This window comes from Pinus tabuliformis, chromosome 6 (genome assembly GCF_031772625.1).
Source record: "Pinus tabuliformis cultivar Carrire ecotype Pingquan chromosome 6, CPIR1, whole genome shotgun sequence".
Taxonomy (NCBI): domain Eukaryota; kingdom Viridiplantae; phylum Streptophyta; class Pinopsida; order Pinales; family Pinaceae; genus Pinus; species Pinus tabuliformis.
The window spans coordinates 1044300112-1044444290 of record NC_142292.1 but is presented as its reverse complement, the minus strand read 5'-3'; the positions used below and the strand labels follow the sequence as shown (position 1 = coordinate 1044444290).

The window sequence follows — 144179 nt, the reverse complement described above, 5'->3', positions numbered from 1 at the left end:
TAAGGCTCCCTAAAATATCATTTTTGAACTCATCAAGCATGTTGCCAATCTCAGCCCTACTTACTGATCCAGTTGCAGATTTGTTTGCTCTAATGAGAGAAGGATCTCTAGGCCCTTTTCCAGTTTTAGATTTCCCCTTGAGAGATGGACACATAGTTCTGCTATATCATGAAGTGGAAGTTGAGAAATATCTCATTTTCCCATCATGTTTAAAATATCTATCCATTCATCTCTAATGGCTTTTAATAGAAGGGCTTTCAAGGTCTCCTCATCTAGGTTATTCATTTTTTCTCTTTTCAGGTTGTATTGAAATCTTTCAAGTACATCCTCCAATTTTTCATCTTCTTTTTGCACCATTTTGAATACCTCATCCTTATGATTGGTGGGCATACAATAGTCCAGGTAACTATCCAAAAATGTTTGTTTCATATCATTCCAAGTCCTAATAGATTGAGTGACTAATCCCATGAACCATTTTAGAGCAGCTCCCTTCAATGTTGAAGGAAAAAATTTGAGTTTTTGAGAGTCTTCCATATAATCATAAGTTCCGCACACGACTTCAAACTCAAATAGAAATGTTTCAGGATCCTCACTTCGCAACCCATAAAAGTTTGGGAGGACAAATGGTGATATGTTTCTCATTGTTGTACGAGATTCCTCATCAACTATAGGAAATCCAAATGAGTTATCTCCATCCCTATTTCCCCCGTTGTTACCTCTACCTCCTCCATTGTTTCCTCCTCCTCTACCTCTACCTCTACCTCCTCCTCCAAATCCGTTTACTACTTCCTCTGTCATGATAGTTTCCTCAGAGATTTCAGAGTCCTCTGGTTCTTCTACTAATGGCAAACGAGGAGGAATTTCTCCCTCTTCTTCTTTAGGTGATTCTACTTCCTTGAGTACAATTTGTTCTTCTGCAGAAGTAAAGAAAGGGTCTTTTCCTAATTCAGATTCGGTGGATAGTGTGGGAGAGTCTCCTAATTCAGCTGCTGCCCCTTGAATTCCAGGAATCCTAAGGCTAGGAGTGTGAGTTGGAGATGATGGAGGTGTATCTTGTCTATGCCTTGAAGTAGATGGAGTTGTAAAAATCGAACTCTTGGCCCTAGCTATAAACCTTCCCCTAGAATCTCTTGCTCTATGCATGTCATTTTTATTTTTCTTCAAGTCGGGCTAATAATTATTTTTCTGATCTTCCAGATCACTCTAGGTGCAAGAAGAGAGCATACTCAAGAAATTATTGAACCAATAACTCTCTTTTCTGATCCTCCAGATCACACTAGGTGCAAGAGGAGAGCATACTTTGAGAAGTTATCAATTTTTACCTTCCTTGAAATTTTCTTGTTTTTTTTTTTTAAGAAATTGGCTACCTAGTTTCACTTCCCCAGCAACGGCGCCAAAATGTTTGGTCAATTTAGAGTGTCCTAAATTGCTATATTAATTGTCAATCTGGGAGTCGCAAACTGCTGAAGTGAGGTGCACTATATGCAAGATAATCGATTTCTTTCTTTTTGTCGGTTTTGATTTTTAGTTTGTTTTTGGGTTTATCTTCATTGATTCCCTAATGTGAGATGGCAATTCTAAAATTAAAGTATGGATATAAGTGTTCAAGGCAATGGTGTCTTTTAAAATGATTTCCAAACTTCAAAATTTTCAAAAAGGTTTTAAAACTTGCAATGATGAAATCAATTCCTAAAAGAGAATGAAAATGTACCACTATTCTAATTAAACAAACAGTGAGCTAGTGACCATGAAACCCAGTATCCTTGCTGCTGTATAAATATAAAAGAAACTGAACTCAAAGAAATTCAAAAACTGCAAGCAAAGTAAACTAAAATCACATTACATCAACTCATATTCTGACCCCTCACCATTCGACTCGCTCTGGCTTTCGGAGGTAATCATAAACAACTTGAGCAATCTGATATCTAATTTGTAGAAAATAAAACTATTGTTAAACTACACACTCATACTTCAATCCCTCACCATTCGTCTCGCTCTGGCTTTCGAAGGTAACTGAAAATGACATGAGCAATTCAATAACTAACTTGCAGAAAAATAAACTAATATCAAACTACGCATTCATACTTCAATCCCTCACCATTTGACTCGCTCTGGCTTTCGGAGGTAATTGAAAATGACATGAGTAATCTAATATCTATCTTGCAGAAAAGTAAATGAACAAAACTGAAAGAAATAAAACAATGTTAGAATTAGAACTAAGAAAATAAATCAGCAGAAGGACAAGAATAATTCCATGTCATTAGTCATTATAAAGCTATGTGCAAATGCCCGGGCTGCCTATTGTAATCTGAAACAAATACATTGATCAGTTAACAGCATTAGAAAGCATAAAAACTATGGACAACAATCAACGTGAATACCATGATCAGTGCAATATTATGGCATAAGGAGCGTAAAGAAATAAAGCATAAAACTATACAACAATTAACAAAACCTCGGTGTGTATAGGGGCCCTCTGCACAACCTCGGGCAGTCAGCAATCAACCATGAATTGAGCTTATAAACAGAGTCTTCTCATGTATTAAAATGCAGTCATAACATAGAGATAAAGTCACGGCACAGTGGGCTCGTTAACATTCAAAATTACATTACAAAATCTAGCTACTATGCGTATGAGAACGCTTTATTTATAACAGAGGATGACATAACTACTTTCCTAAAATCTGCGCTGATAAAAGACACGTGAAGCAACCACATCCAGGAATCTAGCATTATGGTAGCGTGAAGATTAAATCTAAGGAGGGTGGCTGTTGGATTTGGTTCATGGAGCAGTCCACAGGTGTTAACACGTCTCCTGAGATTTAGAAACGGCCACGCAAGTCTTCACGTGGTGAAAAACAGAGTTCTGTCAACGTAGGACTCTTAGGTAACTGGCTGCGGAAAGTGACAAGATTCCGCAGCTGAATGAGCAAAAATCTAAATCAAACAGCAGACACAAGACATAGTTAGGAACCACTTTATATGCTCTTTTAAAACTAATATGCAATGATTTGACAGCTTAGGAGGTCCAGGTAAATGGAAAAAAGGTTAGAAAGGTGTATAGGGAAGATGCAAGTTTGGGGCTCAACACCTTCTTTCTAAAAAACAATGTTAAAGCTCCCCAGGGTAATACGTTGGGTCAAATGTACCACTTATCCAACATCTCTTTCAGCTATATTTTAAATTCCACAAGTTCAAGTGTACTCATGTAATATCAACACTTTGTTGTTAGCACTGTTCATGAAATTAACTCAATGTTAAAGTCAATATCTCTTCTTGGTGGTAATATCAAGATTTCGTTTGGGAATACATCACTAGATTGCTTTAACACTGCTTGAGAGTAGTTGTGGTGTTCATACCACTAATATCCACTGGGCATGACTCCATTATGTCTGTCACCCACCTCTTAGTCCCCGTGTCTAGTTGAACCAACAAGGATTTTTCATGAGTTTTCTTCTTTCCTTTTCCTAACCAAATATTCTTCTTGATCATGTTGGGATCTATTTGTGCCATACTACTCCATCCCGCTACTCATCCTTTTCACTCTCTTGTTGTTCCTTGATGTCTGCTTATGTGTTGTTACACACACATAACTGTTAGCCAACAATATGCAAAAAAACACAATTATCCATCACCTTGGCTTATTTGCAATAAGAATGTTGATGTGAAACCATTTGAAACATCAAATCTCAGTTAGTATGTTGATTTAAAGATAAAATAACCAATCAGTAATTTTATCAAATCAAACATTATATCAACTATAGTTTAAAATCAACACACATTTTTATACATAAAAGAACTAGTAGATTAAATACTCATCTTGGGTGTGTGCATGTGAGCCTCTTCAGGTCCAGTGTTGAACCTTCACTCTGATACCACTTTGTAACACTCCTTCCCACCCCCTTGGGTTATTCTCAAGTTGTGGAAGGTGTTACGTTAAAATTAACCCAATATTCAAATTTTATTATGAAGATGGGGTCACAAATATCCTCTTTTTCCAACCTCATCAAAACTCAAAATGAATGCCACCATTGCGTTAGGCTCATCGAGAAATTTCAGGTGATCTAATTTGTATCTAAATCTAACCCCGAGATTGAAATTTATGCCCATTTGAAGTTTGGGCCCTTTTAATCCCTACCACATTAGCATGAACTGCCACATGTCATTGCCAAGTGGCATACATGGTAATGCCACGTCGCTCATAGACCAACGTGGCTTTCACCATGCCAGCGTGCCCAATGCCATCATGCTAAGGTGAGAGCTAAATACAATTCCAAATCAGTGTGAAGAGACTAAGTTTTTAACGTTATATGCTGGAGGGTTTTCCCGTCTAGCACTCTTTGTTAGGCACCAGATGGAAGGTGCTAACAGGAATGCCAATAATTGATGTTGTGCCTTATGTTTCCTCTGACATGGCATGACCTATGGCGCCACTTGGACGCCACATCATCCAGCGCCTTGTCACCTGTCCTTTTCTCCTTACTGTCATCATGCTAACATCAGGGTTATGTCACCTTACCACATGGAATCCTCTGATGGTGCCAAGTGTCCTCCAAAAATGGACCCTTTGGCCATCCAACAAGGATTCTACTTGCCACATGTCATGCCAAGTAGGTGCCCATCAATAATATGTCTTCATCACCATCTACATGGTTTCCAAGTAGTCTTGCTTGGCCTACGTGGCACCTGCCACCTTAGCCTTCTCAAGGGGTCCCAAAGGGCTAAGCCCTTAGTGCAAAACTAAGATTTTATGTTTTATGAAATCTGGGGTTGACAACATGATTTATTTGTTAAATTTCATTCCTCATCTCCATTCCTCGTGATGTATGTATTATCGTCCCGCCACTATGCCATAGCGCCATGATACGGCTAGGCCTCATGCCAACTAGGCACAATGTGACGATAATAATCTTGTTAACTGACAGAGGACGAAAATATGTCTCGCCCCATCCATTAATAGCGGCTGTTCACTTACATATCACGGTCCAGAGATCAAAATTTTGCTCAAAAATGAAAGTGACCAGAATCTTTTGAAACCAGCATCAAGTTGTATTTTTCATCGTTTTGATTCCAATGACACTTGAATCGCCTCAATCCGATGTTGTATGACAAAGTTATGATGTTCTAATCGTTTGGCTGAACAACTAAAAATTTGCAGGTGTGCTGAGTGATGTGTTCACTGGGTTGTTGACTGAGCAATCTGGGCATACGAGACCAATCACGACTTTCCAAGTGGAGGGCTCGTACAAGTGTAGGTTGTCACAATCTGATTGGTTGAAGTTTTGTTTTGGTGGTCCAATGAGAGGCTACCATGTGGCCCAACCAGAGGCTACCATGTGGCACCTCCACACTAGCTAAAATTTTGTTTAAGGGCGGAAGTCCTCGGCGAGAATCGAATCGATGACCTGCCACAACATAGCCCAATGCTCTACCATCTCCACTATACGTTGGTTCTTAACATATAGTGGGCACACATGTATTTAAAGTTTATACATAGGCACATTAGGAGGAGGGGCTAAGCGATGAACCCTACCCCTCCATCATATACATCCTCCACAGGACCTGGCATGTACACGGACAAAGCTGCAATGGAATGGGGACTAGCCCCCCGATGTATTCACCTCCACACGACCATTGGCAAGTGGAAAAGGCGCTTGGCAGAGGGGGCGGGGCTGTAGGCCCTAACCCTAGGTTCCATTGCCACTCATGTGACCAAGGCGGGGGAGTTATGTCAGAGGGAGCGGGTATTTAACCTCAACCCTCAGTTCTCGATGCCTTATGTAACCAATACCCAGGACTCCGGCAGCGAGGGCAGGCGGTTAACCCCGGCCCCTGGCCACATTAACCACATGCGACCACCAACCCAACGGGAAAGGCACCAAGGTTGGTGTGTGTGTACCGTTGGCCCAGCCCCTAGCCTTATGGAGTTCCATGTGGCCATATTTTTTTTCTCACAAGGTTATTGGGCATTCAAACTAAGTGATAATTTGAACCAAATGCAAGCGAAATTATCGCCTCCCGAGCGGTCTAAAGGGCGAATTTGTCACTCAGTTTGCAGGTTCAGTGAAATTGGAGGACGAATATCAGAAGAAATTGGGGAGAGCCATAACTTGATGAGTTTTTGGCCTTATTGAGCCCAAGAAGAGCTCAGATAGGGGTTATGGGAATTTTGAATCCAATGGAAGCCTATGTTTACTGATTGGAGCACTTCTAAAAGGAATTTTTGTAGGTTTGAGTCTTTGAGTGCCAGGTACAATCAGTGGTTTGGAGCAGTTCTAAAGGTTTTTTTAGCATGGAGAGGACATTGTAGGGGTTTTCTAGCCTTCATATGTTATCTACAGTAGTTGTGACTTCTATGGTGCAACTCTTTTTCATAGTTTCTCATTATGTCTTTTTTAGGAAAGCTCTTTTTAGCACTTAAATGTGCAGTTGTTGTACATTTATGCTCATTTTCAGATGGAGTACAGGATCTTGATGTGAGAGCCCTTTTCATGTTGACTGTTTCATGACTGACTGTAGGCGGTCATGCTTTTTAGAGTGAGTGTTCTTTACACGAGAATGTTTCCTTGAAGGGGAAACTAGCCACTCATTTGTCAACATATTTCATGTACTATTTTATCACTGAAATCTATGGAGTGGTATAGTTGTGTTATCAGGCCCAAAGATGTATCCCAAGAGGGGTGAACTTCGTTAACAAATTATGTTTTGTCTCTCTTCTTGTTTGCCTTTATGAGTTTCATGATGATATGTTGCTTGTTTAAAGTTCATATGAAAACTAACTCATCATCCTTGTTTATATAAAATTTGTTTACATAAGACCCATTTTTGTTTACTTGGAAAGCGTTAGAGGACAATTAATTTTTAGGAAGGAGAAGTTCTCCTCCAAATTTAGATCAATTGGTACCAGAGTTGGTTCTGACCAAGTTGTAGGTATGGGAAAGAATCTTGAAAGTCTCCAAGAGCTAGAGGAGATGAACTTGTCTCTTCGAATGGAGAATGTTGAATTAAGGAGATTGCTTGAAGTTGTTGAAGAGGAGAAGAGGCATATGCGCCTTCAGTTGTAGCATGTGCTTGAGGAACAAGTTGGTGAGAGTTCCACTCCAGAAGAAGCAAAGAATTCCTCCAAGATGAAGCCAATTTGTGGGCATGGTCCAAACACAAGTTATGGACCCTATGTGGAGAATGATGCTTGCGTTTTTTTCAACATCTCAAAGATTCTCATTATATGCCTATTGGTAAAAGTGGGTGGCTTGAGTCATCTTCAAATTCATCATCAACATCTAAAGAATAAAATATGGGTGGAAAATCCAAGGAGGTAATCAACATCTCTAGTTCAAATCCTTCAGTTTATGTTAATAACACATCTTTTGCAACCTTTGAAAAACATACTAAAGGCATTGGTATGAAGCTATTAGCTCAGATGGGTTATGAAGGAGGAGGCCTCAGAATCAATGGTCAAGGTATCACCAATCCTATCGAGGTGAAGGAGAGACCAAGATATCAAGGATTGGGTTATGGTCATAGAGAGTTTGGAGAGTGTTCTAAGCTTTCTGAGGCAAAGAAATCATTAGATGATGATATGTCACACCAAGATGGTAGTAATAATGGTAATTTGTCTCCCAAGGGAGATGAATGTTTTAAAGGACTTTGCATGTCATTGTCTAGTCCTCATCATCAAAGTTACAACCCCAAGAAAGAGTATAAATGTCATGGGAATTTTCCAAATGTTGCTAATTTTGATTATTTGTGGGACATGTATCCTTGCACTTTTTGTGATGCATTTGATCATTGTGTGGCTGATTGTGAGCAACGCAAAGTGATAGTCAAAAGAATGGACCAAATTATTGGCATTAAGCATGAAGAACTTCCCTCAAATTTTAAGACTTCCTTGTCGATGGGCAAGCGAAAGTATTTATGTACCCATTGTAACATGAAGGGGCATGGGAATGAAAGGTGTTGGAAAATTCATCTAGAACTTTGTCCCAAGAAGGATAAATAGGTTAAGAAATCCAATGCAAGGAAAGAAACAGGTGGCAAAGATGATACTAGCATAGTTCCTAAGGAAACCTTCAAAGCATAATAGATGCAAAAAGAGAACCCATAAGCCTAGGAGAGGCAAAGATTGGGTACACTGTTTTGTATAGTTTGTTGCTTTGTAAATTGTAAATACTTGTTATTCATTACCTGTATTGGGTATTTTGTAAAGTGAAACAAGAATAATCACTATTTGCAACAAGTATGTTTTTCATTGACATGTCATGTTATGTTGGCTTGTTTATGAGTCCAATTATTTGAGGACTTTTTGGGATGAACAATGTTTGTCATCCAATATGTCTACAGTTATGTCATGTACTCACCGATACAAGTGTTTCAAGATGAAGCTTGTTGTGAATAATTTTTTTAATAAAGATTGTACTAGAAATGACTATATTTTTGTGGACAAAGCCAAATGTGTAATTGAATTATTACAACCAGAGTACTTTTGTGTACAAGCACAGTTTGAGGACAGTAAAGCAAAGTTTAAATCAGTGCATGGCAAGCATTGAGTTGCTTTTGATTTCCAAGATGGAAATTCAAGTTTGTCTTCAACAAAGGGACTTCAAGATGAAGTTGTTTGAGCCATGAAAGATGGTTTGGAGATAATGTTCAGATTCCATTGATGTTTTTGTTCCTACATGGTTATAAGAATTGTGGGTCAATTCTTGATAGGAAGGTAAGGAATTCACGCAGAGGATAGGTGGAGTACCTTGATTAGAGCTTGAAGGCACCAATTGAAAACATAACATTAAGGATTGAGATTTAGAAAGTTTTGAGCTTTTCCCTCATTTTGTTTACTAGGAGAAGATAAAATTTTGGAGTCCAAAAGTTCCTAGTGGAGGGGAGGGAGGGGTGGGTATGACACAGAGATCAAATTTTCTCTAAAAAATGAAAGTGCCTAGAATCTTTCAAAACTGGCGTCAAGTCGTAGTGTTCGTCGTTCTGACTCCAACGACGCTTGAAGAGCCTCAATCTGATGTTGTATGACAAAGTATGATGTTCTGATCGTTTGGCTCAACAACTAAAATAATTGCAGGTGTACTTATTGGGTAGTCCGTACTAATGATATTAGCATGCCTACTGGGCATTCGGGACCAATCACGACTTGCGAAGTGGCGGGCTTGTAGAGGTGCAGGTTGTCATAATCTGAATGGTTGAAGTTTTGTTTTGGTGGTCCAATGGGAGGCTGCCATGTGGCCCAACCAAAGATTGCCACATGGTGCCTCCACACTGGCTAAAAATTTGTTAAGGGCAGGAAGGCCTCGATGGGAATCGAATTGGTGACCTGCCACAACATAGCCCATCGCTATACCATCTCCGCTATACATTTGTTCTTAACCTATAGTGGACACACATGTATTTAAATTTTATACATAGGCGCATTGGGAGGAGGGGATGGGCGATGAGCCCTGACCCCCGGTCATATACACCCTCCATAGGACTTGGCATGGAGACAAACGAAGATGCAATGGAATGCGGACTAAACCTTAAACGTATTCACCTCCATAGGACTATCGAAAAGTGGAAAGGGCGCTTGGCGAAGGGGGTAGGGTTGTAGGCCCTAGCCCCGGGTTCCATTGCCACTCATGTGACCAAGACAAAGGAGTTATGCTAGAGGATGCGGTAAGTTAGCCCTAGCCCTTGGTTCTAAATGCCCTATGTGACCACTACCCAGGACTCCAGCGGCAAGGGCGGGCATTTAGCCCTGAACCCTGGCCACATCAACTGCATGCGAGCACCAACCCAACAGGAAAGGTGCCAAATGTCAGTGGGGGCGGACCATTGGCCCAATCCCTGGCCTTATGGTGCACCATGTGGCCATATTTTTGCACTCACGGGGTTATTGGGAATTTAAACTAAGCGGAAATTTGCACCAGATGCGTGTGAAATTGTCACCTCTCAAGTGGTTTAAAGGGCGGATTTGTCACTCAGTTTGCAGGTTCAACCAATTTGGAGGATGAATAACAGAAGAAACTGGGGAGACCCATAACTTGATGAGTTTTTGGGCTTTTTGAGCCCAAAAAGAGCCCAGATAGGGGTATTTTGGCATTATGAATCCAATGGAAGCCTCTGTTTACTGATTGGAGCACTTCTGGAAGGAATTTTTGTAGGTTTGAGTATTTGAGTGCCCGGTAAAATCAGTGGTTTGGAGTAGTTATAAAGGTTTTTTTAGCATGGAGAGGACCTTGTAGGGGATTTCTAGCCTTCATATGTTATCTACAACAATTGTGGCTTCTATGTTGTAACTCTTTTTCATCTTTTTTAATTATGTATTTTTGAGGAAAGTTCTTTTTAGTACTTCAATGTGGAGTTGTTGCACATGTTATGCTCATTTTCAGATGGAGTACAGGGTCTTGATGTGAGATCCCTTTTCATGTTGATTATTTCATGACTGACTGTAGGTGGTCATGCTTTTTAGAGTGAGAGTTCTTTGTAGGAGAATGTTTCCTTGAAGGGGAAGCTATCCACTCATTTGTCAACATATTTCATGTACTCTTTTATCACTGAAATCTATGGAGCGTCTAGTTGTCTTGGTAGTCCCAGGATGTAGCCCAAGAGGGCTGAACTCCGTCAACAAATTATGTTTTTTCTCTATTCTTATTTTCATTTATGAGTTTCATGATGATATGTTGCTTGTTTAAAGTTCATATCAAAATTGGCTCATCATCCTTGAAGAGAACATAAAATTTGTTTACATAAGACCCATTTATGTTTACTTGCAAAGCGTTAGAGGACTATCAATTTTTAGGAAGGAGAAGTTCTTCTCCATTTTAGATCACGTCACTTTCTGGGGGGGAGCAACGTGATTTTTCACGTTGGGTAACAAGAATAATGTCATCCCGTGCCATCACCAACAACGCCAACACTAAAACGAAAAATCTTACCACTTTGGCGAGGGAGGTGCGACACAACATGAAACTTCACATCATATGATGGGGTTATTTCTCATCTCGCATGCTCCATCTACAATGCCAATTTTCAAAGTTTTGTCATATAAAATGGTTTTAAGGATTATTCATTCAAATGCAAGCCTATAGCTTGCAATATGCATGTATAAAAGCTCTAGGGGTTCCTGAGCCAACTTTTTCATTGGAAACCCACAACCCTACCAACTCTACAGAGTTAAGGGCATAACCATTCACATCAATTTAACCCAAAGTTCTATAACTCTAGAAAGATTCTTATGCAACACATAGTGCATTTCCATCCTGTGAAAAACATAGTGCATAACATTATTAAGAAAGAGCAATGAACCTCAACTTATGAGCATGCTACCATCAAAGCATCAATATTAATAATTATTTACATGTCTTCATGCAACCAGTCATAATTACATATATAATCAAGAACATTCATATCATCCACTTAAAGTTAGTATTCCAACTTAGCCAAAAGAACATCCAATGCATATTTCCCATCAATGACATTCAACAATCTTCAAGGACCATTAAGGAACATTACAGAGCCATACATCAACTAATAACATACTAGTCATGGTAATCATTCACATTCAAACACACAAACACATATATATGTCATAACACGTATTTGAATGGCTAGAGATGGTTGGAAACTAAAGGTGAGACTTCAACTCTCCACCCAACAATAGACCAAATGCATTACAGTATTTCTTGCATTTGTCCACCCCCAAGCCAAATCCATGATATGAGGGATTGTTATCTTAGTGAATCCAACCAGGTTTAATTGGGGTATTGCTTAGTTTCCAGGAGTACGGGTTTACTTTATGGGTGGTTTATCAATTGTGTTTTCAAGGAAACATTATAGGAACTTGTAACTCACTGTCTGGGTGGTTTATCAGCTTACTTGGCAATCATTAAGTGGTTTATCAACCTCATGAACAAGAACTTAATGGTTTATCATCCCTTTTTAACAAGCACCCCAGTGTATTGCTACCCTACCTAGTGGTTTATCAGCCTAATTGGAAAGCACTAAGTGGTTTATCATCCTTCTTAGAAAGCACTTAGTGGTTTATCAACCTTCACAACAAACATTTAGTGGTTTATCAACCCTTTTCAACAGGCACTCACAACCTAGTTCCTCCATTGAGCCTTCCACCGACCTTTCATGGTTGGAAACCATAGTCCAATGATTTCCATGCATTGATTACTGGGAATTACATCTCATTAATATGAGCAGACTTTCTCAAGCATGGAACTCCTTGCTCCTACACTCAACCTTGTCTTTTCTCCAGATTTTTCTCACTTTGTTTGTCTAGCATTCTACTCCTCCTATAATCTTCTGTTTATTGTTCTTTCTCTCCCTCTCCCTTCATTTTGAATACCTCCCTTGTTTTCCTCTACGCTCTTTGTGTCCCCACAAGAGACTATTCGTTTCCTGCCCCCTTCAGGTAACGAAAGTAGGGAAATTTGGGCATCTCATTTTCCTTATCATTTCTTGCCAACTATTTGGTGGTGTGCATTCAACTATGCTAGCCAACACCACTCACAAATCTCCCTCAGATTATGGATATGTGTGTCCCACACCTCATACAAATCAGTTAAAACATTATTTTTATTTTATAATTACAAAACCAAGGGCTAACACAAGGGATGTTACACAACATGCAACTTTTTCTAGCTATTTCCTTTTTTGAGAATGACCCTTAGATGCTCCCCACCCCCAGTGAACCCAATTGAGCCCTAGGTTGGGTCCCAATTTGTTTGATCATCTCTATCATCATTGTTTGCTACCTTAAATCATCTTGGTTGTCTTGTGTACACAAATCCACCATGATATTGGGAAGCTTCATCAAGGATCATGCCTCAATCGATTAAGACAAATTATTCAACACCAACTTCAACCCACTCACCCTTTATTTGATTGAACTATCCATTGCATCAACTATAATCATGTCCAAGTTGAGTTTAGTTCAAATTAGTTCAATCCCAATGTCTGAGCCATGAGGATGCACACTTCCCATGTTCCATCAAACTAGGTATGTCTACTATGTTATACCAACTTGAGTTCATCGCCATGCCTTTTCTATTGAACATCTAGCCAACAAAATTTTGAATAGAAATGCTCATTGGATTATCCAAGTTCATTACCATGCACTATTCCATTAACATTCTTCCATAACATAACCTTAAATTGAATTACCCATCATTCCATCCAATGCACCACTTTTCCATTCTATTGGCACATCCTTAACGCACCATGGAGCATAATTGAGTCATCCAAACTATTCAAACAATTTGTTCCATACTAGTGCACTAGGGAGTGATAAGTATTCATCCAACTCAACCAGTTGTCCCATTCTAGGTCCATTAGTGCAAAATGTCTACATCCACACATTTTATTGACTCACCCAACCTAGTCATGCTCCATACATCTCCAAGGAACTCCTTTCCATTTGTTATATTTGTTTTAACTTAGTCTATCTTGACATTCTAAGCCATATCATTGTCTAATTTGGTCACTTATATTAGCCTGATGTCTTTGGCCACTTCCATCCATCTAAATAAATGAATTCACCACACTCCATTTCTCATTTGTATGCTCATCTCTACCACATTTTCTTACTCTTGGCTCATCGTAGTGTCATTCAACTTGAACTCACACTTCAACATGTCTTAGCTCATCTAATATGTTTGGAATATGAATTGTATCCTATAGGTCAACAACAATCTATCTAAGCCAAGCCACTTCTTCATTGAGATTAAAGACTCGCCGTGGAACTCCCATAAATTTGTTTTCCTTCAAGGATCCATTTCTTCATATAGGTCAACATCAATAGTATGCTACTACCACTACTTCATTTATCCATCTTATTGATTTTGTACAACAATTCTAGAATTATGTCCATACATCATGTGGTTTCGTTCATGTCCATTTCTAACCAAAACTCTTGTTCATCAACACCTTCTCCATAACACTAAGCCCAATAGTTCTTTCATCAAAAGTTGACCTAGGATCACCAATGCCCACATCTTCGTCTCATGTATTAAAAACAAATTGCCCCAACACCACATTTCACATGGAAAACGTCAATGAAACTCCCATGAAACCCTACTCTAATACCACCTTTGGCGGGTCTAGATAATACTTTAATATTTTTCCATTTCCCTTGCCCAAGTTTGCATGTCACTAGTTGGTCGAGTTTGTCCTATTAGTTCAAAGATGGGTCAAATCACTAAATTATGCCTCACCAAGAAATAAACAATGTTTAACCCATTTACACCAAATCACAATAATAATCATTTAGTGAATTACCTTTCATCATAGTTAGCCATTCCATTAGTCTTATAACTCAACCATTTATTTGTTCTATTCATTATTCACCAATGCCACTATAACAAAACCTTGTGATTAGCGTCCCTTTCTGCTTCCTTTTTTATGTATAGAGCCCATTTTTGGTGCTATTTGTGTCCATTTATCAAATACGGTGCAAAACTTGATGAAAAGTTTGCACCAATTTTTGCACCAAGTCTTACACCAAGTTTAGCACCAGGTATTGTAATAGGTTTTGCACTAGGTTTTACAACAGGTTTTATGCCAAGTTTTGTGCCATCGTTTGCACCATGTTTTGCATCAAGTTTGGCACCTAATTTTGTTTCACCAACTTTTGCATCCTCTATTGCATCCACTTTTTGCGCCTACACTTGCATATACTTATGCATCATCTCTTGGATCCTCTTTTGCATCATTTTTAAAATCATTTTTTGCATCCATTTTTTGCATCCCCTTTGTGCCATGTTTTGCATCAAGGTTTGTGTCTAGTTTTGCATCTACTTTTTTTTTATCCACTTGCATCTGGTTTTGCATCCATATTTACATCCTCTTTTTCATCTGTTATTATGTCCACTATTGCATCCAATTTTCTTGTGCCATAATTTGCACCTAGTTTGGCACCTCCCTTTGCACCCATTTTTGCTTCTAATTGTGCATCCACGATTGCATCCTCATATACATCTAGGTTTTCATCGACTTTATATCTATTTTTGCATCCCTTTTGTATCCACTTTTGCGTCAAGATTTGCATGAGGTTTTGTGTCTCATATTGCATCTACTTTTGCATCGAATTTTGTTGCATCAAATTTTGCATCCATTGTTGCACCCATGTTTACATCCACTTTTTCATCCCTTTTTACATCTTCTTTTGCATCTTCATTTTCTTATTTTTTTGCATCTATCATTACATCCACTTTTGTTGTGACACAATTTGTGCCACGTTTTGCACCTACTATTGTACCCACGTTTTCTTCCAATTTTGCATCCATCTTCGCATCCTCTTTTGCATCAAATATTGCATTTATTTTTGCATTCACTTTTGTGTTGGGTTTTGCGTCTCATTTTGTATCTTCTTTTCAATCTACTTCCATTGCATCCAATTTTGTTTCTCCTGTTGCACCCATGTTTGCATCCACTTTTACATCCCTTATTGAATCTTGTCTTGCATCTAAGTTTGCATCTTTTTTTTGTGTTGTTATTACATCCACTTTCTCATCCAGTTTTTTTGTGCCACAATTTGTGACATATATTGTGCCTACCATTGCAACCCACATTTTATTTCCACTTTTGCATCCACATTTGCATCCTCTTTTGTGTCCAAGTTTGCATCAAATATTGTTTAAGTTTTTTTCATCCCATTTTGCATCTACTTTTACATCCACTTCTGATGTGTCCAATTTTGCATGTAATTTTGTGTGCACTATTGCACCCATGTTTGGTCCATGTTTACATGCCTTTTTGCATCCAAGTTTGCCTCCTTTTTGCATCCAAGTTTATTTCCTTTTTTGCATTTGTTGTTGTATCCACATTTGTTTCACCACAATTCATGCTAAGTTTTATGCCTATTATTGCACCCATGTTTTCTTCCACGTTTGCATCCTATTTTTTGTCCAAGTTTGCATCAACTATTGATTCTACTTTTTCATTTACGTTTGTGTTAGTTTTTTTGTCTTGTTTTGCATCTACTTATGTTGTTTCCACTCTTCATCCAATTTTATGTCTATTGTTGCCCCCATTTTTTTTGTTCACTTTTTCATCCCTTTTCCAACACTCGTCATATTTTTTGCATTGATGATATTTCTTATGACGTTGACAACTATGAAAAACTAATGACAATGTCAATAATTATGATGATGATGATGATAATGAAGATGATGGCGATGACATGAATTTTGATTATGGTGATAATGACAATGATGATAAACATGATGGGGGTTACAATGACACTGATGATGATGATGCTAATGACCTTGGCCAATCTTCCCAATTTTTAAATTTTGTCATGGTCATGGTCATAATCATTATCTTTGGTGTCGTCTTACAAGTCATTATCATCTCATCATCATTATCATTATTTTAATCTTGGTCATCGTCAACAATAATAATGGCAAGAATGATGATGACGATGTCCATGACGACGATGACAATAATGGTGATAGAAATTACATTAATTATGATGATGGGGATGATGAGAATTATAATGACGATGATAATGGTAGTGATGTTAATAATCATCGATCATCTCTAAAAAATAGAGTTGTTATTTCTCTTGCATATATCATGTGTCCTAACAACCCTTTGGTAGCTCTCGTAACATTTTTGGGTTGATGATATTTCTTATGACACCTATAATTATGAACAATTGACGACAATGTCCATAATGATGATGATGAGGACACGAATGGTGATTATGATTATAATGCAATGATGAAAATAATGATGACGATGATGGCGACGATGATGACGATAATGAATATGATGACAATGATTATGATGATGCCAATGACCTTACAGTCATGGATTCATGAACTTACTAGTTTCAATATCATCTTCTGCATATGTATTAATATCCGACTTTTTACATTTTTGTCTCTCTTGGGATATTTTCCTCTTCTCAATAATATCTATTAGCTTTGCCATATACATGAGATAGAGTTAGAGGGTCACCTCATCTGTAGATGCCCAATTTATTATGAGATTCAAGGGATGTTTTATCGTCTTTATCAAGACTTAGAAGGATCATTTTTTACTCTCTTTCAATACATGTTTAACTCTATTTATGAGGGAGGTCCTTGGATTTAGATATTTATATAAGGCCTTATGTGGCCTTCCCATTTTCAACTCTTCCAAGGGGATCACCTCCTTCCATGTTTTCTTTCCTACATAGGGCCAAAATTGACAAACCAAGATTTAAACTTCTTCAACTATAAAATTGGTGATGCCTCATACCTCTTCTTGACCCCCTCAATAGGACATCTTTCTTCAGAGAGACTATTGAGGATTTCCCATCATAGATTGCAGGTTGGATGTAATAGGACCTATTACCCTACTTCATGTTGAGAAACCAAGTGTTAGAAGAAAATGATTGATTTATCTTAACTTGATAATTACTTGTGAATTATTTTTGGCTTCTTATTACTTATATTGTCTTCTTCATCAAGTAATTACACAAAAATGCAAAACATAAAGATCACAAGGAAACAAAGAACACCAAGAATTAGGCTCCGATCTAGGGCAAAACCCCATAAGGGGGAAAACCCAAAAATACTTCTCTTATAAAATTAGATCAAAATGAGATATACAAGACCCAAGACCAAGACCAAGATTGCCACAAATATCCAAGTCAACCCTACTCCAAGTCTCCTCCAACCAAGTCAAAGTCAACAAAATTCAGTGTTGATTAAACACTCTAAAATAAGGTCAAATAATAGAATTTTTGGACCTGTAGTGAAGGATGAAGTTCAAACCTGTAATTTTTGTAGAGAAGCCACAAAATCTTCACATGTGTGTGCAAAAACAGGATGGAAAAATCATAGTTTATCTATCCTTTAATTCCAGTTGTCTTTTATTCTTGTTTGGCACAAGAAACAATGTTTTGTGATGATAAGTGATTGGTATTCCAAGTGATTGATTTAACTAATATATACCTATCCAAGAGGGTCGAATAGATGCCTCTCAGGCCGACTTGTTCAAGGAGGGCTGGCTTGCTCTTCTGTTGATTCTTTGACAAAAAAAAATCATTTTCTTTTTCTTTCAAAAGTTGAAATGGGACTTGAATCAAATACATTTCTCTTGACTCAAAATAATTTCTTTTTGACTCTATAAGCATGAAGAACATGCTTTTACCAAAATGAAATAGTAATAACAAATATAGTAATAACTATTAATGATAAAAATTACATTTTATTGCATTATGAAGACCGACACTAGTTACATTTTTCAACACTCCCTCTAAACTAAGGAGGTACTCATAACGAGACAAAAAAGGTACTCTCAAGTTGAAATATTCATATAAGAAGGGATCTAGATTTATAAGCATCAACAATGATTTATATCATCATAAACAACATTGTCAAAATAGCAAGGCCTTGACTAACAAGTTCTATCTCTCCATTAGATATAAGCACAATGTTGGGAGGCATAAATTTTGACACCACTGCCTCTCTAGGAACTTACCCCACCAGCATGTTCACTAGGTATGTCCTCACATGATCATTTCCTAATCCACTGTCATAATATTTGACATAAGGAAATGTCGATCCTCATGACTATTCTTATCTTGGATTAATGTACTTGACTTATGGAAATTAGTCCTCGTCAAATTACAAATTCTCAAAGAATATTGGTCCCAGATGTTTATCCAATCCACCATTCTCCCTAGTGGTGTCTTTACTAGGCTTATGACTATTAGTCCTCGCAATAGTACATGACACATGGATAATATGGTGTCCACCCTCACTCCCTCTCAACCAGTGAGGAGACATCCACAAGCATAAACTTTTCTCAAGAATACCCATCATTTTCATAGAGAATAACATCATTAATTTGTTTTCATCGCATGACGCCTTCATGATTAAGCATCCATAGATTTGGGGAAAAATATTTCCCCTTTTTTCATTTGTGATGAAAGAAAATGAAAAAATGAAAGCCAAAATCATTAAAGATACACCAGAATGATTTATCTAAGTCTAAACTCTAAGGTTGAAGTGAAAATTCATGTAAATGTTATATCTATGAGTTGTGCCAAACTTATGAAAACTTCATTCCCTAAGTCCTATATATAATAAAAAGAAAAATAAGGCCCAATGAATGGTAACTCATGTATTCACTCCCTCTTTGGCAAACATATGAATATATACACTCCTAGTCACACTTGATCACATGTTTGTGATGGTTAAATCATGAAGTCCTCTTTTCCCCTTGCATTTTCACTTCATCATTTAAGCACCTAATTGAGGATCTAGGGAATGTTTGTTGCCTAAGGGTTTCATGTCTACTCTTGGTTTACTTATGTCACACTACGATCAATTTATGTGATGGAGTGAAATACTTAAGTTTGTCGAGTTATTAGAATAGTGTATTAAGTTAGTCACCACACACACATGTATTACATCTCATTGATCCATATGTGTGGGTTGGAGACTCATTACTTGAGAACTTTAACGGAGACTACTTTAGGGCTTTGATGGTATAGGTTACAAAATCTCTTGGTAAGCATTGTGATTCATCCTTTCTTTTCCTCAAGACACTTGATAATATTGAAGTCACTCCCAATAATCCATGGAGATGGGGAGTATAAATTAATTGTGTTGGAAATAGAATTGAGAAATAGAGGTTTTCCATTTGCGATATTGGAGTCATAGACATTGGATACATGGTAGTAGTCCTTGATGTCAATTAACTAAAATTGTATTGTCATAATGTGAAAAGAGGTAAACATATTGGTAACCTTGATGTCCTGATCATTCCAAATAATAGCCATTCCACCCAAGTATCTCTAAGCATCAATCACTACTACTTGGCAATTCCTCCCCCATTTGCTAATTATATGAGGTAGAACCTCACTTAATATTTTTGTTTCTTATATCAACATTATTGATGGGTGCTTTGCATACCATTTTTCTTTTAGGAGTCTTTGTTTTCCTTTACTATTGAGGCCCCTCATGTTCCATGAGACTATTTTCATGGAGAATTTACATAGAAAGGAAGTATAATGTGACTAAAAAAAACATGTTTCAAGATTTAAGTGCTTGGAAAATGCCACTTCATGACTCCTATATTTCCTTAACCTGAGACCGAATGATGAACTTGATGACCTTAAGGGAAATTGACCAATCAAAATCTCAAAAAGAGGTGACTTTTAACTTTATCACATACAAGTTAATATACTAAAAAAATATATCCATAACAATTTAAACAATCAATGAATCATTAAAAAAATATCCAAAACAATTTCATCAAGCAATGAATCATTACATTATAAAATACTTTGGGAACTTTTTGCTAAACCATGCTCAAAACCAACATGTTTAATATTAATATTTAACAATAATATGGACAATAACACATTTTCATAAATTAAATAACATGTTATCAAGCCTAAGAAATGTCACTAATAGAAAACTAAAAGGCATGCAACTAATGGGAGTGACCACTCAAGGCCACCATAAGACAATGAATCTATTAAGACCAAGATTAATGGGGACAAAGATCTACAAAGGACAAATGCAAACCTATTTTAACTTTATTGTTTTAGTAGGTGCAAGTTGAACATCTCAAGATATAATGAAGAGCAGAATTAATTTTATTGCATTAAGAAAACCCAAGCACATTCTATAGCTTAACAAGGAAGAGATGTATAATACCCATATCAGCAACACAACGCATGACATTAAGTTACTTTTTTATATATAATTTAAACTTCTATCATAAAATCACACATTTAGCATGGATGGAATGTTTAAAATCCATTTTTATAATAACAAAATATAATTTTTGTTATAAAAAAATACCAAAAAATAAATATATTTGTTTAGAAAAAAAATAAAAATAAATAAATAAATATATATATATATTAAAAAAAAAACTAAAACATAAGCAAATAATTATTTGCTTATGTTTTAGTTTTTTTTTTAATATATATTTAGTTTTAGTAAGCAAATAATAATTTACCAATCATGCATGGACATCATAAGAAACATTCACAATATAATATGAAGAACAAATGGGTACGTACTTCATATGCATTAAAAAATGCTTTTTCTACTTAATTTGAATTACAATTGTAATCTTAGTTGGATCTCCAATATATCTTAAACCATATTTTCATTTTATTTTTTAGTACTATTAAATGTTATTATGTCCTACCTCATTTTATGGTTAGCATTGTAACAAAAATATGCATTGTGCTATAGAATTAGTACTAACATGTAATATTGATTTTTTTTCTAGAATGCTACAAGTAATGACCGCGAAGATGATGATACAGACTATGTTTAGATTACATCATATATCAAAGACGATGATGATGATGACAACGATGGCGTTGGTGATGATTATGTGGATGCGATTATCAGGATGGTCAAGATGATGATCATGGAAATGATCACGAGGATGATCTTGACTATGATTTTCGTGGTACTAGCTAGCCATGCGTTATTTTTTATATTTAGTTGGGATTTCTTAATATGGTAATCATACATTTGAATTTTAGTTGATTTGAATAATGATGATGATATTATCGATACTATCTTGTTACCTTATGAATATGTTTAAAATTGTTTACATTTATTTAATGAAGAATTATTTTGTATGGCGAGATTCCTATTTTTTTATGGTTGTTAAGATTTTACCTTAGAATAATGATATCTATGAAACATTTTGATTTGGTAATCATACATTGAATTTTAGTTGATTTGATTAAATATGATGATGATATTATCATTTTTATCTTGTTATTTTATGTATATATTGAAAATTATCAACATTATTTTGATGGAGAATTATTATGTATGATGATATTACTATCTTTTGATGGATGTTGTGAATTTACCTTAGAATAATGGTGCTCACAAAAGATTTTGATATGATAATCACACATTTGAATCTTCGTTGATTTGATTAAATATGATGAGGATATTATTAGTATTATCTTGTTACTTGATATATGTGTTGACATTTGAATCTTAGTTGATTTGATTAAATATGATGAGAATATTATTAGTATTATCTTGTTACTTTATATATGTGTTGAAAATTGTCAATGCTTTTTGATGGAGAATCATTATGTATGATGATATTACTATTTTTGGATGTAATGTTGTGAATTTACCTTGGAATAATGATATTTGTGATAAGTGTTGATTTAGTAGTCATATATGTATATTGAAAGTTGTTAATGATTTTTTGATGGAGAATTGTTATATATGAGGATATTGCTATCTCTTTGATGAATGTTGTCAATTACCCTTAAATTTGTTTATAAATACTAAGTTATCAATTTGAATTGTGATATCTTCTTAAATGTGTTATACATGAAAATACCTCCTCATTTGCTCGAAGGAGAATACTATGTTGTTGGTTGAAATACCCCTTTCTCCAAGACTATATAAGACTATAATACAAATTATGTACCATGAGGACCACATTATCCTAGTCTATAACAAGTTGTCCCCTTCATCTAACTTTTGTTACCAAAATTCTCACTGAGTTACAAGGAAAAAATCTAGAGTTAACTAGAATTTCACACTCTTGTTCACTTTTGGAAACTCATATGGTGGAATGTGATCTATTTATCCTCATCTTTAGCTTTTTCCTAAAATATAAAAGCATACAAAAGCGGGAAAGAGCCATAAAGCATGGGGAAGCTTTTTCCTAAGCACAAAAGCATCTAAAAAGTGGAAAAATCCATTTTTATACGAGGAAACATTATTCACCCAAATGATTTTTCCCAAATTGAACTAATGAGGAATTTGGGAAATCTTCATAGCCTTCACTTTCCTATATATTGGAGGCTTGGCCATTGAGAAAAGGATGGGAATTATTGTATTGTCACGTTGTTGAGATCTATCTTGAGAGGGAGAGTTTTGGAGCTAGGAGTTGGGGGAGGTGTTGTTGTAACTGCATCTGATGGTTGTAACTTTCCTCCAACTCCTTTATTAATATAGATCAGTTGTTCTTCCTTCCATATGCTACTATTCATTCTTTACTTCTTCTATTTAACTAATGAATGTATGGGATTTTGGTTTATATTTATTTATTCAGTAATATTTATATGTTTTTGATAGTTTCAATTATCAAGATATTATGTTGTGAAGGTTTCTTTATTCTCTCTCTTATGTGTAGGACAAGCTTTGGAGCTAGCTAGGAGCGCTTCCCAGTTACAATGAAAACTCCAACAAGACCTGCATGTGAGGACTCACATGAATTACTTCTCTTCTTCTTAATATCTACTCTACATCTTAATCTACTAAGAATCTTGAGCCTTAGAACAACCTTTATCTTACTCGGTCTATCCTAAGTTTCTAGGCTAAATTGATAGGGTTTTATGTTTATCTAACCATGCAGTAAATCCTATAACAAAATGATATTTAGAAAGTGTAATATATTTCACTATGTCATTGAAATTAGTAAAATGAACCCATAAAGGGGGTCATAAATGGAAATAAAAGTAAAACTCTAAACAAGAAGCCAAAAGTGGATGTAACCATGGATGTAAATTTGGGAGTAGAATTGAATGTTAAACTAGCTATCAAAACAAGATGCAAACAATGACACACACTAGTAGAAAATGAGAAATTAGTGACTAGGTGATTGGAAAAGTTAGCCACCGCAACTTTTTCAAGTGAAATACTACCAAAAATGAACAATATTAAGTGACCCAACTAAAAATGACTAACTTAAATGACTAATTTAGTCATGAGTTAAAATATATGACTACCTAATAAGTAGCACAACTAAAAATGACTAACGTGAATGACTTATTTAGTCTAGGAAAGTTAGTCACCGCAACTTTTTCAAGTGAAATACTGTTAACGGGAAAAGTGTCTACTCAGAACGCCCCTATCCCACTAAGGTGTGACAGTACCTTAGAAACAAACAGAGAAAACTACTTTCGTATTCTTCTTTATGAACTATAAACGAAGAGGATTAGGATGAACCAACCTATGTCTTGCGCTAGTCCTTTGTTCCAATCTCTCTCCTCTTTAACAGCTTCCAGCTACCTGCTCCCTTACTTGCCCAGCTTCACCAAGTTCCTGCAAGATCACAGAAGAGGAAAACTACACAAAGACATGGATTCATATTCATAAATAGCTTAGGATCAGATTTAAGCTAAACATGCAAATATAACAAAACATCATTGATACACAAACATGTAGGAGAAACTCAAATAGTTTTATTGATATAACAAGAAGGTCCAGGAGGAGTTACAACCGATGATTCCTGATCCAGCATCAACCCCTCAGCAAAGGAATCCCCTCTTCACCTCCAACAAAGCATCAATCACCCAATACTCTGATCTCTATCTCAAAACCAACAGCAATTCTCTGCAATGTACAAAATTCTAGCCTCTGGATCTCTGGGATGAGGGATCCATATATAGATGTATGCAAAGAGGATGAGTCAGCTTATGATTTGACTAGTGGCTTCTCTCTGTCAGTTCTTGCTTCCACTTGGAGACTGAGAGCCTCTTACTCATCCTTGGTCGAACTCAGTGAGGCAAGTGTCATTGGGGAAGATTCTGGAAGCTTCCATTGTCTGTCCACCTCGCGGAATGACACTGCCATTTGTCATTTCCCGCTCAGCGCACCCTGGTAGTGCATTTAGGTGCGTTGCAATGCACCTAGCTAGTGTACTGGGGTGCTATGCAACGCAGCTAGCTAGTGGAGCAGCTGAAATGATCCTGATTTGACTGTTTCTGAGCAGTTTCTGGTGGAGAACTTCTGGGAGAAGCTGTAATTTGTTGACCTTGTTCCTCTAGGGGTCGGAACAACACTTTTAGGGACTTAGGATCCCTTGGTTTATGGACATTTCATGCTTAGAGATGTAAGGCACAAAAATGTCTATAACAGTTGCCCCCTAAAGTATGAGGCCGTTTATCGGGTGAAATGCTTTATTAGGAGGATCCGAAGTTCTTTCAATGCTGGGAGGAGACCTGTAATAAGATACAATACAATACATTATCCTCATACTGTTTTCATGATCTAGCTGAGGCGGGCATTCCCATGCTCAGCTTTATAAATTCATTTTCATGTACATAGGACAGACAATCGTCTGATGGTAGACTGATGATTCTGATAGAGCCATCATCCCTTTTGGTAGGATGATTATCTGTGCTGCAATGTTGTACATTTCAATGTCTTTATTTTCCTGAATATATATCGCAGCCTGGATGGATGAAACTAGATCCGGGGTCTTCAATCTCGTCCGATCTTCACTCGAAGTACAAGTCGATCCATGTGAGAAATGTTTTGAAGTCGAACATGGAAAGACATCGCTTGATTACTAGTCAATGATGTAAACTGTTAACAAGCGCGAGAGGAATCACCGATAATGATGATGACCCTCAAGGTACTGCAGTACAATTCACGTGGTGTGAATAAAGGATTTGGCGTCGAACACCACGCAAAATCTTTCGGTCGAAGGTCATTGATGTATACCTGTCGCCGGAAGTGAGAAACTTGCCATTGAGGCATGCAAGCTTCAAAGTACTGAATGGGGTGTTCCTAGATCAACTTCTTGGATAATGAGCTGGAGTCGACAAGAAGTGATCCGTCAAAGGAGGGCCTTAATGAATCCCACATCAATGACACGGAACGGAGCAAATGATTTTGATGGAGGTGAAAACGATATGATGATATATGGTTCAGGATGGCGGTCATGAAAGAATGAAGTATAATGTATGGTAGTGGATGGGACACGGATGACTTCTCTTAAACACGTCGGCGACACTTATGTGATGGATTGGTAGCATTTACCCCAAATGTGGATGGTATGGCGTGACCATGGTGATGTGACCGGTGAATGAAACAACCCAACCCGACTCAGGCACGGAGTGGAAGTGTCATGTTCAAGAGCGACTTGCTACCAATAAAGATTCTTTGAGTTTCTTCCCAATTTTTCCCCAGTCATTGCTGACCAGTACCTCTTTATTTTTGTCAAGCTTGAGGAGGATAACATGTGCTTGTTCTATAATTTTCCCTTCGGGAAAACCCATCGCTATGTTTTAACGAGCCTAGCGATAGTGAAACTCGTTCTCGTCTAAAGACAAGTTTGTCGCTATTAATCTTTTTAACGAGTTTAACGACAAAGATAACTCGGTCCTTTTCATTTTTAGAGAGTCTGAAAAGGTACGTAAAGGTAACTCCGAAATTCCTTTTTCGTCATCTAATCCCTTAAGTCCGAAAAAGTATAAAACAATACAGAAGGGATGAATTTCCGATAGTTTTAACGAGCCGAACAAAACAAGCGCTCGATCTTTTTGTGCAATAATCCCTCAGGTCCAAAAAGATTAAAATCTAGAGGAGGGATAGCTCTTCCGGTCGCTTTAACGAGCTGGAAGGCCAAAACTCGGCAATCTTTTCATATTTTACGAGTCAGTTGAAAAGAGCTTAAAGAAGACTCATCTTTTGAGGAACGAGTGATAAAATGGGTAGCAGCTGATTCCAGGTAAGGGTTGGAATTTTCCAATCACGACAGTGTCACAAGGATGGCTAGTGAAATCACTCTTCGCAGCTGTTCCTCAAAATGGGTAAACAATCAAATGGAGGTGAATGATCGGCCAATGGAAAAGTGGAGGTGACGGTGCAAACACGACCAAGGATTTAATGGCTGAAATGCTTCATTCACGGTGGTTATTTACCGGAGAATAGCTCATTTTTTAACGAGCTTAAACGCGGGTGGAAACATTTGCTCATGTCTTATGTTTATTTTTTAACGAGCTTGAACTATGTGCTAAAACTGCTCGATTAATCCAGTCATATGATAAGAATGCCTCATATAAAACGGTAACTTTTAGATTTTTGCCCCACATCCTTTCTTTATGCAAGTTAGGTGATGACTAATCCTACGAGTTTAAAGGGTTAGAGGTCCTAAAAATTTAAAAAATAAATAGACGCCCCTCGCTTGCACTCCAAAAGGTTTGCATGCCCACAGGTATAAAGTATGGTTTCAAGATTACCCCTTCTTTAGTCCAATAAAACATTTGTTTTACCGGGAGAGGCCTACCTCTTACAGGTTACCCAAAGATTGTTCTATTCGCGGTGCAAAAAAAACACTTCTTCGGCGATGTCTACCGAGATAAACAAAGGCGAGTGACTCAGTTCTGTCAACTCACATAACTTTGACAAAAGAGTCTTATTCTAGAATAACCCCTCTTCCAATCACGGACGGGGTACAGACTAGTCATATTCTCCCGCGGAAACCTACTCTATACCCGAAGTTTTCCTGCCGAAGCAGACCAGGACGCATGTCCCCTGGGTTTCAGTCATATCTCTCCGAATTACTCGCGCTCATCGGGAGGACGGACTGGAGATTGAGACATTTCTTGCGTGAAGAGACCATTTAGGGATGGTATATGACTATTTGCTATGCGTGATCCGGGAAATGAAAGCTGGTCCACGAGCTTGACCACTCTTCCTTCGTGCGGAAAACACATTACTCTAAAGAGTGAGGAGACGATGGCTCCCATGCAATAAATATAGTCTCGTCCAAGGAGTAGGTTATAATCCAAGGGTCCTTGAACAACCATTACGTTCATTTGAACTGTCTTCCTTCTCAATGTTATGGGCACATTGGGGAGGATCCCTAAAGGTCGACTGGTTCCTTTATCGAAGCCTGTCAGATTTCTCATCTCAGGCAAAAGCGACGACGAACCAAGCGCTTTCCAAGCAGTAGAGGAAAGGATACTCACAGAAGCCCCTTCATCTACGATGGTACCAGCCATGACCATTCTATATATTTGAACGATAATTCGGAATGGTATGCTTGCTGGTAAACGGGGTCTGCCTAGTTGATTCCAATCGAAGGAGACAACTAGGTTGCTTGGAGGTGGGACCGAGTAGACGGCCGGGTATGGCTCTGACGAACTTCCCTCCTGCGGTAAGGGAATGGGTAGATTGCCCCCATGTTCGTCGGAGTCTGTGTTGATGAAGAGAATTTGGACGGTGTCATCCTTGTTCTCTTCAGTGACTGTATCATCCGAAGATAAAACCTCTGAAGGCAAGACTGGGTCAATTGCCGCCTCGACCTTTTGACTTTCGTCTGGTATGGATTCAGATGGTTTATCTTCGATGATAGGCGCTTCAGCCGACCACTTGAGCGGGCCAGCTGGATTCTCAACTAGCGACGGACTTGGCAAGAGTTTTTTATATCCAGGAGGAAGTCGTAACGGTGAAACCGGACAATCATCCAAAACTATTTTCGCTTCGTCTAAGAAGGGACAACAGTGGACTGCATGATTGCCTTCGCACAATTTACAGGGAAATCTAGCTTTCCCTTTTTGTCCCGGGGCTTCACTTTCGCTAGTTGACGGCGTGCTTTCAACATGATCATCAGAGGTTGATGACACCGGATTGTGCAAACAAGGAGACCAGTCCCTTAGTATCCGAGGGATGCAAGGACAATCTCTGTGAAAGTGGTCTCCTTTGCAAATGACACATGGCGATTTAGGCCTGGTCGGTGCAGTGTGTGGATTTTCGTTAGACGACACTCGTTTTCCCCCATTCGCCTTTGGCTCCTTCTTCTTCTTCTCTTTCTTCTTCTTCTCCTTAGGAACTTGACTTTTGGCTTTGCCAGCCCTATCAAGCGAAGAGGAAGGAGGAGAGGAAGAATTAGAGGAAGTAGACGGTTGGTGGGCAACTCTGGACTCGTCTAATCGCTGATTCGATTGTTCAGGAATAGTGGTGTTCTGAACGAAATTGGTTGAGAAGAGCCATACTGGCAAGCCAATTGTCAGTCCTGGAAGCAACAATGTGGCCATATGGGGTGCACCAACATCTCCCCAAGAGGAGAAGGGACTAGGATTTCCACCAAGGGGAATTCCTTGGTTGGTAGACTCCATTTTCTCAACCTAAGATCAACGTAGGAAAAGGGTATGAATATTCCGTTTAAAATAAATTTTTAGACGCTTTGACACAACTTGTTTTTTCAGTTTTAAAGAGTCGAGAAAAAACAAAAGATGACTCTAGTCTCCTTCAATTTTTAATGAGCCTGAAGTGACAAGTGCTCAGATGGACCTTTTCCGTTAAGGAGTCTGAAAAGGAACGAAAGGGACTGCTCTGGAGATCTAGGTAGAGGGAGTACCAAACCAATCGCAAAACTACAGAATACTTTTTACGATACGGCAGTCAATCTTCCCGAATGTTGTGTTCAGTGCATTGCGATCAGTAGGGCGGCCGACACGGCTTCCTATGGATAAAAGGTTTTAAGCCTATAGGGGTCTCCCAATATATACTCGACGGTACGTGGGAGCACAAGTCCGTACTGGCACTTTTCGTCTCAAAGTGGAGGAATCGCCCAACCATCAGTGAGGACAACAGTTACGAGGCTTTACAACGCCGGAATACGTCTCTAGCCTAGACCTCTAAATGTTGTGCGTTAAGTTCCAAAGCGTTGTTAGATTCATTCAATTTATTTTAAGTTGATCTTTCTTAGAAGTTTGCCTTTTGGGATCACCACGAGATGTAGATGTAATTCCTAAAATGCAATCTAAAGATGATAAGCAAACTTTTATCTCTTTTCAGCAATGAAAATCCTAGCTACAAGGGGAAAAGAAAGACACAATCTTTTCTCAAAGAGCAAAGAGCACACTGTAAATGCACTTTTTCCTAAATCAAGCCAAACAGACTATCAAGATGCAAATGCACATATGCATGTATTTGTTTTCACTTTCTTAATATTGATGCCTAAAAAGAAAGTTGATGTACAAATCTGAATTTGCTTTCAAGTGACAAACACAAACAAGCTTCTTTTTCGAAATCAAAAGGTAGAGAAGATTACGACACTTTATGATTTTGAAATAAACGTTCATTTCGACACTAGAAAGTCTCAAATTCAAACCAAAGGCAAAAGTAAAATCATAATCTACTGTCAACAGCAAATAAACTTTCTCCTAAGATCAAAATCGACACTTACGACAGATCTAAATCCAAGGACGACAGTATGACTATTCTACTCTTTCAATGGAAAACTGTAAATGACGTAACAAACACACAAAGAACATCTACAGTCTTTTGTACAAAGGAGGCGGAATTAAGGCAAAGAAAAGGGGTTTTTAAACAGACACACACTGATCACAGGCTGCAAAATCAGAGACAAAACTGAAAAAATGAAGCAAAGAACCTCAGCTGCACAGGGCTAGGCTGATCAGCGCACCTATTACACAGAGAAACTGGATTGCAACGCAGGTAGCCCTCTCGGGAACTGCGTTGAAATGCAGAATCTCTTCACAGAGCCTGCGCTGGGGCAGAAACGAGAATTCTATCCGGGTTCTGGGTCACGGTTTGCAGTTTAATCTATGGTTTTTGGCCGAGTAAAAGCAATCAGTAATGCACAATCAGAGGGTGGATTTAAAGGAGGTCTAAGAGCTATCACAAAGGGTAATCAGATCATTTGTGAATCAGCTGTTCAAATCATAAACAAATCCAGTGAATGGATTGAAGTAGCAGGTGTCTACTTTGCATTTGATAATGGCAAATGCAGTTTGATTGCTACTTCTGTGTTTATGAAACAAACAACAAGAGAAACACAAACAAACTAACTAGACACGATCCCCAGTGGAGTCGCCATTTTGTTAACGGGAAAAGTGTCTACTCAGAACGCCCCTATCCCACTAAGGTGTGACAGTACCTTAGAAACAAACAGAGAAAACTACTTTCGTATTCTTCTTTATGAACTATAAACGAAGAGGATTAGGATGAACCAACCTGTGTCTTGCGCTAGTCCTTTGTTCCAATCTCTCTCCTCTTTAACAGCTTCCAGCTACCTGCTCCCTTACTTGCCCAGCTTCACCAAGTTCCTGCAAGATCACAGAAGAGGAAAACTACACAAAGACATGGATTCATATTCATAAATAGCTTAGGATCAGATTTAAGCTAAACATGCAAATATAACAAAACATCATTGATACACAAACATGTAGGAGAAACTCAAATAGTTTTATTGATATAACAAGAAGGTCCAGGAGGAGTTACAACCGATGATTCCTGATCCAGCATCAACCCCCCAGCAAAGGAATCCCCTCTTCACCTCCAACAAAGCATAAATCACCCAATACTCTGATCTCTATCTCAAAACCAACAGCAATTCTATGCAATGTACAAAATTCCAGCCTCTGGATCTCTGGGATGAGGGATCCATATATAGATGTATGCAAAGAGGATGAGTCAGCTTATGATTTGACTAGTGGCTTCTCTCTGTCAGTTCTTGCTTCCACTTGGAGACTGAGAGCCTCTTACTCATCCTTGGTCGAACTCAGTGAGGCAAGTGTCATTGGGGAAGATTCTGGAAGCTTCCATTGTCTGTCCACCTCGCGGAATGACACTGCCATTTGTCATTTCCCGCTCAGCGCACCCTGGTAGTGCATTTAGGTGCGTTGCAACGCACCTAGCTAGTGTACTGGGGTGTTATGCAACGCAGCTAGCTAGTGGAGCAGCTGAAATGATCCTGATTTGACTGTTTCTGAGCAGTTTCTGGTGGAGAACTTCTGGGAGAAGCTGTAATTTGTTGACCTTGTTCCTCTAGGGGTCGGAACAACACTTTTAGGGACTTAGGATCCCTTTGTTTATGGACATTTCATGCTTAGAGTTGTAAGGCACAAAAATGTCTATAACAAATACTACCAAAAATGAACAATATTAAATGACCCAACTAAAAATGACTAACTTAAATGACTAATTTAGTCATGAGTTAAAATATATGACTACCTAATAAGTAGCACAACTAAAAATGACTAACGTGAATGACTTATTTAGTCTAGGAACACAATACGACTACCTAACAAGTACTACAATAATACAAATCAACCATTTATGTTAGTCATTTTAATTATGTCACTAAAACAATCTAAACTTACAAGTGATAGTAGATTCAAATATTGTTATAGATTGGTTGAAAGGTTATTCTTCCTTAAACACTTCTTTATTGGATCAGTGGATGATTAGAGTTATGGAGTTGATTAAACTCTTTAAGGTTATATCCTTTGATCACATTCATAGAGAATTAAATTCAAAGGTTGAGAGATTATCCAAAATGTGAGTGGGCTTGCAGCTAGGTCAAATACATTATGAAGAATACCTTCAAGGAAAAGTGTTGGTTAATTAGTAGAACACACATTTCCTTTAGTTGAAGACTTAACTTTTCATGCATATCTATATTTTTTTATTATTAGAGTCATATCCATTGAACTTAGGATACTAATTTTTAACTTGGATATCAAGTTGTTTATCTCGATTGAATACACATTATGAACATCACACTACTAGACTCTTAAGAAATTGTTTTGAATCATATGGGGATTTTGATATTTCCTGAACATTAGATGTTGCACATATTAGAATATCTCGTCATATATGTGAAGCATATTTAGTATATGTTAGATGATGTAAAGTACACCTTTGCATTAATACTCTGTCTATCCCACTAGTGAACCAAGGTCCAATTAGCATTTCTATGAAGTCTTAAATTAAATAAGAACTCAATACCAACAACTTGTGCATATGAGCCCTTAACCAAAATGCTAGACTAGGGCATTCAGAAAGACATCCACATGCACCCACATTATTGGGAAAAGTTCAACCCATAGAGCTGTATGTGGAGTTGTAGCTAGTGATGCACATGCATCACAGGGTGATTGACCTTAAGGCTAACTACTTATGTGTATGGGTAATTGAATTTGAAGCCATGGATATATATTTGACACCGATGAATTTTTTCAAGTACATATGGGTGAAAATTCGACACCACACTATGACAATTGAGTCGTACTGTCAGATTTTACTTGCATTTTTTTTAATCCCATATCATCATATATTCGACAATATTGTAGTTAAATATCTAATGACAATTGAATGTTTGTTGAATATTTAAAATTTTCCAAGTCAATTACCCATCAAAATACCATAAACATTTTTTTTTGTAATCAATATCATAAACATTACACTATCGAAAAAGCATAAACATTACAATATATATATATATATATATATATATAAAAATTAAAAAATTTATACGGTGTTCCTTTTCCGCTGCGGAGTATTAGCCTTATGGTAGACAATGTTCGCTTTCCCTTTTCATACGATGTTCCTTTACTGCTGTGGAGTATCGACCTTATGGTAGACGATGTTATCTTTCCCTTTTCATGTTAATTGCAGTCCAATGATCCAATTTAAAAGGGATTTCAAGAGCGTGTTCATATCAACGAACTAACTCTTGTGAAGTCGGGTGTAAATTCAGGTGTAAGAAGGAATAACAGTGAAGGAGGTAGACATAATTTGATGCCATATATAGGAATGATGCCCATGTTTCCACAGGGTTTCCATCAGAACCATTCTACTGAACGATGGAGGCTTATTCCTCCCCAAAACCTCCTCTGGTGATGGTGAAGATGTGTTGCCAACTAAAGTTCGAATAGCATGCCCATATCTTCAGGTAGAAGGTTACCATCATGAGGAGGAAGAAGGCAAAGACGACGAGGCTTAGGCTCAACCATTGTTTCCATAATTGGAGAAGGAAGTGAAAGAATCCATTCCAACCCTAGGAGGGTTCATGTTTTCCAAGTTGAATTAGAGTGCCCCCAAGGACACCGTTTGGATTGCCACTAGTGGTATGTTGAAATTCTCTTCTTTTAGCGAAATCATTCTTCTATTGAGGGCATCTGATAGCTTAGTTAACAATATCTTCCATGCCTTTTATTCTGTAACATTTTCACTTTGGAATAGGCATCGAGCTAGTTGGATATATGCAAATGCTTGTTAAAATATAGCACAATCCCTCTACGGTCTCAATATTTGGAAATTCCTGTATTCCCATCGTTAGTTCCAACAACTGTGTGTAATTATTCAATTCCATCTAGAACTATTGATGAAACCCATATCTATTCCACTAAGTATTGTAGGGTCCCTTTTGGCAGTCCATTGTCTTGATTGTGTTGCGATGCTTCTTGTTTGGTACCAACTCTAGTTTCATTGGATAAAGGTAAGTTTTTTGAAAAACCCCTATGCAATCGAAAGATAAAAGTCAAACTTTCCTTTAACCCACATCTCGGGACCACGATACCAGCTATTTAGTTTTGAAGTTTATGGATTCTAGGCAGCAAAAGTAGTCGTGGGACTGCGCTCCCATTTACGCACTACTTTTGAACCTATCCTCCTCTGATTGTACAAGGAACTAGCTTCCTTTCCCTCTTTTTTTGCAATATATAAAAAGTAACCGATTGTGTTATAAAAAAGAAAAAAAGAAAAAAAAAAAAAGAGTCAAACTTTCCTCGCCATAAATCATTTTAGATCTGTGATAAAGCACCTCAAATCTGCAGTAAAATCCTTTAATCATTTCCAGTTTGAGTTAACACTATCTGAGTGGAGAGAAGCAAATTTATGTGCACTTAGATCCATAGGGAAAACATTGTTTTGCATTTTCCTACGTGCACTATATGCCCATTGATCAACAATATGCATAAGCTTAGAGGAAATGAGCACAAGGATTGCTTTTGGTGCCCAACGAAGATCCTTTATATAGAATGTAGTTCCAATTAGGTGCATTGTCTAGTTTTCAATTCTTGTATTGGATCATTATATCACATTCTTCCATATGACAATAATGAGAGTCATCATACACCTGTCTATTATTTAATAATATGTTGCTTCTTAAACTCTAGCTCCATAATATGCTTTGCGTGGTCACCTTACTGAAAAAGTAAAACGTTTGTAGCTTTGGAGTAGTTGCTCTTAAAGTTGTTAGCAATAAAACTCATGAAGACAAGAGCTTTCCAGATGACATGGGAAATGTCCAAGTTTATGGAGCTTTACCTTCTTTGGAAACTTCCCTTGCAAAAGTATTTCCTTGTTCCAAATCACTTGATATATTCTTTTCTTTTTCACTCTAAATATAGTCCCTCCAATATAAAATTAATAAAACATAGAAAAGCATGTTCATATACTAAATTGAATACTACTATTAGTAGAAACCCTGCAACATAGACTCACATATTATTAGTAATAAATATCTTGAGGTTTGAAAGAGATCTACCATCATCCATTTATCATCATTAAGGCTAGGCCAAATGTGGTGTAGCTCAATAACAATAGTCTTGTTTGGTTTCAATGATATCTTTGCTTTCTCATTGTTAACATTAAGGGCATGAAGGATCAATATAAGATGATAAAATGCCATGTATGATGAGATAGTCTTTAACCAATCATCATATATGTTGATAAGAACCATCTGTGGTCCTGTAGAATTTAGAATAAGGTCACCAAATTTCTCGCTTTTTTAGCATACTTGAAATGGTAACTGAAGCTCACTGCCTTTGATGACAATGTTACGAAAGTTGAGCAAGTGAACCTCCAATGGATCAAGCATTCCCTTACAAGTTAGTATATGTGTTGTCATCTTTTTGTGCTATTTCAGGGTCTTGTAGCATAAAAACAACCTTCTCATCTTTGGCATGTTCAACCAATTGTTGTTCTTCCCACCTTGGTTCCACTGTAGCTATACTTCTAGTTCTGGATGGTGGGACAAATAGTCTACATTGTACAACCACATTGTTTACTCCATTTATTGAATTTCAAAGTCAAAACCATGTAATTTGTTCACCCACTTGGATTTTTGATCACTCAAGTTTTTCTGTGATAGATAAGATAAGCTAAGATAATTATATCTATGTCCAATTAATGACCACAAAGTAGGTCAAAGGGACTGTTGAGTACAATGATGCCCATACAAAGCAGGAGAACCAAACGGTCTCCTAAAAAAGATACAATACATGAAGTAAATCAACATCTGGCCCTAGCGGAGAAGATCCAAGAGCTAATGGGTATGAGGATTAGACCCATCTCTCCTAACATCTGAGGCTAGATGAAGAACACTGAAGAAACTCCACAAAGTCTATTGGCCCGATGAAGAGCCGATGGAAAGTGTAGATTGTCCACTAAATCGTTGTCTGGGGGGTTCGTGCGTTGCTGAGGTCTGGAGGACCTATTCCATCTCCCAGGAATGGATCTGAGACGACTATGTTACTGAGATCTCGTGTGGAAGGGTGAGGTCCCACAAATCCTCACTGATCTAGAGTCTAGATACGTACTTGTATCAATCGGTCCTTGGTGCCCCTGTCTGAAAGTAGTACCCTGAAAAATGTTGTGATCCTCTATGTGGGGTCTCGTCTGATGGGAGGCTGAATAATATGCACTCAAAACATAGAGTCTCCTGCATATGTACGACCAAATATCTTTGATAGGGATACCTGAAAAAGTCGGTGAGGGCCTAAGAATCTATGAACAAGCAATGAAACCTTCCTCTGATCTCGTAGTAGACAGGAAATCCAAGAATGAAGTGCACCTCAGTCTCCACTTCCTGTAAATGACATATTTGGTAGATTATGTTTGGTATATACACCTGGTGGTCCGTCTCTACCCGAAGTCTGTGAGAACCTACTCTAAACTGGCCTAGAGGAATTCGAAGAGCATGCATCCAATGGTGAAAAGTATACTAGGGTTGAACAATGAGCATGTCCCTCAACTCCAAGAAGTGCTCAACATATAAGGCCGTCTTTGCATGAAACCATCTTGGAGGATTGACCTAGATGACCTGGACGAACTGCCTACAGACGTCCTCCCTGATGATCTTGTTTAACTCCTTTCTAGTAGGTAAAAGGTGACCAAGAGCATCTAAGGAATATCAGAAAGGAGGGAGATGATCCAATTGAATTCCCATAGAATCTAAGAGATCTGAAACTCCTGTAAACCAACATCTGGCTCAGCCTGAGGGAGTAGAATGAGAAATATTCTCAGAAGAGAAATATGGAAAGTAAGGATATCAATCCCTACTCTTTATCGAGACTGCAAAGCCTTGGACACAATGCAAGAATGAAACCAATTTGAAGACTGTCTCAAGCTGAAAGGGCTGAGCTCCAAACTCTGCAAGGATGAAGTGTTGTGATACTATTAGTTTGCATCTAATGATGCGACGGAGAAGAAGAACCTGGACTCTCTCAACTGAAGCCCAATCTAACTCAAGTAAAGGCGGCCCCCAAGTCTCTAAGCCATATAGAACAGTGGTATGGATCAAGGTGTTGATGAGGCTCATCTTGGATGGGATGTCTTGGAAGTGATGTCGAAAGCACTATCTCTCAAGAATGGCTAAGGATCCGTATCCTTTATTGATCCGAGGCTGAAGCACTGGTTGCAAACTGAAGCGGGGACCTGAGAATTGCACCCCCAAGTAAGTATACATGTTGGTGATCTCAATCTCCTCCCCTATGAATAGGAACTAAAGGTGTGAGGTTTTCTTCATTCCATTGAAGATCATAACCTTGGTTTTACCCAGGTTGACTGTCAACTGTCGATGATCACAAAACAAAACTAAGGCATCCAATTACCTCTGTAATCCTTCTAGGGATGAGGAGAGGAGGACCATGTTGTCAGATAATAGTAGAATAGATATTAGAACCTGGTGAAGAAGGCAACCATAAATGTCCTGGATATGCTCGTGTAAAAATGCGTCCAACTCATCAATATAGATCCCAAACAGGGTAGGGGACATCGAACAACCCTGTTTAACCACAATAGTGCTTCGGATGAAATCAGACATCCCATGAGCTGTTGGAAATACTGAGAGGGGGGTGAATCAGTATTTCCCTTTCCCACTATTACCAGTTAAAACATATATATTCAGAACACAATATGAACAGCAAGAATAAATGCTTTTATTAATATAACTGTGCAGTAAAATAAATACAATATATAGATGGTCACAATTGGTTGCCAAGCTCCAACTTGGACTTTGGTGAGGCTCCAACCTCTAGAGCACCAACTCTATTTTCCCAAGACACCAATCTTGGACTTAAGAGCACCAACTCCCAAGGACTTCAATCCTTCCTGCTTTTGAGGCACTAACCCCAAGGACTCCAATCCAATCTCACTTCTGAGGCACTAGCCTCAAGGACTTCCATCCTTCTCACTTTTAAGGCTCCAACCCCAAGGACTCCAATCCTTCTGCTCTCAGAACTCTTCTCTGCTGAGTTCTGTCTATTTACAGCTTCACTGTAGTCTCCAAACTACAGTATCAATGACAACCATGTCTTCTTATGGATGAGTCTTCACAGCTCTGCACACTTCCCACACATAGTCTCCAATAGCCTTTTCTGTTGTTGCTGCCTCTATAACCTCCGCTGCTTCTGCAGCCTCTACAACCTCCGTTGCTTTTACTACCTCACACTCTGGTTCTTCACCCCCACAGCAGCTCCAACAGTGTTCAACAGCCGCAGCAGTGTTCACTAGCAATTCAAACAATGCTCCACCACCTCTGCTGCTTCTGCTACCTCATATTCTGGTTTGTTTGCAACAACCATCATACCATGTAGTCCTCTGTTTACTGTTTTATGCATACCTGTCTTTTTCCATTCGTTTCCTCTTTCTTGCTGGCTCTTCGGCTTCCTTCTCGCCTGCTTCATCTTCCTCACTTGTTGGCTTGTTTGTCGCTGTAGCTTCCTCTGTCCATTCGTTTTCACATGACACGTTGAATCAATGAGCAAGGATCGAGTCATCCGTAGAGAACACAAGTTCAAAAACTTGTAACAGCGCTGCTTTGCCAATGATTGTGGGCATACACAGGGATGGCATTTTTTAATGGACAGCCACGTCCTTATCATAATCATAATCGCCATGATTTGGTCTCCCGCACTATCGGGACTATTCCTCACAGTATTTTCGCCTCCACACTTAAGAATCAGAGCCACCCTTTTATCACCGCTTTTATGTCTATCGAAAGCTTTCCTTAGGCTATGTGCCTTCTATAAACCTTGGACTTACTTAGAATCAGAGCCACCTTTTTATCGGCGCTTTTAATCACCCATTAGAAGCCACCGCCCAACCGCGTGTTAACTATCGGGCTAAGCTTTAAAGCCCCACGGAAATGCACATATACAAATATATGGCCAACACTATAAAACCCCGCGGTCACATATATTTTAATACACGGGAACCCATGTAATTCTGCTCAATATGAACATTCGCGGATTTCAAATCTTATCCGCCCGCCTTTATAATTATCGGCGGGTCCGGATTTCGGCGATCCCAATTAATCCCTTAACTCCGACCTCCGACGCCCTTGCGGACCCGATATGCCGATTACATCCCTTCCTAAAATGACTTCGGGTCCGGGATGTCGGGGTTATCGCGGCCTCTTGCGATGCGATAGTTCTGCGGACCCGACGACCCTCTATACTCTGCTTCTTAATGATTTCGGGTCCGGCTTTTCGGCAGGTTCGCATCGACGGTTTTGTAATACAAAGGGTCCGCGGACCTGACGCACCTTTAGGCTCTGTTTTATAATATTTCGGCTCCAATTATCGGCGATGTCACATATCGCTTCCCCCGATCCTTCCGACACGATCGCTCTGATATGCTGATTGCCGATTAGATCTCCGCCATCCATTATTCCTTCAGATCGGACGGTCAGCGCTAAGTCGCATATCGCTTCCTCCGAAATGATACAAGTCCTCCGCGGACCCGATATGCTTTCTATTTTGCTTGATAAGAGTTTCGGCTCCGGGTCCTTCGGCGATTTTGCTGATCGCTACCTCCGAAATGATACAAGTCCTCCGCGGACCCGATATGCTTTCTATTTTGCTTGATAAGAGTTTCGGCTCCGGATTTCGCTGATGCGATAAGGATTCTCTGCTCCTCTGCGATTTCTTCTGGACCGTTGATCTGGCAGATCAAACGGCTCCTATGTATTCTCTCGCTTTGATGAAAGTTTGGCTTTAAACACAACTATATATATATGAAGTATTGTCTTCGATATGGCTCCTCTGCTCTGACACTCCTTCGATATGGCTCCTCTTGCTCCGATATATGTGTATGCTCCCGATATCTATTATCTGCGGCATATATGGCTATGTTACAAGCAGCGTTCCTCTTGCTTTGATATGGCTCTCCGATAGCTGTTCTGCTCCCGATAGGCTCCTGATAACTCTGTCTGCTTCCTCTATGGCTCTGATAGCTCTGTTTACTCCTCTGTTGCTCCGATGGCTGTGTCCTCCGCTCTTTCTCTATGCTCTTTTGATCGGTCTCTGTGTGCTCCTCTTCTTTGGCATATATATGTGACATATACATATATATGGCTCCTCTTGGTTCCTCTTGGTCCATCTGCTCTTCTCGGTCCGTCTCCTCTTGGCTCCTCTTGTTCCATCTGCTCCTCTCTGATATGCCTGTTTTGGCATATGTATATATGTATGTGGCTCCTCTTGCAGCTCCTTTTAGTCATGTCCAATGTGGCTCCTCTGGCTTCTCGTCTCCATCTACTCCTCTGGCTTGGCAGTGTCTTTCAAAGACCTCCTTGCATATAAGTCTGTTTCCGCATATATATATGATATATATATATATATATATATATATATATATATATATATATATGGCTAGGCTATCCTGATGGCCTTTGCTCCTGTCTCTTCATGAATCTGCTCTGCATCCCCTTGGCTTCATGTCATCCTCTAGTATCCAGAATATTGCCATATTGACATCAATGACAACCTAGTTCAACATGAGCCGCATAAATATGACCAAGAATGAACTCATATAGGTGCATAATAACGGGTAATAGGGTTGCAAAGATGTTAATATCTCTGAGTCTCTGGAACAAGGCCTCAGTAGAAACAAAGTCAAAATCTTTCCTAAAATCTACGAAACAACAATAGACTTTTGAAGAGTGGTGTCATGCCTCCTCAATCACAGCGCGAAGAGTGAAGACGTGGTCAATGGTCTCATGAGTCGGCCAAAAACCTGCATGTCCGCTAGCTTTATGTTGTGTTTGCTCAAGGTCATTGGAGAGCTTCCTATGTAGAACAATAGCATACAACTTCAAGAATGTGTGGCCCACCATGATTGTTTTGTAGTTATTGGGATTTGAGTTGGAACCTAATTTGTGGATTGGATGGATAATGTGGTGTGACCATGTCAGTGTAAAACCTTCATGGACTACATGTTTGAAGAGATCAACCAAGTAGCTAACCAAAGCATGGAAACCGTGCTTAAAGAACTCTTCTTGGTAGCCTTCCTCATCGGTGTCTTTGTTGTTATTCATCACCCAAATCGCCTCTCTAATATCTCTGTCTGAGAATAGGTAACAGGAAGAGGGTGGGGATGTAACATGAATTTGGGTCTGCCTGGGAATATCATAAAGGTTGATAAGAAATACTTCACAATAAAACTAACAATAGGAAAGTCTTCAGCATACTCCTTCCTTATTAGTAGGATGATGGATCCTAATAAATGAGGTTATCCCCCTTATCTGAAATATTCCCTAAACCATTTCCAACCATCATCCTCAAGGCTTTGTGCAAACATGTTCATTAATAGATTCTCATGGACAACGTTAAGGTATTGTGCAAATTTAATAAAAGATCTAAGATGTCACTTGACCAAATCATTGCAACAATGGATCTTTGGACCATCCTTTATCTAATTTATTTCCTTCATTCTGGTAGGGTGTGGATTTAGATACCCTTGAATACTTGAACCGTTGAAAGGAACATATGATTTTTCAACAAATAATTTTACCAAAAAGGACACCATGGTTCAAGATGACTTGACCCTCCAATAAATCAATCAATAGTTATATCACAATTTCATTGCCATGCTACAAACTGTAGATGTCTTCCTTCATAGAATAGGTTTTGCATCCATTGTGGAATAACTAGGTGAGACTTGTTAATGCCTTGATCATCACTACTAGATTTTTCCCTCCACAAGTAGCTAGATGGGTGATGAAATTTTCAACATACATACTCATAAGAAATTGTAGCCAAAATACTTCTCACAGAAGCTGGGCTTTGTCACCAAATGGCACCAATTATTAGCATCCAAAACTACACTGCAAAAAAATCGAGTCCCTCACACTAATTAGGGCAGATGTAGTGCTACTCAAGATGTTTCCCACTGCCACCACAATAATTCTCCTTTCACTTTAGGGTTTGGTGCTTTTCCAGCCCTTGTGGGAATCCCTAAGTTGCTGCTTCAGATTTGTCACAAAGCTCAGGAAAAAAATAAAATAATAATAATAATAATAATAAATAAATAAATCCATCCTTGAATTTTGTGGTTTTTCAGGGTTGGCACCTTAGTTTCAGGGTTATCAAGCCTATGTTTGCACAAAGAGACTTTGAGTGAATATGGAGAAAATGGGAAGGTAATCTGGCATAAGAGATTCAACTTGTTAATTAATATCAACCGGATAATTGAATTGCTTCTAAATGAAAAATGCTTGAAACAACCAAGTTCCCGGAGAATCAAAGATAATTCTTGCATCATGTATGGTAAATAATCAAGCCTGCAACATTTCAAATTTTAGAAAACATAGTATTTCTGGTTACAACAATTAATACTTTCCAACATTACATAAGACAGTGGGGGACAAGTAGAAGTTCAAACTCTTGTTCTTCGTCCATATGAAACACAAAGAAACACTGGCTTAGACTAACCCTGATTACAACAACAACATGATCTACAGAAAGAAATAAGAAAGTAGAAGGCACTACAATAGTTACATAATCTACCAATCTTGAAGTACAATTGGTCTTATTGTTAGCCCTAGGATTAACTCCTAATTCCACCCCCTTTTGGGAGAGAATTTTTTTCTTTATTTATATATTTTTCTAACTAAATTCAACATTGACCATCAATGACTTTTTCATAGGTGATCATCCATTAATAATAGAGTATATTAATAATGAAGTATGCAAATATGTTTCCTTAAAATGCTCTTTTGGATCCATTTCAATGGCAGACTGCTCCATAATTATTGTTTCCAATATCTGATCAATGCCCAACTTTGAATCTCACGCTCAACATCAAAGGTGGGATTCTTTCATTTCTTGAAGAATGGGCCAGCTATATTAATCAATTTTTAACAACCTTATCCTCTTACTCCATTTATTCAAGGGATTTTCTGCCACCTTTGTTAGGCCATTTCGAATGAAGATTTATCTTCTTTGTAATAATGTGGTTATAGAAAACCCTACACATCTCCTTGATTCTAGAAAAATTCCTTGAACCACACACCTATTCCAATTCAATCCTCATTCTTGGGTGCAACAGTGATCAAGTGAAATCATTGATCCTTATAACTTGGTTAATTTCTCTGGGTCACAACTTATTATTTTTATCAGCAAAAAACAATCCTAATGTACCTTTATTTCCATATGGCAAGATTGTAAGGAGCACTACGAATGTGGAGACCTCTTATTCTCAAAATCTTCCCTGTGTGCCCTTACTTTGTCAATTTGGTCCAATGGAAATTGGGTTTATGGTCTCTAACCAGAGCTACTATGTGTGAATACTCCAGATTTGGGTCTATATTTTAGATCTCTGGGCTTCCTTATGGTTTTATGGCTTTGCTTTTATGATTGAATATGTTGTTAACAACCAATTTTATGCTATTGAATTGGTCTGCGATTTCTTGATTTTTACTTGAATTGGGGTCTCATATGATGCATGCATATATGGTTCCTTTACTTCTTGTCCATTTAAAAAGTTTGTACCTGTATCTGCATTCATCATACTCAGTTCTTTTCAACTTCAGAAACAACATCATTTCATCCATTCTTCCAGTCACCTGCCAGGGATTTGAAACATCCATGTTATCCTTATGATGACACAGAAAACGTCTTTGGATCTGGTAGCAACATAGAATAAGGCCATGGGATTTATCATTTTATTTGTAGGGGCTAATAGTGGGGATGTCTTGAAGATCCAAGTGAAAAAAATTGTCCTTTAGCAAGGTTGAGGAAGCATACTATTTTTGGAGCCAAGTTTGGAACGTGCCCTTGATGGTGATATGAGGGCCTGTAATTGGACCAACAAATATGTGTAGGTTGTGGTAACCTCCACTTTTTCCCCTACAAAACAAGAAATGAAAATACTCCAAATATTTCTTGGAGGTGTTAAAATCATAACCTTAGTTTTGCAAAGATTGACCACCATTTGCTTAAGATCTAAAAAGTTGGTCAGAGCATCCAACTACCTCTGAAATCCCTCGAGGGAGGGACACAAAGAGAGCACATTTTCCAAGAAAAAGAATAGGAAAATCAAGATATGATGTGGGATGCAGTCATAAATTACATGAGTTTTCTTCCTAATATATTTCTCTAGCTCATCAATGTAGATCCCAAACAATGTGGGAGACAGGGGAAAGCATGTTTGACCAGAATGGTGCTCCTGGTGAAGTCAGAAAAGCCATACTGTGAACATAGCTGACCTACATGTCTCATAAGGCCTCAGGAATGCCACAGTGAGGGACTCAAATTCATCCTGAACTATCTCATTGAATAACATTTTAGGGCACAAAAGCTTTGTCACAAACTGTTTCATTAAAGCCTTGGCCATATGTGATATTATTCATTAGTTTGACTGAGACATGATTAAAATTGAAATGAGTGGATCTCCTTTTAAATTGACATTTTTCCTTTTAACATTTCCAAGGAAACCACTGAAACACTAATATTAAGGACTTGGTTCTCACCGTAGACATATTACCCTAAACAACTTATGTAGAACATCACCTTGATGCAGTTAACTAGTAGTACAATAAACACCTAGTGACCCACATGCCTGAAACAATGTGGCGAATAATCCCCATGAAGATGATTTCATTGGTTCTACACTGGATCTCCATACACCTCATGATCTCTAAAAGTGGGAATATGTTTGGCCTAGTTACACAGTTTCAGATGGACAAGATATTTTTCCTGGTCTGTTATGAAAATTTTGAACCCACTTTTTCATTGAAGCTTACAAGATTAGACTTCTAATGTGCTGGAAGGAATCTTTTGCCCCACATAGACTTATGAGTTATTATAAGGGAAAATAGTTCCTCAAGATTGTTGGTTGACCTGCCATTGTCACAATATTTAGAGGAAAAAGTCTTATGAGCAAGAGCCAGTCACCACTTGAATTTTATGTTCATTGCAAGACATCCAAGATATTTTGTTGGTATACCTATTTAATGACCATAATCTTGCACTCATTTACATTTTTTAACCTAAGTTGAGAACAACTACTTGGATTGATGTTATGTGGAGATGTTAACATGAATGATCGCATGTACAGATGAGAAAATCCTAGCACTAGTATCTGTGTACAATATCCTCCTAAACCATTCATGCAAAATGTATAAATGGTATATCATCTATTCTTTCAGTATCACTCTGTAGAAACTAGGGTTTGGCAATTGATTCTTTCTTTACTTTATGAGGCCTGAAAAATATGATCATTTTTGTATAATTTAGGATCTTAGTTTAGTAGTTTTCACTAAACTTTTTGTATATTTAAGGATTTGAGTTAGTTGTTTGCATGTCTTATCATGTTCTTTTTCTATTTTGATAATGATAATGTTTTGGCAGATTTTGCTAAAAGATGCAAGTGGAGATGAGTTAAAGAAAGTTAAATTTTTTGTTCAGTATGCAGTTTTTGCAGCTTATCATTTAGCTCTTGAGACTTCATTCATGGCAGATGAAAGGCCACCCTTCCTAGAACTCCCTTCAATTGTGCAGTAAATGTTAGCATGCCAAACAAACAAGTGCAATTGGAGACATCTATTTGTAGAATAATAGATCCCATGGCTCCTATTATGGGCGAAGTGCACACAAGAGAACTCCAAATATAGAACAAAGATGATAAAATTATGACCAATTATCTTCTAACAAGTGATTATTTGAATGAAATTAAGGGGGATTCTAAACCCACTATAAGTGCTACTGGCACTTCTAAGACAACCAAATATTCCAACATGTCTACTAAAAGGAACATATTTATTGTTAGTGAAGGTGTGCATCAAAAAGATGTGTATTTAGCTTGTGAGAGGTTTTCACCACCATTTTTTTCTTTGGGTCATTCAATATATGGGTTATTGGTTTCTTCTAAAAAATCATTAGGGGAAGCTTATAGGTACAAGTCCTTATGCGGTAGCCACTTCTTATTTTGGTAGTAAGGATAAAGAATTTAAAGATTTGATTTCAATTGATATAACAACTGTTCAGGTTGCATCTAGAGATAATCACTATGAAATGGCCTTAGAGGAACCACTTGGTATAGTGCAGTTAAAGAATGAAGGAATAACTAATAATAAGGTTGATTCTATTTAATCCACATTTGAACACAAGTAAGAAGGTACTCATTATGAAGAACATGGATTGTCTAAAGCAGAAGTCATGCCTTTCCATTTTGGTTTCGTTATCCCACCAGTATATTTTGAAGGGGACAATTTGTAAGAGGGACCAGATATCTCGTATGAAGTATTATGGAAGCTTTGACATGTCCCTTGGAAAGTTCTTGCAGGACATATTATTTAACCAAGTAATGCTGCTAATTTATGAGTTTGTTTTTAATTACTATAAAATTCATTTATGAGTAGCTTGTGTGGTTGTATTTATGCACCCAAATGAGTTGAAAACTAGGTATAGTTGTGGTGTTTTCTATTCTTTTGTGGGCTAGGGATTGTTGAGTTCTTGCTATGGACCGTAAATGCACTCAATATATCATAGTAACAACAACAAATGCCACCTAAGAGTTTAAAAAAAGTAAAAAAAGATCATGAAACTTAACTCAATTTCACTCATAACTAATTTAAGATATTCTCCTCATACTCACTGGGTTCAGTGAATTTCAAGGTTGAAATTTGAAATTCACCAAACTTCAAGCCATGCTGAACAATTTCATTACAATTCAACAAATTTCAAGGAAAATTTAAAGATGACTTCAAATACGAACAAATTCTTGATTAAATCTACCTTTATTCATCCAAGCTCATTGACATTCAATTTGAATTTTTTTCTCTGGAGTTTTAAGAAAAAAAACAAACCCTAATTGAGTCTTCTAGCTTCCTAACAATACTCTGCCCTCTTCATATCTTTCCTTCCACCCAGCACTGTGTATCATTCCTTCTGCACTCCAGCCTGAAGACCTGATTGAAGATGATTGTCTTGAAATTGAGGGAAATTTTCTCATAAGAAAGGAGGAATTGATAAGCACATAGAGATAATTTATTTAAATATAGTATGTTGTCACATTTTAACTGTGTTCATATTTTATGCCTACTGTATGATTACCATTGTGAGTTATATGAGTGGCGGTCTTCCAAATGATTTTGTTGACAACTTCGCTTTAGCTATGTTATCACAAAATCACTACTGAGGGCTGCAACCAAGCAAGATTTCATGTAACTCTTTCAACCTAACTTTAGACCAAAGATTAGCCTCTTTGATCAGAGAGGGCTCTCTCACAAACTCTTGATAAAATCCTTCACTACAATAGATGGCTAACTCTTCATTCATTCATGAAAGCAAAGCTGGTTGGAAACATATCAAACTGGTTCTCATTGGGCTATGGAGTCTCATATATTAAGTAAACAAGGAAAACATAGTCATCTCATGGAAGTCAAGGCTCTTTGCATTACATGTCAAACATATTCCATAAAAACCACAGCTTGCTAAATACACAGGAAGTCAGAGCATAGGATATGAATTCTGAGTGATTGTACTATAACAAGGCTGTAAAATAACATATGATATAAAACACCACCATTACATTTGAACACAATAATCCATCGAGAATCTTGAGAAGAAATCAACACTGTTTTACTATTACTGTCATAAGTCTTACAATGGCCCAAAACAACTCTGTTTTTGTATATAATGTCCCACCCTTTCTACATTCTAATCTGATCCCTTTATAGGCAAACAAACTTATCCACCTCGAGCTTCCTCCTCCAGCATGAGGGGAGCCTCGAAGGTGGCTATTGACTATCCCTATCTAGTGCATAACTAACTTATTAATTACATAATGATTAAACTGAAATTACAAATGGTTTTCATTTAATCAAAATCCACAATCTTTGCTCCTCGTAGCATGATGCTATTCTGGCTCTTGACACATGTCCTTTTGCTGCTTGAGTTGAGATGACTGAAGGAAAGTACACTAAATGAGTTGGCCTTGGATTCCAGTCACGTAGATGGCTTCATTAATTAACCAAGGAAGGTGCTCTGTTTTCACGGCTTCTGTCTCCCAACATTCTCCTAAAGTGTAGCAACATGTTCCCAAATCTTTTAACAACCCCAGGTATGAAATACTACCATGTTTTTGAATGTGCTGTAGATGGTATTGATAAACAGATATCTCTCTTCCACAACTCCCGCTCACAGTATCACACTAACTGTTCTGCGCTTTAAAATCATCACCTACAGCAGTTTCGTAGCGCGCTACGAAACTGCTGTGTGATTTAAATAAACTACAGTCTTCCTTTAAACTTCTCACAAAATTGAATAGCTGATATTGCCAATCTTCAGTTTCACCTTTGCTATGCTGAGATTCAGAATCGCATTCCCTGTAACATGAACCTCCAATAGATGAACCAACTGCAATTGATGAGACCACCATGATTTTACCATCCCACTGACTCAACACAGCGTCATATAAGCCAAAACGGAGCAAGTTTGCTAGAGATATGCTATCTGCATAAGTGTGATGGGGAGGTATCTGAAGCCCATCAAGCAAAGGATGTAGTCCATTGTTTTCAGCCCGGGCTATTTGGATGGGTACAAGACAAATAAGTTGACAGATCCAGTTTCCCAAAGGCCTCTTTTTATAGGAAGAGAACAAAACATCTACAATATTTGAGTCCCAGCTTTCAGACATGATAACTTGAAACTGAATCCCGAGATTTGAAAAATCCTTTCCTTTTTCTTTTTCTAACTGCTCAATCAGAAGCTGCAAGTATTCTTTACATTTTCTTTGTCCATCATCTTCTCCAATCGTATTTCTTGAGTTCAACAAAACATGGAAGGTAAGATGCCTAATACTTCCGCTACAGAGTGCAGAACTAACAGCATAGTTATCAAAAATGTGATAGATGTAATCTAATGTAGCGCAAGTCTTCTGAGAGCCATGGTTCTTGGAATATTTACAATCTCCCTCTGAATTTGACTTGTACTTTGGTAATTCTTTGAACTCCAAAACTTCTGTGGCTGGAAATCACCAACATCTTCAGCGATCTTATCCAAGGAAGTGTTCTTCAAAAAGGACATGGCATCACCTGGCATGTAAACTTTGAGCTCAAATTCTGATGAAGCCTTGCTTACAGCTTGAGAAGTTTCTTGAGAAGAAGATGAGAAAATCTCCTCTTTGCGGTCTGAACACATTGTAGACTTTTCGGTTTCATCAAAGGCTGATGATGAAGTTCTACCACCCTAACCCTGTTCATGTCATCAACTAGAAGCAATTCTGCTTTCCCAGGAATACACTGCATCCATATTATACTTGTACTCCCAGAAAACAATTCCAACATAATTTCAACACCTGTCCAGTCTATATTCCGGAATGATTCATCAAATCTGTATATTAAAACCTTGGATACTTGTGCATCATATAAAGCCAGGAATCGGGTACATTCATCAAAAGCTACCAAATCAAAACCCCGTTTAAATGTGCGAATAGGATTGCTCCCACGCAGAAATGGTTCTAGCTTTGGGGACATGTACAAGTTTAGCCAATTACATACTCTGTATTCTAGTAAGCCAACGCCTTGGCCGCTACTGCCATCGCTTGGCCTTCATGGATCCAAACTTCTTCCTTGGCTTACCGAAACTTGTCTGGAATTCATTTAATGTCAACAAATATAGAGAAACCCGTGAGAAAATGGAGGCGGTGTCATTGCATCATGGGAATCAAAAATGGACTTTTAGTATGATGCAGACCATCATTTATTTGATCCTTAACAGTGAATTCTTCATATAGACGCTCATCCGTTAGCATGAAGCCACTAATCATGCTCTATGTTGTCTGCTACTTGAACTCTCCGCCATCCTACTCCATGTGCATAAAAATACAACCCAGCTTTACAAAATACTCGGGCTCCTTAACACCATTCACGGTCATGAGGATCCGTTTTAGCATGATACCGAGTATGTGGACGTATATAGATCAGCCAAAAGGCCAAACCTAACTCCTTCATCGCCATCTGTATTATGACTCATGTCGGTGCCAAACCAACGACCTGAAATTTCGGTTCTTGTTTAAAAGTGCATTATGTCCACTTTAAATTACATTAGCTTTTGTTCTAAGATTGCTCAGATAGTGTACGTGGATAGAACGGAAGTCTAAACGAAAAGAACCCTGTTCGGATGGCGCAGGTGTATATAATAGCATCTTCATAACCTTTCGAAGAACCTTTAACCTTGCTACTTGGTCCGCCAATGACAATTCTCCACGAACCAATCCCATCAACGAGAAAAGATCAATGCTCTCGATGTTTACTAAATCTCCATTTATTGCTATCAGGGATTTTCCTGGAAGCACCATGCGCTACTTGGTAATAATTTCATCTTTGATTAACTGATTAAGCTTCATCCGAGACAAAACGAAACCAAATTTGGAAAATTTTGGTTTATTTCTTGCACAAAATGCAATGGATCAGAAACCAGAACAATCCTCTGAGCTGTTTGATGTCCTAGATCTTTCAGTTCCCATATATCCTTTTCTGTGCAGCAGTGACTATACAAATTGTAAGGTATCCATTGGAAAAAGACCGAGCACAATACATAGGAAAAACATTCAACCTTGGGTACCATATTTTGCAGTGAAACAGAAACAAGGAATTCAAGAGTTCCAAGGCTTTGTCTTTTAAGAAAGGTAGCGCATCTTTGGAAGCATCTTCCAATGCAACGACAAAGCGCTCAAACCTCTGCTTTAGACAATCTTCCCAATACCAAAATAGAAAAAGTGAATTTGCATCCTTTGATTTTGATAGAACATGGAGAGATTGCTGGCCAAAATACTTCAGTTTCCTATCTGGCAGCAAACTGATTAAAAATAATTCCTTCAATGCATCAATATCAACACCTGCATGGCACTTACCTACCTTAGAGGTCACCTATGACAGAAAAATCAATCATCCTCAGATTGAAACGCCGAAGTATCCTTATCTTTATCCTTGAACAAGGTGTGAACATGAACTTTATCATAAATATTTTTCAAATCTTTCAATCCATTGTGGCGCCCTGTTTTGTGAAAGAGGTTACAGATTGTGAAAAGACAATCCCAAATGTCAAACACTCTATGACTTATGGAATTTAATAGATTCTTTGTCTGGAGGATTCAACACAAAATCTCCTGCAAGTCTCCCACATTAGTATGTACATCTTTCACAATCACCCATGAGCCAGAATTCAGAGATAACTCCCTTAATGTATTTGATGGCAATCCCACAATAGCTGCATCATCATAGGGTGTCTCCTTGAACACACTGTCACTGCTCTCATCAACATTCCTGGAGGGAAGTAGAACTCTGTACAATAAGCATGCTAGGATTCGGGCCTCCACTGAAAACTCGAACAAATCCCCAGTTTCGTAGCACGCTACGAAACCACTCAAACAGGTAGCGCTGCGAAACTGCTAAAAAGAATTCTGACGCTGCGAAACTGCTAAACAGAATTCAGGCGCTGCGAAAATACCCTGACTTTAAGCTAGACTAAAAAAATTTTGACAACAGCATTTTCAGTGATAACAAGCTACATAAAGATGGTCCATAAAGTGAAAGTTTTTCATCTCATCTACATACAATTATCAAAATATTAATGTATATCTAGTAATTTCTCTTCTACATCCTTTTTCTTCTAGTGTACATGCACCAAGGTAAGTGATACTAGACTTGTGAAATGATGGACAAGAAAGTCATTGTGCTTGTGTATATTGTGAAAAGCTTTGAGTGTTTATTTGTATCTTCCATTGAAGGTTGTTAATTTGTTACAGTCAAGATAATATTATCTATGTCGCATCCAACCATTGCATTCAATTTTTGATAGTGAAGCTTTGCTCTAAACTAGTGTCTTTTGCAGGAACATCATCACAATTGGAAGGAATTTATAACAAGAGTGCAACATGCCCTCAGGTTTCTAATGATTATTACATTTGTATATTATTCTAATAACCTCGATGTTGGTTTTAGTATTGAGTGTTTATCTAAGCATTTCCTATTTTTCTGGCCCAGACTTATCCCAGAGACTGTGGAGGATCTTGAACACTTTGTCATATATTTTTTCAAAAACATACCACTTTCTATAGTTATATGTGTCAGTTTATTGGATTCTAAATATGTGTCTCTTCAAGGGGGATCTTCCATTCAATAATTCTTCTCCAACATGGATGTTTCTCACGCGATTTGGCTCTAAGGGGCAACCTGTGGTTCTTTTGTTGCCTATTCTTTCTAATTTTGAAGGTTTGTATTTTCTTAGTTAGTCCAGACTCCATCGTCTAAACCCATATTTTCCTAAATATTACTTTTCAAATGACAAAACCAGTGCAAAGTGATTTAGTTAGATTTCTTATCTATATTAAGGAGATTGAACATATTTTCTTTACAATGTCAGGGTTGTCAAAAGATGATGCTCAAGGGAGTATAATATCTTGTCCATACACTATTGATCTCGATTGTGAAGATTCAAAAAGAAATGGCATTGATGGTAGCTCAGAGGTCAAAAAATTGATCCATGGATCATCCAAAACAGTTGTGGATGTAGTTGCTGAAGAGTTTGGGATGGTACTTGAGGAAAGTCTGTTGTCAACCTCTAATTCTTTTTCTGTTCCAAGTAACGAGGATAAATGTAGATGGTGGCAGTGGAGAATTGAACTTGATAAAAGGCTTGCAAAACTTCTAAGGTATAACATTATATGAAAACTCTTCAATTCTCCACAAGATACCTATAGTCTATAACTTGATTAAGTCATTTTCTTATAATTTTCTACATATTTTCAGGGGAATTGAAGATTCTTAGCTTGGTCCATGGAAGTGCTTCTTATTGGGAGGACCCTTAGAAGCTACTATGCATAATGCTGTAGATGCGTGTATACAAGATGTCAAGCTAATTTTGGGCTTGCAGTAACAAGTCCAGGTGTGGAAACTCATGTTCCAGTTGATGAAGGCCTATCGAAAGCAAATGGAAAACTATCAAGAATCAATTATGTCTGCATCATTACTTTTACGATTGATCCATTTGTTGATAATGTAGAGTGAGATGTCATTTGAATTGCTTGTTGTGGTGTTCTACTAGGCATACTGTATCACAATGATCACCATGCCATTTATGATTTCTATCATAACACTTACATATAACACAAGGTTAGAAAAAAGGGTATCAATTCATCTCTTCTAATGGGTCAGAAACCATATTGGCCAAACTAGCTCTACAAACTACCAGATTTACTCAACTAAATAACTTTGGCATTAGAAAGTGAAACAATTTCATATCAAGGATTGTTATAGAGCTGCCTGTCTAGGTTTTTATGGATGATATCACTGTAAAAACTATGCAGGACTATGGACAACATATCCCCCAGTGCATACTTTAGTCTAGGAGATTGTTTAGAGAAGACTACATTGCCATTTAAGAAAGGAGGATTTATGGGTTACCTCACCACCTTATATAGTTTGAAGACCTGATTGAAGATGGTTGTCTTGAAATCGAGGGCAATTTTCTTGTAAGAAAGGAGGAATTTATAAGCATCATCAGCCTCTTCTTTGGTGCCTCTCTTAAATTTCTTTAAGCCAAGATTGTCTTCATATTTCTTATTAGTGGATTCACACATCAGTCAATGACCTTGTCATAAATTTAAAAAAAGACCCTTTATGACTAGATGAAGAGAATTTAGTTGTGCACGTGTTCATCATAGAACAAATGTGACAACTAGTACGCCTTCATTTTCAATTATCAATGTGTATGCCGACTTGGTTATTGCCTTCATTCGAGCCTCAAAATTAACAATATCAGTCCATTGAATACAGATCTAATTTGGTATAGGGTGCACTTGGTCTAAGGAATGTCTTCATCTGTACCACTATTACTAACAACAAGCTTTATATCCTTCTTATTAGATTCACGACCAAGTTCATTGAGAAAATCAATCTCAAGGTCTCCATCACAAAATTTAAAGATGAAGTAAGTTCATCATCAAGAGGCTGATATTATATGCTCCTTTTACCAATGGCCTCATTATCCTAGAAAACATAGTCATCATTTTGTATCCTTTCAGTAAGAAAACATGTGTTCTCACAAGGCATTTCAAAAAACCTGTCCTTTCCATCATCGTGAACAAATGATGTATCATCATAACTTGAAATGAAACAAAGAGGATCCTTTTCATCATCAAAACCATGGTCATTATTGAATGAGATGAAGAAGAGGCATCTTGTTGAATTGGATAGAATGGATTCATCCAAATTGCTTGGTGATAGTTCAAAAATTGGCTTTGGTCTATCAATTACTTCATCATTACAATATGGGGCAGCAAGGATATCATCATCGAAAACTTTTAGAATCGCATTAGGCTTTACGTTGTTGCAATATCCTTTGTGCACATCTAGATCTGAGTCTACTTTTCTATTGGAAACCTCATCATTTATCCTTTATGTACTGAATATATAGTTGTGCAAATCACTTTCCTCTTTCTGATTTTCTTATGTAAACAGAGTTACATTTCATGACTTTAAGGTGATCGCTTTCCGTGTTTTCACAGGTTATAAATTTAGGAAATTAAATAGTGCATGGATTAGAAAGTCAGTGCACCTATACATATATCATGTTTGGTTGGTAGAATCCAAACCTCTTTTTGAATATGAAAAGCTGTTATAGTGCCCCTTTTAATAAAATGTCAACAATATGGTGGACAATGGGATGCAAGGGAAGTAATATTCCATATATTAAATTTGATAGGTTCCATTTTTGGTAACCCTTCTTTTGAAGCTACAATATTTGACAGTTTATTAAGGTGATGAAATTTAGTTGTACTTATTTGATGGTTATTATGGTCTCTAACTGGTGGTCTAGTTTGCTGATACAATTATGTCTTCCAAAGCCCTGGGAATCTAATGTGTAGAAAGGAAATTCCCTGGACTTGACCCAGGGTTTAATTTCTCAGTCAATGAAGAGCAAGGTTCCATGGGCAGAGTTGTTAATGCTAGAGTGGTTATTGAAAAGGAACCTTCTCCATGTTATGCATCCATTGAATAAGCCCAAACTGAGCTCAGGTTGTAAACATTTGATTCATGCACTATTCTTAGAACTCATAATGTTTTGATAATAATTTGGTGGTCTTGTTTCTAATCTGGGGGAGTTATTAACTTAGCCAGGAAGTTGTTTTCCATGAAGATCAAAGAAGGGATCTGGAATTTCTGGAGAAGGTAATAAAGAGTAGTATTTAATAGTGTTGCCTCTACAATGCATCCACAAGTACCAAAATAATTTCAATGATTATGACATTTATTGATTCTACAATGGATTATTTTATTTACCCATGTAGGGTGGCAATCCCTTAGATTTTACACTGGTGACACTTTTTCTATTGGTATTCATTTTCTCTCACCAACGGATCCATTGGTTGAGCATATTTTTAAATTTTTACAACGTTTAAATCCATGATTACAGTCATAGTTGTTTGGTGTTGTTGTTGTTTTTTTTTTGTGTTTTTTTTTGTTTTTGTTTTTTGTTTTTTGTGCAGCTATTTGAATTCCCTTTTCTAGTTATTATAGGAGATCTCTCTCTCCAAAGTCTCAAACACATGTTGATGATCCCAAAGGTTGAGGGCTTGTTTAATGATGCCTTGATAGTGAACCTAAAGGTAGGATTGGTACAATTGCCTTGCCGAATGGAAAATCTGGAGATGATTGTGGAAGGGTTGGGTATTTTTTGGGTAGTGGATCAAACTCATGAAAAATGGTTTTAAAGTAGAATTAAAAAAAGGTGCAACACTAGACACAAAGAAGGGAACAAAATAGGGCACACAAAAGGATACCAAATTGGGCGCAAACAAGGATGCAAAAATGGACACCAAAATGAGGATGCAAAGAATGGCGTAAAATTAGGATGCAAAATTTGGTGCAAAAATGATGTAAGAAAAGACACAAAACAAGATGCAAAATGGGACTAAAAAAGGGTGAAACCAAGGTTGCCAAAAATGAGGCATAACTAGATGAAAATTCAAACTAAAATCTAGGTGCAAAATTAGATGCAAATGTGGACACAAAATGTGGTAGAGAAAAGGATGCCAATTTGGATGCCAAAAATGATGCAAAATTAGACACAAAAAATGATGCAAAATAGGACATAAAAATTTGTGCAAAATTAGACACAAAAGTAGAAAAAATGGTACAAAAATGGGCATAAAAATGGATCAAATTTGGACACAAATTGAGATGCAACATTGGATGCAAAATGAGGTGCAAGAAATGATTCAAAAATTGGTGCAAAAACAGATGCAAAAGTAGACGAAAAAATGGCTCAAAATTGAACATAACATTAGACACAAAATGGGATACAAAGGTGAACGCAACACATAGTTCAACATAGGATGCACATTTCGATGCTCAAGAGGATGCACAATTGGATGCAAGAAATGGTGTTAAAAATGATGCTAAACTGGATGCAAGAAATGGTGTTAAAAATGATGCTAAATTGGATGCAACAAATGATGCAAAATTAGATGCAAAATATGATGCAAAAAAGGGAGACAAATAAAAAGCAAAAGTGGATGCAAAAAATGGTGCAAAAATGGATGCAAAATTTGGCACTAAATCAGATTCAACATATGGTGCAAAATAGGATGCAAAAAAACGCAGAAAAATAGGTGCAAAAATAGATGTAAAAATAGGTACAAAATTAGAAGAAAAAAATGGCATAAGACTAGATGCAAAAACTGGCACAAACTAGATGCAAAAAAATGCACTAAATTAGATGCAAAAGATGGTGTAAAACTCAATACAAATTACGACACGAAATTAGAAGCAAAGAATGGCACAAAATACGAAGCAAAAGATGATGCAAAAATAGATGCAAAAAATGGCACAAAACTAGAAGCAAAACTTGTTGTAAAACCAAATGAAAATCTTGGTGCAAAAAATGATGCAAAATTTGGCGTAAAAAAATATGCAAAATTTGGTGCGAAAAAAGACGCTTTAAAAATTGTACAATAAAGCCAGATTTAGCGCCAGGCTGCTCATCCCAATTGAGAAAAAAATGCACTAAAATCTGATGCTAAATTTGATGCAAATTGTTTGTTTTGTCGTAGTGATGTGAACTTAAGCATACACACATCATGAAACATAAACCAACTATAACCAAGAGCATAACCATTTCCATTGGGAAACCCATTTCATTTTGGGAGAAAAATCCAATCAAGCCATTTAATTGCTTAGTCCATAAAACAATGATAAACAACTAGGATGCTGGATTTTGTTGAAAGTGAAACAATGGTGAGCAACCAAGGTTCATTTTGCAACATTTAAGAGACAATGACTCACAAAATGAATAGTGGGCTAACCAACCACTGCCACTAGAATGCCTAAATAACAAAGCTATAACTTGCATCAACATTTTCACCAAATGATCTACTCTATCTCACAAGAGATTTGTGCAACACTACCATAAGAAAATGAAGTGTTAAGTTTGAACAAATTCATCCATCTCATGAATGGCTTGTCCAAACACTAATGGATCTTCAACTTGTTCAACCATTAAGCACATTCCAAATGAGTTTTCAAGTCCTCTTTTTATTCCAAACTTGGTTACTCATTCACTATTTCTCTAAATGGTTGACCCCCACATTTGCCTCAAAACATGGCTAGCTAGCTTGGTTCATTTCTAATCGATTGGGTGGTCCTAGTGCATTTCAAGTGAAATGTTTTCACGATGTTGACGTTCCCTAAACGATATAACAATTTGAATCCACATCCATGAAAATTGCTTTAGTAGATCATCAAATCTAATAACTCTATAAAACACAACTTTAAGAGACAAATAAATTCTGGTCGAGAGTCACCTACAATATTAACCGAAAACAACTAGTGTGATTGAATCCAACCATACAAATGCATTACTAAATTGGGTTTATTATGCCCCAACTCAAACTGTGACAAAACCAAAACATCTCTCTTGAAACCTACAAACACAAAACCAAAACATCTCTCTTGAAACCTACAAAAACACCACTCTATTGTTTCGTCATAATCCATGTCCACAAAATGCATGCGTCTTGGTTATTTTACACACACTCATCCAAGTTTTATTTAGGCCATTCACATGCTCACCACACATTCCTTTATTCACGCTGTCCACAAATGCTCACAAAGTTTGTTCGATTTATTATGGATATCAATTCAATTCAAGGTTGAGGTGGTGGGCCAGGGAAAGCAAAATTACAGGGGCGGGAAGGGAACGTAGAAATAGTAAATTGTGTTGCCTTGCGAAAGTTCGTTTGTTGAAAACAAAAACTCAAAGCGGTGAAATAGTAAATTGTGTTGCCTTTGTGAAAGTTTTGTTTTTTTAAAGCAAAAACTCAAAGCGGTGTTCTTCTTGTTTGTTTTATTTTTTCGTTTTCGACGTACGCAACAGCACGTCCAGTGGCAAGTGGCAATAGTGGGCAATGATGGTATCACCACGTGGCAATTTCAAAATTGAATTTAAAAAGACATGGAGTGGGCCAGACAGATTCACTTTCCACATGGACGGCCGATTTCTCATGGATACATGGCGTGGAATATGGAAATCCGAAGGACTTGAACAAGAATTCAAAATCCGGCGGTGGAGAAAAGGGCCCTGTAACTCTAGTGGAGTCAAAATACCTAATGGATGGCATTTCACAGTTGTCCTGGAAAAGCTGAATTCGCAGGATTCGATCTCTGGATGGCAAATCCGAGATATTATACTTTACAATGGAGACACTTACGGTTTCCTGAGAGGCGTACTCGTTTTCGCTGCATGGCGATCCCTTTAGCACAGGCGCCGAGGCTTCAATGCTCTTAGACGGGATGATTCAAGTTCAAAGGTACGGTGAGAAATGTCCATGTCTCTGCATGTTATGTAATAGGATTACGATCTAAAACATAAATATTCAAACTTCGTTGTTTAATTGTTCCATTTGTCAAACAACCGCTTCTCAAGAATAATCTCTCCGAAATTTACGGCTGGAAGTGGTAGTCTAGTAAGCTGCGCTGCAAATTCGACTATATTAGGGGATTATTCTCCTTTACTTATTATATTTTAATGCGCTGCAAATTCGACTATATTAGGGGATTATTCTTCTTTACTTATTATATTTTAATAGTTACTGTTTTCTTGCCGGTCTTAGCTGCAACTCAGCGCCACTTAAGGCTGAAGAACATGAAAGACATGTGCGATTTAGTCTGAAGCGTCAAGATTTTAGACTGTCGAATCCGTCCATCTCCGTGAGAGTTTCAGCATGAATCGTGTATCTCATATACGGCGTGTACCGTTTTGTTTTGTAAGTATGAATGGCGAAATTTAGGCAGGCGTTCTTGAGATTCTTTCCATGTTAAAAACATCTTAAAATTTATGGATCTCGGAATACTACTACAATTCTAGAGTTAACATTTGATCTTTATCAATTTCTGCAGTTTTGGACGGGTTCAAGCAAAACTCTGAAGCATTTAATGGTTTTCGCTATGTTTCAAATATTTCTGGTTGCATTATTGGTTGAAATTTAAATTAGTCGATCCTCGGCATTTCCTTGCAGAAATATTTCGACTGGCTTTGGGAACGATGTCGGCATAAATTATAGAGTATATTCAACAATTTTTCAACCGAAATTTTTGAAAGCCGGAAATTTGAAATATTCCTAGAAGACGGCCGCGTTCCGGAGACTCCGTGTATGAGCCGTCGACCGACATAATGCAAATGCAGTGTGCCGGCGGTGTGTTTTGCGCGTAAGTCTTTTTCTGGTTAATTTGAAAAGAATCTAGCGGTCAGGCATGTTCTGGAGCGAAACCGTGTTCACATGTGACTTAATATATATATTATAGACGTTTCTCGAGTTTCGACTAACCCTGTAGAATCCATGGCCTCAGGCCCTGTTTAGCCTTTGTTAATTCTTTGCACATTTCCGGCACTAAAAGGCTCTTTCATCGAGGTCTTTACAGCCTGTATGTCCATTTTGATGTCATTACCAATTGCGTCATATTATAGGATAATTTTGCTTGGATTTCAGCCTAGATCCAGGCATTGAGACTGCAAAGCGAAACAAGTTTTGAATGGATAGCTTCAAGGCGTTTGTCGGAGTCCCTGAGTTCTCACGATCAAGTTTTTATGACTCCAGTTTATTTGTGTCGGCGTTGCTACTCACTGCGTTGGTGGGGGTTGTAGCTATTGCCTATGTTATTTTACAACGGAAAAGAAATATTTCTCTTCGCTGGATGTCAATGAAAGCTGCAGCAAGAGCAACGCGAAAGTCAAAAACAAAGTTGAGCACCCCGGAGGCTCACCATTCGTGGAACCAAGAGTCTGGTTATCGTGGACAGCCTTCCACCTGTTGTGTGTGTTTGAAGTCATTTCTGCCACCGCAGTCCCTTGGTCCCGTGGCAATTTCGAATTCTTCAATTCAATGCTGTATTGTTTGTGGCGTGGCGGCACATCTGTCCTGTTCTAAGATTGCATCCAGAGATTGTAAATGTGTTGCGCAGGCTGATTCTCAGCAGCTGCTGCATCACTGGACTGAAGTATGGAATGAAATAGAGGACATTCCTGAAACATCTTATTACTGTACTTTTTGTAAAGAGCCATGCTGTGCTTCGTATCTGGCGGTTTCTCCTATCTGGCGCTGTCTGTGGTGTCAACGTCTGGTTCATATTGAATGTCATACAAAAATGTTGGAAAAATTGGACGTTGTTTGTGATTTGGGTTTTTACAAAAGGCTTGTTATATCACCACTGTGTGTTAAAGATTTGGGTAATAAGACTATTACTGGTGGGCTTTTGTGTTCTATTACCCAGGGAGCAAATGAATTGGCATCCTCTGTTCAGGGCCGTATCAGAAAAAGGCGGCGGAAGAGTAAACGAGGGAATGATTCTTCACTTCAGAATGCTATGAGCAATGGCATATTGGACATTTGTGGAGACAGTACCAAAGATTCACAGCAAGAACTTAATGGAATTACAGGAGGAGACAAAAGGACCAATGATTGTGGAAATGGAAGAGATTCATATCAGGACGATGAAAATAGCAGAGGAGCAGGAGTCAAAGAGGGCCAGACAAAGTGTGCATCAGTAAAGCCCAGCAGTGGTTTGCAGGAGATGAAACAGCAATATGAATTAGTCAATTTACCTCCTGATTGTAGGCCTCTTTTGGTTTTCGTCAACAAAAAGAGCGGTGCTCAACATGGCCTTTCTCTTACAAGGCGCTTAAATATTCTTCTAAACCCTATCCAGGTGAGTTTCCAATTTCATGAATGTTATAACTTGTTTAGAATTGATGATATATTTGAATTTTCTGATTGCTATGGATATTTTATGGACCTTATTTTTCAAATCAAAACTGAGCAGTGTTGTTGGTCTTAGTTCAGTGATTTTATTTCTCGTTATTTTGACTTAAGAAACTGATTGAAAGATTTTGGTTGTCCATCTTTAATGGCTGACTGTCCGAATATTTTGTTTTTTCAATTATGTCTTTGATTCATTTGATCTATAGAAAAGATTATGATACTATTAATCTGAGTTTAGCCTTTAGGAAGTCAGCCATATGGTGTTTAGGTTAACATTGGTAACCTGAGAGTCATTTTAGGAAGGTTTTCTGTCACATAAAGAATATCACTTTCCTTGATAATCTTGTATTCTCAATTTACTCAATTGACTTAAGTATATTTTGAATGTTACTGGTGATTTTTTTTTTCTCCAGATTATGCGAGCTAGAACTAGAGAGAAGCTTCCCTATTTCTTGTCTTGAGCATTTTAAAAATTGAAGCTGGTTTTTCTTACTACTTTTGAAAGTTAAAACATGCGCACATGTTGATAATATTTTTTCATGACTCTTTTGCGCAATGCACATGTTTTTGGGATAACGAAAGTAGGAGCTTGGCTAGAAGCTCTATAAAGTGTTTTCAAATTCTCTGCAGGTACAACTTATGTTATGGCATTTCATAGATGTCTTCTGAATTTAAAATCAAAATTTTGTTTGAAAGTAGCTTTCTAGGTCTGACATATTATTGTGCAAAATTTTAAAAGAGCAGGTGTAGTATACCCTATTGGAATACCTTTGATTTTTCATTTTTCACTGAGTTTTCTGAGTTTTGTGTGGGTTTTCATTGTGTCATGTAGTCAAACAGTTAAGGTACATATGGTTGTAGGTGCACTTTTTGTGGTTTATTTCCGAGAGATAAATGCAGTACCAAATATATGTCAAGGAAGAGTTCAACCCAGCTGTGTATGCTTTAAATTAAACTCAGAAATACCATTAGCACAAATGTGTGCTCACCACAGAGATGGATTTCAAACAGACCCAGCCATTTCATCAACTTATGAACAGAGATTAAAATGCACAGTGAAAGAGGAACCTGGGACTTGTTTCAGCAATGTTGACTTTATTATATCAGTCACATAAATGAATAGCTCCAGCAGTATACTCTTCAGATGTCAGCTCCGGAATGTCTAAGAAATCGACCCCTTCCCACTGGAATATCAGTCCCACAAATGGCTGTCTATTCAGCCCACTGAACCAGCACTCGTCCCCTTCTCTCAATGCTGAAATAGGCCACAATATTAGCTCCACGGCCCACAAAGATTCCACAGATTTAGCTTTCTGTAACAAGGTGGAATTCGGCCCTTTAAGCAAGACTCGGCCCAGCAAAAGATAAACTCAGCCCAGAAATACTTCAGGTACTCACGCTCAGCTTCAGCAGGGGTACTCGGCCCTCCTTGACAGTGACAGTTTCGTTCTCTTGGCAGTGGTAGCTCTCAGCTTCTCAGCCCATGAACTCAGTCAGCACCCAAAGTGAACTCGGCCCCTTTCCCTTCAGACTTCAAGCAGCATGTGAACCCTCTGTAACATTACTTGGCCAGCCAAGGATGAATGAAGGTAACTCGGCCTTCCTTTGACAGTACTCGGCCTCTTTAGAAGGCCAACTCGTCCCCCAATATATGAAGAGAATATGAAACAACACAAGTCACAATTTAAAATCAACTGATAATGCCTCTGACTTACTTTTTCTAAGATATTCTAGGGCCCATAGTATCTGGGTTTCAATTTCTTGGCCCCTTTCGTTTTGAGTGATAACTGCCTATAGGGTTGTAGACGAAGATACACTAGGTCCCCAACCTCAAAGCTACGCTCTACCTGATGCCTATCTGCATAGATTTTCTATTGGTTTTGGACTATTTGCAAATTGTCTTTTAGGACTTGTAGTATGTCTTGGCTCTCTTGAACCTAATCCTTAGCCAGAGGATCACGGCTATCCCCAAATACTTGATCCACAAATGTTGGAGCTTCATACCCATACAAGCTTTGAAGGGTGTCATTCCAATTGGCATGTTTTAAGTGGTGTTATAACAGTTCTCTCCCAGGTGTAACCACTTTACCCATGCTTTCTGGTGGCCAGATACATAGTTCTCGAGATAGTCCTCCAGCCATTTGTTGATTATTTCAGTTTTTCCATTAGTCTGTGGGTGGTAGCTAATACTAGGCATTAGCTCTGTTCCAACTCGTTTGAACAACTCTTGCCAGAATCCTCCCATGAACTGGTTATCCTTATCACTCACAATGGTTTTCGACAATCCATGCAATCTGAATACCTCTTCGAAGAACAACTTTGCCAGTTGTGTCGAGAACCCTCCCATGAACTTGCTATCCTTATCACTCACAATGATTTTTGACAACCCATGCAATCTGAATACCTCTTCGAAGAACAACTCTGCCACTTGTGTCGCTGAATATTTGGAAGGTATGGCGAAGAAGTGTGCAAGCTTCATGAGCCTGCCCACCACCACATAGATACAGTCCTTCCTTTGCACCTGGGGTAATCTTGTGATGAAATCCATGGAAACGCTTTCCCATTTTTGCTCCGGGATGGGAAGCGGTTGAAGCAAACCTGCTGGGTGAGTATGTTCTGCTTTGTTTTGTTGGTAGACGTTGCATTCTCTCACAAATCTCAACACATCTGTCTTGAGGCCCTTCCATGTGAACCTCTCCCTGATTTGTCTATAGGTCTTCAAGTACCTAGGGTGCCCTGCTAGGGGTGAGCTGTGTGCCGCCTACATAATCTTTTCCTTGAGTTGAGACTCCGGTACCAGGTAAATCCGGTCTTTGTAGTAAATAATGTCATCAACGACATGGTATTATGGTACCTGTCATCCTGGATTAGCCCATTGAGGACCTCGCAAGCAAATTTGTTTTTGGAATACTCCACCAGTAGGATAGGCTTCTATTCTCCCGTAATCTCCATGAGAGAGGGTGGATGGCATTCTGGAAAGGGCATTTTCTAAGTTGGTACATGATACATAACAATGATTACAACATTTTCACATTTAATCCCACAACTATAGGAGTAAGTGCATAATCATCTAACACAAATATTCTTCAATACCTTTACTTAATGAAGAAAAGAGAGAAGCATCCTTATCCATAAGATGGATACAATTAGAGTAGACTATCCACTCATTTTCCAAAGTATAAGCATGAAATGCTTGAGAAGTACTCGTTACCCACCAAAAAGTGGGTAACCCCACAAGAGAACTTTTCTCCTTCTTTGGACAGCTAGCTAGCTAGTAGCCCTACATTGCTCAGTATATGTATTATGACATGATCCTCCACCATTTGCACCTGTCAAACACTTCTCACCATCTAGCCAATGTTATAAGAACCGAAAAACCTTGTGGACTGGGAACTGGTCGGAACCAGACCAAAACTGGTAAAAAGCCAAAAAAAACCGGTTTACCAAAAACACATAAAATATTCATATTTTAAAGAAAAACATATATATTTATTTGCATCCATATGAATCCAAACCATTTATACACAAATATGCAAAAGTTCTCATTTACATAGCATGTAAGGTGCACATAACCAAAATAGTATTGAGTACAATCCATCTCTGAACTGAAAAGATATCAACAAATAGGATCTAGATGGCCTCTAGTATCCAAAAAAAATCATGCTACAACAAACGCCTACATATCATCAAAATCATTGCCTATATTCCGGTCTTTGTCATCAATATAACCATTTAGGCATTAAAATAAGATAGAAAAAACGTAGCATGTCATGTCAAGATTTTGTTTGAGTGATGGGTACATTTTTAGTAGAGTCATGATAGAGGAGTTCGACAACCAAATGCCACTAACATCAAAGTAAATACTAGTTCCATACCCTTGTACATGACAAAATCCAATGGAAACGTTGCAACCCCTCCTGCCCCCAATCCTGAAATGCTGAGAAACAGTTAAGTCTGCTGGATTTTGAGTGAAATTTAAAGTTATACTTTCTCCATATGAAATTTAATGAGGTTGGAACCACTCTCAAACATCCTGAGTCATTTCATGGTAGTGTTAAAAATTTAAGTAAAATGATAAAATCCTTTTACTTTAAGAATTTAACATTATCATGAATTGCATGGCAATACTAAGGCCATAGGCTTGATTATTAGGCTGAGGGCCATAGGCTTGAATATTAAGCTAGCATAGGCGAGAATTAGAAGTGGGCCAACTAACTGAAAAAATAAAAAATGCCATTTTTTGCGCTGGCCTGCATAGGTACAAATAGCACGGAACCGGCCTTGAACCGACCGGTTCGGTACGGAACCAACCTATTTTGGTTCGGAGGTTCAGTTCAGACCGGTTTTGGGCCAAAAACGGTTGGACCGGTCGGTTCCACTGGTTTCGGTCCAATTTTGATAACACTGCATCCAACATTCCTCTTGAAGGAAGGTGGGCCATCATTCAACAAGTAGTTTAACCATCTTGCAATCATGTGCATTTACTTGATGTTTTGGGCATTCTAACATTGATTAAGGGGTGATCTAAATGATTGACTGATCTCGATTGTAAACTTGTTCTCTCACTTTACCAAGGAGGTTACTTTTACCCCTAGTCCAGTGGGACTTGTTGTGCACAAACTAGCAAGCCTTGTAAAGAGGCAAATGCTAGAGGGCACAACAACACCTTGGGACAGAGGCCCACTGTCAGCAGAGTCCCCTTCTCTTCTCGGATTTTCACTGACGAGAGGAGTCCCAGTATCCCTCACTTATGATAGATATATCAAGGATGGATTTCAAAGTGAGGCAAGGAAGCTCATTCAATGAAAGTGTGAGCTTTGGGAGAAGCTAGGGGGTCTTTCCAAGAAAAACCCCTTGAAAGGAAGGCTACACGAGACCTAGGGTTGAGATATTTGATGATATATGAGTTCATCCAAGGTCAGGGTAGATAAGAGAAAAGGCTATGAATGATATACTTCAACAAGTACTAAAGCACAAGCATAAATAAATCTCCAAGTTGAAGGATTAACTCCTAGGGTTCCCACTTCGTGTGATGGCCAGTGCATCAAATTTTTGTAGATCCCACTGTAGGAATTGCATCGAAATGTGAGGACCATTAGAGGAGACACTAAAGAAGAGATCTATCCAAATGGAATTGAAAACACACTCGTCTATTGGAATTCGCACCAAGCCCTAGAGAGGCCTCCTTATCCTTAAAGGGACGAGGAAAAAAGGTGAGAAAAAGGTGAAAAGAAAGATGATTTGTTGAGTTAAGATTGATCACCAAGGATTTAAGACTAGTGCCTAGCAATTGGGAGAATTGGAGTCAAAAATGACCTTGATTTGGCAACTTGCTCTTCAAGGAGACCTAGAAGCAGCTTCGCTAGCCCTAATGAAGCAGCTACATAACACTTCTAGATTTTTATACTTCGATGGCAATTATTAGTGGAGTTTCAAGGGTGCAAATGCAACATAACCTCTAGGAACATTCATTCATTCATTATCCATGAATAACACATGCAAAATTTCCAATAACTTCAATGTTCTAACAAAATTTCATTAATTAGGGCACATTAAAGACTATAAGACAATATTCCATGCATTAGACATTCATAAAATCAGAAATATAGCATTAAATAGTACTTACAAGACAATGAAGAATATATCCATCTAGAAGAATACCAAAGAGAAGCTCCTCCAAGAGTGCGAAAATTTCCAAACATCAAAATGCATCAAATTTGTCCAAATTCCACCTTTAATTGCAGGTCCAAAATTCTCTAATGAGAGATCGAAAATCCCAAGTGTGATGTTTAGAATGAGGCTAGGTCTCATCTATTTATACATGATCTAAGAGTTCAAAAATAAAAGAAAAAGCCCCTCCAATGCCTAAAATGTCTAGCAAACCACCCATGGTTACAAGCCAATCATGATAACTCATAAAATAAATCAAATAAGTCTTCTTAGGTCCGCGCTAGGCTGACATGAAGGCCTAGAAGGGCAATGTTGAGGCCTCATGTGCCAAGGATGAGAGTGAGGGCCTCAAAAATGGTGAATAAGAGGGGGATGCCCTCCAAATGTTGCAAAACATCTCCAAACCCCAATTTGGGCTCTGTGGGCTCCAAATGGGTCTCATGGGTCTCCAAATGGCTCAAGTTCAAGTTGATGCTCCATCAATGAGGGCTGACACGTGCCCTCCCATGTCTCCCTAGGATAGACAAAACCTCCTCTGAGCCCTGGATCAACTGCTAAGTGTCTGGTGCAATGTGTGGCCGGTTGGGCAACCTAGTCCAAGTGCATCATCATCTCTGTATAACTGGGGAGCGAACAAGCATGTGGTGGTTTTGAAGAAGCCCATGGCATGACAATCAATGCTCAACATGGCTGGAGGCCCATAGCTCTCTACACTCACCCTACAAGTGCCATTGTGACCCTCTGGAGTTCTTGGATCCCATATAGGGAGACCCAAATCCAAGATGAAAAACTCACCTACAATCTTGTATAAGATCCAATGTGTTTCCTCACCTTCCAATACAATAATTCATTAGTGCAATTGGGTAAATAAGCTTGCTAATCAAGGGCAAAAGTGGACACTTCATAGTGGCAGGCCCTACCAAATAGGTTTTGAACATGTACTGGTGTTACCTTCCTTGACAAGGGATTTTAATGGAGGACCCTATTAGGTAGTTTCAACCTTTAAGGGGAGTGATAGGTCCATGGTACATCTATCAAATGGTAGGGGTCATGTGAAATAGTGATGGAACGAAGTGGGGTCAAGAGGGGAGGCTCTAATCCACATGCCATGGTACAAGGGTAGCTATGATGAGGGAGGCCCACACCCTTGGGTGTATGAATGTAGCAGGGAGCAATCATGGTACGAGTTACCTCGACCTTACCCTTCTTCATATGCCTTTTGCCTTTTTATTGATTTTTCTTCATTTTACTACCCAAGGCTCGGGGGATGACAGCATGATGTGTAAGTTGTAGCAGTGATTACCCCCTTAAGGTAGGGTAGTTCATTGCCCACAAGGGGTTGAGACAATAATGGATTCCTTAATGACGAGGGGGGCACTCATAGGGGCCCTAGGAACGAGGGTGATGGCCATAATGATAAGGGGTAGAGCTCATGTTGGCTTTTGCCCACATGCTAAATTATATTGTCCCGACCATATTTTGCATTTTGTGGTGCATTTCCTGTTGTATGTGGCCATATTGTGCTTTTATTTTTCTTCTTAGTTGCTTCAATCTACGAGGCATCGTTCCAGGCCTAACCCAAGGTGTGGATAAGGGGAGGGGGAGGCTAACTTCTTGTGGACCCAATGGACAAATGTAGACCCAGATGGGGGAAATGTGAAAAGGGCTTGTAATGAGCAGAGGGGAGTGAGATATATGGTAACGGGAAGTGGGTCCATGCAACCAAAATCAGGGTTTCCCATGTAGTACTACTCCTAAAGATAATATCCAATAAAGGAGATCCCACGGGACTAGGATACAAGATTAACCCCCAAGTTGAGGTAAGGGAACAAGAGTACAGTCAAAACCCTTTCTTTCCGTTGAATCCCCCCACTAATCCATGCCCAAATGTGCCCAAGAAAAGCAAGCATAAACACCCAATTACATAATGAAAAACCATACCTTCAGGGTTGGAATGCCCACCTTAACATATGATCATGACAAAAGAGCAAGGGCACACAATGGTTGGCTTAGTTGGCGGAGAATAGTAGCACATCGAGCTATCAGGTGGTTGTTGGTTGTCGACTGAAGACAAATCTACGAGAAAAATTCTCCTATATGGGTCACCCACTGGTGGTGGGTAACAGGATCTCCTTTGGGGCCTTAGGGTTCTAGGAGGGGAACTAATGGGGAGACTTGGATTGAAGTAGCACGTCCATGATACTTACCAATTTCCATCATTCCCCGGATTTCATTTCCATTCTTCGAGCTTGTGGTCATTGGATCATTACAATTGGTAGCCTCTTATCCTCATCCTTCAGTCTAGGCCGAAATTTTTTCCCTAGAGGTCGATGTAGCTAAAATAACATTCAAATCATAAAATGGCCACAATGAAAGAAAAAGAAAGTTAAATTGTAAAAGATGGCCAGGACAATAATTAGTGCATGGGCAAAAGCGTAGCATGAGCTCTACCCCCCTCATTTGCCATCACTTAGTTCCTTCAACACTTGATGTTCCATCACATAATAAAGGAACTCTTGCATGTCCCAACCATGATGAATGATAAATTGACTCATCATTAAGGAGTAAATAAATGTTAAATCATTAAAAGAAAGCTTGGGCTCCTAAGTTATGCTCCCATTCAAAGCATTATCAAAAAGAAGTAAAAGGCGCACTAGAGGGGTGGAAAAAGTAGGCCGAGAAAATGGGTAATTCATGTCTCCACAATTGCTCCCTCACATCTGTATACTCAAGATGATGGACCTCCATCAATTGGTCCCAAGGCCATGGCACCTTGCCTTAAAGTCCTTCCCCTCTGTTGCCATTACTATCAAAAACACCTATGGATTGAAGCGTTGACCTAGGACATGTTACCTCTCCCATTAGGGGTTGGAAACACCTAATAGGGTTGAACATCTGGCCATCTCTAACACAAGTAGGAAACACTTTTACAGAACTTGGTCTAGTTAGATATTTGAAGGTGATCTCAGTTTGAAGTATTATTATACCCTTAACAATTGAGTATGGTCCACAATGATGCATTTATGATCATTGAGTTTACTTGCAAGTGAAATAAGTATAATACTTTGTACATCAAGCTGGTTATTCATCCACTTGATAACCAAGAGTGAGTCCCCGAAGATCTGGAGCTGGTGAATTTCTCGGTGCATAGATGATGTGTTAGACCAGCTTTATAGCTTCACACCTCATCTTACAATGTCCTGGCTCTAATAGAGCTTATGTAAGTTATTTACTTTGCGTATCCTTCATTATCTTATGATGTTGTAGTCTAAGACAGGTTAAAAATGCCTTAACGCATTTTCTTATCTCTTTTCCTGTTTTTACATATTCTCTTGTTGACATATTTGTATTGCATGTGGCCACTGATATAATTTCTTATTCTTTCTCCAAGTTTCCAACAACATGTACATAAAAGCATCTTGACTTGTGATAATTTGACATTTTCTAGTGTGTATTGATGGGTATGCATATTATTAAATGTTTTGTAAAATGAATAGGGCTTTTTGCAAGCTGACCATTATAAATGTTTTGAGCACGAACCTGATCTTTTAATAAGATTTGTAAACATTGTCATTGGTTTTATTGTTACCGCCAGGTGTTTGAGCTGAGCTCTAAACAGGGGCCTGAGATGGGTTTGGCCTTGTTTGACCAAGTGCCACACTTCAGAGTTCTTGTTTGTGGTGGTGATGGTACAGTGGGTTGGGTGCTTGATGCTATTGAGAAGCACAATTATGAATCCCCCCCACCTGTTGCCATACTCCCTATTGGGACAGGAAATGATTTAGCTAGAGTTTTGTCATGGGGAGGAGGCCTTGGTGCAGTAGAGAGACAAGGGGGGTTAAGTATGGTTCTGCACCATATCGATCATGCAGCAGTTACGATGCTTGATCGCTGGCGAGTCACAATAAGTGGGAAAATATCACAGCAGATTCAGAATGGTGATGGCGATCAATCATTAAAATCCACGAAAGAATATCAGAACAGTGACCAAACGGTGAAATTCTTGAACAATTATCTTGGTATGCTGTTTTGTTTACATTTTTTTTAAATCTTCAAAGTCAATTCTATTTATCTATTTTCCTAAATCAGAGTATAAATATTTTCTGCTTCTTAACAGGAATTGGATGTGATGCAAAGGTTGCATTAGACATTCATATCCTAAGAGAAGAAAGCCCTGAGAAGTTTTATAACCAGGTAATGCTTGTTTGAAGTGTAAAAACAAATGGTTTGATGGATGTTAACATTTTATGTTGATGAAACCATGCATGTTACTTGCGAGGTCCAGGTGCTTGCATTAAGGAATTATGTCAAATATTCAAGCAGCACTGTCAAAAAGCTGTAATTTGTCTGCTTTATTATTAGTTAATTAGAGCCTTGATGTGCATTTTATATGCAGGTGAGTGGAAATGATTTTCTATAGTCATTGTATGGAGTACGACTATTGGAAACTGAAATTTATATCTTAGATTGTTCATCCAGATGTTAAATGTTCAATACATTCTTCCTTATTCCATCTATCATGTCCTCAGGTCAGGTTTTGTGAGCTCTTGTTATTTTTTGGCTTGTATTGAGTTGTTGACCTCTAAAAAACTCTGCCATTCAATGTTGATCTAGAGCAGGGCATCTGAAAGTAGACCTCTGCTGTTCAATGTTGATCTAGAGCAGGGCATCTGAAAGTAGACAAATGCTCATGTTATTGGTGTGCAAAATGGCCTGTTCAATAATGGCACATTCTTATATGCTTCTTATGCACTGTGGTGCCATTTGATAATTGCAGATTTGTTTTATTTGTGGTCATATTTGATTGTTTATTCTATTCATTTTGAGTCTACAAGAGGCACTTTAATGGCTTTGATTAACACTTTATTCTTATATCATCTTGGCAAGTATAACATGCAAGTTGTGTCTTACCCAGGTGACCTTAGATTTTGACTTTTTTCTTTATAGAAACATCAACAGCACGCCTTCCTCATGTCCGTTTTGTAAAATACTGCTCTGAATTGGTGGTATCATACAAATGCTAATGCACGACTTCAAAAGAGATAATGTGTCTTCTCCAATTGATCTTAGATTTTTGCTTCCTTTATAGAAACATCAACAGCAGGCATCCCTTATGCCAAATTTGTAAATCGTTGCGTTGAATTGGTGGTATCATCCAAATGTTAATGCATAACTTCAAAAGAGATAATGGTGATGGCTTGTTCTCTGTTTTGGTGGTATATTGCAAGATAAGAGACTGTTTGTGTTATTAAGTGATTTGGGAATTCTTCTAGGTGGTCAGTTATATAACCCCATAATTTTATATTACTGCTTTTCTTAGACAAACAAATTTTTTTGCTTGTGATTGCCATTGTTGCTAAATGTGAACGAATAAAGTTTAATCAATGTTTTCCATCTGTATTATTCTGCAGTTTCTGAATAAGCTTTTGTATGCAAGAGAAGGTGCCAAGGACATTATGGATAGAACATGTGCTGATTTGCCTTGGCATATTCGACTAGAAGTGGATGGTGTGGACATTGAAGTTCCTGAGGTGGGTGCTAAGACGTCTACAGCTTTTCCACATCTGGAATCATGTACATCTATAGTTTTGATTTGAAGTGTATTTTGTAACGTTGCAGGATGCAGAAGGTGTCCTTGTAACGAACATTGGAAGCTACATGGGAGGAGTAGATTTGTGGCAGAATGAAGAGGACCGTGAGGATGACTTTCATCGACAGGTCATGCATGATAAGGTGCTTGAAGTTGTCTGTATTTGTGGAACGTGGCATCTTGGAAAGCTCCAGGTGATGTTTCAATGTTTTACTAGTCAAACATGACCTTCTATGTAGGTGAAAGTCTGGGCAGACATCCATGCATAGCTGCTTACTTGTATATAAACTATAACATGGATTTCAGATTGTTGTGTTCCTGATTGGAATTTCAAAATCAGCATGTGATACATGATTGTTTTACACATGCTTATAATGTTACACCTTATAGATGCCTAGGATATTTTAAAGTGCAATAGTGTGGATAATATCAAAACCAGGAAACTCCTAATACAAGTACAAGTGTGGGATTGTAACTTGTTGAATAATTGCTAAAATGTACATGTGGATTGAAGGACTACATCCATAGTCAAAGAAAGCTATGGTACCCTAAAACAATTGAAGAGGCTAGACGTGCAGCGAAATTAATTGAACAAAAGAACAAGTTCAACAAGTCATCATGTTAAAATTGGCAACTAGGGCCAAACTCCATGTGGGTCATTTTATTAATGGAAGCTGATATTTTTCTTGGATCCCTCTCACCGAGAGGTGTAGTATTGATCTAAAGATCATCCGATTCCGATAAGTATTCATGGAGATATGAATTATATTGTGTTATGGGACAATTCGTCAAGGTCAGCCAGCAACCAAATAAACCCCACTTGTGCTCAACGTTTTAGTATAAATAGAGGTGGCCTTCAAGTCATTTTCAACACACTTGGGATCTCTTCCTCTCTACTTGTCTTTGGGTTTTAGTAGGAGGAAAGATCCTAAGGGATAACGCTGCCCTAATCTAGAGGGCAGAAGTCGGAACTACTGGGAACAACTGGAATTGCTGGAACTGCCAGGAAAGCTGACGCAAAGGGTAGAAGTCGAAACTCTCAGGAACAACCAAAATTGCCAGAACTGCCGGGAAAGGTGACGTAGAGGGCAGAAGCCGGAATTGCTGAGAACAACCGGAACTGCCGGAATAGCCGGGAAAGCTGACACAGAGGGTTAGCTGGAATTGTCGGAACTGCCGGGAAAGGTGACGCAGAGGGTGGAAGCTAGAACTGTCGGGAAAGTTGACGTAGAGGGTAGAAGTCGGAACTGCTGGGAATAGCTGGAACTGCTGGAACAACCGGGAAGTTGACGCAGAGGGCAGAAGCTGGAACTGCCGGGAATAGTCGGAATTGTCGGGAACTGCCTAAGTGTTTATCCAGGGTTTCAGTCAGAGCATTTGTCTCCGAAGGAGAGCAGCATGCAAGGGACAAGCATGTATTGGTACAGCTAGCATGCAAGGGACAACTAGCATGCTAGGGACAACAAGCAAGCAAGGGACAACAAGAAAGCAAGGTGCAGCCAACACATAGGTCAGTATGGCAACATGGTGCAACAATGGCACATAATGCAGTACAGTGATGATTAATGAAGCATGATGAGGTGCAGCATAGTGATGATGGGTGCAGCATGGTGCAACACGGTGAGGTGTAACATGATGACGAAATGCAGCACAATGATAGGTGGAGTCATCTTGGAGAATCAGTTGAAGCAACATGTCTTCAACTGATCTCATGTATCATCTTCTTAGAGATGATCTATGCTCTTATTAGATAAGACAAAGTGTTGACTTCTGTTGTAAACGTACTATCTCTCTCTCTCTGCTGAACTATTGAAGAACATATAAGAAGAATTGATCAAGGGTTTCCCTACATTGGGGTTTGTCCCTGGCTAGCGCTACATCTTGTGTCCTCTTGTCTTGGCTTGTCTTCTACGATTTATATTTATGCTCTATCTGCAGTTTACTTTAATGCTGATGTGATTGCTAATTTGGAAAAAATATTGAGCTAACTGTGAAAATTGAAATAAATTGCTCTAGCATAGAACATACCTAAACTAACATGGTATCGGAGCTGAGGTGAAGACAAAGCCCAAACAAGAGTGAAAGAGAAATCACCGAAGACAGTTGGGAAAGGACAAAAGGATCAATGGATTCCTCATCCCTCTTCAAATTCACCAAGGGTGAAGTCGAAGCAGAGTATATTATCAGAATGGCACATCGAAAGCTTTTGATGGCCTACCTAAAGATCACTTCATTAGGAAGTCTGGATCTAAGGGAGGAAGGAAAGGCAGATGCCTTGGTCGCAATAAGTTTGGCCATTATGCGAAGGAGTGTTCGAATAACAGGGACACATCACTTGATGATGATAACAATCATTCCCGGACATCTTCAATGATCAGAGGAATGACAGTAATGCAGGTCATCAAGCAAACGACCGACTCTTCAGAGAAAGCAAGGAACTCCAGATATGAAGAATCAAATGTTGTTTCTAATAAGATAAAGAAGCATTATCTTGCATTGGCCCTCTCCTTCAGATTCTTTGGGAATCTGGCTTATTGATTGTAGTGCTTCAAGGCACTCCATTGGATAGAAGGGTGGTCTCTCTAATTTAGCAGAAATGGAAATAGTCGTGGGATTATACTTGGAGCCGATGCCACCTATCCCAGAAAGGGTGTAGGAAATGTTACTCATCAACTGAATGCGGGTAACTCGATTCATTTACGAGAATCTCTTTTATGTACCTGATCGCAAGAAGAACCTGGTGTCCATTTCAACAATGGAAGTCAAAAGGTTTCAAGGTGGCATTCATCGATGGAAAGGTACGTGTTTGAAAATAGAATTTTCAAAAGATGCTTTTTTCTCATGGGTTTAGGGTTGGCAATTTGTACCAAGTTGCAGGATGGTCCATTGGGGATTATGTCAATTGACATATCTCATCTATAACACCGAAGGTCTACTTATGGGGCCCTACCCGCTGTGAGTTAGATGATGACAGGGATGCCTGAATTCAAGAAGAGCATGAAGCTACATATCTGAGATGTACTGAAGGAAAATCCTACAAGGATACCATTCCCCTCAAGTAGCAGGTCCACAGGTTTGGAACAACCTGAGGAGTTTGAGATTCATGATTAGGAATCTCATATATACAGGTGGAAGAAATCCCTCTGTGGCTTGAAGCAAAACACCCCGGGCATAGTACGAGAGGATTGATAGCTGTCAGATGAAGCTGAGATTCACTAAGAGTGAAGCCGATCCAAACCATTGTTTGAAGGTTGTGGATGATAGACCTCTCATACCAACACCTTCTAAGGACGACCTATTTCAAACAGGTGCAAACCCTCTCACTTGTATAAGTAAGAGGGAGTTGTATTTCGGATGTGGAGTGGTAAACTGCAAGCCCGTGACTACCTCGAGGATCTTAACTTTCAGAAGTTATATGGTGATGATGCCGGACCAGATTTGGGAAATGCCTCTGAGTTTCATAAACTCATTTGCATTGATGTTCTTGGTGAACTTTCGTCCGGACATATGTTTTGCAGTTAGCATGGTGAGGTCATATTTGGTTGAGCCTCACTGGATTGGTGCTAAGAATCTTTTGAGATATCTTCGAGGCACAATCTCTCATGGATTGAGATACACTGCTGGAAATATGAAGCTGCATGATTATTCGAATGCCGACTAGGCAGGCAGTGTGGAGGATCACTAGAGCACTTCTCAGCGTTGGTTCTCTTTGGGTTCTACTTCGATATCATGGATGAGCAGGAAGCAGAAGTCGGTTGCTATAAGCATCGCCAAGACCGAATACATAGCTACGAGTATGATCTCGTATGAAGCTGCCTAGTTGTGGAAGCTCTTTAGTGAGCTGTTTGTACATATGATGAATACCACTGTGATCCTCTGTGATAACCAAGGGGGATTCGATTGTTGAGGAATCCCATATTCGATGATTGCTCCAGTAGATAGACATCAGATACAACCTTATCGGGGATACGGTAAGTCGATGAGCGAGGAGGTTCCATTGCATTGAGACTGATGTACAGGTCGTAGAAATTTTGTCAAAGCCCCGGTCGGGGAAAGGTCAAATTCTTGACTTTCCGAAAACGACTTGGTGTCGTTTAGAGACCCTCTTATGAGGGTCATGTATGATGCACACATTGAGCTCTAGGAGCTCCAGGGGGGCACATGGTACTTCTTGGAGCGACATACGACCACAGGGTGATTCACCCTCCCCTGGTGGTGCACTATGTATAGGGTGACAGGTTCAACCTTCCCCTGTGATACCCCGTGGCGATTGTGGAACAGGATGATTAGTTCTCCTGTGGGCCAGGATGATTAGTTCTCCCATGGAAACTGTGGAATAGGATGATTAGTTCTCCTATGGGTAGGGATGATTAGTTCTCCCATGGAAACTGTGGAACAGGATGATTAGTTCTCATGTGGGCCGGGATGATTAGTTCTCCCATTGCAACTGTGAAACAGGATGATTAGTTCTCCCGTGGCAACTATGGGACAAGATGATTCATTCTCCTGTGGACATGATGATTAGTTCTCTTGTCAAGGCATCCTACCCATGCGGTCTGAGACTCATGGGAACTACCTCTCTCGTATGAAGCTGCCTAGTTGTGGAAGCTCTTCAGTGAGCTGTTTGTACATATGATGAATACCACCGTGATCCTCTGTGACAACCAAGGAGGATTCGATTGTTGAGGAATCCCGTATTCGATGATTGCTCCAGTGGATAGACATCAGATACTACCTTATTTGGGATACGGTAACTCGATGAGCGAGGAGGCTCCATCGCATTGAGACTGATGTTTGTCAAAGCCCCGGGGAAAGGTCAAATTCTTGACTTTTCGAAAACGACTTGGTGTCGTTTAGAGACCCTCTTATGAGGGTCATGTATGATGCACACATTGAGCTCTAGGAGCTCCAGGGGGGCGCATGGTACTTCTTGGAGCAACATACGACCACAGGGTGATTCACCCTCCCCTGGTGGTGCGCTATGTACAGGATGACAGGTTCAACCTTCCCTTGTGATACCCCGTGGCCACTGTGGAACAAGATGATTAGTTCTCATGTGGGCCAAGATGATTAGTTCTCCCATGGCAACTATGGAATAGGATGATTAGTTCTCCTATGGGTAGGGATGATTAGTTCTCCCATGGAAACTGTGGAACAGGATGATTAGTTCTCCTGTGGGTCAGGATGATTAGTTCTCACATGGCAACTGTGAAACAGGATGATTAGTTCTCCTGTGGGATGGGATGATTAGTTCTCCCGTGGCAACTATGGGACATGATGATTCATTCTTCTGTGGGCAGGATGATTAGTTCTCCTGTCAAGGCATCCTACCCATGCAGTCTGGGACTCATGGGAAGTACCTCTCATGTGATCAATGAGTAAGGAAACGGGGTCAGGGACCATAGTAGTACTATCGATGGATGCATCGTTGTATCTACCGTACTCCCTATGCTAGGATGACCTCCATTGATCTGAGATCAATGAAACTGATCTGGGATCAATATGAGTGGTTTGAGACACCCTCTTGTGATATTGATTTGGGATCAATAAAACTGACTTCAGGTCAGTAAGAGTGATATGACACACTCTCTTCAGATGAAACTGACTTTGGGTCAGTAGAGAATGGTATGAGACATTCTCGATCAATTCTTCTTCTTCATGGTTCAGCAGAGCATAGCAGAACTGAGCAGAGCTCAGCAGAGTAAAGCAAAGCAGAGCTCAGTAGAGGAGCAGAGAAGACCAGAACAGTACATGGCACTGATGGCAAAGATAGTACGGTCTGACATATGGATCAGCGGATGGAGTTCTCCCTAGTTGAGAGGGAGTGTTAAAATTGGCAACTAGGGCCAAACTCCATGTGGGTCATCTTATTAATGGACGCTGATATTTTTCTTGGATCCCTCTCATCGAGAGGTGTAGGATTGATGTAAAGATCATCCGATTCTGATGAGTATTCATGGAGATATGAATTTATTTGTGTTATGGGACAATTCGTCAAGGTCAGCCAACAACCAAATAAACCCCACTTGTGCTCAACGTTTTAGTATAAATAAAGGTGGCCTTCAAGTCATTTTCAACACACTTGGGATCTCTTCCTCTCTACTTGTCTTTGGGTTTTAGTAAGAGGAGAGATCCTAACGGATAACGCTGCCCTAATCTAGAGGGCAGAAGCCAGAATTTCCGAGAACAACTGGAATTGCTGGGAAAGCTAACACAGAGGGCAGAAATTGGAACTGCCAGGAAAGCTGACGCAGAGGGCAAAAGTCGGAATTGCGGGAACAACCGGAATTGCTGGAACAGTTCGGAAAGCTGATGCAGAGGGTAGAAGCCGGAACTGCCGGGAAAGCTGACGCAGAGGGTAGAAGCCGGAACTGCCCCAGAGTCCATATTGAAAAGGTCGATTCGGGGCGATAGCTGGATGCTATGGTCATTATGTGTGTGCTACCGCGATAGCTGCTAGCCTAGTCTGATTGATGGGAAATAGCCCGCGAATTCTATTCCCACCTGGATAGGGGGGTTTGAAACCGTCCCTCTGGTTAACTACTAGAGGATGATGGATCGTCACAGAAAAATCGCTCTCTTTTATCGAGTTCTATCTATTTAAGACGATGGAACATATTAGTCATGAGAATTGGAATGGCTGTATGTCAAAGCGACCTAACTCCGCAAACGAAGAATGAATGGTAGCAAACTCCCCTTTCTCCCCTTTCTTTTCATAATCATAAGCGGCCGTGGAATTGAAGGGCATGGTGGATGGATATAAACATAAAAAATAGAGGGTACTAACGAATCGGGGGAATGGAAGGGAGTAGAATTTTCCCCGCCCCGCTCTTTCAAAGACATAGTTGGATCTGACCCGACATACCTATACTTATTGGTAGCCGGGAGCCTACTTCGAACGAGAGGGGTGTAAACACAATCCGAAAATGAATGGGGGAGATAGACACAGCCTTGAAGGAAGGGGTTTCTTCTGGGAACCAATAGGGAAAAAAGGAGAAGTTCTTTCTTTCGCCTAGTTCCAATAATGGCATGAAAGAGTGTGCTTCCGAGTGCATATTTCGTCTGACCGCCGTACCTAGAACCAAGAACCATGTCTGGCGGGGAATCGGGGGAAGAAGGTTTAACCGCGCTTGGATCTGAACCCTTCTATTTCTTTTTGCCCGTTTCGTAACAGATTTGTGCACCCCACATCCTGGCTGTAATGTACCGCGCCTAGTTCCCCTGATTAAGATAGGCCCAAGCTCCTCAAATAGGAGATGGAGGATTTATCGACTAAAAAGCCATAGATGGATAGATGGTGAAACGATCACAAGATGGATGGATGCTCCCCTCGCTACCACTCACATGCACTCCCTTGCCTCCCAAGGGGCCAACCAAGGCGATCACTGATTGGAACTTGCTTGCGTAGAATGAAATGATCTAGCAATCAATTCGTATTTCTAGTTGGGATTCATTCATCCCTTCTATAGCATTCATTTGCCCTCTCCCTTATGTAGTTGCTAGGGCGATTCCTCTTACTAAGGATTATCTACCCAAACACAACGCAACGGAACCGGGAAAGTTGACGCAGAGGGTAGAAGTTAGAACTGCCGGGAACAGTCGGAACTGCTGGAACAGCTGGGAAGCTGATGCAGAGGGCAGAAGCCGGAATTGCTGGGAATAGCTGAAATTGCCGGAGTGTTTATCTGGGGTTTTCGCTGGAGCATTTGTCTCCGAATGAGAGCAACATGTAAGGGACAAGCATGTATTGGTACAACTAGCATGCAACAACAAGCATGCTAGGGACAACAAGCATGCTAAGGACAACAAGCATGCTAGGGACAACAAGCAAGCGAGGTGCAGCCAACACATAGGTCAGTATGGAAACATGGTGCAGCAATGGCACATAATGCAATACAGTGATGGGTACAATCATGATTAATGAACCATGATGAGATGCAGCATAGTGATGATGGGTGCGACATGGTGCATCACGATGAGGTGCAGCATGATGACGAAATGCAACACAACGATAGGTGGAGTCACCTTGGAGAATCAGTTGAAGCAGCATGTCTTCAACTGATCTCATATATCATCTTCTTAGAGATGATCTATGCTCTTATCTAGATAAGTCAAAGTGTTGTCGTCTGTTGTAAACGTACTATCTCTCTCTCTCTCTGCTGAAGTATTGAAGAACATATAAGAAGAATTGATCAAGGGTTTCCCCACATTGGGGTTTGTCCCTCGCTAGCGCCGCATCTTGTGTCCTCTTGTCTTGTCTTGTCTTCTGCGATTTATATTTATGTTCTATCTGCAATTTACTTTAATGCTGATGTGATTGCTAATCTTGAAAAGATATTGAGCTAATTGTGAAAATTGAAATAAATTGCTCTAGCATAGAAGATACCTAAACTAACACATCATTTACAAGAGAAGATGAAAATTAACATCTTGACTTAGATAAGAAAGCAATAAACAAATGTAGATATTGTGGTGACAAATGGTTGCTAGGACAGATGTAACAGTAAGAAACCATATACTTATGAAGCAGAAAAGGACTCACATGCATCTAGCCATGAACCAAAGAGAGGGATAAAAGAGAAAAACAACTGTTGTAAGTGTGGAAAAAAGTGGGTTAAAGAACAAGTTCAACAAGTCATCATTTACAAGAGAATGAAAACCAACATCATAACTTAGATAAGAAAGCGATAAACAAATGTAGATATTGTGGTGACAAATGGTCACTAGGACAGATGTAACAGTAAGAAACCATATACTTATGAAGCAGAAAAGGACTCACATGCATCTAGCCATGAACCAAAGAGAGGGACAAAGAAGAACAACAACTGTTGTAAGTGTGGAAAAAAGTGGGTACTAGTGCCTAGATGTGAGAACATATCCTTGCACTATTATAAAGTTGTGGATGGAAGGCAAGTAGAAGTATAAAAACCCGATTATGAAATCAGAGTAGCATACAACACACATTGAAATAATGATGATACACCAAAAAAAGCATCACTAGCTTCAATCTCATGTGTTCAGCCAAATAGAAGTGAAGACACCAAACTTCAAGAAAATATAATTACTTACAAGCACTGGTTACAAAATACGTGCTACCACATCTCAGAAAGGAAAGGATCCAGTCTTTAAGAAGAAAAGAAAACAACTTTACAATTTTGCCAACCACCATAGTAGGGAAACCACAATCTAACACCTTGAAGCTTAAAAGAGTCATAAAAGATACAAATGTCACAATACTCGTACATTCTGGCAGTACTGACAGTTGTAGAGACATTGTTGTTGCTAAAATTCTAAACCTTTTTGTGTACCCCACCAAAGACTTCATCGTGATGGTCACTAATAGACAAAAGGTCAAAGAAGTAGCAAAATGTCAAAAGGTCTCAATTAGAATACAGGAGCTGGAACTACACATAGAACTCTAAACTGTACTGCTTGAAGCGATGGATATAGCGCTAGGTGTGGAATAATTGATGTAGTGGTAAGTTATAGTACAAACCCTTGAGAACAATTCATGGAGTTTAATTGGCAAGGAAAATACTATAAAGTATATGGTGTTAAAGTTGCCACTCTAAAAAAGATGCAAACAATACATACCAAAGTCACCAACAAACCCATAAACACAAATAAAATCACGTTGGAGATGTGTCCAACTAGAGAAAATCCTATTTTCTATGCTTTGAGGACAAAGCATTCCTTGAGAGGGTGACAATGTTATAAACATAATAATAATTATAAATAACAATAATTTAATGAATTAATGAAAAGTCAAGGGGCATGAACTCATTCACCTCGTGAGTAGTCAATGCTATAAATATACCCTCATGAGGGTGTTGTACCATCATCATTCTATCAATTATTTTATCTATCAATACATTTATATAATTACAAATATATTGTCTTCGAATAACAACATGAGCTTTTGTTACATTAGTCATCTTTTTGCTCTTGAAAGCTACTATTTGGGAGGTTAGTGACTTGGTTTTTAGCAGCAATATTGCAACAAGATGCTAGAAACCAACCTGTCTTATATTTTCAGTGTTTTTCTTTTATTTTAATTGCAAAATTTTATCTATGTCCATATTAATGTGATAGGATTTCTTAGATGCAAAAAGACTTCTCCATGAGTAGTTAACTATACTGACACCAACTATCTCACACTTGTGCTATTATAATGCACCAGGTACATGCTTCTCCAAACTATCTTCAGTTATATTAATAATGGGCACTATACATGCTTACTTCAACCATATGTTTGACTGACTGGAACTCTTTTTGACTTCATTATCTCATATTTTGAAAGAACTGCTTCTTTCCCATTTTTATGACGAGGATAAAAGCTATTGACAAAGGAATACCATTCTCCTTTCCATACACCTATGATTATATTTTGCCAAATCTTTTCTCAAATGCTTTGAATGAACCAATAGTGCTCTTGTTTGGTATCCAAGTTTAAAGACTTAACCACAAACATTTCTCAGCTCTTTTCCTCAATATTTTAAACATGATAATTTTCGGGTTTATTGAAATTTTGAAGGTCTTCTCTTAGCCATGTTGGTTTCTTCTTTCTTCTTTGTACTTTTTGAAAATTTTATTGATCAAAGTCTTTCACCAATTTTTTCTTTTCTCTCTAGACTTGGTTCCTTCTTCCTCAAATAGGTTGAAGATGGGTGGCTGTATTCTAGCAGTCATTACAATGAAATTTTTTGGCTTTGTCATGTAGGATTTGCATTCAAGAGGATTCCTAGCACAATTTCATATAGTAAAAAGCAAGAGACAAGACAATTATATTTATATCGACATATGAACAAATATTCTCTTGAGAATTATAGCTTGAACAAAAATTTCTTCATAGGCTCACCTGTTGAAGATGGGTGGCTGTATTCTAGCGGTCATTACAATGAAATTTTTTGGCTTTGTCATGTAGGATTTGCATTCAAGAGGATTCCTAGCACAATTTCATATAGTAGAAAGCAAGAGATAAAACAATTATATTTATAACGACACATGAACAAATATTCCCTTGAGAATTATAGCTTGAACAAGAATTTCTTCATAGGTTCAATGTAAACATGTGACAGGTAGTTTGAGATGTTTTCAGAAGGCAATTCTATTTTGTAATTCACTTTAGTAAAAAAAGTGAAAGTCTTATATTTAGCAGTTAAGTCTAAAAAGGAGTATCGCATGCATGCATGACTTAGATTAGGAGTGAACTCAAAAATAGTTTAAGGTTTTGGTCTCAGCTAAAAGTATAAAGATATGTCAAGATAGAGAGTTGAACACATACGATTGAGCAGGTTGACAGAGAGAGCGAGAGCAGGGATTCAGGTAGAGGCAAATTCAGGCAGTGAGCAGAGGCTGTACAGAGATCCATACAGTTTTGTAAATCCGTATGGAGCAATTCCATTCAGTTATATAGACATGACTCTATAGATCTGTATAGTTGTATGACTAGATATGTACACTTTGTATCGACAGACCATGCATTTGACAGTGTAGTCTCTATAGTAGGTCATGTAGCAGGGTGTGCTTCTCAGATATGTTGTTCCACTCAGGTCGAGGTGATTTCAGTAACTGTGCAGCTATTTGGTTTTGATAGCTTGTGGAGGTTTCCTTGTAAGCTTTTTCAAAGGAATGAAAAACTGTCATTATGCCATGAATGAGAGATCGATTTCTTTAATTAAATTAAACGCTTTACATGTTTAATTGAGATCAGGACTTTAGTCACATAGGCATGGAATTTTTACATGGTATTAGAGTTAGCTTCTTCAATTGAGCATCGAGACTCTCAGGGATTTTTGGAAAGGGGGCCCAATGGTTAGAGGGTTTTATTTTCAGATTTGGGAGTTTGTGTAGTAGACCTTAGAGATGGCATCATCTATCCTTAGGTTTGAGGATAGATTGGATGGTGCCTCGAATTTCTGGTCATGGCAGATTCAGGTTACACTCTTACTAGAACAGAATGATCTTTTAGGATATTGTCATAGATGTTGTGGTTCATCGTATAGATCAATAGTAGTTGGCAGCTCACAGGAAGATAAGTGTGTAGTTTTGTGGGCACAATGTACTAGTTAGATCACCATCCAAAGGACTTATGGGCTGCCACATGTTGTCACATGTTCCATCTATTCCAATCTAGAAAGAGATTCTACCATGTTCTTTGACCCCTAAAATATCATCATAGCCCGCAATTTCTTCCTTTTTTCTACCAGTGATTGGATCAATGTTACATTTATCGTTATCGACAATTTACCACTGGGGGTTCATCAACAATATCAGGGAAAATAACGGAAAATATTGGAAAGAACATATAATTCATACGCAGCCATATGAATCCAAATAATTATACACAAATATGCAAAATTTCTCATGTATATAGCAAGGGTGTATATAACCATAATATCATCGAGTGCAAGACATCTCTAAATCCAAAAAGATCAACAGAGAGGCTCTAAATAGCAATGTTGCGAAAATTGTGATATTATCACGATTTTTTTCGCTTTTTTCTAGGAGACGATTTAGTCGGCTGATAAAATCGGCAATTTTTTTCGAAAAAATCACGATTTGATAAGTATAAATCGTGGACCGCAACAGCAACGAGTTTTTAAAGGGAAAATTCAGATTTTTTTGGTTCATTTTGCAAAGAAAGGGCAAGAGTGAGAGCTAAGGAGGAGAACTCATCTACAAGGGCAAGAGAGGAGAAAAGTGTAAGAATTTAACATCCTGAGCAAAAAAATTCAACTTTGGACCAAGTTTCTTCAGCAGAGCGTGGTTTTCAGGTATGTGCATCAAATTTGGCTTTTTTTTGTTTTTTCTTGTTTTTCTTTGGGTTTCTATCACCCATTTACTTTCCATGATTTTTGTTTGGATTTGAGTGTGTTTTTTTTGCCATTTTTGTTGCATTTAGTGGAAAGGGTTTTTTTGGTAAAAAATGCAAAATCTTGATTGTTAGTTTTATTTGTTTAATTTATTCTTGTGCCCTACTTTTTTTTCTATGATTTTTGCTTGTATTTTTTTTGCCATTATTGTTGCATTGAGTTGAGGGGTTTTTTTGTTGTCAAAAATTCAAAATGTTGTATTTAAATTTTAATTTCATTTGTTTAACTTGCAATTTTTCTTGTGCCATAGATTCAAACTTCAAACTTCAATCTTACATTAAACTCAAGATTCAACAAAGTTACAAACATGCCAAGGAAATTCGACCCTAAGTGGAATTTGGTGAACCTCATGGAGGGTTTGAAAGATCAAATTTGACTTGCAAGTTATGTGGGCATCATATGATAGGGGTATACAGATCGAAGTACCACCTTGCACAAATTTAGGGGTATACAGATCGAAGTACCACCTTGCACAAATTTCTGGACATGAGGTAGGGCCTTGCTCAAATACAAATCCAGAAATCATCCGAAGAGCCCTCAAATCATTGGAAGAAATAGAGACAACCAAACTGTCTAAGGCAACTCTGAAGAGTCAAATAAAAGGGCGTGGAGTGGCAGGATTGCGAGTTGACCATGAAAGTGGTACTGGTTCTTCTTTACCATCAACATCTACACCCATCCCCATATCTACCTCATCATTTTTTGTTCCTAGAACCACACCTGGTGCACAACCATCTATCACGCCAGTTCTTAAAAAAGGGAGAAGGAAGACGCTGACAAGTTGTTATGTTAAAATTGGCAACTAGGGCAAAACTTTATGTGGGTCATCTTATTCATGGCTGATAATATTTTTATTAGATTCCTCTCGTCGAGAGGTGTAGGATTGATATAAAGATCATCCGATTCTGATAAGTATTCATGGAGATATGAATTTATTTTGATTATAGAATTATTATCAAGCCGACCTACAACTCATGTAGGCTCAAAAGCCCAACAGTCGCATCTATTCAATCGACAACATTGTGTATAAATACATGAGGACTTTTCCTCATTTGGACTCACTCATCTCATCACATCTCTCTCTCTATTGCGCAGAAAAGAGTCTCTTCTCTACTGCGCAGAAAAGGGTCTCTCCCTCACACATGTGAAGCCAGAAGCTGCTGAAATTGAAGCTGCAACTGCAGATGTAAAGATTAACTTGCGTGGACTAGAAGATCTCCTCATCTGAACTGCGCTGTAGGTTCATTTGAACCTCCTCTGAAAGTCGCAACTTTTGGTGGTGGAATCAAGTCAATCTGACGGACGGTTTGCAAGATATCGACTGCCCTAGTTTAAAGTCGGAAGCTGCTGAAACTAAAGCTGCAACTGCAGAAGTAAATATTGACCTGCGTGGACTAGAAAATCTCCTCATCTGAACTGCGCTGTGCTGTAGGTTCATCTAAACCTCCTTTGAAAGCCGCAACTTTTGGTGGTGGAATCAAGTCAATCCGACGGACGGTTTGCAAGATATCGACTGCCCTAGTTTGAAGCCGGAAGCTACTGAAACTGAAGCTGCGACTGCAGAAGTAAAGTTTGACCTGCGTGGACTAGAAGATCTCCTCATCTGAACTGCGCTGTAGGTTCATTTGAACCTCCTCTGGAAGCTGCAACTCTTGGTGGTGGAATCAAGCCAATTCGACAGTCGGTTTGTGAGATATCATCCGCCCTAGTTTGATGATGAAGCCGCTAATGCTGATGTTGCTGATCTAGGGTTTGATACCACTGATATGAATCAGATTTATTGTACTATTTCTCTGCTGAATTATTGAAAATAAAAGAAGATTTGATCAAAGGGTTTCCCCACACATTGTGGGGTTTGTCCCTGGCTAGCTGCTACATTTTGTGTCTCTTGTCTTGGCTTGTTTTCTGTCGATCGTTTAATGTTCTATCTGCACTTTACTTTATGTACATGTGATTGCTAATCTGTGGAATATAATAAGGAAAATAAGTAAACTGTTATAAGCATAGAACATACCATAACTTAACGTGGTATTAGAGTTGAGGTGAAGACAAAGCCCGAGCAAGAGCAAGAGAAATCACCGAAGAGAAGATTGGCAAGGCTATCCTAAAAGAACGATGGGGTCCTCAACAGTCTTTCTTGCCGAAGACAAGCTCTGTGAGAAAGATGACTATCACAGATGGAAGATTTCTATCGATCTAACCCTTGAGGATCAAGGAGTGTTGGACCATGTGAGAGGCAATATTGTTGAGCCTCCATCAAATGCATCCGTTGCTGCCAGGAACAAATGGAAATCCGGTGAAGTCTAAACAAAGAAGATCATCCGAGACTTTATCGACAAGCGCTTGGTGACTTACTTCTCCGATCTGGACACCTCCAAGGAAATCTATGATAGACTGGTGAGTTTATTTAAAGTAAATGATGCAAATCAAGTTTTGTTTCTTAGAAATAAGTTGAGGGAAATCAAGAAGGGTAAAGATGAGAGTATGCAAGCATACTTCTTAAGAATCACCGAAATCAAGAACGATCTCCTATCTATTGGGGAGACTATTACTGACAGAGAAATGACACTCACAACTCTTAGAGGATTACCATCTGAATGGTACGTGTTCAGGACTACTATTCTGAACAATAACGTAATTCCTGGTTTCGAGGAATTAATGGCTAGATGAATTCAAGAAGAAACAAGGGTAGAAGAGCAAGAAATGCCCATGCCTAAAGGTCCTCCTATTGCCTTTTCTTCTCATGCTAAGAAAATAAATAATTCCGGGACTAAATCAAAAGGAAAGGCTGGACCTAAGGATGGAAGAAAAGGACGATGTTACATCTGCGATAAAGTAGGTCACTATGCAAGGGAGTGCCCTGATAGAAAAGACTCACACCGGCACAATGATCAAAATCCCTCTGATGGCAATCATAGGAATGACAAATTCAATAGCAAAGGTAAGAGGAGAGCTGGGAATCAAGGAAGAGGACAACCATTCAAGAAGGTTGGAAATTCCAACATGTATTAAATGCACCTGACATAAAAAAGAACCTGGTGTCCATCTCGGCAATGGAAGACAAAGGTTACAAGGTAACCTTCAGCGATGGCAAGGTACATAAATGGAAAAATAATGTTAAAGATGCCTTTAATCTTGAGTTTCATGTTGATTCATTATATCAGGTCGATGGAAGTCTGCTAGGTGTCATATCTTATGACACATCTGTTCAGTCCGAACTTTGGCATCCGAGGTTTGCCCACCTTCATTATAAAGCTCTACCCGGTGTAAGACAAATGGTGACAAGGATGCCCAAATTCCGAGTAGAGAAAGAAGGTGTATGTCCAGGATGTCCCGAAGGAAGCTCAAAAGGGGACCATTCCCCTCAAGCCAAAGCAAGACCTCCGATATATTATAGTTGGTTCACTCAGGCATATCTGAGGCTGGGATTAAGAGGGAGACTACTACACCACATATTCCTGAGCAGAATGGTGTGGTAGAAAGGAAGAACTGTACGATTGTGGAAGATGTCTCTATGGGTAGATGATGTAACAATGCCTGATGTGGAGGAATCGATGGATCTTATTTATCCACCTGAGCCTCCCTCTTCTAGGAAGAGGCCTTCATGGCTTAGGGGGATACTTATGATGCTGAAGGACATGCTGCACCCCGAGGAACCTTCCGTGAAAGTAAGAAACCTAACAAGTATCAGGGATACCTGACCATCATGAGCACGTTCATAAAAAATGAGCCTCTTTCATTCTCAAATGCCGTCAAGCATCAAGTATGGAAGGATGCTATGACCAAAGAATATGAGTCTATTATGGAGAATGATGTCTGGGAAGTAGTTCCCAGACCCCAGGACAAGACAATTATCACTTCTAAATGGCTTTACAAGATAAAGCATGCAGCAGATGAAAGTACAGAAAAGTATAAGGCTCGTTTTGTTGCTCATGGTTTCTCCCAGAAGGAAGGTATAGACTATGATGTGATATTTGCACCTGTTGCCAGATATACGACCATCTGCTCGATCATAGCCCTTGTGGCTTCACAAGGATGGAACCTACATCAGATGGATGTCAGGACCGCGTTCTTGCACGGTTCGATCAAAGAAGAGGTCTACGTGGGGCAACCCAAAGGATCTGAGATTTATGATCGAAAATATCATGTATGCAGGTTGTAGAAGGCTCTCTATGGGCTGAAGCAAGCATCTCGAGCATGGTATGAGAGGATCGATAGCTACTTGATGAAGCTAGGATTCACTAGGAGTGAAGCCGATCCTAACCTTTACTTTAAGGTTGAAGATGACAAGCCTCTCATACTGGTGTTGTATGTGGATGACCTCTTTCTAACAGGTGCATACCCTCTCATTCACAAATGTAAGAGAGTTAGCTTTTGAATTTGAAATGAAGGACCAAGGACTTGAAGTGTGGCAGAAGCCAAGGGAATTTTCCTATCTCAAGGAAAATATGTGGTAAAGATATTGGAAAGATTCGGTATGATGAACTGCAAGCCTGTGACTACCCTGAGGATCTTAACTTTTAGAAGTTATATGGTAGTGATGTCAGACCAGATTTGGGAAATGCCTCTGAATTTCATAACCTCATTCGCATTGATGTTCTTGGTGAACCTCCGTCCGAACATATGTTTTGCAATTAGCATTGTGAGCTCATATTTGGTTGAGACTTACTGGATTGATGCCAAGAATCTTCTGAGATATCTTCGTGGCACAATTACTAATGGGTTAAGATACACTGCCGGAGATGTGAGACTACTTGGATATACTGATGCTGATTGGGCAGGCAGTGTGGTGGACCATAAGAGCACTTCTGGGTGTTGTTTCACCTTAGGATCTGCTTCGATATCCTAGATGAGCAGGAAGCAGAAGTCGATGGCTTTGAGCACCGCCGAAGCAGAATATATTGCTGCTAGCATGGCCTCTTGTGAGGCAGTCTGGTTGCGAAAGCTCTTCAGTGAGCTGTTTGGATTTACATTGGATACCACTGTGATTCTCTGTAACAACCAGAGGTGGGATTCTATTATTGAGGAATCCCATATTCATCGATTGCTCCAGTAGATAGACATCATCTGGGATATGGTAAGTCGATGAGCAAGGAGGCTCCATCGCATTAAGATGATGTACAGGTCAATACACCTTGTAAAAGCCCCGAGGAAAGATCTAATCTATGATTTTCTCAAACAACTTGGAGTCGTCGAGAAACCCTTGTACAAGGGTCCTGCGTGTTGCATACATTGAGCTCTGGGAGATCTGAGGGCTTGCAGTTCTTACCGGAGCAACATACGACCACAGGGTGACTCACCCTCCCCTGGTGGTGCGCACTAGAACAAGATGATTCGCTCTCTTGTGGGACAAGATGATTCGCTCTCTTGTGGAACAGGATGATTCGCTCTCCTGTGTAGCAGGATGATTAGTTCTCCTGTGAGGCCTGGATTGATGTGTTCTCCTGGCGGCCTGGATTGATGTGTTCTCCATGGAGATTGTAGCAGGATTGATGTGTTCTCCCGTGAGGATAGGATTGATTAGTTCTCCTGTCGAGGCATCCTACCCATGCAGTCTGGGACTCATGGGAAGTACCTCTCATTTGATCAATGATCAGGGAAATGAAGTTAGGGACCATAGTAGTACCGATGGACGCATCGTTGTATCTACCGTACTCCCTACGCTAGGATGACCTCCATTGATCTGGGATCAATGATACTGGTTTGGGACCAGTGGTAGGAGTTCTACCATACTATGACGCTGACTTCGGGTCGGTTGAGACTGGTCTGGGACCAGTGGTACATACTCTGAGATTGACTTCGTGTCAGTGCAGTACAGGTCTGGGACCAGTGGTACATACTCTGAGATTGACTTCGTGTCAGTGCAGTACTGGTCTGGGACTAGTGAGAGTGGTACATATTATGACGCTGACTTCGGGTCGGTTGAGATTGGTCTGGGACCAGTGGTGGGAGTGGTACTTACTATGACGTTGACTTCGGGTCGGTTGAGACTGGTCTGGGACTAGTGGTACGCACTTTGAGACTGACTTTGAGCCAGTGGAGGATGATACTGATCTGGGACCAGTGGAGTTGTATTCACTATGACGCTGACTTCAGGTTGGTTGAGACTAGTCTGGGATTAGTGGTACATACTCTGAGACTGACTTTGAGTTAGTATGATACATCCTCGATCATTTCTTCTACTTCATAATTCAGACAAAAGTAGAGCAGAACAGAACAAAGCAGAGCAACGCATAACAGAGCAGAGCCGTACAAATCAGTACAGGGCTGAACAAGACAAAGCAGAATAGGCAGAATAGAGCAGAGCAGGGCAAGGGTTAGGCTGTACAGGGCAGTGCATTTGATGGATGAATAGTAACGACCGATAGAAAGATTGCAGATGAAGTTCTCCCTAGTTGAGAGGGAGTGTTAAAATTGGAAACTAGGGCAAAACTTCATGTGGGTCATCTTATTCATGGCTAATAATATTTTTATTAGATTCCTTTCGTCGAGAGGTGTAGGATTGATATAAAGATCATCCGATTCCGATAAGTATTCATGGAGATATGAATTAATTTTGATTATGGAATTATTATCAAGTCGACCTACAACTCATGTAGGCTCAAAAGCCCAACAGTCGCATCTATTCAATCACCAACATTGTGTATACATACAGGAGGACTATTCCTCATTTGGACTCACTCATCTCATCACATCTCTCTCTCTCTATTGCGCAGAAAAGAGTCTCTTCTCTACTGCACAGAAAAGGGTCTCTCCCTCACACATGTGAAGCCAGAAACTGCTGAAATTGAAGCTGCAACTGCAGATGTAAAGATTGACTTGCGTGGACTAGAAGATCTCCTTATCTGAACTGCGCTGTAGGTTCATTTGAACCTCCTTTGAAAGCCGCAACTTTTGGTGGTGGAATCAAGTCAATCCGACGGACGGTTTGCAAGATATCGACTGCCCTAGTTTAAAGCCGGAAGCTGCTGAAACTGAAGCTGCAACTGCAGAAGTAAATATTGACCTGCGTGGACTAGAAGATCTCCTCATCTGAACTGCGCTGTAGGTTCATCTAAACCTCCTCTGAAAGCCGCAACTTTGGTGGTGGAATCAATGTCAATCCGACGGACGGTTTGTAAGATATCGACTGCCCTAGTTTGAAGCCGGAAGCTACTGAAACTGAAGCTGCGACTGCAGAAGTAAGGTTTGACCTGTGTGGACTAGAAGATCTCCTCATCTGAACTGCGCTGTAGGTTCATCTGAACCTCCTCTGGAAGCTGCAACTTTTGGTGGTGGAATCAAGCCGATCTGACAGTCGGTTTGTGAGATATCGTCTGCCCTAGTTTGATGATGAAGCCGCTAATGCTGATGCTGCTGATCTACGGTTTGCTACTGCTGATATGAATCAGATTTATTGTACTATTTCTCTCTGCTGAATTATTGAAGATAAAAGAGGATTTGATCAAAGGGTTTCCCCACACATTGTGGGGTTTGTCCCTGGCTAGCTGCCACATCTTGTGTCTCTTGTCTTGGCTTGTTTTCTGTCGATCGTTTAATGTTCTATCTACACTTTACTTTATGTACATGTGATTGCTAATCTGTGGAATATAATAAGGAAAATAAGTAAACTGTTATAAGCATAGAACATACCATAACTTAACATGTTCAGCAAGTTTCTTTTTTGGAGTGATATTCCTTTTAGCATTGATAGGAACAATCTGTTTTTCCGACCCACGATTGATGTTATTGCTATTGTTGGCCTAGGGCACAAAGCCCCTTCATATGATAACTTTAGAGGGCACATTCTTCAAATGAAAAGGTTGAAACTTGATTGCACTTAAGAGATTGGAGGAGTTTAGGGGATCATGGGCACACACAGGATGCACTGTGATGTCAAATGGTTGGACCGATCAAAATGGTAGAAGCCTTATTAACTTCTTGGTTAATTGTCCCAAGGGGACAATGTTTATGAAATTTGTTGATGCATCTGCACATATCAAAGATGCACGGTTATTATGTGATTTGTTGGATGTGTTCATTCAGGAGGTGGGTCCACAACATGTTGTCCAAGTCATAATGGACAATGCTGCAAATTATGTTGCTGCTGGAAAGATGCTTATGGAGAGGCATCCTAACTTATTTTGGACACCTTGTGTTGCACACTGCATTGATTTGATGTTGGAGGACATAAGAAAAATTCCTTTTGTCAAGGATATTGTTGAATCATCAAAAAAACATTACAAAATTTATATATAATCATGCATCTGTGCTTCATTTGATGAGAACATTCACCAACAACAATGAGTTTGATTTGATGTTGGAGGACATAAGAAAAATTCCTTTTGTCAAGGATATTGTTGAATCATCAAAAAAACATTACAAAATTTATATATAATCATGCATCTGTGCTTCATTTGATGAGAACATTCACCAACAACAAGGAGTTGGTGCACCCTGCCATTACACGGTTTGCCACTAGTTTCATATCTCTTCAATCCCTCCTGAATTCTATGTGGGATGTGAAGAGAATGTTTCTTTCATAGGAGTGGTGTGCTTTGTCATATAGCCGCAAACCAGAGGGAGAGGCCATATGCAGGTTAGTTTCATACCAGGAAAGCTTCTGGGTGGGAGTGCAGGAGGTGTGTAGCATTACTGAACCTTTGGTAAAGGTTCTTCGATTAGTTGATGGAGACAAGCCCGCAATGGGCTACTTGTATGAGGCCATGGATAGGGCCAAAGAATCCATTCGCAACTACTATGATGATAAGGGGGATGAGGGGTTTGAGAAACAACTCATATGGGAAGTGATTGATGAACGATGGAACAATACACTCCATCGTCCCATTCATGCTGCAGGGATCTACCTGAACCCTGCATTTTCTTACTCCTGTGGTTTCTTATTTGATGCTGAGGTCATGGATGGATTTTTCACTTGTGTTCAGAAGATGGTGCCATCTCCAACAAAACGTGCATAAATCTCCAAAGAAATGGAGATATACAGGATGGTAGGTGGCACATTTAGCTTTGACATGGCTATCCATGATAGGAAGACTAAAATGCCAGGTAAGCTTTAGTTTGTTTCAAAATTCATTGTCTCTTCAAGTTCATACTTTGCTTCAACTTTCAAATTTCATTTTTTTCTTATGTTTATCTTATTTGTTGTAGATGCATGGTGGAGAAACTACGATGGCAGAGTATCCAATCTCCAAAGGCTTGCCATTTGAGTGCTCAGCAAAACATTTAGCTCATCAGGATGCGAGCGCAACTGAAGTGTATTTGAAAAAATACACAACCGGAAGCGCAACAAGTTAAAATATTCCAAATTTCCAATTAATGTTTTGAATTCATTAAATAATATTTTTTATAATTATTAATTTATTAATTTATGACCCTTGAACAGGTTGGAGTCCCAACGACTTAATGACATGGTCTTCGTCTACTACAATCTTCGATTGTGGGCGAGGCAACTTGAGAGGACACCTGATGTGGAGGCCATCTCATTGGATGGGATTGACACCACTGCTGCATGCAGCGTTGAAGTCGAGAGGCCTATCATGGAGTCAGCCCCTGATTGGTTAGAGCAAGAGGTAGTGGAGGGGATAGAGGAGGAGGAGGAGGACCAACAAGAGGTGACACCACCTACCCTTGTCACTAGTAGAGTACGTGGTCTACCTCCTATAACTCCTAGTTCTTCAGCTTCTAGAGCACAACAGAGTCCACTGCCAGCCCCACCGCCTTCTTCATCTAGAGGGAAAGTTGTTACATTTTCTCGCAAGAGGGGTAGAGGAAATCAATAATATTAGTTATTTGGTTCATTTCATTGTATATGACATTATGACTCATGATATGAGATACATTATTATATTTTTTGTTGATATTTTGAGGCTAAGTTGGGACTCAGGACTTAGTATTCAAGACACGATTCACTGTTATGTGTGATGTAGCACTAGACATGATATTACACATCTTATATATTAGTTCTCTTTTCATATTTATGTGTCAATGCATTTATTTTATGTTGTGGATGCTTTAGATATTAAAAAAATTGAAAAAAATGAATATTTTTGTATTTGCCGATTTTTTGCCTGATTTTTTCGATTTTTTCTGATTTAATCCCGATCGTGATGTTCACAACATTGCTAAATAGCCTCTGAAATCCAAAGAAAATCATGCTACAACAAATAGCTACATAGTATCAAAATCATTGCCTATATTGGATCCTCCTCATCAAGATTACCCTTTGAGCATTAAAATAATATAGAAAAAGCTCAACATCCTAATCAATGATTTTGCTTGAGTGAAGTGTACATTTTTACTAGGGTCATGAATAATTGAATGAAGTATACAATTTTACTAGGGTAGGAGGAGCTCAATAATCAATGCCACTAACATCGAATTGCATAGAGGGCTTGGTGATCTTGATTAAATGTTAGTTTCATACCCTTGTACATTGCAGAATGTAGTAGAAACGTTGCAATCCCACCAATCTTGAAATCCTAAAAAATGTTAAGTCTGCTAGATTTTGAGTGGGATCTAAAATTCTACTTTCTCCATATGAAATCTAATGAGGTTGGAACCACTCTCAAACATTTTGGGTCATGGTAATGCTAAAAATTTAAGTAAAAAGCGGAAAATGAAAGATAAAGGAAAATGTCTTTTTACTTTAAGAATTTAATATTACCATTAACTACTAGGTTATGTATCTCATGAGATGAGTCATGGGAAATGAAAACAATAGATTTCCCCTTGTTTGCTTGATGGAAATAGTCAAAGTATTCTCACAGCTCAATTCCCTAACTCACTTTTAAAAATTAGGGTCAAAAGAAAAATAATGTTACTAAGTTGAAATTGATAGAGACAGGGCGATAATTTCAAAATATTGTGATAATTTCAAAGGGGAAAATTAGCGCGATAGTTATTGTCGATATTATTACGAAGGTTGGTTTTGGCGATTTTATCAGAATAATTCTAATAATATTGCGATAAGTGCAACACTGGATTGGATCCTGCTAACCCACTTGTTGTTGCATGATTGACTTGAGGTTATATTCAGGGGATGAAATCATGGAAAAATATCTGACTCGCCTGAAATACTAGCTGATAATGTAATGATGAACAAGATAACTCCATGTTTTTTTGCTTTCCAATACTCTCTCCATGAATTATCAGGCTCAGGAAGTTTTATCCTTGTTGGCTCCCTCTCCAATATTTGCTCTTTAGTGACCAACACTTGCTACTTGATAATATCTCCAAGCTGCTAGCAGCTTCCTTGCTCGACCTCACACAACTTTCTTGAGCCCATATTCCTTGGAAAATTGTTGTTAATGGTCATTCAACAAGACTAGAGCATATTTGAGGTAACTCTTCCAAGCTAGATAACTTGTTCTCCTTTTGATCAGGTGATGTCAGAAGGGAACTATGTTGGCTGTCGTCTGATGTAACCATATTTACTGCTTCCCTAGAAATGTACTCATCCCTGACCCTGCACTTCATCTTCTTGGCTATAGCACTCCTGGGGGCGCTTTCGTTCATGCCTCTTAAAACTACCCTCCACCATCCTTTGCAATGAATGCCATCTTCGTGGTTTGATAATTTTTCTAATGCCTCCCTGTAATGATGAGCCATTGAATACCCAACACAACGTTGGTGTCAGACAACTTCACTACACAAGAGTCATCGACCATGGTGTAGTTAATTCTAATCACGGAACCTTCTTCGTGCATGTCGTGTTGAATCCGCCAGTGACCTCCATATAAAAACCTCCAAAGTCCCTTGTAGGGATGTTCCTCATGGCTACAAATGTAGGATCAACAAAATTGTGGGTAGACCCACCATCAATTAAGATTGTGACAATGTGTCCCTATATTATTCCTCTGATTCTGAAGGCGTGGTAGCTTGGAATTCTTGAAAGTGTGGCTATGGTAGCTTGGAATTCTTGAAAGTGTGGCTATGGTGCCACCTCCATCTTCTAAACGAGGTTTCTCCCCATCTGAACTGTTATGCTCCTTGCCTAATGCTATTTAATGCTATTTTTGCCTCTTCTTCCTCATCACTATCTGAAAGCACTTCAATGTAGTGCACTTTACCTTTTCCCTTGCACTTGTGACTTGGCTCCCAAGTCTCCTTGCAATTAAAACAAAGTTTTATTCTCCTTAGCTCATCTCGGATCTCTCTACTTGTCCTATCTTTCCCATAATCCTTTTGGAAGGGTGTCTTATCTTTATTCTACAAGGGAAGTGAGGGCTTGGAGGGGACTTTATTTTTAGGCACCACAGATTCCATATCTCTTGTTCTCTTGATGGCATCTTGTAAAGATCCAGGCTTGAAGGCGTTAACCCAACCACATAACGGTTCGATTAATCCCTCTATGAAGGGCACGACCTGTGAATTTTTCCATGGCACTTGAGAATCAGATTTGAGTCTAAGATCACGATCACAAACACACTCAAATGCCACAACACGAGCACTTTGCACAATGGAATAACAAATAACAGTGAATCAACTAGTACAAAATTTTAACCCACAACTTGTTATATTACAAACTTTAGTGTAATAATCTTAGGGCTCCCGTACTAGGAATCATTGCCCTTACAATCAACCTTGATAAAAGAAACAACTAGGGCTTGATATCAACAACTATTATGACCAATATTTTCCTGAAAAAAGTACACTTGACTTGTTGATGTAGCGCTTCCACAACCCTTTTTTAGTCCACGTACCTTGAATACTTCTGGTGAGTGCTTTGCCTTCCCTTTTGCTGATCACTATAACTTCTGCCACTTCAGATCTGCTTGCATCTCCAGCCCAACAATTTGCCACTATCCATGATCATTGCTCCTCCAATGTCACTGAACTTTGGCCCATACAAGTTTGCCCACTAGCTGCTCTCCTACTCCTCTAAGAGTGCCAACTCTTAGGGTCTTAACAACTTCCCTCTTCTAGTCTCTCTGCTACTCCAAAGATAGCCATACTTAGGGATTGGGGGATGCCCTCTTATCACTGATTTCACCCACCGTAAATCATTGAACTAGGGCTCAACAAGCTGCCCTCTTCAATGATCTTTGGTTGCTCCCAAAAGGTCAATTCTTAGGGCACTATGTACAACCCACTTATTGTGACAAGTCTGCCACTTGTCAACATTACTTAGGGCTACAAGCCAACCACTAATAGTCCTCAAAAATCTTTGTTCATAGGCTGCTACAGACTACTGTTTAAAACACATTGAAAAAACCTACCATCCCTAGCAATCAACCGACGTAAAGAGAGAACATACCTTAAGCTGATGTTATCTTCATATTTTAAGGTCACGGTTTTGTGGCAAAGAGATTGAGTTTTTCGGCCCTGGTTAGGGTTGCTATTATAGCCCCACATTAGCCCTAAACTTGACCTCAAAACTCTTCCAAAACCTACGAAACCTCTCTTATAGGATCCTTTCTTCTTCGTTGTGCTTCTTAGAACCCTCAACCCTGTACTCTAGCTCCAACACAGGTCATGTGACCTCGTTCAACCCTCCTATAAGGGACTTGACCCTACATAGAAAATACTTGGCCTAAACATAGAGTATATTTCCTCGGCGTATGTACAAAACCACTCTTACAAATTCGGCCAACAACGAGTCTTCACGCCCTAGACAAATCACACCAAAAGATATAAAGCTATTTCTCCTCTCCAACTCAACTAGGCTCCTCAAGGCAACAACTACCTCAAACTTGTTCTTTCTCTTGATTGAATTGCACTTGGATGGATGTGTTAAATGAGCTCACCTTGTCTTCTATATATAGTGATCTTGATGGGTTTTTCTTAGCCACCAAGGGTCATCACGCAACTTTAAGTCGATCTAAACAAGATGTTTAAACTCCATAAAAACATAAGTCAAAAATTCTTTTCGTTCAACTAACGCCACCTCATTGATGCCTTTGGTGCCCGTTAGCCCTTTAAGGGTGCCCCTCATGCTCTTAATGATCAAACCATCAAAATCTCCACTTGGTTTTGTGCCCACAACTTTGGGTGCGAAACCCACTGCTTGGGTACACTTGCCCACAAAGCCCATGTGGGTCAACTTCCCCCAAACCCAATACCTTAGGGTTATGGGAGTACCTCCCAAGCTACACAAATCAATACACCCTATTAGCGAGGGATATACTTTAACCACTGAGAAGTATCTCGTCATCATTGTCACTAGCGACACTAGCCCAACTTCTGCCGTTCACCACTGCAACATACCTTGTAGAATGAACCATGCACGTCTCGGTAGTGTCTCTGCCACCAAAAACTTCCTTCTTCTTCTTCCTTTCCTGATAGGCCTTCATGCCATCCCATAGTTCCTTCTTTCCAGTTGTAGAAGTCCCCTTACTCCCAACTGACCATGCACTCTTCTTGGGTTGCAGATTCTCCCTCTGAACCTGTATACTCCTGCTAGAAATTGGCTTCCCTTTGAGCCTCAGAAACCTTTTGCTTCTTCTCATGATCTATAGGCTTGCCCGTCAATCGATATAGACCATGCTCCCTAACTCTAATGACAACTCCAACAGAGTTAGAGCCTCTGGGCCTAAGTCTCGCTTTCCCATCCTGAAAAATCATCTCAAACCCCTTCGCCTCGATCATTGAGACAGACAACATATTGTGTCTGAGCTCCGGTACCCACAATACATCTTGAACTTGCAACAACTGACCTGACTCCATCCTGAATGGCACAACACTTGATCCTCTGATCTCTTTCTAACTCTTGTAGCCAACTACCATGTGCAACTTTGAGTCCCATTCAGATAATCTCAAACACATCACACAAACCTATCATATGCTTCGACGCACCATTGTCCACGTACCATTCAATCTCATCGTTGGTACCCTTGACAAAATGAGAAACTAGAGCAAAATCCTCGTCCTCCAACCTTCTCGAGAGGTCATCCAGCTCAGAGGATGTAGCAGCACCAGCTATCTCCTTGCCTTTTTTTTTTCTTGTTGTCTCACTTCTTCTTTCGCGGACACTTGATCGAATAATGAACATATTTACCACAATTATAACACTTCATCTTACTCAAGTCTTTCTTTGCCTTGCCCTTTATTCTCCCTGCAAGAGCTGCGTTATCATAAAAAATCTTCTTCTTATGAAGATCCTCGTCTGACAGTTCCTCCTGAATGAAGTCATCCCACAACCTGTTCCAGTCTGGCAGCTTTTCTCGAGCGATGATCCCTTTGATGAAGGGATTCCATTCCTTAGTAAACAGTCTCACTGATGGCAACAATCTCATCTCGAACCTGAGAAAGTCTTGTCAGATACGGGGCCACTCCACCATCCAACATCTTGGTGCTCTTCAACTTATCCTTCAATACCAACAGCCAGTTCTCGTTCTTATTCTGGAACAAATCCTGAAGAGCTTTCCACATTTCATGGGGAGTGTTCTTACCGAACATTTGAGGTATCAAATGCTCTTTGACACCATCTAGGATGATCAAATTCGCCTTTGTATCCAACTCCTCATACACTTCCAACTCCTTAGGGTCAGTTGGTTTCTTGATCTCCTTGTCAGCAAAATCATAGATCTTGTTCACCATCAAGACCAACCTGATCCTTTCCTTCCAAGGACTATAGTTGGACAACCCATCCAACCTATCCTCATATCATAGAACTCGAGAATCAGGTTTGAGTCTAAGATCACGATCACACACACTCAAATGCCACAACACAAACACTTTGTACTACAAAATAACACATAGCAACGAATCTACTAGTACACAAGACAAATTTTAACCCACAACTTGTTATATTACAAACTTTAATACAAAAATATTAGGGCTTTGTACTAGGGATCATGGCCCTTACAATCAGCCTTGATACAAGAAACAACTAGGGCTTGGTATTAACAGCTATGATGACCAATTTTTCCCTGAACAAAGAATACTTGACTTAATTTAGCACTTCCACAACCCTTTCAGTCCACGTTCCTTGAACACTTATGGCGGGTACTTTGCCTTCCCTTCTGTTGATCACTGCAGGTTCTGCCACTTCAGATCTGCTTGCATCTCCAATCCAACAATTTGCCACTATCAATGATCATTGATCCTCCAATGTCACTGAACTTTGACCCATACAAGCCTGCCCACTAGCTGCTCTTCTGCTCCTCCAAGAGTGCCAACTCTTAGGGTCTTCACAACTGCCCTATTCTAGTCTCTCTATTGCTCCAAAGATAACCAAACTTAGGGCTTGGAGGTTGCCCTCTTATCACTGATTTCACCCACTGTAAATCACTGAACTAGGGCTCAACAAGCTACCCTCTTGATTGATCTTTTGCTGCTCCCAAAAGGTCAATTCTTAGGGCACTATGTACAACCCACTTATTGTGACAAGTCCGCCACTTGTCCATAATACTTAGGGCTACAAGCCAACCACTAATAGTCCTCCAAAATTTATGTTCATAGGTTGCTCCAGGTTGATGTTCAAAACACATTGAACAAACCTACCATCCCTAGCAATCAACCAACATTAAGAGACAAGTCAACATACCTTAAGCTGATGTTATTTTCATCTTTTAAGGTCATGGTTTTGTAGCAAAGAGACTGAGTTTTTCGGCCCTGGTTAGGGCACCTATTATAGCCCCACGTCAACCCTGAACTTGGCCTCAAAACTCTTCCAAAACCTGCGCATGCCTCTCTTATATTATCCTCTCTTCTTAGCTGTGCTTCTTAGAACCCTCGGCCATGTACTCTAGCTCCAAGACAGGTCATGTGACCTCATTCAACGCTCCTGCAAGGAACTCGACCCTACATAGAAAATAATCAGCCTAAACACAGAGTATACTTCCCCAACATATGCACAAAACCACTCTTACAAATTCGGCTAGCAACTACTCTTCATGTCCTAGACAGAGAACATGAAAAGATACAAACCTAGTTCTTCTCTCCAACTCGGCTAGGCTCCTCAAGACAACGACTACCTCAGACATGTTCTTTCTCTTGATTGAATTGCACTTGGATGGATGTGTTGAATGAGCTCACCATGTCTTCTTTTTATGGAGTTCTTGGCGGGTTTCTCTTAGCCACCAAGGGTCATCACATAACTCCAAGACGACCTAAACAAGTATGTTTAAACTCCATAAAAATATAAGACAAAAAATGTTTTCATTTAACCAACACGACCTCATTGATGCCTTTGGTGTCCCTTAGCCCTTCAAGGGTGCTCCACATGCTCTCAATGATCAAACCATCAAAATCTGCACTTGGTTTTGTACCCACAACTTTGGGTGCAAAACCCACTGCTTGGGTACAGTTGCCCACAAAGCCCATGTGGGTCAACTTCTCCCAAACCTAGTACCCTAGGGTTGTGGAAGTACCTTCCAAGCTACACAAATCAACATGACCAACCTGTGATTTGATACATCAGACACCATTACTACTTGTTGATTTTTTATAGGTCTTCTAAACTGATAATTACTTTTAATGATCTAATCATATTCTTATTCATCATTAAGCAATTACACAAAAGACATCAACAATAGAAATATTATGACAGTAGGATCATAAAAAGAGCCAAACACGAGAGCCACAAATATTTACCCTGGGAAAACCCACTTGGGGGAAAACCTAACAACCCTTTTCTTTGAGAAATCATTCAATTCAAAAAGAGATACAAATTGATCTTTGAGCCAAAACAAGGTCAACCTAATCATAAACAAAGTCCAGGTCACACTTGGTCAAACTACCCATCATAACTGTCCTCACTCAACGAAGGTCAAATTGTCCAAGAGATTCAACCTTCTCCTTGTCTCATAAATTCAATCATATGTAGAGATTAGGTTTACCTCAAAGCCTGAGAGATTCAATCTAATTCAAAGATTAGTTCCTTCTCAGATTGTACATGAACTCGGTCTTCTTGCACTCTCTCAAACTTGGTTTGTTTCAGGAGTTTTTGGTTTGATGTCATAGAGAACTCCTCCTTCCTTCTTTTCCTTTATATGCATAAACAAAAGATCTTACTTGATCCGAGTTGGTGTTCCAAGAGGAGGAAAATGAACTTTATATAGTGATATAGTGAACCGAATAGGTGTGACTATAGGGGCAAGCCAACCTATACTCTTGGAGGGCCGACTTTACTATTTTGTAGCCAAAAATTCAAGTTTAGAAGTTCAAAATTCCCTCTCTTTTGAAGCCAACATGAAGAACATGTCTTAGATATATTTGACAGGCTAAAATATTTAATTATGAAGACCGAACATAGCTACAAAATTTCAACACTGCTATCAATTGGAACTCTGAAATATATGTATTTGGAGTGCATGTTTGCTTGAGTTGTGCTAGTTCCCTGAAGTGAATCTCTAGGTCCTCGTCGAATTGATTGATCAATCTCAGTGTGAAATCCACGTAGGAGGTGATGTTAGCATGGCTCAAGGTGATGAGCCCATGGTACCACCACTCATGAGCTTCACCATCTAGATGCAAAGTGGCATATTGAATGGCCTCTAATTGGGTCATAGGAGTAAGTTGGAATTACGTATCCAACTTGTGTACCCATGCTCTAGCTGTGCAACCATTGGAAATACTGAGAGGGGGGTGAATCATTGTTTCTTTCAATTGTTATATTATGCCAGTTAAGTTTTTTATCACAAAATAAACCAGAACACAAGAGATAGAACAAAAATAATTTTATTGATAAAAAATAGTGAGGATTCCAATCCTCTTTTATAACAATTTCAGGCTCCAACTTGTACAACAAAATCTCCGACTTTTTTCAAGGCTCCAACCTTAAACAAATCCAATCTCTTAGTTGGTCAAAATGAGGACTCCAATCCTCTCAACAACTCTAAGCTCCATCTTGGTCAAAAATGAGGACTCCAATCCTCTCAACAAATCGAAGCTCCAACTTGGTCAAACCAAAACTTTACAAGAAATACTTAAAAACTGCTCCAAAATGTCTTCAATAATGCTCCAAGTATAGAAAAGGATGTTTGCTCCAACAAGAAACCTATGGCAGTTCATCAAATCTTCAATAAGCCTTCAACAAGTCAGCTCCAACTCTGTCTTAAAGTCTGCGCGAAAAATACTCTTCAATAGCTACTCCAATGATGGCTTCAATACTGCTCCAAAGAGGCTTCAAGGATGTCTTCTGTAAGGCTTCAACAGTGCTTCAAGATGCTCCAAGAATGTTTTCAAAGACTTCAGGTTTGTTGTTCCAATCAAGGCTCTAGCAAGGGCGAGAATATCTTCTAAGAAACCTCCCCGAGGTCTGCTACAAGATTTTTCAAAAGCTACTCAAAAGTCCACAAGAGAGAGGCTCCAAACAATTCCAAATCTGCTCCAAGTGTCAAGGTCAGCTCTCAAGGTAGGGCTGAATACTGCTCTAGATAAGGCCGAGATATTCCATAAAGGAGGCCAAGGCCTAATCCCTATCATAGGGCCGAAATTTCCTTATCATAGGTTTCCACAGGGCCGAAATTACAGACGTATGCTACAAACTTTCCACAAGTCTAAACTTACTATCTCAGGGCCGAAATTACAGATTTTTGCTACAAACTTTCCACAGGTCCGAACTCACTATCTCATGGCTGAAATTGCAGAGGTCTGATCCTAGCCTAAGGGCCGAAAATCTGATCCAAAAAGGGCCGAGTTCTCCTTCCAAGGAGGGCCGAGGTCTTTCTTCAAGGAAGGTCGAAATGTATGCTCAAAAAGGCCGAACCTTCTTAAAAAAGAGGCAACAAATCCAACACAAGAGTTTCCAAAAACCAAACAGAGATTCACCAAATAGAATTCAAAAAACCAGATCCCAAAACGATTTTTTTCTTTTGCTAGCCACCAAGTTCATGAGCTATGAACTTGTTTTATTCACCTCAGATCGAACTTATTCTTGTCTTCCTTGCCTTGGCCAAGTTGGATAGATGAATTGAGGAGTATAGCTTCTTATTTATACTTGTTAGACCATGTTTTGAATAGACATGTCTCTTAGGAAGGCCAACTTGTACTCATGTAGGCCGACTCATGTATGCTTGACAAAATATGGGTTTCCAACTTGTAAATTCAATATTTCTCTATCAAGTAGGAGTTAGAAGGCAAGTAAATACTCGTTGGAAAGGGATTGAAGTCCTCTACGCTCTTATGTGATTGAATTCTTGAGAAAGTGTTCCCTTTGACATCAATAACACGAATTCTTCCAACAACAACTAGATGTTCCATGAAATGAAGGGATGGTTATCTTCCAAGTCTTCTTTGGGAGATCATAATTCTGTGACCCTTGACCATACTCGCTAGGCCTGTTTGTGCACTTGATGCTGAAAAAATCTTGCAGGGACATAGCTGTGTGAAATTCTTTTTCCAATGCGTAATACTCTTTCACATAATCATTGAAATCCTCTCTTCTTTGTCACCCTTGATTCTCCACAGGGTGCTATAAAAATTTCGGTAAGAGAGGTCTAGGTGTGAATTTGCTTGGCGGCTGAGCATTTATGTGTGGCTGAAGTGTTATTGGTCTTAGCATGATGTCCGTCATTGCCATTCGACCCTCCTAGTAAATATCCCCTACATTGTTTGCAGTCAACTCATTCCCTTGAATACTTGCTACTGTTTGAGTGAGTCCTTTTGCCATAGTCTGCACTAATTCCTGTTGTGCTTTCGCCAAATCTTTTAGGGCATGCATGATGCTTCCCAGGGTTGAGCATTTCAATCATCCACCTCCTCCAATTCTTCTTATGGATCAGAATGAGGGAGGTTTTTAGCCTTACTTTGCTTTCTCTGTGTTACATAGGCCTTTTCCTCTAATTGATCAAAGTGATATTTTCACAGGCTTCTAGGAAAGCCCACAACCTATAGACTCGAGTTTTTGGGTATGCCAAACTTTCACTGCCCCCAAACTAAAACTTGTTTCCAACTTGATCGCCTGTGAGAAAACTTGTGTGGTTTGTCCAAAGTGGCACTTAGCTTGCAAAATGATAGTATTTTGTGAAACTCAGCCTGCAAAAAAAATATAAAATTCAGCATTAACAATTATTGAATTTGGATGCCAAGATGATTTGATCTCCCCAAGGGTGTATATGGACTGCTAAACCCATAATTCGGTGTTGGTCTTAGATGAAGGTTCCTGGTCTGCAAAAGGGAAAGAACTTAGCTTCTTCCACTGTCAAACTCGACCTATTACAGATCAACCGTCTGCCACCAAAAAGGAGAGTTCAACTGCTCCACATCCAGGACTTCCAATATTGAAACCGACCTTCAAATGAAAATGACTTGGCTTCTACAAAAAAAAAATATATTCGCCCCCCAATACACTGAGCTCCTCCAAGGGAATTCAACCCTCATAATTCAACCTGTAGATACAAAATAACTCCAAATGGTTTCTCATAAGTTAAAAAATTAGCTTCCATAATATGGACTTGACTGCCTAAACTCAACACATAAGTGAAGTTTGTCCTCCGCCCTGTATATAATGTCCACTCCTCCAAATAATCAACCTTCAACAGATTAATAATGTGGCCCTTTGAGGGAGAACTTGTCTTCCTCAAGTCACTCGACCTTCTCACTAAAATGCTATCTTTGAGATAACAGGATGTTGAAGATAATGGTAGAATTCGGCCCAAGAGAAATTTGGACCTCCTCCAAATGCAAAATGGGCTCTTCTATCTCAATAGAAAAGACATGATACTCAACCTCTTCCAAAGAGAAATTGGCCTCTAGGAAAAATGTGTGCAACAAGCAATAAAATCAGTGTCTAAGAGAATGCAGTTTGACCCACCCAAAAGATAGAATTTGATCCCCTCGAAAAATAGAACTTGGCCCCTTCATATAGCCTTCATTAATGGTATGAGTTTGATAAATTTAGCCCTACTGTAGCAATGTGAACTTGGCCCTCAAAAAATGAGGGAGAACTCTTCAATCTTGGATTTTAAAATCAATCTTGATCTCCAACGCCAATCACTTACGAGAAATCTGTAAATAATCCCTTCAGGTTGGTAAGATGCACAAATCTGATACCATTGCAATGTCCCTTTTCAATATAAGCCAATAATTTTTCTTTAACATTTTAACAAACAATCCGCAAAAAAACCATTGGGACGTTTCGTTAAGCAATTTGTATTTAGGTAAGCATTATACCCTTATGCAACAAATAAACACAATAAATTCTCAGAATGGGCAACAAAAATGCAACCAATTATTTTATTAATATTTAGCACACTATTACATGCCAATCAATCTTCTTCCTTATGCAAAAATGTACGTATGAAACTCTTGCGGTAATGGCATGCTTAATTGTATTGCCTGCTGAAGATTGCTTGTGCCTCCAAAACGATAGGTCTTCAATGTTGGGCCTAGTTGAGAACTCTGATTGACTCCTCTTCTCCAATCTAAAGCACCAATGAAGGATTTGTATGACCCCTCCTTCCTCTTTCCGCTGAAGCACAAACGGGAGATCTGATATGATCCTTCCTTGTAGATTGGTTAGGGTATATAGTTTCAACATCAAAGCCAATTTTGGCCGAATCAGCGAAGGTGGATCTCGCACCACCAAAACTATCCTCCTCACACTGGGTTTTTTACCCTTTCTTCAAGCTCCAATATCTTTGAGACCAAATATCAAAAACAATATCCAATTCCACACCTCCAAGAGCGAGCCCTAGTCTTCCTTTTGTTGTCATGGCTATTAGAATACCATGGGTTGTTTTTTCCCCTTTTTAATAAAGCGACTTTATAAAGTTATATTTCTTAATTAATAAAAAAGCCACTTAATTACCTCCTCCTCGGAAAGTGACATTAGAAAGACTAAGTCAAAAATTAAATGTCTTTTACATTGCTTAAAATCCTCTAAAGAGGTGAGACGTCCCTACAAAGTGGGGCTGAAATACAATTAAGAAGGGTCTATTTTGCCTAAAACCACAACATTCCCTTAGATCCTTGCTTGATTTGACTTAAAGTAAAATTAGATGTGCTTGGAAGCTTCAACGACTTCCTTCAATGGTTCAATGTTCTTCTAAATTGATGTTGACGTCCTCCTTATGACTATTAGAGGTGGAAAACTCCATTCTTTTGGTCCAAAGGCTTGCTTGGCGTGTGCTTCAAGGCTTGATCTTGATGATTGATGAGTTGTCTTTGTTGGAAAATCAAAGTAGTTATATTAGGGTTTGATTCTTCTTTCTTGATAGTAGCATGTGAGTGTGTTGGCTTCTTTTACTTCTTTATTATCTTATATTTCATCAAGAAATTACCATATTATTTGTGTATGAAGATCACAAAAAAAGAGACACAAGATATAGGCACTATGCCAGGGCAAAACCCCTCTTGAGGGGAAAACCCAGTCAAGATAATTCTTCCTTTCAATAGTATTCTTTGAGACTCTTCACCCTAGACCAAGACCAGGCCTTCCCTCCACACCAAGTCAGCCTCTCAGATCTTCGAGCCCATCCAACAACTTCGATTAGGTAGTAGCTTTCGGCAACAGGGAGCTTCTGGCAACAATGAAACTCGGAAGGCTTCGATCTCCCAATCCAGAGCATGAAACAAAGAGAGAGAGGCACCAAAAGTTCGATTTTTCCTTTCTCCTTAGACTTCCCCAAACTTGCATTTCTTTCGGCTTCCCAACAACAGACTTCGCACTTCTCCAGCTACTCTTGAGATATTGAACTAGCTTGAGAGGTGATGCACCAAATGACTTCGACTAGCTTGTATTTATAGGCTTCTTGTGGGTCGAATTAGGGTCCTTAAGCCGACTTCATGTGGAGGATACCTAAATCATATATGACTCAATACTAAACCTTTTTACATGATTCAAAAGCCCAAGAAGGGTCTCTTTGAATGTACAATGACTCTATATACTCAATATTAATCCTAGGAGTCCATTATGGGGACTTTGACTAATATAATGATAACCCGAGCATGAAACCCATGCTTTAATAAGTCATTGTTACAATAATAAAAATTCTTTTGACAAGTACATTTCATGGTGACTCAAGTACATTAATGAAGACCGAACATGGTTACATTTTCCAACACTCCCTCTTTAATAGGGAGGTATTCATAATGTACAAATACAATGGAAGATCTCAAACTATATGAACCATGAAGAACTTTAGGCACCACAATGCCATGGACTAGATTCCTGACCAGGGCAATCTATCCATTGGTCTCTCAACAATTTATGCACTGCAATTCCACGGACTAGATTTCTGACCAGGGCAATCTATCCATTGGTCTTTCAATAATTTAGGCACCACAATGCCATGGACTAGATTCCTGACCAAGACAATCTATCCAAGTGGGAATAAAGTGGACTCAAGCTTTCAGCCCCTTTAGGTACCATCAGGCTTACTTGCTAACCACCAACCCAAATATCCAGGTGTGTATCCAAAAACAAGGCTCAATAACCGACACCACCTTTCCAACTTCGGGACCCAGACATCAACACAAAGTGTCGGCCAGATGTCTTCCCAGGCAATGCTTCACTCGCAAAGCCTCAACAAATATCTTCCACACTTTTATCATCAATACAATCAACAATATGTACCAAACCAAGCAGGTTCCTTAGATATTCAAACTTATTATTAGGAAGAGCCTTTGTTAGTATGTCTGCTACATGTTTATCTGTCGAGACATACTCCAACTTCACGATCCTATCCTGCATCGAGTTCCTAATAAAGTGGAACTTATTATTGATATGTTTCGTCTTCGAATGAAACTCGTGATCTCCAGACATCTGGATATAACTTTGATTGTCACAATTAATCACAATAGGACCTAGAGACTTCTCGAACAAATTTGTCAGAAGCTTCCTTAACCAAACAACCCCTTTTCTTACTTCACATGCAATCACATATTCTGTCTCGACACTCCTCAATGCAACGGGATCTTGCTTCCTACGCATCCATGAGATCATAGCAGCTCCCAGACTAAAACATCCTCCGGTAGTGCTCCTTCCATTGGTCTCACTGCCACCCCAATCAGAGTCTGTGAAGCCAATTACCTTGACTTCCTTGCTATCATACTTTAGGCAATGATGTATAGTGCCATGAAGATTTCTAAATATATGTTTGGTAGCTATCCAGTGATCATGACCTGGCGCCAACTGAAACTGACTAAGAATGTTCACTGCGAAACATATATCTGGCCTAGTATTTACCAGATACATTAAGGAACCCACCAACTATCGATATGAGGTAGGATCCACAAGACTAGAGTCAGAGACCCTCAACTTCTTGAGGTTGGTGATCATAGGAGTAGTCATTGGCTTGGAATCCATTATCCCGAAATTTTACAATAACTTGATGATGTACTTTCCTTGCCCCAAATATATCTCCCGAGTTCTCTGCCATACTTCTAGACCTAAGTAATAGTGCATCAATCCTAGATCCTTCATTTCAAATTCAGCTGCCAACATCTTCTTGCATTCTTGAATTCTTTGCTCTACATCTGTGATGAATAGATCATCCACATATAGTAGAATAATGACGAGCTCATTATTCACGACCTTGATGTAGAGATTTAGATCAATAGAACTCTTCACGAACCCAATTCTAAGTAGATATGCATCCATCCTTGCATACCATGCCCTAGGTGCTTGCTTAAAACCATATAGGGCCTTCTTAAGTCTACAAACACGAGAGTCCTTGCTATTAACTTCAAAGTCCTCGAGTTGTTCGATGTACACTTCCTCATCGATGGTCCCATTCAGAAATGTGGTCTTAACATCCATTTGATGGATATTCCACCCTGTTGTAGGAGCTAATGACACCAACGATCTAATGGTAGTGTACCTTGCTGTGGGTGCAACAATTTCTTCATAATCAATGCCTTCCTTTTGAGAGAAACCCCTTGCAATGAATCTTGCTTTGTAGTTGTCTATACTTCCATCAACAACAAGTTTGATCTTATAGATCCATTTAGATGTGACAACCGATTTGTCACTAGGTCTAGAAACGATCTCCCAAACCCCATTCTTCGTGATGGATTGATATCTTCTTGTATTGCTTTCTTCCAAACCTCTTGATGCGCAACTTCCTTGAATGTAGATGGTTCGACTTCAATTAACTGTCATATATGCAACATAGTCAGAATATCTCTTTGGTTTCTTAATTTCCTTGAAGGAACCTTTTGCAACTTCATATCCTTCAACATCTTCCAATGTAGCTTTCAACCAATTTGGCCTCTTCCTTGTGGTTGGGATGACCATCGATTGAATAGGCTCACTTGGTCCTTTTTCGAGATTTGTAGTAGAGTTTTCATGATGAACTTCTTCTTCAAATATGGAAACTTCTTCATCATCAAAATCAATAGGAATACCCCTTGATTTCTTGTATGCTTGATTTTCATCAAATATGACATCTTTGCCTACATCGATATGTCTTCCTTCCTTGATGTAGATTCTATATGCTTTTGAAGAGACACTATATCCGACAAATATTCCCTTGATACTTGTAGAGTCTAACTTCTTTCGCTTGTCCTCAGAACATGGATATATGCTGGACATCCAAAGATTCAGAGGTGATCCACACTCGGCTTCTTTCCTGTGAATACTTCTTCGGGTGTTGTATTATCAAGACTCTTATGAGGACTTCTATTTTGAATGTATACGACTGTCATCGTTGCTTCTCCCCATAAGAACTTTGGTAGATCTTGATCAAGGAGCATAGTTTGAATGCCTTCTTCAATTGACCTATTCTTCCTTTCGGCCAATCCATTTTGTTCAGGATAATAGGGAACAATGAGCTCCCTCTTAATACTTGCTTCCTTACAATATGCAATCAATTCCTTAGAAGTGTATTCCCCACCATTGTCAGACCTCAAAGTTTTTATCTTTCTTTCGGTTAGGGTTTCCACTTCAGCCCTAAACTCCTTCAACTTGTCAAATACTTCATCTTTTGTTCTGAGGAGGTAGAACCATGTCTTTCTAGAATAGTCATCAATAAATGTCACATAGTAGAGATGACCTCCAAGTGATTTGTTAAACATGGGCCCACACACATCGGAATGGATGGGGTCTAATATCTCTTTAGACCTAGTTTCACTATTGTGAAATGGCTTTCTTGTATGTTTTCCCAAAGCACATCCTTCGCACACACCTTCATGATCTAACTTCAGATTAGGAATACCATGCACTAGTTGACTAAGAGTAGGGATGACCTTATAATGTAGATGACCATACCTCCTATGCCATAGCTCAATGCGACTTATTTCTATATGAAATGAATGAATCTATAAAGACTTCCTTCATGAACTCCAATAACCCTAGCTTTATCAATACTAGAGTCTTTTCCCCAAACCAATACTTTTCCATCAACAAAAGCAATTCTTTCCCCTTTATCTTCTAAACAAGAAATAGAAAGAAAATTATTTTTCAAACCTAGAACATATAGAATGTTGTTGAGATGCAACTTCGATCCATTATCCAGTTTCAACGATGTTGATCCCAGGCCTCTAACAACATAGCTTTTGTTGTCACCCAATTCCATTGCATGAGAAGATGGCTCCTTTGATAGTGTATGAAGTTGTTTACTTTCACCTGTCATGTGTCTCGATGCTCCACTATCAATGATCCATGCATTGTCATCAGTAAGAGAACCTGTAAGAGTAGCCAAGAATCCTTGACTCTTGACCTTGTTGAACAAGTAGATGACCTTCTTGATCCAGCTTCCAGCAGTGTTGAAACCCATTCTTATGTAGTTCATCATAGAGGGAGAATCCATGCCAACAAAGTGATCTTCGACTCTTCCTGACCTTAGCTCTGAAACCATGTTGGAAAATCAAAGTAGTTATATTAGGGTTTGATTCTCCTTTCTTGATAATTACTTGTGAGTGTGTTGGCTTCTTTTACTTTTTTATTATCTTATCTTTCATTAAGCAATTACCATATTATGTGTGTATGAAGATCACAAAACAAGAGACACAAGATATAGGCACTATGCCAGGGAAAAACCCCCCTCGAGGGGAAAACCCAGTCAAGATAATTCTTCCTTTCAATAGTATTCTTTGAGAATATTCACCCTAGATTAAGACCAGGCCTTTCTTCCACACCAAGTCAACCTCCAAGATATTCGACCCCTTCCAGCAACTTCGACTAGGCAGTAGCTTCCGGCAACATCAAAAGCTGGAAGACTTCGATATCCCAATCCAGAGCACGAAACAAAGAGAGAGAGAGGCACCAAAAGTTTGATATTTCCTTTCTCCTTAGACTTCCCCAAACTCGCACTTCTTTCAGCTTCTCAGAAACAAACTTCGCACTTCTCTAGCTACTCTTGAGATATCGAACTAGCTAGAGTAGTGATGCACCAAATGACTTTGACTAGCTTGTATTTATAGGCTTCTTGTGGGTCGAATTAGGGTCCTTAGGCCGACTTGATGTGGAGGATCCCTAAATCATATTTGACTCAGTACTAAACCTTTTTACATGATTCAAAATCCCAAGAAGGGTCTCTTCGAATGTACAATGACTCTATAAACTCAATATTAATCCTAGGAGTAGTGGAGGTCCAACGTTCCTTTGGATTTCCTTCACAAGGCTCCAATATCTCCCTTTAAAAAGTATGGCATGGTCTTTTTTCTTGAAATAAGATGCTTTCTTCCTTTTCCTCGAGTAACTTGCCTTTTACTTTGAAGGAATTGACTTTGTTTGACTTTCCAACCTTGACTTGGTCCAAATGTTCCTTTGACTTGGCTTGGAAGGCTCTCCTAGCCTCCACACATATGGTCGACCCCCTAGAAAAGTGACCCCAAGTGTGGATGTGAAGATTTTGGAACATGGCTTCTCTTGCAAAAAGTTTGTAGATGACTTTTGATTGCTCATTTGCCCCATTTGACCAAAGTTTGACCTCCAAAAGCCTCTCAAAAGCTCACATGCCACAAAAGGAGGCTCGCCCCTTTGGCTAAGCATAACTTCCTTCCGGATCACCGTTGTTGAAGAATTCCACATGGCATGGCAAGGGGAAATTTTGTTGATCACACTTTGTTGACCAAGAACCCTAGGAACTTGTGCATTGGGATCGATAAAATTCCTTGGGAACCACAAGCTATTGGAAAATGTGAGACTAGTATGATGAAGAAATGTGACAAGATGAAGACACCAAGGGCAAGGAACGCCTACAGACTCGATAAGACAACCATGTGGGCTACAAATAGGTGCTATGGGATTAAGGGAAAATGAGGGGAAAGTACAATATTTATCACCTTTACAGAGTTAGTAGAAACCGAGTGTTCCCATAAATCATGAGTCCTAATAGGTCCACCTCCATAATGCTCGCATACCACCCCAAGATATAAGAATTCCCATCAAGGTAGGGAGTTACTGCCCACCAAGGGGATTTCAGCAGTGCCACAAAACCAAGCACCATGAAGATGAAGCTAAGAGGGCTGGCCATGACCGTCCACCATCAGGGATCTAAGGCACACTCTCACACAATCATCATCGAACAAGGCTTTACAGGGATTTAGACTTGCATTCCTTGGGTTTACAATGGTGCTTCCAAAAATAAATTTGTGCATAATAGCATATGTACCCTTGCTGAAAGAGAGTTAACAGTTCCCATCAACTGGTTTCCTATTTTTGAGTTTCAACCTCTAGGGGCTTAACCTGGAAACTATGGGTATCAGATCTTGTGGTTCTAGCTCTTGCTCAGGGTCTAACTTTGGTTTTCGATCAGACACTACCTCTATCCTTCCCATTGTTAGGCAAGCTTGGTTAGTGCAAAGATAACTTGTCCTTGTAGACATACTTCAAATAAAAGAAGCAATATACTAATAGTTACTGTAATGTCTCTCACTAATGAAACAACAATGGGCATTGTGGACTGCGATGGACTTCTAGGAGGCCACCTCCTTCCTCTATTTTGATTTCTTCTATACTTCTCAAAAAACGCTCACATGCCTCAATTGAAAGTTTTTGGGTAGGTCATGGTGGTGTTGGGTGCCCAACCTATATTTCCATCTTTTGATTCTCCCCTCTATACTTGAACTACTAAAACTGCAATTCATGGTATGAGGTGTAGGGGTTTTGCAATTTTCTTGCATACTTGATAGCGCTTGTTCTTGACTTAACCAATCCTTGATTGGGAAGAATTTATCAACTCAGACTTTGAGATAAACCTTACTTCAGTGTCTATATCTGATGATAAGGAAGTACTCCATGAATATTTTGCTTGTTGAAAATGTAACTAGTGTCGGTCTTCATAATGTAATGTAAAACAATCATTAATATATTTATTATTATCATTATTGTTGGTCAAAGAATGTTCTTCATGCTTATAGAGTCAAAAGAGTAAAAAACAATTTATTATGAGTTAAAGACAAAATGTATTTGAGTCAAGTCCCATTTGGACTTTTAGAAGAAAAGAAAAAGAATTTTTATATTGAGTCAAAGTCCACCAAAGTTGTCAAGTCGGCCCTCCTTGAGAACCAGGGGGCTTGGACCTCCAAGAGACACCTATTGACCTCATGGACAACTATATATTAGAGGCAAGTTCGATCGTATTGGAGCTCATCATTCGACCAACAAGAATACATGTGAACCCAGTGAAGAAGAGGAGTCAAACCAAGTCAAGAGAAAAGAATGAAATCAAAAGCAAGAAGAATATTCCAAGTTTGACTGAATCTTTGACCTAGTGATAGCTCGCACGTGTGAACTGAAGTTTTTGTGGAGGCCAAATTTTCTATGACTATTGCATGCCCAGAATTTCAGGACAACATCAAAATTTCAGGAAGATGATAGATTTGCACAGTTTGACCATCGTTGACTTTGACTAGATTTTACTAGTTTTGGAGGTGACTTGGACGAGGGTTGGACTTGACATTTTGGTGGCAGTTTTGGGTCTTGATCTTGGATATCTTATTTTGATCTAATTCTATAAGAGAAGGATTGTTGGGTTTTCCTTGTTGTGGGGTTTTGCCTTGGCTTGGAGCCTAAGTTTTGTGTCTCTTACTTTTTTATGTTCTCTATATTTTCCTAGAAGACTGAATAATTATATAATTGCTTGATGATGCAGGTAAAAAAGTAATAATAAAATTGATAACTTTCACAAGTAATTATCAAGATAGAGAAATCAAGCCTATTCTATCCTATACATGGTTTCTCAACATGGTATCAGAGCTATGGTTATGGCAGGAGCACTATTGAAGAACCCCTAATCAGGATCAAGACTGGTATGTAAGAGGACCTAACAAGATAAGATTAATGTATCCATTACTTGAAGGATGTTGAGATCAAGTTCTAACTGTCTTAGAACTGAAGAATTCAAATAGTCCAAGTAAATCACACCCGTCTCTAAGAGAGGAAGAATAAACAATGCGAGGCTTCTGTATATTAGTATGAATGCATGTGGCATTCCAAGCCTCTAACTATGCCCTCCTCTAGAAAAAGAAGTCAAAATTAGCTCATGGTTACTAAGGGACATATCTAAAATTTGTAGCTCGTATAAAGAAGTCTGAAACTTTGCTCCATTACCAAATTTCTTGAGGAGATCTGAAGTTTGTTCTTTGGCTACTTTGAAAGAGATCCAAAGGTCTAATCCTAGTTCTAAGGCTACTATGAGAGGTCCGAAGTATACTCTTTATCCAAGTTCTGTAACTTGGTGGAAAGTCTGAAATTGGTGGAAAGTCTGAAATTAGTGTTGAATTTCCACGACCTTGGGTCTAGGTTAGAGTCTTAAAATCACTGACGTTACCAAACCAAGAATCTCAACCATAAACTACTTTGCACTGCGGAAATATAAAGCAGTAAATCACATATACACAAGTATACACAATTTTTAACAAATTGTACAATAATGTACAACCCCAATCTTCGTTATATTAAACCAAATCTGAATAATACAATAGTCTATGGTATACAAGATACAATGACAAACTTCGCTGCAGCTTCTATGTCGTATCTTGTCCTGCCAGTCCTTCGCTTCCGTACTGCTCACTAGCTGCCCCTTAGTCCTTCAAAGGACAACACATCGAGACTCCAGGAGGGCTGCCACCTAACACTGTTGCAAGTCACTTCTGTAGCATGTACACAACTTGATCCAATTTGCTCTTTGGGTTGGCCAATTCCCGAGCTTCAAACTGCCAGGCTAGCAGTACCCTTTGTCCATCAAGGTGCTGCACTTCGGCACCAAACTTCATCCAACCTTCAGCTCCTCTTTGTCACTTGAAGATAGCTCGTCTAGGGCTACTTTGGGCTATCAACACGCTGCCCTCCAACATACCAATGATGCCCAATCCTCCACTATAAGTTCTGCTCCTAATTAAGGTCTCCAACTGCCCAAGTTGACCTCAATACATGGCACTTATAGGCTGCAATATAATCTGATCCAATCTAGTCAATGTCCTTGACCCAACACAAGACAAAACTCAGTCAACCATACCTTATGACTGTTGTTTTGAACTGAAGTAAACTACTGTAGATGAGGCTACCTGGTTAGGGCTTCCAACAACCACTTGTCAACCCACTTATCCACCACCTAACAGCCTCCTACAACTGCAGCTTGGACCCTCCTCTTTGCTGCTGTCATACGCAGGAGTATAGGGCTAAAACCAACCCCAATACTCACCCAACAACCCACTGTTTTAGGGCTCAGCCTCCCTGCAATTATCCCTGTGCTAGCCACTGCCCAAACAATGCTGAAGGTGCCACAAAATCTCTCCCAAACAACCCAGAAATGTCACCTTGTAATGCGGCCTCCCTGCAAGATTAACCAGCCCTTCAAACTGACCCTAAAGGCTCCACTCTGCCTTCTTCTCCACGTTGAAGTTGCCTTAGTCCTGCAGCCCAAAACAAAGGTGTCTCTTCCCTTTTACACTGCCTTGCATTGCACTTTTGGATGAATAGAAGGACTCCACTCCATCTCTATATATACACATAAACAAGGGCTCCACGAATTGATGAAGAGACATGTCCCTTGGACGAATTCACTCAAGCCTACATGACTTTGACTGTCCACAATTAATTGTAAACTTAAAAAATTCATATCTTCGTTTCTAGAGCTCTGATTTGAGTGATCTTTCGAGCGTTGGAATCGGCGCGCCAAACTCTATCACTTCAAACTTTCTCATGCTCAAATTCATCATGGTTTTGACGCAAATCCTGATGGGTGCAAAACCCCATACTTGGGTTCCAAGCCCACAAGTGACTCTTGTGGCCCTTTGCCCTCCAAACCTCGAACCCTAGGGCTTGGAGTACCTCCCAAGCTACTCAAAAATCAACAATTGGTACCCTTGCTCAAGTTTTATTTCCATCCGAAATCTAGTTCTAGACTGAGACCTAGAAGGATAATTCAAACATCCTTTTAGTAATCTAAGAGTTTGTTTCTTTGAAATCTTTGCATTCTGAAGTTGATCTCTAGGCCGAGCCCTAGAGGAACAATATAAATTCATCAATGTGTGATCAAAGATACATTTATTAATCTGAAGTCTTGAGGTTTGATCCTAGTTCGGTGGCATAAATCCAAGATTTGTGGGTTTGATCTGAGGTAGTGGTTCAAGATTGGACATTCAACTGCATTGGAGATCTAGCAATTGTAGAAGTTTTCTTGTAGATTAAAAGCAAGTTTGCTTGGAGAAACTAAAGGATATTACTCAATGAAAGAAGTGAAGGACAAAATAAGAGTTTTTCATGTAGGTCTAAGGCTCATCATTTATGTAACATAAATTTGATGCTGGAGTTGACCTCGTTACAAAATCTCCTTGGATGACAGACTTGTAACATTTGTTTTAGTTCATTGGAAGATCAATTTGTCTATGGTATGGTGGAAGGGAACAAAACTATGATATCTGAAGAGACTAATAGACAATTCATGTGCAAAATACATTGTAAGCAACCCAAGGAAATCTTTATGGTTAGCATCCTAGTTCGAAGATTGAAGGTGGAAGGTATCTTCATTGAAAGGAAGATGATACAAGTCAACTGAAGAAAAGGACTAGATCTCTGTGATAAATAGACTGACAGGTAAGATTAGAAGAGGTATATATGTGTTGGAAATACTGAGAGGGGGGGTGAATCAGTATTCCTTTTTAATTGTTCTTTTTATCACCAAAACACACACACACACACACACACACATATATATATATATATATATATATGGAACACAAAAATAGATAGCTGGAATAAATGCTTTTATTAACACAAACAGTGCAATGAAATAAATACAATATATAAATGGTTGCAATCAGTTGCCAAGCACCAACTTGGACTTTTGTGAGGCTCCAACCTCCAGAGCACCAACTCTGTTTTGCCAAGGCAATAGTTCTGCACTTAGGAGCACCAACTCCCAAGGATTCCAATCCTTTCAGTTCTGAGGCTCCAACCCCGTGGGCTCCAACCCAAACCTGGTATAAACTGTTTTGTTGTAGTTCTCTGCTCCCAAGCCTGCTGAGCTTCTGCTTCACTCCTGTTCTCCTGCTTCTCTTGCCTCTCCTGCCTCTGCCTGAACTTCGGCTTCCTCTCACTCTGATTATCCGCACACACTTCCTTGTTTTTTCCTATTTTTGTATTCCTGATGCCTCTGACTGTTCATTTCCACTTTCCACTGGCTCTTCAGCTTCTTCAACGCTCGCTTCAGCTTCCTCTACGCTGGCTTGTCCTTTGGCTTCCCTCTTCTTCATTGCTTTGGCTTTTCGGTTTCCTCTGCGTTGGCTTACCCTTCGGCTTCTTGGATTTTTGGTCGCTGTAGCTTCCTCTGTCTCTTCGTGCTCACCAACACTCTTGGGACACGTTGATTCAATGACGAGGATCGAAATACACAAAGAAAGCTGCCATGTCATCACTGCCATCGCAATCGGCATCATTCAATTCTTCTGAACTATTGAGAGCGTTTCTTATGCATTTTGGCCTTCAAAACCCCGCACATGATACCAAATCTTCTAGGTCATGGTGAAGTCACATCTAGGAATTGACATAAAGAGGAAGCTAATGATATGTTGAAAGATAGCGACGTACTATAAAAAGGTCTACATAGATGTGAAAATTTTACCACTGAAATTATATTGCAGCAACTGGAATTAATTCTTCTAACTGTAAATTAATTTAGCAGTTTATTGCTACGACCACAACAAACTAATCACACTGCAGTCTTCACAAATAAAAATATTGTAGAAGATAAACTGGAAACTTAGAAAAAACTGACACACACATACAAAAATTATGACAGTTATTTTGGAGTAAAGTCCTCGGAAAAATCTAACTTGGGAAAACTGGTGCAACAACTTAGGGTTTTTATTATTAAGAAATAGTGAGAAAATTTTGAGTACAATAAATATCACCAAACTGGCGAATCCATCCAAGAGGAATAGTGGCAAAAATTATTTGAGGGAAATTACTCTCTATCTGAGCAATCCCGACACTGCCCTTGAAACGCTAGCCGTCTAACCATCTTTGCGCAGGCCTTGCATCATCCTAGCACAGTCCCTCAAGTGCTCTGCCTAAATCAACTGCCAATCTAGCCGTCCTGCCTGCTGCTGACTGGGAAAACGCTTCTCTAGTCCTCTAGAAAACTTTCCCGGCCTCTAGAATTGAAAACGCCTTCCTCTTCAGCTGGATCGAATTGCCTTCTTGAGGTTCTACGTTGCCTCTGTGCAGCCTCCTCGAGAAAATCTCGACCTGCCCTTTCTGACTCTCCGAAACAGGAAAAATTCATTTGGACTCACTGTCTCTGCCCTTCTTCGTCTCTGCTTCCCTTCTTTGGCTCAAACTCTTCCGGCTGCTACATTCTGCAAAGTTGAATTGCCCAAGGAGATCAATCTCTTGTGCCTCAAGTGTCTCAAGTGTGTTCCTCCATCTACCCATCAACTTCTTATAATCTCCAGTTGGGACTCCAACAACCAATATTAAATCTTAATCAATGGTTGGGATCATTTCCTAGTCGATCTTTGCGAGTTTCTAGATGAGTCACACATTTCTCAGTTAATACTAATGAATTAACCCCTTTTCCTAAGTTTAGACTCCGGAAATATTTAAATGTGGAAAATATTTAAAGGCTAATAATCTAACTGAGACATTTCTAAGTGGAATTTCCATAAACAATTTCTGGGTTATAGAGAACTCCTGTGTGTTAGCCTCTTCCACAAAGTTTCGAGACTAGAACACCTCTGATGCTACAAAAAATAACACTCCCTTTTAGCGAAGAAGGTGTTCTAGTGCTATATTGCTACAACACCCTATCTCTGTATCACCCTCTGTCACGCTGCCGCTGTCTAGCCACTGTGATTGCCTACCATTGCCTACCATTGCCCACCAACTATTGCGCAACTCTGATGCTACTTCTGTGCTGCCACTGACACTGCTGCTAACTCTGCATTTGCACTGCAACTCCCTCTCATTTGTTGTTGCTGCTACTACAACTACTGCAACTGAGAAGCATTTGAAATATTGAATCAACTGTGTCTCTGCATCTGTCTCTTGAGCATCTGATTACTACTAGCCTCTGCACTGTCCATTGAAGAATCTGCGTTGCTGCTAACTCTGCACTGAGGCACTTGCTCTAATGTCAACACCGTGTCTGCGCTCCTCAGCACCTGACTACAATTAGTCTGCAACTGTTACTCGGGAATCTGACCAAATCAGCTGACACTGATCCATCCTGTTACTGAATATTGTGGGACCCTGTAGCAAGGTAATGATCCATGAGGAAGACACCTCAATGGACCCTACCCAATCTCTATGAAACTTCGAGACTATAACTCCATATCACCCCACCTCACTCGTGGAGGTATATCTGCAAACATCACGAAGTCTTCCTCCAACCTGGAGGACAATTTGTCTAACTCTGTGGATGTTGTTGCCTGGTCTTGCTTCTCCTGCTTGTCCTTCTTCCTAAGAGGACACTAAGTACGGTAGTGGCCAATGTCGCCACACTTGAAGCACTTGACCTTAGATAGGTCCTTCTTCTTCTTCTTCTCCCCTTGTCCTTGACTAGGACCCTTTGATGCAAGGGCCACATTCTCCTCCTCCTTCTCACCCTTCTCACCCTTACTGCTACTTCTGCTGATGGAGCTCTTTACTAGAGCTCGCCTTATCTCCTCTTGCTGTAGGTATGACCACACCATGTTCCACCTAGGCAAAGTGTCTTTGCCCAAGATACTTTGGAAAAAGACTTGCCACTCCTTTGAGACACTGTTCAGTGCCAAACGCACAAGCTTTGTAAGTTGAGGCGCTTCCCCAACGATTGCATGTTGATCCCAGATCTTCTGAATTCTGGTGAGGGAGGAATCTATGCCTTCACCCTTCTACATCCCGATGTTCAACTTCTCGTGTAGGAACATCTTTCGCTGCTCGGAAGGATTCTAATATAGTTGAGTGAGAGCATCCCATATCCCCTTGGCTGTTTCTTTGTCCGCTATATGTGAGATTATATGGTCTTAGGCTCCATCCAAGATCACCTGCTTTGCCTTCGCCTTCGCCATGTCTTTCCTGTATTCCTTCAGTTGATCTACATCTTGAGGTACTGCCACAACATTGTCTGCATAGGTCTTGTTATCGCTTAAACTAGCAGGGGTCCTAGCAGGGGTTCCTATTGAGCAACTACTAGGTTAAGGGGAAACAATGGAGCAATAGCCCACTGTCACCTCAGCTAAGGCTCCTTTCTCTTTATGGACTTTCACCGATGCGAGGAGACCCGTTATAAGTGGAATCACAATAATGAGTATGTCAATGACAAGATGAAGGGTGATTCCCAAGACGTATTCACCAAAGAGACTCAATTATATGGCTTTCTTGCTTGGAAAACAAAGTGATAGGCTCTCTAGGAAGGGCTTAGGAGGATTCTCAAGGCTAGGGTTTGGGGATGTATCTTGTAAAGATGATTCCTAGGCCTAGAAATCCTTATGGGGAATTGGTCTTTATGTGATCTTTGCGAAATTGGAGTTATTAGGTTTCGGGACCACACGAGACCAAGTGGACCCAGAATTAGTCAAGGATGTAGAATTGATTAACCAAAGAGGGGTTTGACCAAATTGTGGAAGAGAAGAGGATCAAAGGACAAATCTTCTTAGAGTAGAATGCAATGATCCAAATGAAGACACTAGCCAAGGGAAACCTAGGACGAGAAACAATCCTTGAGCTAGGGCTTGCTTATCTCAAGATCCCACCATCAAAACTTCTTGAAATTCGAAGGGCCTCTAGAGGAAACCCTAGTGTAGTAATGGACAAGAGATCGAAGTCTTTTGATGGCTAGAACGTGAGATAAGTGATGCGCTAGATTACCTATGGAGGCTAGGCCTAGAACGAGAAGGAGAGGTGAGAGAAATATGCATTAAAAGTCACTGCCTATGGGAAGGACTAGTGCCTTGTCCCTTGGGAGAGATGGAGTCAAGGAGAATTTATGGTTTGGAAGAGGTTTACCCAATCAAGGAAGTCTTCAAGCAACTTCGCATGGCGTTAGGGCATGAGAGCAGCTACTCGAGATCTCTATACTTCGATATGCAATAATTGATGTCTTATCAAGATGTATTTCAACAAAATAATCTCTAGGAACATTCACCCATTCATACATGGCCCATGCAATGCTACAAAAGATCAAAATCCCCACAATTTCGCATAGGAAAGCAATAAATTTTAGACTTATCTAGCAAAAATTCGAGCAACATTCATGTGACAATGTAAATAACAAGAATAAGCCTGAAAATATTACGTACATGTACAAATGAATATATCCAATCACCATATTATGCCAATAATGAAGCTCCAAACGAGACAAATAGATCCAAACATCAAAATTCATCAATAACATCCAAACTCGTCCTCCAAAAGGGAATGCAAAATTCTCAAGGGTACTAAATCCCAATCCAAGTGATGATGATGAAAATGAATCACCTCACTTGTATTTATACAATCACTAATGAGTTTGATTTGCCTAATTTGGCCTAATAATAAAATAATGTGCAATAATAACATCCCTTGGTGACAAGCCCACGAAGATAGCTCAGTGACATAATAATAAGCGTCTCAAGAGGGTCGAATGATCAATAAAGTGATTCGTTGGGCGTTTGAGGAGGCATAATGAAGTCTTGAGCGTGCCATGATGTGAGAATGGACCTCAAACATAGTGGATAAGGGGTTGGCCCCTTGTTTCCAAGCAAATCCCTGTGGTGCTCCCAAGTGGGTGTGAGGGGCACAAGGACATCCTCATGGGTCTCTAAGCGGATCGAAACTGCCTGTAAACCATTTGTAAGGGCTAGGAGGATGTCATAAGCCCTCATCTGGACCCGGGGGCCCAGATCATCTATCAAGTGTATGGTGCAAGTGTGGAGCTCGTTGGGCATGGTGAACCAGGTGCATCATCTTCATCCAAAAAGGTGGAACACGAACTATCAATGAGTGATTTTGGGGATCCATGAAGTACTCTCTATTATGCTGGAGGCCCATGGCTCTCCATGCTCACCCTACAAGTGCCAATGTGGCCCTCTGGAGGGCCAGGACCTCGTATAGGGACACCAAGCCCCAAATGGAGACCATATTAGGTGGTTTCAACCTTTAAATGGGGTGACATGTCCATGGTACATCCTTCAAGTGGCAGGTGGCAAATGATATGGAAATGGAACGGAGTGGGGATCAGTGGAATCATCCAGTCCACATGTCATGGTACAAGGGTAGCTATAATAAGGGAAGCCCAAACTTGGGTATATGAGTGTAGGAGGGAGCAAATCGTGGCACGAGTTGCCTTGACATTTGTTTTTCCACCCTTCTTCATATGCCTTTTGCCTTTGATTGATTTTTCTTCATAACTGCTCGAGGTTCAAGGGGATGAGAGCATGTTGTGTAATATATAATAGTGGATATCCCCTTAAGGTAGGGTAGTTCATTGCCCACTAGGGGTTGGGACAATCTTGGGTTCCTTAATGATGGAAGGGGGCTCATTTAGGGCTAATATGAACTAGGGTGATAGCCATGGATAAAGGGGTAGAGCTCATGTCTGGCTTTTGCCCACGTGCTATATTCGTATGTCCCAACCATCGTTTGCATTTTGTGGTACATTTCCTGTTGAGAGTGACCAAATTATGCTTTTTCTTTTCTTTTTAGTTGCATCAACCTTCGGGCATTGTTTCAGGCTTGACCCAAAGTGTGGACAAGGGGAGGGGGAGGCTAACACTATGTGGACCCAGATGGGAAAAGAGATGAATGGGGTTAAAATGAGTGGAAGGGGGATGGTATACATAATGTCGGGAAAGCGGGACCACGCAACCAAAGTTGGGATTTCCCATGTAGTGCCAACCCTAAAGCTAATGGCCAATAAAGGAGATCCCACAAGACTAAGATACAAGGCTAACCACAAAATCGAGTAGTGGAGACAAGAGTATAAGCCTAGCCCACTCTCTCCGCCGAATCCCCCCACCAATAGATGCCCAAAAGTGCCCATGACAAGTAAGGAAAATTACTCAACTATACCAATGAAAAACCATACCTTTGGGGTTAGGAGGCCCACCTTCAAACATGCATCATAACAAGTGGGCAAGGGACCACATGGTTGGCTCAGGTGGTGGAGATAATGGCACATCGAGCTATCTGGTAGCTGCAAGGGGTTGCTAGAACTGAGGACCATGTAGGAGAAAATTTTCTCCTATATACACTACCCACAGGTGGTGGGTAACATTTGGCTCCAACTGGGACATGATCCCTTGGAGAGGTGCATGAAGATACTTGAACCGGAAGTCATGAGAACACTAACAATCTCTTGATACCGCAGACCTGTTACTTGCACATATCAAAGACAAAGCACCTGGGGCAACATGTTTTTGTGGTGTCTTATGATCACCCATGCTTAGTATTAGGCCATAAAAATCAACAGGAAAGTAAAATGCAAATTTAATCTAAATGCAATTAATCTATCATGAAAATATCATATGATGTTAGTTCTAATGAGAAAATCAACATGCAATGCATCCTACCCTAACATGCATGTTACATCACCCAAATACTAAGTGTAATCATAGACCCAATGTAACCAACATATCATCCAGTCAATATGAAAACAACTGCCATTCTGCTTACTCATGCAACAGATCCAAAGACAGGGGTAGGAATGACAATATGGAAGGTCACAAGGGCGGGAGGCGGGAAAATGAAATGACCATGCATGGAGCACCATGGGGGAAGAGGGAGCCAAGGGATGCAATCTATTCCACAAGGTCCTTTCTTCCAACCAAAAGACAGATATCAACAATTAAGCTCATAAACCTCCGATGGATAGCAACCTTAGGCATATCATCCCCATTATGGTCCCCATCATTAATATCATGCTTTATGACCACCACAGGGTCATGACTGGGAGGAAAGGGAGACTGATGACAAGGGGAGACACAATAAGCAGGTTTCTCATGATAATCATATTCACAATCCTGAGGTTATGAGGGGGAAGGAGGGATATGGATAGTTCTTCCTTTAGCATCATACCTAGGAGAGGAAAAGGGATCATCCATATGATAATGTGAAAACGACCAAGGTGAGGGCTCCTGGATAATGCAGTTATGCTATTGGGATCTTGGGGAAGGTCAAGAAAAACAAGGTCTTTGTCAGTGTCATCATCGGTGTCATAAATGGGGCCTGCCGCCTGGCATTTCCAATGAGCCTTCTTCATGTGTGGGAAAACCATGATCCTCCCTTTTGATGGTGTGATTGGGAATATCATCATGAGTAATGCCCTCGGGAAAAGGAGAATCAATTCGAACCTCATTTTCAATGTCCCTACCATAAATAGGGTTGCAGTCAAAATGATGGTTGCCCACATCCCAATTTCCCTCATTAATGCATAAGAAATCGGAAATGTCATCATCATAGGGTGCTACAATATTCATGCCTTCAAATACCCTTTCCTGAATGAAAGTCCCCACTTCATCATTTTGATCCTCATGGACTTTGATGGGGCTCTCATTCATGTCATGCACATTCTCAATCCTTAAATTTGCATCCTGAAGCCCCTCTATAGTGTTATGATTTTCTTTAGATGTGCTCCGTTCTTCCATATATTCCTCATTTTCATGATTTCCTTCCACATTCGAATTTTCTTCAAGGTTACCTTGATCATCTAATTGATTACATTGTGCGGGGCATCGCTACTGATTATAATATTTTTCATTGATTAGGTCAGTTAGAATATTAAAAGCAAAGGTTAGGCCGACAAAGTCAAAGAGACGACTAGGATCTTTGTCATAGGCACACATCATTACGCAAATTTGTTTTTGTGTTGACCTATGAAACCTGAGCATGAATTCCTTATCCGTGTTCTCCAATAATTCTTCATAAAACTCGACATATTTGTCCACATTCTTTTGTAGTTCTTGAAGGTCTTGATCATTCAGTTTTGTGAATGGAGAGCCAAGGGTATTTTCTCTTTGACCATAATCCATTTTTCATGATTTTGCGTATTAGGATCAAAATGGAGTCACCCGTGTGAATTAAAATGCCTTGATAGATGCTTGCTCAACCCTACAAGCATTAACTTTGAAGTTCAATTAAGAACTAGGGCTTCGTTCTTCCTATGGAGTTGCCAGAATGATTGTCAATGATGTCGTAAGGGAAATAAGGCACATGTCTCGTGTCCCTGGCAACAATGCCAAAAATGTTACTGCTGAAATTAGTAGGGATCCTAGGAGGGGATCCTATAGAGCAACTACTAGGTCAAGGGGAAATAATGGAGTGATAACCCACTCTCACCTCAGCTAAGGCTCCCTGCTTTTTACGGACTTTCACCGATGGGAGGAGACCCAATATAAGTGGGATCACAATAATGAGTATGTCAATGACAAGATAAAGGGTGATTCCCAAGGCGTATTCATCAAAGAGACTCAATTATATGGCTTTCTTGCTTGGAAAGCAAGGTGATAGGCTCTCTAGGAAGGGCTAGGAGGTTTCTCAAGGCTAGGGTTTGGGGATGTATCTTGTAAAGATGATTCCTAGGCCTAGAAATCCTTATGGAGAATTGGTCTTTATGTGATCTTTGTGAAATTGGAGTTATTAGGTTGCGGGACCACACAAGACCAAGTGGACCCAGAATTAGGTCAAGGATGTAGAATTGATTAACCAAAGAGGGGCTTGACCTAATTATGGAAGAGAAGAGGGTCAAAGGACAAATTTTCTTAGAGTAGAATGCAATGATCCAAATGAAGACACTAGCTAAGGGAAACCTAGGGCAAGAAACAATCCTTGAACTAGGGCTTGCTTTATTTCAAGATCCCACTGTCAAAATTTCTTGAAATTTGGAGGGCCTCTAGAGGAAACCCTAGTGTAGTAATGGACAAGAGATCAAAGTATTTTGATGGATAGAATGTGAGATAAGTGATGCCCTAGATGACCTATGGAGGTTAGGCCTAGAAAGAGAAGGAGAGGTGAGAGAAATGTGCATTGAAAATGACAACATATGGGAAGTACTATTGCCTTGTGCCTTGGGAGAGATGGAGTCAAAGAGAATTTATGGTTTGGAAGAGGTTTACCCGATCAAGGAGGTCTTCAAGCAACTTCGCATGGCATTAGGGCATGAGAGCAACTACTTGAGATCTTTATAATTCAATATGCAATAATTGATGATTTCAACAAAATAATCTCTAGGAACATTCACCCATTCATACATAGCCCATTCAATGATGCAACACTACAAACGATCAAAATCCCCACAATTTCGCATAAGAAAGCAGTAAATTTCGGACTTGTAGAGCAAAAATCCCAACAACATTCATGTGACAAAGTAAATAACAAGAATACACCTAAAAAAGTTACTTGTACAAATGAGTATATCCCATCACCATATTATGCAATAATGAAGCTCCAAGGCAAGAGAAATAGATCACATCAAAATTCATCCATAACATCCAAACTCGTCCTCCAAAAGGGAATGTGAAATTCTCATGAGGTACTAAATTCCAATCCAAGTGATGATGATGAAAATGAATCACCTCACTTGTATTTATACAATCACTAACGAGTTCAATTTGCCTAATTTGGCCTAATTGAGCCTCGAATAATAAAATGATGTGCAATAATAACATCCCTTGGTGACAAGCCCACCAAGATAGCTCAATGACATCCCTTGATGCATCATCCTCATCCAAAAAGGTGGAACACGAGCAATCAATGAGTGGTGTTGGGAATCCATGAAGTACTTCTTTGCTATGGTGGAGGCCCATGGCTCTCAATGCTCACCCTACAAGTGCCAATGTGGCCCTCTGGAGGGCTAGGACCCGGTATTGGGAGACCAAGCCCCAAATGGAGACCCATCCTCTATCCTGCATAAGATAAGATCCAATGCATCCCCTTGCCCTCCAATACAAAAAATCATTAGAATAATCAAGTAAAAGAGCTTACAAGTCATGGAATCAATGGGGCACTTCATGGTGGCATGCCCTTCCATAGTCGGTTTTGGCATGTAGAAGTGTCTCCAAGCTTAATGATGGGTTAATCAAGGACCCTAGTAAATGGTTTCAACCTTTAAAGGGAGTGACATTTCCATGGTACATCCTTTAAGTGGTAGGTGGCAAATGATATGGCAATGGAACAGAGTGGGGATCAGGGGAATCCTCCAGACCACATGTCATGGTACAAAGGTAGCTATAATAAGGGAAGCCCACACCTGGGTACATGAGTGTAGGATGGAGCAAATCGTGGCACATGAGTTACCCCGACTTTTGTTTTTCCACCCTTCTTCATATTCTTTTTTCCTTTGATTGATTTTTCTTCATAACTGCTAGGGGAACCAGGGGATGAGAGCATGTTGTGTAATATATAACAGTGGATACCCCCTTAAGGTAGGGCAGTTCATCGCCCACCAGAGGTTGGGACAATCATGGGTTCCTTAATGATGGAGGGGGGCTCATTTAGGCCCATAGGAACCAGGGTGATGGCCATGGATAAAGCGGTAAAGCTCATGTCTGGCTTTTGCCCACGTGCTAAATTCGTATGTCTCAACCGTATTCTTCATTTTGTGGTACATTTCTTGTTGAGAGTGACCAAATTATGTTTTTTCTTTTCTTTTTCGCTGCATCAACCTTCGGGCATCATTCCAGGTCTGACCCAAGGTGTGGACAAGGGGAGGGGAAGGCTAACCCTATATGGACCCAGTGGACACATGTGGACCCGAATGGGGAAAGAGATGAATGGGGTTAAAATGAGTGGAAGGGGGTTGATGTACATAGTGTCGGGAAAGCGGGATTACGTAACCAAAGTTGGGATTTCCCATGTAGTGCCAACCCTAAAGCTAATGACCAATAAAGGAGATCCAACAGGACTAGGATACAAGGCTAACCACGAAATCAGGCAGTGGAGACAAGAGTACAAACTTAGCCCACTCTCTTTGAATCCCCCCCACCAATCCATGCCCAAAATTGCCCATGACAAGTAAGAAAAGTTACTCAATTATACCAATGAAAAGCCATACCTTTGGGGTCAAGCGGCCCATCTTCAAACATACAATCATAACAAGTGGACGAGGGACCACATGGCTGGCTCAGGTGGCAGAGATAATGGCACATCGATCCATCTGGTAGCTACAAGGGGCTACCGATTGAGGACCATCTAGGAGAAATTTTTCTCCTATATACACTACCCAGTTGTGGCCATTGATGAATTTGGACGAAAATCTCCCTCTTTCCCCTTGCTTGGTTGTTGAATCTGCTATTCACTTTCCTTTTTAGAGTGAGAAAATCTGCTTGTAGCAACTGCCAATTGCAATAGGAAATTTGGATTTCTAAACTAAAAGCCCTCTAAGAGAAATTTCCCTCTGTGTGTGCACTTTCTCTTCCACCCGGCGTTGATTCTGTTGTTGCAAACTATGACAAAACCCTTCTGTGCCCAAACAAGGAATTTGCTCAACGAAAATATGAGCTACAACTGCCCTTTTGCTTGTTGGAATCAGCTGAACTGGCAAGCAATTTTTTTTTGTCAACCTGCACTAAAAAATCGAATTGCTCAAGCAATCTGCACTGCCTGGCTAGGCACTATGCAATCCCCATAAATTTGTCCTATTGCTCCCTCTGAATAGTGAATTTTTGCTTATGCTTTTGAGCTTCCTCGTCTGATCAAATCACTCTGATACCATGTGAAAATTTCACCATTGAAATTCTATTGCAGCAACTGGAATTAATTCTTCTAACTGTAAGTTGATTTAGCAGTTTATTGCTACGACAACAACGAATTAATCACACCACAATCTTCACAAATAAAAGCATTGCGGAAGATAAACTAGAAACTGAGAAAATATTGGTACACACATACAAAAATTATGACACAGTTATTTTGGACTAAAGTTCCCTGAAAAACCCAACTTGGGAAAACGGTGTAGCAGTTGAGGGTTTTTATTATTAAGTAGTGAGAAAATTTTGAGTACGATAAATATCGCTAAACTAGTGAATCTATTTAAGAGGAATACTGACAAAAATTATTTGAGGGAAATTATCCTCTCTTCGACCAATCCTGACACTTATTGCCCCTGAAAAGTTGGCTATCCAACCACCTTGCATCACCGTAGTGCAGTTCCTCAAATGCTTTGCCTAAATCAGCTGCCAATCTAGTTGTCCTGCCTGCTACTGACTGGGTAGACACTTCTTTGGCCCTCTGGAAATGAAAATGTCTTCCTCTTCAGCTGGATCGAATTGCCTTCTTGAGGTTTTGCACAACCTCCTGGAGAAAATCCCGGCCTCCTCTTTCTGACTCTCCAGAACTGGAAAAATTGCTTCGGACTCACTGTCCCTGCCCCCCTCTGTCTCTGCTTCCCTTCTTTGGCTTGAACTCTTCCGGTTGCTACTCTATGGAAAGTTGAACTGCTCAAGGAAATCAATCTCTTGTGCCTCAAGTGTGTTCCTCCGTCTACCCATCGACTTCTTATAATCTCTAGTTGGGACTCCAACGACCAACATTAAATCTTAGTCAATGGCTGAGATTATTTCACAGTCGATCCATGTGAGTTTCTAGATGATTCACACTTTTCTCAATTAATACTGATTAATTAATCCCTTTGCCTAAGTTTAGACTTAGGAAATATTTAAAAGTAGGCTAATAATCTAATCGAGACACTTCTAGGTGGAATTTCCAGAAATTATTTTTGCATTATGAAGAACTCCTTTGTTTTAGCCTCTCCACAAAGTTTCGAGATTAGAACACCTCCGATGCTACAAAAACTAACAATAGATACATTAGAAATCATGACTTAATTGATATGGTAGAATTTAGATTCTTTCCTTGCATATGAAAACTAGGCTTTTAAATGAAATGATATCCATCTCATAAAACGCTTGACTATAACATCTCTAGGGTTTTGCAACTAACTCTCTAGTATGCTTATAGAATTTGCAATTCTTAAATCACAGATCTTGAAGACTTTGAAGAATTTAGGGTTTGTAAACCCTAGCAAAGGTTTGAGTTAGAACAGCCTAGGAACAAAAACCCTAGCTAATCCTTTCCACTGTAAAAAGAAAACCTAGCTCTTGAGAATGGCAGGAATGACATCATGCTGATGTGCGCACAAGGTTGATGAAACGGTCCAAGATTAAGAGGGAGCTTACTGTCCTCAAAGAGATAAGTATTCTACACCTCCTTTCTTTAATTATTATTGTTACTATTTTGTCTATGCACTTTGCCTTTTGTTCTTTCATAGTCTTCTAATAAAGGTTGCAGGTCAAGACAATATCTATCTAAGCTTGACTAATAAAGGAAGAATTGGAAATACATGGAAAAGTACAAAGACAAGAAGAAAGTAGTTTGAAGTATGCATCAAAGAAGTCAAATAGATGGCAGCATGAAAAACAAGGTTTAATAAAAGAAGTTCACCTACCTCAGCGAGAAAGAGGGAGCTCTAATTGGTTCGATTTAGGAACACATTGATTGGGTTGACAGTGCGGATACTGATAGAGATACCACTGATGGTTGGAAGCTAATATGATTTCTTGGAAGAGCATGAAGCATAACTCTGTTGCAATACAAAGGAAGAAGATGTAAAGGCTTGTACAATCAAATGTGAAGAAGTTTGGCCCCGCAAAATGTTGTGATGGACTATTTGATGCCGTATTGGATTCGATACGAATATTGTTAGGAAAAACAGGGAGATTGAAACTCGTTATGATGTGATGCAGATAGGAGCAGAGAAGCTACTACAAATCTCCATAAAGGAACATGTAATCGATGAATTGATGAAGTTCCTTTTCATGGAAAATGATGAGTATTTTTGAGACAAGCTTAGGCTTGTGGATATCTCCTTCCTGGTTGAGAGGAAGCGAGGGTGGACACCATATTCTCCATGTGTCATATACTATGGCCAGGACTAACAACCATAAGCCTAGTAAAGAACACAAGTAGGGAGAATGGGGGATTGGATAAGCATTTGGGATTGATATTCTTTGAGGATTTGTACTTTGACCAAGACTAACCATTGTAAGGCAAGTACATTAATCCAAGATAAGAATAGTCCCAAGGACCAACATTTCTTGGTGTCAAGTATTGTGACAGTGCATTAGGAAATGGTCCTGTGAGGACATACCTGGTGAAGGGTGGGGTATGTTCCTAGAGAGGTGGTGGTGGAGAGATAGAGGTTGTTAGTCAAGGGCTTGCTATTTTGACAATGTTGGCTATGATGATGTAAATGATCATTGATGCTTATCAATCTGGATCCTTTCTTATATGAATATTTCAACTTGAGAGTATCCTGTTGAGTCATTATGAATACCTCCCTAGTTAAGAGGGAGTGTTGAAAATGTAACTAGTGCCGGTCTTCATAATGTAATGTAAAACAATCATTAATATATTTATTATATTCATCATTATTCTTATTTTTGGTCAAAGCATGTTCTTCACGTTTATAGAGTCAAAAAAAGTAATTTTTTTTATTATGAGTCAAAGAGAAAATGTATTTGAGTCAAGTCTCATTTGGACTTTCGAAAGAAAAGAAAAAGAATTTTAATATTGAGTCAAAGCCCTCCAAAGTTGTCAAGTTGGCCTGGACTTCCAAGAGCCACTTATTTGACCTCCTGGACAGCTATATATTAGAGGCAAGTTCGACCCTATTGGAGCTCATCATTTGACCATCATGAATACATCTGAAACCAATGAAGAAGAGGAGTCAAAGCAAGTCAAGAGAGAGAAGAACGAAATCAAAGCAAGAAGAATATTCCAAGTTTGACCGAATCTTTGACCTAGTGATAGCTCACACGTGTGGATTGTAATTTCTGTGGAAGAGGCTGAATTTTATGTGACTACTGCAGGTCTGAAATTTCAGGAAGATGACAGATTTGGACAGTTTGACCATCATTGACTTTGACTAGAGTTGACTAGTTTTGGAGGTGACTTGGAGGAGGGTTGAACTTGACATTTTGGTGGTTGTTTTGGGTCTTGGTCTTGGTCTTGGATATCTCATTTTGATCTGATTCCATAAGAGGAGGATTGTTGGGTTTTCCCCCTTGTCGGGTTTTGCCCTGGCTTGGAGCCTAATTTTTGTGTCTCTTGCTTCTTTATGTTATATATATTTTCCTGTAAGATTGAATAAGTGTATAATTGCTTGATGAAGAAGATATAACAAGTAATAAGAAAATTGATAACTTTCACAAGCAATTATCAAGACAGAGAAATCAAGCCTATTCTATCCTATACTAGGTTTTTCAACACTGCTCACAGATCTGAAGCACAATGCTTACAACCGATGTTTTGTACTGACTCTGGAGTGTTTTGCTCAGTTTCCTAAGAAATGAAACTACATCCAGAGTCCAGACTGATTTGAAAACTAATTACAGCCCCAGCTGTTGATATACAGTATCTGGGGGGCTAACTCAGTTACATTCCAGTCTCTCTGCTTCATGATAGAGTGTCAAAGCTCCCTGCTATGATTCATTTGAGGCGGTAACTATCAATTCAATCATGGAAGTATGCGTTACAATTGTTGCCAAGTCCAGCTTGACCCTGGAAATACATACTACAGCTGTTATCATGCTTAAGTAAGCTTGGATATGCTTACTAAAACAAATGTGATGCACCAATCAGCATTATATATGCATGCCGAAATAAAAGCCTCTACTTCTCTTGCCGTTTTACGAGCTCAAGGTTGGAAAGAAATATCTCACCTTCTTGTTTTCATGAGAAGTCTTGATGATATACATACCTCGACACCTTGCGAAACTTGCTCCATTGCTGAGGTGGTATCCAACTGTGCTCAATCTTCATTGGTTGAGTAAGAGTACTTTGGTTTTGGCTTCTGTGTGTTTGCACTTTCTTTAGAGGGCCTCAACTCACCATTGGCTTTCCCTCTAGGAGAATGGAACCTATGATTTCCCTTGTTACAGTGTATGCAAGGATGAAGGTCCCAACAGTTGGACACAATGTTGTCCTTTTCCACAACGAGAACAACTAAGGAAAGACTTAAAGAAAGGCTCTGCATACCTTATTGTTTGTCTTTCTCGCTTTTGTGTTTTCTTATTTGGTTTCCCAAGTGGCCGGACATTTTGAGGTGCATGATGCTTGCTGAATTTGTCCATCTCGGAGCTTGTACAAGGCTTTTGTAATGATTATGCACTGGCTGGAGCTTCTCCACCGGCTGAATGCACTCTTTGGAGCTGCTTCCTTGTACTTTCTTTCAGCTCCTTGCTGGGATGGTAAGCCCTTTCTTCAGATTGCTGCCTACTCTTCGGAGGTTCCTTACACTCCTCTTTAGTCCTCTGATTGATGGTCTCACATCCTCCTTTGTGCATGCTTTAGGGAAATGGAAGTGTAAAATCCTCTTTAGAAGTCTTGCCTTCATAAACTCCACCAAGGTACCCGGGGCTAGATTATTGAGGCCTTAATTCAACTTCAATAGGGTCTTTCTTGCCTTGGCTATCCTTGCCAAGCCCTTGGCCATTGTATCCCATCTTTTGTATTATCTTGGAGCCGAAGTCGTTCATATGCAATTCAAAGCTTCCAAATGAATAGAAAGTATATGGATGGGAATTGACACTGAAGTGGAAATGCTTACCTTGTTCCTTTTATCATTGTCCCAACATCCCTTGTAGTTGATTTCTTCCATTGAGCAGTATTGTTTTCTCCTTGCTGCAGTTTTTCCAATTTGGCTTGGAGTTTACCCAACAACTCCTTCTTGGGAGCCAAGTTTGTCTGCGACTTCTCCATGGCTTGTATGCACCTTGCTTTGACTTACTTCATGCTTTCACAAGTGAGATCGGCAACTTGAACACACCTTGTTTTTATATCATTACAAGTTTTTCTTTTTCTTTCATGGTGGAAAGAAACTTTCATATTGGTGCCTGGACTGCAAGCTTTTATTTTCTCTCTTCAATTTCACAATTTCTTGGAGTTGCTGTTGATTTTTCTTCAGCCAATTCTTGGATCTTGGACTTCCCCGCTTTAAGCTGGTTCTTTCTTTTTGCCTTTCCCATGATCTTTCTGCAATCAACTGTCGAGCTGTAACTTTGCACAACGCTTTTATTTGAAAACAGACTTCTCCAACAACACCTAGGAAAGAACTGCCCTGATAACAAAATGATCAGTCTGGGCAGCCTAAACGATCTGTCTTTTCAATTCCAGCAAGATTATCAGAGTATCACCGAGTGTCGCAAACATGGGATCTATTCTAAGAATGCCAGCCAAGGTGCAGAGATTAACATCAGCACAAGTCAGCTAAACATATTGTGATGATGCCCAGAACAGGGAATAGCAACTGTTACTGGCATGCCAAACAACAAAACCATGTTCCCCAACAAAGGGACTGAAAGAGGAAATCAGTTTGTTAAACCATCATTAATAAAATAACTGCAAACATTAGGTTCAACTCCATTGCCTTTCTTATTAGCCTACAGGTGTTTCACAATAGACACTGCACATTCCTGGATGTATGATCTTCTGAGAAAAAGGTAATCTCTACCAGGGTTTCTTCTTAATATGGCTTTAAAATGAATCGCCCCCACTCATAAACATTATTTGTATATCTTGTGCATTTCTTGATGAATGGCAACTGACCTCATAACAATTTTCCAGGTGGGTCTTTCTCGTGCCCGAAGGTTAGCGCAAGGTCAGTTCATCAGAATCCATACATTTGCAGCTTTTCCAGTGCAGGTTGATGGAGAACCATGGATTCAGCAGCCTTGTACGCTACGGATATCATATCATGGACAGGTCTATTTTTTAACCTACATTGACTCTCCTTTTTCTATTTGTTGTTAATGATCTCATCATCGGGGCTAAATTTCTTGTTGGAATGGATAAAGGCATTTATGCTGAAGAGAGTCTCCGAGGAGCCGTTGGGCCATGCCGCTGCAATCATGGTAGACGTACTTGAGAGTGCTGAATGCGGTGGAGTCATTAATCCCACGCAAAAGAGACATCTTCTCCAAGAAATGGCTCTCAATCTTGCATAGCCAGGGGAGGAGTCCAGTTGAAAATTTCAAGCTCACTTCTCTATTCATTTAATCCTATAAAGCGGACAATTACTTCTCGTGTATCTTCGGTTGGCCTCAACAGATTTGTCGGGAGCTGGAACTTTGGCCACAACGTGGTCAGGAAAGCCACTGCACTTTATAACTTATAATCGTGGGGCTAATCACTCGCAGGTTCATTCAATTCAGCATCGGTTCTGTTTGTACTGTATATCTTTTAATATCATAGTTTTTCGTAGGTATTACATATATATCTTCTGATCAACTTGGGATTTTCTCTTGAGTTTTCAGCCTCCTGATGAGCAAGTTTCGGGGCATTGAACACAAATGCCGTTTGCTGCTTCTCTTGTTTAGAAGCAAGGCCTCCAATATAGCAAGTTAATCCATTTAGCAGTGTAAATGATTAAAGATTTGCTTGACACTGATTGAAGAAAAGTTGCCCCCTAATTTCATGCATTTAAAAACCACATAAATATCTCTGTTTCAATTTCAATTCTGTTACAGACCACCGTACGAGAGACCGCTTCAAGACTCTTGGATGGCGACTCATGGCGAGGGATATGCGCCATGCAGAAAATGCACATATCCCAACGCCTTTATGTTTGCACCAATGGCGATGTCCCTCGATCCTTTTTAGGGCAACGTTTCTGGGATTTGTGCAATCACAAAGTTGTTGGGATAGGCACAGTCTAATTGTTCCATGTTTTTGTCTTTTAGGTCGGGGGGACAATTTTTCTGTGAAATTGTAATTTTTTATTTTATTTTATTTTAAATTGTTCAAATCCTGAAAAACCCTTGCACTCAAATTAGAAATAGTCTATAACGCAACTTTTTGAAAGCCTTTCTGGCGGATTTTTCCGGTCGAAATCTGGCAGGAATTTATTGGAATCGCAAGTTTGATAGCTAGTTTCTGCACAATGAAAGCATCCCAGGGTTTTTCAGGGTGCTGAATCCAAATATGCAGTTAAAAAACCATTTTAACTGCAAGAAATCAAGATTTGATCTCAATTTCTTCCGCCGGATTCCGTCACCGGAATCTTCAAAAAGTCGCGTTATAAACAACTCCCTCAAATTATATTATAGACTGCATAACTCAAACCTAACTCAAACCTGTAATTACAATAAATCTTTATTACATTTTGGAAAAAAATAAATTGGAAAGATTTAAAAACAAGAGAATAATTAAACTAAGATCCTTGGGATATGCACATTTAGTGCACCGGGCATATCACTCACCCTATTTTAAGGTAGCTGTGGTAAAGTCTCAGATGAATGTTGCAGAATTATTGATCCCGAATTGGTCAGAAATATAATTTACCAATGTCCAGAAAGGTGAATGTCAATTGCAAAACAAAATATTCAGAAAAGTGTATCAATGGCAAAACAAAATATCCAATTCTTTCTTTTGTTCCAAACAATATCCAAATCTCCCTTAAAAATACAATGGTGATACGATAAAAACGTATCGCTTTTTTCACCATTGCTGAAAAAGTAAAAAATCTTACAATCGTTTGAAAGTAAACACCATGTGGAGTGTATAATTATCAGTTTATTTTCAAACTATTTTATGCATTTATAGTAACAGTTTTTTCACTAATGCCGTACAACTAATGTTTGCATTTCCCGTTTTTATTTTATCGAAAGTAACAGGTTTTAACAACCGCCGTAGAACTTTTTCCAGGAACAGTTTTTAACTACCGCCGTAGAACTTATGTTGACATTATTGGCTACATTGCTCATTTTCTGAGTAATGCCTAAAAAGTGAATTTCGATAACGAAAGTAAAAAAATAAATAAATTAGAGAAATGGAAAACAGAGAAACCAATGCATGCTTATAACGCCCTGAACATGTGAGGAAATCACTGAACATACAAAAGCTGAGGTCAATTTGCACATTTGAGGGAATCACTGAGCATACAAAAACTGTTCATTTTCCATTGAAGGAATCACTAAGGACACAAAAACTGAGGTCATTTTCCAAACACTGAAAGGACCACTAAGCATACAAAAGCCTTTTGTCATTTTCTAACCATTGCTGAAAAAGGAAAGAAGGGATCACTGAACAAGGAAAGAGGGAAAACTCAGGTCATTTTTGCATAGTTGAGGGAATCACTGAACATACAAAAACTACTGAGGTTATTTTCCACCAAACATTGAAGGAATCACTAAGCATACAAAAGCTGAGGTCATTTTCCAACCATTGCTGAAAAAGGAAAGAGAAAACTTGGGCAACAATGTGAAAGTGATTTACTATGTAAAACATAGCATCATTGGATAGTCGAAAAAAAAAACTAATGCATATTAGTAATTTGCAGATTTCAGGGAATCATCTGATCTACAATAAAATAAAGATTATGTTCTAACTATAAACGAAGATTAATTTTTAACTGTGACTCAGAAGGACAGACTTATCACGTCCTTCTTATCACGTAAACACCATGTTAGAGGATACAAACACAGCTTGCAGGATATTTGCCTTGACATTAATGTTCATGAGTGTCATTACATCACTTGGAAACGAGGATTATTATAAATTTTTTATTTATGTTCACAGAGTTGTAAATGGATTACAATTTGAAATACATGTCATAATAACAAAATAACATTTTGCAATATTTAATAAAATAAGTAAAATAGTATTTTTCCCTATCAACAAAATTATTGAAGTGAACTAGATCAACTTGACATTAAAAGCATTAACATAAGATTTTGTCCTGACACATATTTTCATATCCCAGCACTTCGATTCTGAGCCTGAGAATATTTGTGTTTAGGAGCCTGAGCATAATTTATCACTTCCATGCGTAGTGATTGATGGTAATAATTCTCTCATAGCCTAGTAGAACCTAGATGAGATGGAAGGGTGACATGATTCCTCGTTATTGAGCGACCACAAAGAAAGAGAGGCGGGATGGTTAACGTCGGTAAGTCCGGCAAGCGCTTAAAACCGGAAGCACTTGAGTTCAAGCTAGATAATTGAGAGGTAAAGCTATTGGTCAGACCTAAGAAAAGCTATAGGTCCTATCAGTGGACATAAATGTCATTCTCATTCCATTTGTCGCTTCAGACCGCTTCAGACCGGAAGCGGTTAAGATAAGCCATAAGAAAAGCTATCCGTCCTATCACTGGACCCTTTCATATAAATGTCATTCTCATTCCATTTGTCGCTTCAGACCGGAAGCGGTTAAGATAAGCCATAAGAAAAGCTATCCGTCCTATCACTGGACCCTTTCATATAAAGGTCATTCTCATTCCATTTGTCGCTTCAGACCGGAAGCGGTTAAGATAAGCCATAAGAAAACCAAGATAAAATTAAGCAAGACAATTTTCATTGTGATAAAACAAAATAAAAAATTATAAAAATCAAGATTTCCCATTCCAGTCCAATATAAAATAAAAAGAATATAAAAGATTTTGATATGACGAATATATTTCCATTTCATTGGTCTTACACTCTGAGTTAAAACAAAATAAAGTTAAAAACAAAATTTCATTACAAAAAGCTACGGCTAAAACCAGGTAAAGTTAAAACAAAATAAAAACAAAATAAAGTTAAAACAAAATTTAATTATAAAAAAAACTACGGATAAACAAAATAAACTTAAAACAAAATAAAGTTAAAATAAAATTTAATTATAAAAAACTACGTCTAAAACAAAATTTAAACCATTTCATTGGTCATTTTATTGGTCTGACCCTTCGAGTTAACAAAATAAAGTTAAAACAAAATCTAATTATAAAAAACTACGTCTAGAACAAAATTTAAACCATTTCAGGTCTTACCCTTCGAGTTAACAAAATAAAGTTAAAACAAAATTTAATAAAGTTAAAACAAAATTTAATTATAAAAAACTACGTCCAAAACAAAATTTAAATATGTTTCCATTTCATTGGGCTTACACCGAATTAAAACAAAAGAAAGTTAAAATAAAATTTAATTATAAAAAAATATGTCTAAAACAAAATTTAAATATAAAAACTACGGCTAAAACAAAATAAAACAAAATTTAATTATAAAAAAACTAAAAATAAATTTAATTATAAAAACTAAAAATAATACAATTTATTAAAAAAATTGGAAAAATTTAATTATAAAAAAATGTCTAAAACAAAATTTAAATATAAAAAAATTATGTCTAAAACAAAATTTAAATATAAAAACTACGGCTAAAACAAAATAAAACAAAATTTAATTATAAAAAACTAAAAATAATATAATTTATTAAAAACACAAAATTTAATTATAAAAACTAAAAATTATAGAATTGTTTTAAATATAAAAACTACGGCTAAAACAAAATAAAACAAAATTTAATTATAAAAAACTAAAAATAATATAATTTATTAAAAACACAAAATTTAATTATAAAAACTAAAAATTATAGAATTTATTAAAAACATTGGTTTGATTGAGAACTTTTGTTAATTTAATTTAACCAAATTTAATTATAAAAAATAAAAAATAAAAAATTGATTAAAAAATATTGATTTGAGTGAGAACTTTTGTTAATTTAATTTAACAAAATTTAATTATAAAAAATAAAAAATAAAAAATTGATTAAAAAATATTGATTTGAGCTGTTAAATTTTTTATTAATTTAATTCAACATTTTATTTTTAAAATTTTAACAAAATTTTATTATAAAAAAATTAACTAGCAATGTATCATATGTTGTAAAAGAAATGTAAGGCTGTAGCATAGAATAGAGTAGTATAGAAGTAAGATGTGATATGTTATGTGATTTAATTAAATATTTAAATTATAAATATGAATTATTTTATTTAAAAGGAAATTTTAGGTTTGGAGAATTATTTGGATAAATAAATTGGTTTTTTGTAGCCTAAGGTTATTATAGATACTATATAGAGTATATTCACTTAAGAACATAATAGATTGACTATATAAGCCGCCATATAATTGATGTAGAAATTATGTTGAGTTATAGTGCAATATTTATGAAAGTAATGAAGACTATCTCTAATGATAATTGCTATCATTGTGAAAGTTATCTACAAGTCAAAATATTTGGAATTCTAGTAGTGAAAATTGATTATAACAATGAAATTTGTTGGACCATCGTCTCTTGAAGGAAAGTGCATGAATCTAATGGAATGTTGATTTGTGAAACCGATCCGATTCGTTAGGTTACAAGCTAATGCGAAAGAGTGCTATGGATTGGGGTTGTTAGTGCTATGGATTGGGGTTGTTGTAGGTGAAAAAATGATTGTGAATAAAGGAATTGGACTATATGAAGAGAGCTTAAGTCAACCATAGGTAAATCACCTTTGTGGATTCATAGTTTTAGCTTAAGGGTTGACCTCTATTACAATGAGAGTTGGTGCAACAAGGAGACTATGGTTGGGTGGAGTGTCCCTTTTTCACAATCAATTAGTAGATACTTCCTAGAAATGTAGGTGTTCATAACTTGTGATTATGTTGTGTTAATGTTGTTTTTTCATGGATTATATTACTTTCCAGTGTTCAATTCTATTTACAAGCTTAAACCTACATTTTAAATTTATGATTTATGATGACCAAATGGTTTAATTATATTGTATAAGCAACTTATCTTAATTTCTGTCATCCCCTTATATCAAAGAATTTTGATCCAGAGCAATGTGCATTGGCATATGGAATGAACATGCTTAACATCCATGAAAGTTATCATTATTGGCTTTAATAAGTAAGTCAAATGTTATCCTTGTTTGTTCAAATATTTCGGTGCCAATTGCAATCATTACTGCCAACCATAACATTAATAGGTGAATCTTCGAGTATACTTTCCAATTCATGCATCACTGCCAACCATAACATTAATAGGTGAATCTTCGAGTATACTTCTCAATTCATGCTAAGGTGTAACACACGATAATCATATTTGTCAGGTAAGGATTAACCTGGGTATTGATTTAATATTAGTCTATGTTAGAGGTTTCTGGATGTTGTTTGATAGTTGTATTGCACAACTCACCTTGGTTGCAATTCCTTACATGTCACTCATTGACAATTATTGCAATTAGGGTATGAGGATCAACGATTGGGAAAACAAACAATTTTTGGTAACCACCTTCATTGACCCTAGGCTTAATCGGCCTCATTCAATTTGGTAGCTTTGGAGTTTGGATTTGCAACTCTCTAAGGTTTTATTCTTGGAGTGTTGTTTCAATCCTTGCCTACAACTCTAATTCTATAGATTAACCAACTTACTTACATAAACTTAAAATGCATTTCAGTGAACAAAAATTGAAAAAAACAATTCATAATGATTACATATAAATATTATATACCAAAGCATTATAACATAAAGGAATAAATGTTTCAATGAAATAAAATTTAAAATGCTTCTTTTAAAATTTTATTTCTATGTCGAATGAAATTAATTGCATAAACTTAAAAAACATTTATTTAAACAAAAAGTGAATACAAAACCAATGATTACATATAAATATTATATAATAAAAAATTAAAATCAAAAGGACTAATGTTTC

General features: G+C 39.0%; 1 protein-coding gene across 5 annotated transcripts; it reads left to right on the top strand.

Annotated features, from left to right (window-relative positions):
• Window positions 1–58588: 58588 nt before the first annotated feature.
• Window positions 58589–138198, top strand: LOC149262557 (diacylglycerol kinase 1-like). Of its 5 annotated transcripts, none has more exons than XR_016259168.1 (10): window positions 58592–58859; window positions 59163–59315; window positions 59568–61254; window positions 70573–70996; window positions 71095–71171; window positions 72389–72508; window positions 72597–72761; window positions 137293–137430; window positions 137523–137864; window positions 137982–138198. XR_016259168.1 is itself a non-coding variant. In XM_089424912.1 (10 exons), exons 4-10 carry the CDS (start codon window positions 60082–60084, stop codon window positions 137670–137672), a joined length of 2247 nt encoding a protein of 748 aa, XP_089281038.1. In that variant the 5' UTR covers window positions 58592–58859; window positions 59163–59315; window positions 59568–59757; window positions 60039–60081; the 3' UTR covers window positions 137673–138198. The 5 variants fall into 5 exon arrangements, 4 of the variants coding, with proteins under 4 accessions (XP_089281039.1, XP_089281038.1, XP_089281032.1 ...); XM_089424912.1 differs by having other exon boundaries at window positions 59568–59757; window positions 60039–61254; window positions 137523–138198; XM_089424906.1 differs by having other exon boundaries at window positions 137523–138198.
• Window positions 138199–144179: the final 5981 nt, after the last annotated feature.

Bases quoted from the DNA above. Each gene is read 5' to 3' on its own strand.
- LOC149262557 (XM_089424912.1), top strand. From the start codon at position 60,082: ATGGATAGCTTCAAGGCGTTTGTCGGAGTCCCTGAGTTCTCACGATCA. The intron at 70,997-71,094 runs GTATGCTGTTTT...GCTTCTTAACAG, and splicing joins ATTCTTGAACAATTATCTTG to GAATTGGATGTGATGCAAAG. The intron at 72,509-72,596 runs GTGGGTGCTAAG...GTAACGTTGCAG, and splicing joins TGGACATTGAAGTTCCTGAG to GATGCAGAAGGTGTCCTTGT.